Here is a 144,179-nt window from a genome sequence, read left to right as displayed (position 1 = left end):
ACTGGACTGGTGACTCATTTCATATATGAGATTATACATGTTTCAGTGCCATTCTCCAAAATCATCCCACCCTCTCCCTCTCCCACAGAGTCCAAAAGACTGTTCTATACATCAGTGTCTCTTTTTCTTTCTCGTACACAGGCCTATTTTTACCATCTTTCTAAATTCCATATATATGCATCAGTATACTGTATTGGTGTTTTTCTTTCTGGCTTACTTCACTCTATATAATAGGCTCCAGTTTCATCCACCTCATTAGAACTGATTCAAATGTATTCTTTTTAATGGCTGAGTAATACTCCATTGTGTATATGTACCACTGCTTTCTTATCCATTCATCTGCTGATGGACATCTAGGTTGCTTCCATGTCCTGGCTATTATAAACAGTGCTGCGATGAACATTGGGGTACACGTGTCTCTTTCAATTCTGGTTTCCTCAGTGTGTATGCCCAGCAGTGGGATTGCTGGATCATAAGGCAGTTCTACTTCCAGTTTTTTAAGGAATCTCCACACTGTTCTCCATAGTGGCTGTACTAGTTTCCATTCCCACCAACAGTGTAAGAGGGTTCCCTTTTCTCCACACCCTCTCCAGCATTTATTGCTTATAGACTTATGGATCGCAGCCATTCTGACTGGCATGAAATTGTACTTCATAGTGGTTTTGATTTGCAGTTCTCTGATAATGAGTGATGTTGAGCATCTTTTCATGTGTTTGTTAGCCATCTGTATGTCTTCTTTGGAGAAATGTCTATTTAGTTCTTTGGCCCATTTTTTTGATTGGGTCATTTATTTTTCTGGAGTTGAGCTGTAGGAGTTGCTTGTATATTTTGAGATTAGTTGTTTGTCAGTTGCTTCATTTGCTATTATTTTCTCCCATTCTGAAGGCTGTATTTTCACCTTGCTTATAGTTATTTTTATTTTCTATAGAATAATTATATTTTTCACCCTTTAGATTTTTGCTAGTTTTATCCCAAGCACCAACAAACTTCCTTTTACATACAAACTTAATTAACTTTAATCCAAACTACAAAAAGGAGATGCTAGGGATATCACAGATGTATTTGATGGTTGATTTAAATAGCATTTCTATGATATATATGAAATGCTACAAGCTAACCTGCCAATGGGGCTTAAAACAGTCTGCAGTTTTGCTTCATAAAAACAAACATGATGGATGTGGACAATATCTTTTCAATTGTGCCTTTGAATTTTTAATACAAAAAAAAAAAAAAAAAAATAGAAATAAATGAATGGAAGTGCAACAGAGCCCTATTGCCAGACAAATGTCAGACGTCTGAGGTGATTATGATTCGGCAGTTGTAAAGCAGTATGTCCAAGGAACTATGACAGCTAATAACAGAGCCATGTAGAAATAGATCCCTAGAGATCAAATTCATGTCCTCTGCCCCCAAGTAGTTCACTCCACTGAGCTGACAATTATTCCCCCCAATCAGTATGTGACTAAAAACATGAATGAATTTTTTTAGAAGGCTAAACTTATAGCTATTTAAATTGCTAGAAATAATGACATTTAAAATGATAGCAGTGATACTGCAATTTTTTTTTAATTTGTCATTTCTACTTAGATATAATAACCAGAGTTAATACAAGGTACTAAGAACAATTTCATTATCAGTCAATGCAAATTGAAAGATAAAATTAAAGAGAGTTATCACTGTGAGGGAAGAATAGAACACTTTATAAGTCAGTCCTACATAGATTCTGCTGAATTAAACTGAAAGAAAAATAGAATGGATTAGAATTTATACCAGTAATTTTTAACAAGTTCTGGAAATCACACACCTAACATTAATTAATAAAAGTCAATATTACCTCTGAAGTGGACATTTGTAGTAGCATAGAAATCATAAAAACACTTCACTGATATTAAAACAATTTTCATCAGTGATATCACCAGTAACATTATCAAATGTGGTAAGTTTCAAAAATATAGGCATATTTTGCAAATAAATCTGTGAGAAGTGAAATGTAAGAACTAAGAACATATTAAAAATATGATGATATAGAATCCAAAGTATGTCCTGTTTCTTTGCATTCCTTCTTTCCTTCCTTCCTTTCTTTTTCTTCTTGTCTTCCATTCTCCTGTTGCTTCACTCTCTATTTCTATTTAATTCAGAATACCTCCGTCAGTTTTTTATTATTTGTTTTAATATATTTTATTTTATATTTTTAACTTTACAATATTGTATTGGATCCATCAGTTTTATAAGGCTAGGCTCAATAGTCTGGTCCAGTGAAATATAAGGTTCAGTACTTATCTGTGAATACATCAGTGTTTTGGGAGAGAAAATTTTACAGAAGAATGTTTATAAAGTTCTGTGTGTTGTATCATGGAAATTTATAGGAAGCTCTTAGATATAGAGAATAGAAGACTGATAATATCTGAAGGTATCAGGAATGATTATTTTAGGTAATGATTAAAATAGTGGTTTGAGATGCCTCTATGTAGGCAGACGTTTGAAGTAAGACTGCATTTTTTCAGAAAATTACCAGTTTTCAGAAAATTACCAGAAAAATACCATATCAAAAAATGTTATGTAAATAAGGACTCATGTTCAATAATGATGAGAGAGGAGAGAGGATGCATAGTATCAGAAGATAACTGAATAACTGAGGTATTTGAGAGACAGAAATGCATCATCAACTGTATTAAGTAAATGATTCCAGTGGAAGGTCAGTTTTATTCAAAATGATTATGGGTCCCTCTTACATCCTTTCCCATTATTTTCTCTCAAAAAATGTGATTATTTGTTCAATATCCATCTATCTACTAAATGATGGACTATAAACTCAAAAATAGAAATAACATATCTGTATTATAATATTATAATTGCTGTATTACCAATGAAAATCACAGGTAGGTGTTCTATGCTTATTTAATAAGTGAATAAACAAATTACTTTAGTCTGAGTAAATGAGGAATCTTGTAATTAAATATTTTCATAGTTATTAATGTAAGACTTATTGCATCTAAACATTTGGCTATGTGGATGACAGTGGTTATGTGGAAGGCAGACCCATAAATAGATCTTCCCAAGAGCCTCTTCTCTGGGTTATTCAGTTAAACACAAACCTAGAAAATTCTGTAAAAGACTGCAAATATAATTAGGCAACTAATTAGCTGAATTTAGGAGATTATTCAGAGTGAAACAAAGGGAGCTAAAGGCAATCTCAAATACTGTAGTGAGAATTATACTCTGTCAAAATCCTAAGGTCATTGCTTCTCAATCAAGACTACATTGGATCTAAGATTATCAAGCAGATTGTTTATTGAATAAAAAAAAAAGGAGGGGAGAGGTTGGGGAGTGTATCCTCCAGTTTGGAAAGGAGTGTGAAGAGGAGGGGAGATGTTGGGTGGTCTCAGTGGTAGTGGTGAAGTGCAAAATTTCCTACTGAGCATGAAGCAGTCAGGGATTAAGTGAGGAATTTGAGCAGAATCTGTAGAAATAATTAAACCATGATAATAAATAAAGTTGCTGAAAGTTCCAGAGAGCATAATTGTGACAGAGTTTTTACCTATTATACTTGCTGGCTCTCTGTCAGCTCAGAAAGTTCAGGTTGGGTCATTTAAAGAATGTTCTGCAAAGCATAAGTATTTTTTAAATTTGTTTTTTTGTTCACTCAGTGGTGTCCGACTCTTAAGCGACCCCATGGACTGCAGCCTCCCAGGCTCCTCCATCCATGGGATTTTCAGGCAAAGTACTGGAATGGGGTGCCATTGCTTTCTCCAGTAATGTGACATAAGTATCTAAATTTATTGACATGCCGTTGATATACAATATTATGTAAGTTACAAAGTATACAGCATAATGATTCACAAATGTTAAAGGTTATACTTCATTTATAATTATTATAAAATATTGGCTGTATTTCCTGTGCTGTGCAATATATCCTTTTTTAAAAAATTTTATTTTATTTTTAAACTTTACAATATTGTATTAGTTTTGCCAAACATCGAAATGAATCCGCCACAGGTATACCCGTGCTCCTATGTCCTTGTGGCCTATTTACTTTATGTATAAGGGAGAGGCAAGACAGGAGTAAAGGGATTAAGAGGTAAAATCTGTAATTTCTATGGATAACAAAATCCCAGATACTGTTCCCCTGTTGGGATTTTTTCACTTTCTTCATATTGAAAATAAAGAAAAAAAAATTAGAACCTATTGTGGAAAAAGAATGTAATGTTTTGTGCTTCTGTTCACACAATCGCTAACTTCTTGCCTTTGGACTGCAAGTTAAGGGGTTTTACAAATGCAGGAAATATCCTAAACTCCTGTTGCTTCATCTTGTAATTCTGAAAATATTATTGAGGCAAGGTACCACAAAGACTGATTTTTCTGATTAATCTGTAAAAGAGAATTTCAATGAAGACAAAAGCAATTTAACAGTTCACTATATATTTTCATTGGAATATGATCCAACCCACTGCTCTACTCTCAAAAAAACCCTTTCCATAGTATAGCACTAACTTCTAAAAATGCCAGACACATAGAGGAAAATATGTCTTTAGAAGTGGTCAAGAAACAGTGTTAAAGCAATCCTCACTTGTCACAGCACTGTTGAATAAATCATCAAAGTTGCATGGCTCTCCATTTTCTTTAAGTTCTTGTTTCTCACAGGGTTTCACACGTAGTTCTTGTAAGATATGTTTTGTCTCTGCTGTCAGAATACTTGTCACCTGCTCCTTCTTATTCTCCCTGCACCTATATAGCTCTCTGATGTAAAGAGGTGCCAAGAGAGGAAGATCAACTACCATTAGGAGCTTGGCATTAGTAGGATTCAGATCAGGAGACCCTTGCTTTATCTTCTCCTTCTGGTTACATTTCAACTGTCTGAACATTTAGATTAGTTTCTAAAATGTATTGCAAGGTCCTACACTAACAATGACCTTGGGAGTTCAATTTGTGGTTTGTAACATAAGCATGGTAATAGCTTTGAATGCTCAGAAGCCTCATCCCCATCTTGGTGTTCTACACAACCTATAATAATCAACATGACTCTTCTTCCCACTTGGCTATATGGAAGGACAGTGTCATCACCATCTGGTTTTTAAACTGAAGAGTTCTAACCGGGAGGTCTCACATCCATCTTCTACCTACATCAAATGTTATTCTAATTTTCTATTTAAATTGATATTCCATGACAATATGTATGATTTTCTCTGAATTGTAGATGGGAGTTGAGTTTGATGTGGACTGAACAAATGTTGGGTTGGAGTCAGAAAGAGAAAAATTATATCAGAAATATTAATAAAATTATCAAGGCAAGGTACTTTTTTTCCATCAAATATTAATGTGAAGAAGTAGAGAGTTGATTTTGGGGGTATTTTTAGTGATTAGATAATGACTCATTTCTTGCTATATTAATTAATTTCAAGTCATCACAGAATCAACAGTGGAGAGTTTTAAAATAATATTTTAAGGGTTTTGCCAAATAGACAATAGAAACTTATGCATATCACTGTCACTGAACTAAGCATCACTGGATGAAGAAAATGGACTTGATTATAGAAATAATAAATGAGAAAAATAAAATCAAGAGAGAGTCAAATTACTCATTATTTTATAGAAAGTCAGCTAAACAATACCTTGGCCTTTAGTCACTTTATTTTTTTTTTATTTTTTTTTTTTTTTTAAATTTTATTTTATAACTTTACAATATTGTATTGGTTTTGCCATATATCAAAATGAATCCACCACAGGTGTACATGTGTTCCCCATCCTGAACCCTCCTCCTCCTCTCCCTCCCCATATCATCCCTCCAGGTCATCCCAGTGCACCAGCCCCAAACATCCAGTACTGTGCATCGAAACTGGACTGGTGACTCATTTCATATATGAGATTATACATGTTTCAGTGCCATTCTCCAAAATCATCCCACCCTCTCCCTCTCCCACAGAGTCCAAAAAGACTGTTCTATACATCAGTGTCTCTTTTTCTTTCTCGTACACAGGCCTATTTTTACCATCTTTCTAAATTCCATATATATGCATCAGTATACTGTATTGGTGTTTTTCTTTCTGGCTTACTTCACTCTATATAATAGGCTCCAGTTTCATCCACCTCATTAGAACTGATTCAAATGTATTCTTTTTATGGCTGAGTAATACTCCATTGTGTATATGTACCACTGCTTTCTTATCCATTCATCTGCTGATGGACATCTAGGTTGCTTCCATGTCCTGGCTATTATAAACAGTGCTGCGATGAACATTGGGGTACACGTGTCTCTTTCAATTCTGGTTTCCTCAGTGTGTGCCCCCAGCAGTGGGATTGCTGGATCATAAGGCAGTTCTACTTCCAGTTTTTTAAGGAATCTCCACACTGTTCTCCATAGTGGCTGTACTAGTTTCCATTCCCACCAACAGTGTAAGAGGGTTCCCTTTTCTCCACACCCTCTCCAGCATTTATTGCTTATAGACTTATGGATCGCAGCCATTCTGACTGGCATGAAATTGTACTTCATAGTGGTTTTGATTTGCAGTTCTCTGATAATGAGTGATGTTGAGCATCTTTTCATGTGTTTGTTAGCCATCTGTATGTCTTCTTTGGAGAAATGTCTATTTAGTTCTTTGGCCCATTTTTTGATTGGGTCATTTATTTTTCTGGAGTTGAGCTGTAGGAGTTGCTTGTATATTTTTGAGATTAGTTGTTTGTCAGTTGCTTCATTTGCTATTATTTTCTCCCATTCTGAAGGCTGTATTTTCACCTTGCTTATAGTTATTTTTATTTTCTATAGAATAATTATATTTTTCACCCTTTAGATTTTTGCTAGTTTTTATCCCAAGCACCAACAAACTTCCTTTTACATACAAACTTAATTAACTTTAATCCAAACTACAAAAAGGAGATGCTAGGGATATCACAGATGTATTTGATGGTTGATTTAAATAGCATTTCTATGATATATATGAAATGCTACAAGCTAACCTGCCAATGGGGCTTAAAACAGTCTGCAGTTTTGCTTCATAAAAACAGACATGATGGATGTGGACAATATCTTTTTCAATTGTGCCTTTGAATTTTTTAATACCAAAAAAAAAAAAATAGAAATAAATGAATGGAAGTGCAACAGAGCCCTATTGCCAGACAAATGTCAGACGTCTGAGGTGATTATGATTCGGCAGTTGTAAAGCAGTATGTCCAAGGAACTATGACAGCTAATAACAGAGCCATGTAGAAATAGATCCCTAGAGATCAAATTCATGTCCTCTGCCCCCAAGTAGTTCACTCCACTGAGCTGACAATTATTCCCCCAATCAGTATGTGACTAAAAACATGAATGAATTTTTTTAGAAGGCTAAACTTATAGCTATTTAAATTGCTAGAAATAATGACATTTAAAATGATAGCAGTGATACTGCAATTTTTTTTTAATTTGTCATTTCTACTTAGATATAATAACCAGAGTTAATACAAAGGTACTAAGAACAATTTCATTATCAGTCAATGCAAATTGAAAGATAAAATTAAAGAGAGTTATCACTGTGAGGGAAGAATAGAACACTTTATAAGTCAGTCCTACATAGATTCTGCTGAATTAAACTGAAAGAAAAATAGAATGGATTAGAATTTATACCAGTAATTTTTAACAAGTTCTGGAAATCACACACCTAACATTAATTAATAAAAGTCAATATTACCTCTGAAGTGGACATTTGTAGTAGCATAGAAATCATAAAAACACTTCACTGATATTAAAACAATTTTCATCAGTGATATCACCAGTAACATTATCAAATGTGGTAAGTTTCAAAATATAGGCATATTTTGCAAATAAATCTGTGAGAAGTGAAATGTAAGAACTAAGAACATATTAAAAATATGATGATATAGAATCCAAAGTATGTCCTGTTTCTTTGCATTCCTTCTTTCCTTCCTTCCTTTCTTTTTCTTCTTGTCTTCCATTCTCCCTGTTGCTTCACTCTCTATTTCTATTTAATTCAGAATACCTCCGTCAGTTTTTTTATTATTTGTTTTAATATATTTTATTTTATATTTTTAACTTTACAATATTGTATTGGATCCATCAGTTTTATAAGGCTAGGCTCAATAGTCTGGTCCAGTGAAATATAAGGTTCAGTACTTATCTGTGAATACATCAGTGTTTTGGGAGAGAAAATTTTACAGAAGAATGTTTATAAAGTTCTGTGTGTTGTGTCATGGAAATTTATAGGAAGCTCTTAGATATAGAACATAGAAGACTGATAATATCTGAAGGTATCAGGGAATGATTATTTTAGGTAATGATTAAAATAGTGGTTTGAGATGCCTCTATGTAGGCAGACGTTTGAAGTAAGACTGCATTTTTCAGAAAATTACCAGTTTTCAGAAAATTACCAGAAAAATACCATATCAAAAATGTTATGTAAATAAGGACTCATGTTCAATAATGATGAGAGAGGAGAGAGGATGCATAGTATCAGAAGATAACTGAATAACTGAGGTATTTGAGAGACAGAAATGCATCATCAACTGTATTAAGTAAATGATTCCAGTGGAAGGTCAGTTTTATTCAAAATGATTATGGGTCCCTCTTACATCCTTTCCCATTATTTTCTCTCAAAAAATGTGATTATTTGTTCAATATCCATCTATCTACTAAATGATGGACTATAAACTCAAAAATAGAAATAACATATCTGTATTATAATATTATAATTGCTGTATTACCAATGAAAATCACAGGGTAGGTGTTCTATGCTTATTTAATAAGTGAATAAACAAATTACTTTAGTCTGAGTAAATGAGGAATCTTGTAATTAAATATTTTCATAGTTATTAATGTAAGACTTATTGCATCTAAACATTTGGCTATGTGGATGACAGTGGTTATGTGGAAGGCAGACCCATAAATAGATCTTCCCAAGAGCCTCTTCTCTGGGTTATTCAGTTAAACACAAACCTAGAAAATTCTGTAAAAAGACTGCAAATATAATTAGGCAACTAATTAGCTGAATTTAGGAGATTATTCAGAGTGAAACAAGGGAGCTAAAGGCAATCTCAAATACTGTAGTGAGAATTATACTCTGTCAAAATCCTAAGGTCATTGCTTCTCAATCAAGACTACATTGGATCTAAGATTATCAAGCAGATTGTTTATTGAATAAAAAAAAAAGGGAGGGGAGAGGTTGGGGAGTGTATCCCTCCAGTTTGGAAAGGAATGTGAAGAGGAGGGGGAGATGTTGGGTGGTCTCAGTGGTAGTGGTGAAGTGCAAAATTTCCTACTGAGCATGAAGCAGTCAGGGATTAAGTGAGGAATTTGAGCAGAATCTGTAGAAATAATTAAACCATGATAATAAATAAAAGTTGCTGAAAGTTCCAGAGAGCATAATTGTGACAGAGTTTTTACCTATTATACTTGCTGGCTCTCTGTCAGCTCAGAAAGTTCAGGTTGGGTCATTTAAAGAATGTTCTGCAAAGCATAAGTATTTTTTAAATTTGTTTTTGGTTTTGTTTTGCTTTGCTTGCTGCTGCTAAGTCACTTCAGTCGTGTCCGACGCTGTGCGACCCCATAGACGGTAGCCCACCAGGCTCTCCCGTCCCTGGGATTCTCCAGGCAAGAACACTGGAGTGGGTTGCCATTTCCTTCTCAATGCAAGAAAGTGAAAAGTGAAAGTGAAGTCGCTGAGTCTTGTCTGACTGTTAGCGACCCCATGGACTGCAGCCCACCAGGCTCCTCCATCCATGGGATTTTCCAGGCAAGAGTACTGGAGTGGGGTGCCATTGCCTTCTCTGTTGCTTTGCTTAGGCAAGTGGAAAAGAAAATTGCTTCCAGCTTTTTGTTGATTTAAATTATTTGGATCAATAAGTAGCTAGAACAGGCCTGAAACTAGTATTCAATTTGAATGTTTAACGTATTAAAAATTATGGAACCATATACATTTTATAAGTATATATAAAAAACATATAAAACAAATAAAAAATAAATTAATGGCAACACCTGAATGTGACTAACCATGCTATTTGCTGAATAAAGTAATATATTGAAAAACAATGCTGACCCCTTTGTTCCCTGGTGGCAGTTTTGGAGTCATCCTGCCTGTGTGCTGGGCACTGGATAAGTTAACTTACACACCTCTTTTCAATCCTCTGTGGTTCAAAAGCTTTGTGATCCTAAATACTTGACTGAAATATGCCATTTGCAGATTATCTTATTTTTTAAAGAAAAAACTATTTTTATTTTTTATTAGTGTATAGTTGATTTACAATGTTATGTTAGTATCCTGTGCACAGCAAAGTGAATCTGTTATACATATATCCACTCTTTTATACATTCTTTTCCCATATAGATTATTACAGAGTATGGAGTAGAGTTCCCTGTGCTATGCAGTAGGTCTTTATTAAGTATCTATTTTATGCACAGTAGTGTGTATATATAGTAATGTCTCTTGGATTGCAAGGAGATCCAACCAGTCAATTCTAAAGAAAGTCAATCCTGAATATTCATGAGAAGGACTGATGCTGAGGCTGAAGCTCCAATACTTTGGCCACCTGAAGAACTGACTCACTGGAAAAGACCCTGATGCTGGTAAAGACTGAAGGCCAGAGGAGAAGGGGATAACAGAGGATTAGATGGTTGGATGGCATCATTGACTCAATGGGCATGAATTTGAGCAAGCTCCAGGAGATGGTAAATGACAGGGAAGCCTGGTAGGCATGCTACAGTCCAAGGGGTCCTAGAGAGTTGGACATGACTGAGCAACTGAACAACAACAGCAACAGTGTGTATATGTCAACCCCAATATCCTAATTTATCTCCATGACCTCCTGGTGAGATATATGCACCCCAATGTTCACTGTAGTATTATTTACAATAGCCAGGACATGGTAGTAACTTAAATGTCCATCAGCAGAGGAATGGATAAAGAAGATGTGGTACATTTACACAATGGATTATTACTCAGCCATAAAAAATAATGACATTATGCCATTTGCAGCAATATGAATAGATTTACAGACTGTCACACTGAGTGAAGCCAGTCAGACAGAAACAAATATCATACAATATTGTTTATATGTGTAATCTTAAAAAAGGTACACATGAATTTACCTACAAAATAGAAATAGTTATAGATGTAGAAAATAAGTCTCTTATTTCTTCCTATATTATTCTATCATAATTAAATTTAGGCTACTTTATACCAACATGTTTGTTAAAGTATAGGCATTGTGTCAGCTGCATTTTCTACATATGCTTATGTTAATTTTTAAACAAATGCTGTATACTTTTTTTTGCAAAATTTCTCACTATTTTTATTTCAGCTTATGACAATTTACTTATTTATTTATTTTTGATTCAAGCAGTTTATATGTTACTTTTATTTAAAAATTTAATAAGGAGTATATACACATGATTAAACAAATGTGGAAAACAAATGAGCATCAGAAAGATTATAGAATGACTGGTCAACCTTCCTGCTGCAGGTAACCCCCCCCCCCCCCCGCCCAAGTTCCTTATCCACTGCACAGTCAACCATGGTTACCATTTATAGATTACAATTCTAGACCAACCATGGTCTAGAATTTGACCATTCTAGAAACCATTTGGTTATGTATACACTTGCACATTCCTTTATTATACCTGTGAAAATCGCTCTGTACCTTACTACCTCAACATTATGTTTTAAATTCTTTTTTCTTGTTTTCTTTATTATTTTAGTGACTACACAATATTCCATTTTTAAGGATATGTCATTTTTTAAAATTTTCTATTGATAATCATTTGTTTATAACTACTAAATGCTGCATTGAATATCTAAATATATATGTTTAATATTTCACACTTCCTTTATTGAATAACAATTTTACAAAAGATTTTGAATAATTTTAGCTTCAAGCAAAATTTAATGCAAAGTATAGGGATTTCCCACATACTCTGGGCCTGACTAATGACCAGCCTTCCCCATTATCAGCATTTTCCACCAAGAGGTACATTTGTTACATTGATAAACCTACTTGGATGCAATATTATAACCTAAAGTCCATACTTGACATTACAGATCACTTTTAATATGCATTCTATGGTTTGGACAAGTGCATAGTGACACATATCCACTGTTATATTATCATATAGAGTATTTGCACTTTCCTAAAAGTACTCCACATATTGATTCTATATCAACTTCTAATTCATCCACAGAATGCAAAAAAAAGAAAAAAAATTATAGAACATTTTCACAAACACTTTTACAGGTTCTTCAAAGCAGGAAGTGTAATCTCAATTTCAATTTAGCAAATTCAGGTTGCTACAGAACAAAATGACAGAACAAAATGATTTTGGTTGTTTACTCAACTGAGAGAGGGCAGAGAGAAATGGAAATGCAAGATTGGCACTAAGGCTCTGGGCTTACCCATAGGTGGACCCCTGTTAAATGCCACAAGCCACAAATAATCTGAAAGAAACAAGGGAGTATATAAAACTCTTTCCTGGTAAGCACCACTGAAGACAGAAAAACATTTATTTAGAAGCTTTTATTTAATGTCAACGATGAAAAAATTAGATGGAAGGACCATGCAATGAAGAGGATAAAACAGCAGCTTGTTATTATTATTTTTTTTAATGGCTAATGGTAAGAGGAAGGAGGACTAAATAAAGAAATAAGAGGAAAACCACAAAAAATTGGATTAGAAAATTAAGTTCAAAGCAGTCTTAGAATTGGTTGGCATTTGGGATGGTAAGGGGAGGGAAGAGGAAGGGGGGTTTGGTATGGGGAACACGTGTATACCTTTGGCGGATTCATGTTGATGTATGGCAAAACAAATACAATATTGTAAAGTAATTAACCTCCAATTAAAATAAATAAAAAAATAAAAAATAAAAATAAAATAAGAAGCAATAGGAAAACATTGGTCAGAGTTTAATATTCAGACAGCATCAATAGTTTTAACTTATACTTTTCATAAAAGTTATAGTTTGAATTCAATATCTTCTATAATTTGTCTGCAACAGTTTTGAGTATTTAATTTCCATTTAATTTACAGGTTTTTAAAGTTGGCAGTAGAAATCGGTTCCCAAGCAAAACTCAGACCTACCAAAAGAATTAAACAAATTTTATGTACTGTCAAGACAGTTTTATCTCTCCTCAAAAAAAAAAAAAAAAAGTATTGTTAACCTCCTACATGGTAAAGATGGAAAATGATTTTGAAATCAATCATCATGTCATATGCCCTTTAGCAAAATAAAATAAGTATTTAACCAGACTGAGATACTGATGCTTATAAGGAGCTTCATCTATGCTGATATTTTAGTTGTTTTTTATGATATGTTCATAAATAATAGATCTATAACATCCAAATATACTGTTGAAGAGTATTTTATAAAATACTTGGAAAGAGATGCTGTGTATTTTAACATATGCTGTGAATTGTATTAACAATATCTAACATATGGTTAACCACTTATTTTCTGCTTTATAGAGGGCACTTCCTGGAGATATTTTATTCTTAATTTACATTCACATAAAATTCATAGTTTGTGCACAATAGAGAGTGTAGCAAGCCATCCTATTTTATTAATGTTGATTACATTAAATTAATAATATTTATAAATAAAAAGGAAGATAAATATATTTAGATGACAGATGTACAAAGACATAGGTTTATGTAAGTATTGGTCAATATATACAGCATGGCATTCAGATTAAACGTAACATACTGCAGGTGACCATGTTTAGCAAATGTATATTCTAGTAAATACTGTGATTCAACAGTGTTTTATTAAAACATTTTTTATTCCCTTGCAATTTCCTTTACAATAGGAATTTTATAAGACTGTATATGCATTCTAAGTTGCTTCAGTCATACCCAACTCTTTGCAACCTCATGGACTGTATGTAGCCTGCCAGGCTCCTCTATCCATGGGATTCTCTAGGCAAGAATACTGGAGTGGGTTGCCATTTCCTCCTCCAGGGGATGTCCTCATGCAGGGATCAAATCTGCATCTGCTGTTTCTACTGTATTGGCAGGTGGATTCTTTACAATTAAGCCATCTGGGAATCCCAACTTATTGGCTTATATGCACTAATTTAGGATTTTCCACGTAGAGTTTTCTATACTCTTTGGTAAATGAAAAATATATATATACAGATAAATATTCTATGCTAAGAATGAATACCTATATGTTTTAATAGGCTTTGAAATCTATAACAAAACTGACCAAATTTTGGGAACTCTACTTTAATAATTCAAAGCAAAATAATGTTATATGTGATCATTATACAGAGGTGTTTTTGTTTGTTCTTTTTAAATCTATTCATCATCAAGTCCAGTTCAAAAATAACCAGTTGTATATTTCAAAGATTATTTTAATTATTTAATTATAAAATTATGCATAAATATCATGTAAACTACATAAAATCTGAAAATAAAAGCAAAAATTTAGAAAAAAAAGTGGTAGCCTACTAAAATGCAAATATTATTGACATTTTGCTTATATGTACTTTCTGTTTATATGTTTCTGCATGCTTTTTAAAAAGGTTGAAGTGACCACTTTTGGCAATGTAGAATTCTTTTGATTTCATATAACAGAAACAGAGGTACTTTTTCAATGACACAAAATTAATAAAATAATTTTATTTCGAATATTAGTAGATACCTAAAAATAGAAAACTTCAAGCAGAATTATATTTCATATGTGACTATCTCTAGAATTAAGTAAGCTTGTATATTTTATGTTTTTTCTGATATGATTAGTGAAAACTGAATCTTACTTCAAATTCAAAACAATTTCTTTTTTTAAATTTGAGTGACATGAATAATTTCCTATGATCTCTAACCATTTATCTATTAACTATCTTATGTGACTTGCTCACATGTTTTTGCCAAATTATCTTTGGAAAAATTGGACAGAGGAAGTGAATAGACGTGGAAAATTGCTCAACATCAACAATAATCAGGGAAATGTGAATCAAAATTAAATCAATGATCAACTCATAACTGTTAGGATTACTATAATCAGAAAAAGCCTAAAGATAAGAAGTATTGGTGAGAATGTGGGGAAAAGGGGCCCTGTGTCCTGTTCAGTTCAGTTCAGTTCAGTCGCTCAGTCATGTCCGACTCTGCAATCCCATTAATTGCAGCACGCCAGGCCTCCCTGTCCAACACCATCTCCTGGAGTTCACTCAGACTCATGTCCATTGAGTCAGTGATGCCATCCCACCATCTCATCCTCTGTGATCCCCTTCTCCTCCTGCCCCCAATCCCTTCCAGCATCAGAGTCTTTTCCAATGGGTCAACTCTTTGCATGAGGTGGCCAAAGTACTGGAGTTTCAGCCTCAGCATCATTCCTTCCAAAGAAATCCCAGGGCTGATCTCCTTCAGAATGGACTGGTTGGATCTCCTTGCAGTCCAAGGGACTCTCAAGAGTCTTCTCCAAAATCACACTTCAAAAGTATCAATTCTTCGGCGCTCAGCTTTCTTCACAGTCCAACTGTCACATCCATACATGACCACTGGAAAAACCATAGCCTTGACTAGACGGACCTTTGTTGGCAAAGTAATATCTCTGCTTTTTAATATGCTATCTAGGTTGGTCATAACTTTCCTTCCAAAGAGTAAGCGTCTTTTAATTTCATGGCTGCAGTTACCATCTGCAGTGATTTTGGAGCCCAGAAAAATAAAGTCTGACACTGTTTCCACTGTTTCCCCATCTATTTCCCATTAAGTGATGGGACCAGATGCCATGATCTTCGTTTTCTGAATGTTGAGCTTTAAGCCAACTTTTTCACTCTCCACTTTCACTTTCATCAAGAGGCTTTTTAGTTTCTCTTCACTTTCTGCCATAAGGTTGGTGTCATCTACATATCTGAGGTTTTTGATATTTCTCCTGGCAATCTTGATTCCAGCTTGTGCTTCTTCCAGCCCAGCATTTCTCATGATATACTCTGCACATAAGTTAAATAAGCAGGGTGACAATAGACAGCCTTGACGTACTCCTTTTCCTATTGGGAACCAGTCTGTTGTTCCATGTACAGTTTTGTTGCTTCCTGATCTGCATATAGGTTTCTCAAGAGGCAGGTCAGATGGTCTGTTAGAGGGAATGTAAATTGGTGCATTGGAGAAGGAAATGGCAATCCACTCCAGTGTTCTTGCCTGGAGAATCCCATGGACAGGGGAGCCTGGTGGGTTGCAGTCCATGGGGTTACACAGATTCGGACGTGACTGAAGGGACACAGCAATAACAGCAACAGCAAAATTGGTGCAATCATTGTGAACAACAGTATTGCAGGTCCTCAAAAGAATTAAAAATAAAACAATTATATGATCTAGCAGCTCCATTCTGTATATATACTTTTAGATTATACTTCTTTATAATATTTTTAATTTTCCAGGAAAAATATCTTAATTGAAGAAAAATGCTGTCTTATATAGATATAAAATTAAAAATTAAAGAAAAAACCTCCATGTCCTAATGAGGTCTTAGATTAACTAGATTAATTCCAGTTCTTTGCATGATATGCTCATATTATTATGCTCCTTAAAATATGAGTTAGAGATAATTGCTCCATAATGAGTAATTGGGTGAAAATACATTCATGGTTATATTTGGTAATATTGAAGTTTTTAAACTATTTAGAGTTCATAATATAATTAACATTTTATTAAATTTGAGTTGTTTCATGGAAAAAAATGTTATTTTCTGTTTTTTCATCAAACTTAATTACAGTAATTTTCAGAATTACCTCAGTGATATTGTTTTATTAATTTTTAGATACATAATAATTTTTCTCTTTTGTGGTCTTTTTTATTTTCATAAATTCTGATTATTATCACCATTCAATTTGTTCATTTGTTTCATAACCAGCCACTTATTAAACTTTCTTATTAGCTTTAATATGTTCAGTTTCTATACTAGAAAATCACATCATTACAAAAAATGATAAAATTAACTTATTTGCCATCATTTTATAATTCACAGCTATATTGCTTAACTTACTGAATTATGTCAAACTTCTATTAAATTGTTAGATAATAATATCAATTAGCAATTTTCATATTATCATTCTATCTAATGCTGGTTACCTCTAGGTGTTCAATATTACATAGTACACTAGAGGCTGATTTTAAATAATATATACTATATTAAAGTATGACCCAGAGGTTAATTTTTAAATAATATAAACTAATCAAAGATGTATCAATTACTAATTTTCTAAAGAAATCCTTTTCAAATCAGAAAAAAAAATTATTAAAATATTTTTCCATCTATTACAAATGACCAACTGGTTTCATTTACTTAACCAGTATATACATGTATATTAAACTCTCTAGTGCTTATTTTGAGGATAAAATATCACAACAGTATTACTCCTAGTGCCTTACACTTGCCTTTATTATCAGTGCTGTATCATATTTTACATGTGATTTTGTAATATTTTATTTGTTTACTCATCTGTATTCATTAAGATTTTACTTATAAATATATTTCTTCACATTCTTCACATGTCATGATCTATAGATGTTGTAAAATTTTAATATATAGCATTTAAAAGACTTATTTTACTGCTACTTCTAAATATTTCAGTATACATTATATTTAGCTTTTTATGCTATCATTTTCTGTCCGTATTTATATAGTATCTATGTAATTCTTAATTTGTCTCCATATTTTCTCTGTTTCCTATTTCTTTAATTGTTTATGAATGTGGTATATGTTTATCACTATTATCTAAGAATGATCACATTCTGTGATTCATATTCCAATAAAATCTTGCATAAGTGTTTACATTTATCTGAAGTTTTATAACAGTTGCTATAAAATCACTTAGTACAAAAAAAAATCACTTAGTACATTTATTTCTTATTTAATTTATCTTCATTTCATACTTATGCATACATGAAGTCTTTTATGTTTAATTTTTGGAGGATTTACAGTTTATTAAGATATTATAGAAAATACAGAACCAGAGATCAAATTGCCAATACCCACTGGGTCACAGAAAGCAAGGAGATTACAGTAGAAACACCTACTTCTGCTTCATTGACTATGCTAAAGTCTTTGTGTGAATAAAACAAACTGTGGACAATTCTTAAAGAGATGGGAATACCAGACCACCTTACTTTCCTCCTAAGAAATTTGTATGCAGGTCAAGAAGCAACAATTAGAACTGGACATAGAACAATGGACTGGTTCAAAATTGGGAAAAGAGTATGCCAAAGATGTATATTGACAATCTGATTATTTAAATTATTATGCAGAGTACATCATATGAAATGCTGCACTGGATGACTCACAAGTTGGAGTCAAGATTGCTGGCAAGAAATATCAATGACCACAGACATGCAAATGAAACCACTTCAATGGCAGAAAGCAAAGAGGAGCTAAAGAGCCTCTTGATGAAGATGAAAGAGGAGAGTGAAAAAGCTGGCTTAAAACTCAGTATTCAAAAAACTGAGATCATGGCATCCAATCCCATCACTTCATGGCAAATAGATAGGGAAAATGAGGAAATACTGTCACGTTTCATTTTCTTAGGCTTCATGTTGATGTGTGGCAGAACCAACACAATATTGTAATTAGCCTCCAATTAAAATAAATAAATTTAAATTAAAAAAAAACTCTAAAGAAAAATTAAAAAAATAATAAACTGACATAAAAATCACTGAGGATAGTTACTGCAGCCACAGAATTAAAAGATGCCTGCTTTATAAAAGAAAAGCTATGACAAGCCTAAGTTTTTAGTAACTCAGCCGTGTCCGACTCTTTGTGACCCCATGGACTGCAGCACATCAGGCTTCCCTATCCATTAACAACTTCAGAGCTTGCTCAAACTCATGTCCGTTGATTTGGTGATGCCATCCAACCACCTTATCTTCTACCATCTCTTTCTACTCCTGCCTTCAATCTTTCCCAGCATCTGGGTCTTTTCAAATGAGTCAGTTTTTCACATCAGGTGGCCAAAGTATTGGAGCTTCAGCATCAGTGCTTCCGGTGAATATTCAGGATTGATCTCCTTTATAATTGCATAGTTTGATCTCCTTGCAGTCCAAGGGACTCTCAAGACTCTTATCCAACACCACAGGTCAAAGGTATCAATTCTTGAAAAGCAGAGACATCGCTTTGCCAAAAAAGGTCTGTGTAGTCAAAGCTATGATTTTTCTGGTCATCTTGTATGAATGTGAGAGTTGGACCATAAAGAAGACTGAGCATCAAATAACTGATGCTTTTGAACTGGGGGCACTAGAGAAGACTCTTGAGAGACCTTTGGATAGAAAGGAGATCATACCCATCAATTCTAAAGGATATCAACCTTGAATATTCATTGGAAGAACTGATGATGAAGCTGAACCTCCAATACTTTGACCACCTGATGTGAAGAACTGACTCATTGAAAAAGACCCTGATGCTGGGAAAGATTGAATGAAAGAGAAAGGGGCAATAGAGGATAGATATTTGGATGGCATCACTGACTCAATGGACGTGAGTTTGAGCAAGCCTAGGGAAACAGTGAAGTACAGCTCACTGTAGTTCATTGGGTCACAAAGAGTCAGACACAACTTAGCCACTGAACAACAATGAAGATATTATAGAGTGAACAGTAGCCTATATAAGTCTACTCTGAATTTATATTTTTTCTTTTCAGTGCATTAATAAAAATATACATAAGGCCTAATTACAATAACAAACACAAGTAAGGGTCTTGACACACATTTCGAATTGACTTCTAAAGTTAGATTACTTTTATATTACACAAGCAAAGCATAAGAGTTTTCCTTTCATCATCTCATCACATTTTATTAACACTTATAACAATTTTTTGCAAGTTGAAGAGGTCAAAAAGATAATTTTATCATTAGTATCACTTGAATTATAAATTAAATAAAATTGTTTATTAAAATTTTCTATTCATTACCTTTTTAACTTTCATTTTGCATCACAATTGTCTTTTTGTTAGCTGTATATGTACAGTGTACCTTCTGTAGGAACTAGCCCATTCTCTTTAGGATGACATTCATAGAAACCTCACGGTGGACAGATCCATGTCCTGGTCCTGCATACATATACAACTATCTGTGTAGTAGAAACAGTAGGGACCTACTATAAAGCAAGGCTAATAGAAACTGTCCAAGGGACTCTCAAGAGTCTTCTCCAACACCAAAGTTTAAAAGCATCAATTCTTCAGTGCTCAGTTTTCTTTATAGTCCAACTTTCACATCTATACACGACTACTGTAAAAACCATAGTTCTGACTAGAAAGGACCTTTGTTGGCAAAGTAATGTCTGTGCTTTTTAATATGGGGTCTTGGTTGGTCATAACTTTACTTCCAAGGAGAAAACGTCTTTTAATATCATGGCTGCAGTCACCATCTGCAGTGACTTTGGAACCCCCCAAAATCAAGTCCTTTGGGCAAAAAAATGAAGCCCCTTGAAAGTCCCTTGGACAACAGAAGATTCAACCAGTCCATCCTAAAGGAAATCGGTCCTGCATATTCATTGGAAGGACTGATGCTGAAGCTGAAACTCCAATACTTTGGCCACCCGATGCGAAGAACTGACTCATTTGAAAAGACCCTGCTGCTGGGAAAGATTGAAGGTAGGAGGAGAAAGGGACAACAAGGATGGGATGGTTGGATTGCATCACCGACTCAATGGACATGAGTTTATGTAAACTCTGGGAGTTGGTGATGGACAAGGAGGCCTGGCGTGGTACAGTCCATGGGGTCGCTGAGTCAGAAATGACTGAGTAACTGAACTGACTAATGGAAACTGATCCATGGAATTAACATAATGATGATAAAAACGACTTCACAGAGGTTACAAATCCAAAATAATGTAAAATGTGGTGCTTTGGATAGCCATGTTTCCTGGTCAAATGGAGAAAAGTATATGCACTGTAACATGTCAGGACTATGCATAGAAGAAAGCCAAGCTGAGAGAGGAGGAAGGGAGGGGCTAGGCGAGAAGGCAGGGAGAAAGGGAGAAGAGGGGGAGATGTAACCATGATTCAATATTCATGCTTTGGATTCTTCTGTTTATAAGCCTATATTCACTGCTGCCCTTTCAGTTAGAAGAATCAATGAAGAATGAGTTCCTCCTGTCTGGAATGAATTCTACCTGAGTGCAATATATATGTAATAACCAGTGTCCAGAAAGGTACAGAAATTGGTAACAGAAGCCAAATATTCTAAGTGTAAGTCACTAAGTCCTGTGAGTGCTGTGAGTCCTCTTTGTGACTGCATAGACTATAGCCAATCAGACTCCACTGTCCATGGGATTCTCCAGGCGAGAATACTGGAGTTGCTGTTCCCTTCTCCAGGGGATCTTCCTGACCTGGGAATCAAATCTGGGTTTCCTGCATTGCAGGCAGATACTTTTTTTTTTTTTTAACCATCTAAGCTACAGGGAAGCCCCAAATAGTGTAAAAGCAAATTCTAAATTGTAAAACCAGAAGATTCAAGTTCTGAAAAGTAGGAGGAAAGAAGGATTTTCTTATATGACTTGGATTATGATAATACTTTTTTATGATATTATATATGTTTTAATGCCATTCTCCCAAATCATCTCCCCCTCCCTCTCCCACAGAGTCCAAAAGACTGTTCTATACATCTGTGTCTCTTTTGCTGTCTCACATACAGGCTTGTCATTACCATCTTTCTAAATTCCATATATATGTGTTAGTATACTGTATTGGTGTTTTTCTTTCTGGCTTACTTCACTCTGTATAATAGGCTCCAGTTTCATCCACCTCATTAGAACTGATTCAAATGTATTCTTTTTAATGGGTCAGTAATACTCCAATACTTTTTATGTAACTGAACATAAGCCAGTTAATTCCTTAGCTTTTACATATTTAAATTTAAATGACATTAAGGTTTGAGGGGAATGAAAAAATTAAAGGCTTAGAATTTGGGAATATATCCTTTTTGTTTTTGTTTCTATATTTTTAAAGTTTATTTTCAATTAAAGGATAATCTCTTGACAGTATTGGGTTGATTTCTACCAAACATCAACATGAATCAGCCATGGGTTTACCCGTACCTCGTCCAACTTTAACAACCCTCCCAGCTCGCTCCCCATCCCACCCTCTAGGGTGTTATGGAGCCCAGTTTTGAGTTCCCTGAGTCATACAGCAAATTCCCATTGGCTATCTATTTAACATATGACAAGAATGAAAGGGTGGGATGTATGGACAGGGTTACCCTCCATACATCCCACCCTCTCATTCTTCCCCCTAGCTGTGCACATAAGTCTGTTCTCAATGTCTGTGTCTTCATTGCTGCTCTACAAAGAGGTTCATCGGTACCATCTTTCTCGATTCCATATATAGGTATTAGAATACAATAATTGTTTTTCCCTTTCTGACTTCATTCTGCATAATAGGCTCTCGGTTCATCCAGCTCATTAGGACTGGCTCTAATGTGTTCATTTTTATGGCTGAGTAATATTCCATTGTATTAGATTTAGCATCAGTTATTCTGGTGAATGTTCAGATTTTATTTATTTTAGGTTTGACTGGTTGAATTTCCTTGCAGCCCAAGGGACTCTAAAGAGGATTCTTCAAAAGTACAGCTCAAAAGCACTGATTCTTCCATGTTCAGCTTTTTTTATAGTCTAACTCTCACACCCATACATGACTACTAGAAAAGCCATAGCTTTGATTAGGAGGGCATCTGTTGGCAAATTAATGTCTCTGTTTTTTAATATGCTGTCTAGGTTTGTCATTGCTTTTCTTCCAAGGAGCAAGGATCTTTAAATTTCATGGCTCCAGTCACCATCTGCAGTGATTTTGAAGACCAAGAAAATAAAGTCTGTCACTGTTTCCACTGTTTCCCTATCTATTTCCCATGAAGTAATGGGACCGGATGCCATGATCTTAGTTTTCTGAATGTTGATTTTAAGCCAACTTTTTCAATTTCCTCTTTCACTTTCATCAAGAAGCTCTTTAGTTCCTCTTCACTCTCTACCATAAGAGTGGTGTCATCTGCATATCTGAGGTTATTGATATTTCTCCCAGAAATCTTGATCCCAGCTTGTGCTTCATCCAGCCCAGCATTTCACATGATGTACTCTGCATATAAGTTAAATAAGCAGGGTGGCAATATGCAACCTCGATGTACTCCTTTTCTGATTTGGAGTCAGTCTGTTGTTCCATGTCCGGTTCTAAATGTTGTTTCTTGACCTGCATACAGATTTCTCAGGAGGCATTTAAAGAGGTCTGGTATTCCCATCTCTTGAAGAATTTTACACTGGTTGTTGTGATCCACACCATCAAAGGCTTTGGCATAGTCAATAAAGCAGAAGTAGATATTTTTCTGAAGTTCTTTTGCTTTTTCTATGATCCAACAGATGTTGGTAATTTGATCTCTGGTTCCTCTGCCTTTTCTAAATCCAGCTTGAACATCTAGAACCCCAGGAATTCTCCAGGTCAGAACATTGGAGCAGATAACCTTTCCCTTCTCCATGGTATCTTCTCAAACCAGGGATCAAACTCAGGTCTCCTGCATTGCAGGTGGATTCTGTACCAGCTTAGCCACAAGGGAAGCCCAATAATATTGAGGTGGGTAGCTTATCTTTTCTCCAACAGATGTTCCTGACCCAGGAATTGAAATGGGGTCTTCTGCATTGCAGGCAAATTCTTTACCAACTGAGTTGTGAGGGAAGCCCTGGTAGAGGTTATAGCTTTTTAATATATTATATCCAATGATTAAGAGCTCAAATACAACCTGAGAATTTCTGATTTCTAATCAGGGCTCATTTTACATATTTCCCTACAGACAAATTCCCCATTAGGCTTCTGCAGTCTTTTCTTTTTTAATAAAAGAGATTATGTTCTTTATGTATAAATGCCCTTCATTTGATGACATTCCTTATAGTAGCTCTACAATGCAGGTCTCCAAGACCTAATGTGCATTACTACTTTAATTATCTAAATATCCTAAAGCTACTTGATTTTTCTTCATAGGCTTCTTCATACTCCTCTAGAGAAAGGTACCTGATATGTACAATAGAAGCCTCTGTAATGCATCAAGAAATATACACTATTATCATGGCCTACACAAGACCATTTCCAGTGGTTCTGTTTTTCATATTGGCCACTGACTTTCAATTAACACATTCACTATTGAAAAGTCACATAACTTTACTGGTTAGTATTCAGAAAAGGATAATAAAAAGGCTTCAACAAGTAAACAGTGCATCCAATTCTTACCAATTGTTGTATATGCAGATTTTTTTTTCTTTTGTATTTTATTTATTTTTTTAAACTTTAAAATATTGTATTAGTTTTGCCAAATATCGAAATGAATCCGCCACAGGTATACCTGTGTTCCCCATCCTGAACCCTCCCCCTCCTCCTTCCCCATACCCTCCCTCTGAGTCGTCCCAGTGCACCAGCCCCAAGTATCCAGTATCGTACATCGAACCTGGACTGGCGACTCGTTTCATACATGATATTATACATGTTTCAATGCCATTCTCCCAAATCTCACCACCCTCTCCCTCTCCCACAGAGTCCATAAGACTGATCTATACATCAGGGTCTCTTTTGCTGTCTCGTACACAGGGTTATTGTTACCATCTTTCTAAATTCCATAGATATGCGTTAGTATACTGTATTGGTGGTTTTCTTTCTGGCTTACTTCACTCTGTATAATAGGTTCCAGTTTCATCCATCTCATTAGAGCTGATTCAAATGTATTATTTTTAATGGCTGAGTAATACTCCATTGTGTATATGTACCATAGCTTTCTTATCCATTCATCTGCTGGTGGGCATCTAGGTTGCTTCCATATCCTGGCTGTTATAAACAGTGCTGCGATGAACACTGGGGTACACGTGTCTCTTTCCCTTCTGGTTTCCTCAGTGTGTATGCCCAGCAGTGGGATTGCTGGATCATAAGGCAGTTCTATTTCCAGTTTTTTAAGGAATCTCCACACTGTTCTCCATAGTGGCTGTACTAGTTTGCATTCCCACCAACAGTGTAAGAGAGTTCCCTTTTCTCCACACCCTCTCCAGAATTTATTGCTTGTAGACTTATGGATCGCAGCCATTCTGACTGGCATGAAATGGTACCTCATAGTGGTTTTGATTTGCATTTGTCTGGTAATAAGTGATGTTGAGCATCTTTTCATGTGTTTGTTAGCCATCTGTATGTCTTCTTTGGAGAAATGTCTATTTAGTTCTTTGGCCCATTTTTTGATTGGGTCATTTATTTTTCTGGAGTTGAGCTGTAGGAGTTGCTTGTATATTTTTGAGATTAGTTGTTTGTCAGTTGCTTCATTTGCTATTATTTTCTCCCATTCTGAAGGCTGCCTTTTCACCTTGCTAATAGTTTCCTTTGATGTGCATAAGCTTTTAAGATTAATTAGGTCCCATTTGTTTATTTTTGCTTTTATTTCCAATATTCTGGGAGGTGGGTCATAGAGGATCCTGCTGTGATATGTCGGAGAGTGTTTTGCTTATGTTCTCCTCTAAGAGTTTTATAGTTTCTGGTCTTACGTTGAGATCTTTAATCCATTTTGAGTTTATTTTTGTGTATGGTGTTAGAAAGTGTTCTAGTTTCATTCTTTTACTAGTGGTTGACCAGATTTCCCAGCACCACTTGTTAAAGAGATTGTCTTTAATCCATTGTATATTCTTGCCTCCTTTGTCAAAGATAAGGCGTCCATATGTGTGTGGATTTATCTCTGGGCTTTCTATTTTGTTCCATTGATCAATATTTCTGTCTTTGTGCCAGTACCATACTGTCTTGATAACTGTGGCTTTATAATAGAGCCTCAAGTCAGGTAGGTTGATTCCTCCAGTTCCATTCTTCTTTCTCAAGATAGCTTTGGCTATTCAAGGTTTTTTGTATTTCCATACAGATTGTGAAATTATTTGTTCTAGCTCTGTGAAGAATACCGTTGGTAGCTTGATAGGGATTGCATTGAATCTATAAATTGCTTTGTGTAGTACACTCATTTTCACTATATTGATTTTTTAACCTAAGCATATTTGTTTATGTCTATTCTTGTTAAATACAATCTTCTTGAATTTTATACATCAGTCTTTTCTGATAAGAAATTACTGAATCTTAATTTCTCATCCATCATTTTATTTATTTTTATGCTTCAGTCATCCACACAACTGATAAACTTCTTTAGTTTGATCCACATTGCTTGAAAAACTATTTCAAAAGACAAAGCTGTGAATTTTAGATACATATCTCTGAACCTTGGTTTACATATTTCTAAACTGAGACACTTGAGCTAGATAACCTCAGTGGTCTCTTCCACCTCTAAAATTCTACATGACAAGCAAATAATAGCCATATTGTGATAAATTAATATTCTTTAGAAGACATACTCACATATGATATTTAAAATATTTATATCTCTAGATCTTTAATGATTTTATCATTAATTATTTTTAAAATTCAAGATGTTGAGAGAGTTCACTTAAGCAGGTTGATAGGTAGTCCAAAGCTGCCTTATGTTTTCTCCACATTTTTTTGCCTTAGTCATGTAGGACATGTTTCCCTTAAGCTTTGTGTTAATTTTGAAGCAATCTATTTTATTTGAGAACTGGCCTGTCTTTAAGCAGAATATATCTTATGAAAAATGCTTTTCTTAGGCTTCATATTAATGATTATTATTTTAACAGATCTTGCCTGGGAGTCTGTTTTCCCATATCACCGCTTTCTCATTTGGAGACACAGAGCTCAGAGCCCTTTCTCCCTGGCTAATCTTATATCTATATTATCTCAAGTTGTATGTTGTGGGAGAATAGGTATAGCAAAACTTTCACATTCTTGAGGCATTCTTTTTATCTATTGTCAGAAGTCAGTTGAAAATTATATAATGCCCTGCTTAAACTAGTGAGGTGGGCACTCTCCTACCTGCTTCCATTGTATTTTCTGGAAGCTTTCTCTATCTTTTCAGGTTAATAAAATCTCTGCTACACGAAACTCTGAGTGACTGAAACTGCATCTTTGGTCCCAGAGTGAAATTTTCTCCTTTGAAGACTACAAACTTGGCACGGTTCACTGTAAGCTACCAATGCGTACTAGAAATTCTCAGGTATAGAATTATAACTCACCAGTATGTTTTAATGACCCATTAAACATTGCCAGTTAATTGGTTGATACTAACAATTAAGTATCTATGCTATTTTTATTTAAAAAATTGCAGTATGTTTCACTTCAAGAAAGTTTATTAACTCTTTGTTAAATTGAACTGAACATGCATACATCCAACCAACCACTATGTTCAAACACTGTGAATTGATAAAAATCAAAGAATGAATAGCCAATAAGCATGTAAGCACTTACACTGATGAATTGAAACAAAATATAACTTGATTATGCATATGGTATATAATGATCACAGTCAGTGAGCAAGTAACTTAGTCTGAAGATAACTTAATGCATGTGTGGGGGTTAGTGTGTATGTAATTTTGTGAAAAAAATCTGGGAATTATACATGGATTGGATGAGAATTATTGAGAGTTTTAATGAATATTAATGTTAGCCAAATGGATAACAAGAAGTGGTAACATTTTATCTGTTCTGAGTGAGAAAAAGTTTGGTCTAACAGGAACTCTGCAATTTCAGACTTAATTAATTTATACTATGAGATGGGGGAGAGATCAGTAGACTAGTAGGTCAGAGGAGGATTCTTTCTAGAAATGATAGTTAACCTAATTGATGAGAGGATAGTTGCTTTGTTGCAGTTCCAGGATCTGTGTGAAGGTAGAGAGTGCGGTATTTCAGGTAAAGAAAACGAAGTTCAAGGTGCTGGAGAATAGGGCAAGATGTGGTTCTGGAGTAGTGGTGACGAGAGTGGTAAGCATGAGGTCATAGAGTCCAACAGGGCTGCAAAGTTAGTTTCTAAATATACAATCAGTTAAAGATTTTAATTAAAAACAAAGCAAAAACGAACAAACAAAAAATCTCTGAGAAAATAGGGAAATTGTAGGACTACAGGAATCAAAGGAGGGAGAGAAGTTAAGAGAGCACTGCTGTGGTCCAGACAAGAGTCTATAGGGACTATGATAATAGTGAGATAGGGGAATGAGGCAATTTTGATTTAATTTGAAAACATATTTGTTAGTAGCATATTTTATTTCTAGTGGATGGAACTTTTATTTATTTAAAAGACAAATAAATTTGATTAAGAAAAATTCACCTTTAAAATGAGAAATTTATAAGTTGATCATAATATATATGATAGTATTTGAACATGAAATGATATATGACCATGTTAACATAAAAGTTTTGGAAAAATAAAACAAAATTTGAAAAATTTTGATATTTCATAAAAATTTCCCCCCAAAATTCTTGAGAGATCGAACAAATAAAAATATAAAATAAAGTTTTCTGCTATAGAATATAAAGTTTGTATGAAATCATGATAATGAGATGAATCTTCCAGTTAAATATGAGGATAATGCATTAGGTATAAGATTCAACTTTAGATCATCAACAAAACAATTTCTTTGAACTCTATTTTTTTGTATATTTCAGTGAAAGAGTCTAACATCTCCTGTGATCACACTTAAAAACAATCACTTTTGCCAGGATTACTATACAGACAAAGTGTCACTTATACATGTATCCCCAATTTTTAGTACAGTGATAGGTTTTGGCTGAAAATGGTAGGATCACATAGAGTTGGGGAGAATCTGGTCTCAAAGAAAATCCTTCCTATGTCAATGTACCCCTTTTCCCTAAAGTACAATTTAAAAAAAATCCATCACAAAGCCGTTGCTCCTTCTTAACAAACAAAAAGATAATAATTTACCTTCTTGAAAAATATACACAAAGTCATACCTAAGAATCAAATTCTAATCCTTCTTTAAGTATCCAGTCATTACTCTTCTTAACAAGAATAAGTTTACATCCATTTCATCCAGCCACTTTACATCCATTGTAAAGTGGCTGAATGAAAAAAAGAATCACCAAGATAACAAACAATTCTCATTTGGAAAGGGAAAAAAAAGAAGTCAAATACATTTGGTTGACATTTTCCTTGACAACAATAGCCAAAAATGTCCTAAGTAGTTAAATAAGTCTTTTGTTAGTTTTTATTTCCCTAAACTATGCCCATGGAGCATATGAACCATAGCCCTAAATTGTCCTACAGTGTTGTTACAGTGGGTTGTAATTTAGCTATGTTATCTGATTATGTTAATTGACAGATTATGAGGTTTTTAGTAACTTTATGAACTCATAAACTAAGCAAGTAGTTTTGCTGTGATATGATATTTGAATGTTGAACTTGTCCTGTGAATTTCTAATTCGACAGCAGAGTAACACTCAAACCTTTAACCCTGAAAATTATGGCTTTCATTTTTGTAAATACTTGAGGACAATATGAACTATTTTCCTCCAGGCTATATTCAAAGTTTTGCTGTAGTTGTGATTCAGGGGCCTCATAGAGATCAGGCATCTTCTACTTATTTGGTTCTCCCTCTCTCATGCTCAGTTTTCTTATAAATGGCCTTTATTTGAAATAAGTGTAGTCTTGCTTAGATAATTCAGTTTTTTTCATTTCTACGAAGTTAATGCTTATTTGATTCTCAGTCAATTTTTGTTGCTGAGTGAAGGGAGAAGGGACTTCTTTTAACACACTGCATGTTAATGTCTCTACTTCATACTGGTCAATTTACATAGAAATCATAAAAAAAAATCATAAAAAAATCCCAATGTTCATTTCAACTCTATTTACAGTAGCTGGGACATGGAAGCAGCCTAGATGTCCATTGACAGATGAATGGATAAAGAAGCTGTGTTACATATATACAACGGAATATTCAGTTCAGTTCAGTTGCTCAGTCTTTTTGGACTCTTTGTGACCCCATGGCCTGCAACACTCCAGGCTTCCCTGTCCATCACTGACTCCTGCAACTAGCTTAAACTCATGTCTATGGAGTCAGTGCTGCCATCCAACCATCTCATACTCTGTCATCTCCTTCTCCTCCCACCTTCAATCTTTCCCAGCATGAGGGTCTTTTCAAATCAGTCAGTTCTTTGCATCAGGTGGCCAAAGTGTTGGAGTTTCAGCTTCCAGAAAAGCATTTACTTCTGAATTATTGATTATGCCAAAGGTTTTGACTGTGTAGATCACCACAAACTGTGGAAAATTCTTCAAGTGATGGGGATACCAGACCAACTAACCTGAATCTTGAGAAATGGAACAAAACAGACTGGTTTCAAATTGGGGAAGGAATACAACAAGGCTGTATATTGTCACTCTGCTTATTTAACTTATATGCAGAGTGCATCATGTGAAATGCCAGGCTGGATGAAGCACAAGTTGGGATCAAGTTTGCCAGGAGAAATAACAATAACCTCAGAAATGTAGATGCTACCACCCTTATGGCAGAAAGTGCAGAGGAACTAAAGGGCTTCTTGATGAACATGAAAGAGGAGATTGAAAAAGTTGGCTTAAACCTCAACATTCTGAAAACTGAGATCATGGCATCCAGTCCTATCACTTCATGGCCAAATGGGAAGCAATGGAAAAAGTGACAGATTTTACTTTGGGGGGCTCCAAAATCACTGCAGATGGTGACTGGAGCCATGAAATTAAAAGATCCTTTCTCCTTGGAAGAAAAGCTATGACCAACCTAGACAGCATATTAAAAAGAAGAGACATTAATTTGCCAACAAAGGTCCACCTATTCAAAGCTATGGTTTTCCAGTAGTCATGTATGAATGTGAGAATTGGACTATAAAGAAACCTGAGCACCGAAGAATTGATGCTTTTAAAACTGTGATGTTGGAGAAGACTATTGAGAGTCCTGGAATTGCAAGGATATCCAGCCAGTTCATCATAAATGAAATCAGTCCTGAATAGTCATTGGAAGGACTGATGCTGAAGCTGAAACTTCTGTACTGTAGCCACCTGATGCGAAGAACTGATTCATTGGAAAAGACCCTGATGTTGGGAAAGATTGAGAGCAGGAGGAGAAGGGGAGGACAGAGGATGAGATAGTTGGATAACATCATCACCTCGATTGAAATGAGTTTGTTATAGCTCTGGGAGTTGGTGATGGGCAGGGAAGCCTAGCATGCTGCATTCCTTGGGGTCACAAAGAATTGGAAACAACTGAGAGACTAAACTGAACTGAAAGTGAAAGTGAAGTCGCTCAGTCGTGTCCAACTCTTTGCAACCCCATGGACTGTAGCCTACCAGTCTCCTCCGTCCATGGAATTTTCCAGGCAAGAGTATTGGAGTGGGTTGCCATTTTCTTCTCCAGGGGATCTTCCCGACCCAGAGATTGAACTGAACCTCTACCAACTCTCATTCTATCAGACTGGAGACACTAATATTCACCTTTGCTATTTCAGAGTTTAACACAATACCATAGTGGAGCAAAAGCCAAAATTTACATGTCCAGGTTGTTCTGAAAGGGAATCTATTCCAAACAATGCAATGTATTAGTGGGTAACCACTATCACTGCTTAGTTGAAAATCCACATTCTCTATTTAGATGCAACCAGCTACGGCAGTTCCTCAGAATTTTTTTTCTGTGCATCCTCAAAGATTTCAATGATAGTTCAGTTCAATCGCTTAGTCATGACCCACTCTTTGCAAGCCCACGGATAGCGGTATGCCAGGCCTCCCTGTCTATCAACAACTACCGGAATTTAATTTAGGAAAACTCATGTCCATTGAGTCGGTGATACTATTCAACCATCTCATCCTCTGTCGTTCCCTTCTCCTCCTGTCATCAATCTTTCCAGGCATCAGGGTTTTTAAAATAAGTCAGCTCTTTGCATGAGGTGGCCAAAGAATTGGAGTTTCAGCTGCAGTGCTTTCAGTGAACACTCAGGATTGATCTCCTTTAGGATGGACTGGTTGGATCTCCTTGCAGTCCAAGGGATTCTCAAGAGTCTTCTCCAACACCACGGTTCAAAGTATCACTTCTTTGGCTCTCTGCTTTCTTTATAGTACAACTCTCACATCCATACATGACCACTGGAAAAGCCATAGCCTTGACTAAATGGACCTTTGTTGGCAAAGTAATGTCGCTGCTTTTTAATATGCTGTCTAGGTTGGTCATAACTTTCCTCCCAAGGAGTAAGCATCTTTTAATTTAATGACTGCAGTCACCATTTGCAGTGATTTTGCAGCCTGAAAAAATAAAGTAAGCCACTATCGCCACTATTTCCCTATCTATTTGATATGAAGTGATGGGACTGGGTGCCATGATCTCAGTTTTCTGAATGTTGAGTTTTAAGCCAATTTTTTCACTCTGTTCCTTCACTTTCATCAAAAGGTTTTTAGTTCTTCTTCACTTTCTGCCATAAGGGTGGTGTCATCTGCATATCTGAGGTTATTGATATTTCTCCTGGCAATCTTGATTCCAACTTGTGCTTCCTCCAGCCAAGTGTTTCTCTTGATGTACTCCACATATATGTTAAATAAGCAGGGTGACAGTATACAGCCTTGACCTACTCCTTTCTCTATTTGGAACCAGTCTGTTGTTGCATGTCCAGTTCTAACTGTTGCTTCTTGACCTGCATACAGATTTCTCAGAGGCAGGTCAGGTAGTCTGGTATTCCCATCTCTTGAAGAATTTCTCACAGTTTATTGTGATCAACTCAGTCAAAGACTTTGGCACAGTCAGTAAAGCAGAAATAGATATTTTTCTGGAACTCTCTTGCTTTATTGATGATTCAGTGGATATTGGCAATTTTATCTCTGGTTCCTCTGCCTTTTTCTAAATCCAGCTGGAACATCTGGAAGATCACGGTTGACATACTTTTGAAGCTTGCTGCTAAGTCGCTTCAGTCATGTCAGAAGACCACAGCCCACGAGGCTCCCCCGTCCCTGGGATTCTCCAGGCAAGAACACTGGAGTGGGTTGCCATTTCCTTCTCCAATGCATCAAAGTGAAAAGTGAAAGTGAAGTCACTCAGTCGTGTCTGACTCTTTGTGACCCCATGAACTGCAGCCTACCAGGCTCCTCCATCCATGGGATTTTCCAGGCAAAAGTATTGGAGTGTGGTGCCATTGCCTTGGATCGGAGAATTTTGAGCATTACTTTACAAGCATGTGAAATGAGACCAATTCTGCAGTATTTTAAGCATTATTTGGCATTGAGTTTCTTTGGGATTGGAATGAAAACTGATCATTTCCAGTCCTGTGGCCACCTCTGAGTTTTTTAAAATTTTCTGGCATATTGAGTGCAGCACTTTCACAGCATCATCTTTTAGGATTTGAAATAGATCAACTGGAGTTTCATCACCTCCATTAGCCTTGTTCATAGTGATGCTTCCTAAAGCCCACTTGACTTCACATTCCAGGAAGTCTGGCTCTAGGTGAGTGATCACACAATCGTGACTATCTGGGTTGTGAAGATCATTTTTGTATGGTTCTTCTGTGTATTCTTGCCACCCCTTAGTAATATCTTCTGCTTTTTTTTAGGTCCCTACCATTTCTGCCCTTTATTGAGCCCATCTTGCATGAAATATTCCCCTGGTATCTCTAATTTTCTTGAAGAGATCTCTAGTCTTTCCCATTCTATTGTTTTCCTCCATTTCTTGGCACTGATCACTGAGGAAGACTTTCTTGTCTCTCCTTGCTCTTCTTTGGAACTCAGCATGCAAATGGGTATATCTTTCCTTTTCTCCTCTCCTTTTGCTTTTCTTCTTTTCACAGCTGTTTTTAAGGCCTCCTCAGACAGCAATTTTGCTTTTTTTGCATTTCTTTTTCTTGGCGATGGTCTCGATCCCTGTCTCCTGTACAATGTCAGAAACCTCTGTCCATAGTTCTTCAGGCACTCTGTCTATGAGATCTAGTCCCTTAAATCTATTTCTCACTTCCACTGTATAGTCATAAGGGTCACCCCTGAATGGTCTAGTGGTTTTTCCCACTTTCTTCAATTTACATCCGAATTTGGCAATAAGGAGTTCATGGTCTGGGCCACAGTCAGCTCCCGGTCTTGTTTTTGCTGACTGTATATAGTTTTTCCATCTTTGGCTGTGAAGAATATACAATCAATCTGATTTCAGTGTTCACCATCTGGTGATCTCCATATGTAGAGTCTAGTGTTGTGTTTTTAGAAGAGGATGTTTGCTATGATCAGTGTGTTATCTTGGCAAAACTCTGTTAGTCTTTGCCCTGTTTCATTTTGTACTTCAAGGCCAAATTTGCCTGTTAATCCAGGTGTTTTCTGACTTCTTACTTTTGCATTCCATTACTTTATAATGAAAATGAATTTTTTTTTTCTTGGTGTTAGTTCTAAAAGGTCTTGTAGGTCTTCATAGAACCGTTCAACTTTAGTTTCTTCAGCATTACTGGTCAAAGTATAGATTTGGGTCACCGTGATATTGAGTGGTTTGCCTTGGAAATGAACAGAGATCATTCTGTTATTTATGAGATTGCATGAAGTACTGCATTTCAGACTTTTTGTTGACTATGATGGATAATCCATTTCTTCTAAGGGTTCTTGCCCACAGTAGTAAATATAGTGGTCATTTGAGTTAAATTTACCCATTCTAGTCCATTTTAGTTCACTGATTCCTAAAATGTTGACATTCACTCATGCCATCTCCTGTTTGACCACTTCCAATTTGTCTTGATTCATGGACCTAACATTCCAGATTCCTATGCAATATTGCTCTTTTCAGCATTGAACCTTGCTTCTATCACCAGGCACATCCACAACAGGGTGCTGTTTTGGTTTTGGCTCCATCTTTTCATTCTTTCTGTATTTATTTCTCCACTCATCTCCAGTAGCATCTTGGGTACCTACTGACCTGGGGAGTTCATCTTTCAGTGTCATATCTTTCTTCCTTTTCATACTGTTCATGGGGTTCTCAAGGCAAGAATACTGAAGTGGTTTGCCTTTCCCTTCTCCAGTGAACCACATTTTCTCAGAACTCTCCACCATGACCCGCCTGTCTCAGGTGACCCCTACATGCATGGCTTAATTTCATTGAGTTGAAAGTCTGTTGCTATTTATTAATTGCAGATGTTTTAAAGTCTGAGACACTTTTTATAAGGTATATCAAAGTATATTTTATTTAAGCAGAAACACTATAAATAGCATGTCTCTATATATTTCTACAGTGGGTTTTTTAAATTGTTCACTTACATTAAGTATGTATCTACTATTTTTCCTTTCTCCCTTCTTCGCTCTCCAGTAACTACTAAATTCCAATAATATGAATTTGTCACCAGTGCCTGAGCCAGCTCAGATTAGCTTAATGAACCTTTAAGAAAGCAGTCAATTTCTTCTTTCTTTTCTTTTCTTTATAGTGATTCAGATTTAATTTTGCATATGTAGTGAAATGACTCTAAAATAATCTCTCAGAAAAAGTATTTTGTTGAGACAACATAATTTTGATATAAGAAGATAAAATAATATTCACAAAGGAGCATCCTACAAGCAAATTGCTTATGTAACAATTATTTCTTTGTTTTTAAATATTGAACCATGTTTATGACAATTTTAATTTAGTGGTTTTATTTAGAGATTTGAGTTTTTCTAGATGAGGATATTGACACTTGTGACACATATGTGATTTCTTAAATTATAGTCCCTTTATCTTTCCAGCTAAAATATGAAAAAAGTACCATTTTTTCGTATTTTAGCAGAATATTTTAACAGAATCTGCAAAAAAATATGGCTTTTTGACAATTATCATTTTGAACAAACTTAAAAATAAAACAAATTACATTTCCATATATATATATATATATATAAGGAAAACATTTTGTTTAATATACTTCACATTTTAACATACAAAGAAATCATATTGTAAATAAGATAAAATATCTTTAATTATTTGAGTAAAATGCATGTGTATTTAAAATGTTAAAACATTTACATTTTCTTTACAGATCATTTGTATTTTATGCATATTTTTGTTAAACATATATGTAATCTCTTTTCAAAAAATGTAAATATTGCTCCAAAAAGGAACATTTTTTAATGATATAATGCATATGTCAACATTGCTGCTACTGCTGCTGCTGCTATATTGCTTCAGTAATGTCCAACTCTGTGCAACACCATAGATGGCAGCCCACCAGGCTCCCCCGTCCCTGGGACTCTGCAGGCAAGAACACTGGAGTGGGTTGACATTTCCTTCTCCAATGTCAACATTAGCAGACATACAAAAACATGTTGTCAATTTTAGGTAAAATGTGTTAAGCTAATTTTGATCTTCTACAATAAACATAATTGAAAACAGAAGATTATAAAACTATTTTTTGAGTTTAATGAATCCAAAATGCAAAATAGGTTCCATTCAAGATCAAAGATTGAGGGTTCTAAACTATTTTAATGGTTAAGAGGTGAATGGTATAAGTCATGGGGACATAAGCATTGAGAAGAGAATTGGGGAAAGATAATGAAAATCATTAAAGAGAAGTAATGCACTTTCATACTTTAAAGGTGTTTGTTCATATGAGGACACTTTAGCCTTTAGTCAAATCACCAATACAATAGGTTCTCTTCTGACTACAGAACTCACCTAAAATAAAGCCACTCATTTTTATCATCTTATGTTTCTTGACATATTTCACGTATAGGTGGAAATGTTGTATTTAAGAAAAGGCAAAAATAGAATAAAATATTTGAAATTCCTGTTTCTATCTGTCATGTATATAATCATCCTATGACAATGGCTAGTACTAGATACTTTGCTCTATGCTAAAACTCAAACTATTTTACAGGAATCTACTTAGTAAAGTTTGTCATTATTGTCACTCTATTGATAGAAAAATTATATAACTGGTTAGTTTCATGGATTTGGAATACGAAGCCTGGGTTTCTGGTTTGCAAACCTGTGTAAAGTTCTTTGATGTTCATGAATGGCCCCAAACACTTTCAGCCTAAGAAAGATGTTGCAGGTGAACTGATGAGATCTATAGTTTAATGATAGCATATGAATTGTTCCAGCAGTTTCTGGCTATTGCAACAGGAGAGTGGAGAGTTGTTGGAAGGCAGGGCTTGAATGTATAGCTTCCAATTTGATTATTTTGCTTCAAACCCTCACTCCTCAACTTACTAGCAAGTTGATTTATTTTTCTATCTCATATTATCATATACAGAATGAGATAATATGGTGTTTATGGCTAAAATAACTAATCGAATGTAAAAACTTTATATCTGTAAAGCAATTTTTAGATTGAAATTCCATTAGATTCCATAATATGTTCAATGTTTGTTTAGTTCATGCTGAACAAATAAATAAGAAGAAATAAATAAAGGCTCATTGAAAAAGACTCTGATGCTGAAAAGGCTAAAGATGAAAGGAGAGGAGGGCAGCAAAATATGAGATGGACATGAATTTGAGCAAACTCCAGAAGAAAAATCAAGTGGGTCTTAGGAAGTATCACTATGAACAAAGCTACTGGAGGTGATATAACTACAGTTGAGCCATTTCAAATTCTAACACACGATGCTGTTAAAGTGCTGCACTCAATATGCCAGCAAATTTGGAAAACTTATCAGTGGCCACAAGTCTGGAAAATGTCAGTTTTCATTCCAATCCCAAAAAAGACAATGCCAAAGAAGATTCAAATCATCTCACAATTGCACTCATTTTACATGCTAGCAAGGCTATGTTCAAAATTCTCCAAGCTAGGCTTCAACAGTATGTGAACCAGGAACTTCCAGATGTTCTAGCAGAATTTAGAAAAAACAGAGGAACAAGAGAGAAAATTGCCAAAATCTGTTGTCTCATAGAAAAAGCAAGAGAATTCCAGAAAAACATCTACTTCTGTTTCATTGATTATATGAAAACATTTGACTGTGTGGATCACAGCAAACTGTGGGAAATTCTTCAAGAGATAGGGATACCAGACCACTTTATCTGCCTCCTGAGAAACCTGAAAGCAGATTAAGAAGCAAAATTTAGAACTGGACATGGAACAATGGACTGATTCCAAAATGGGAAAAAAAAAGTACATCAAGGCTGTATATTGTCACCCTGCTTATTTAACTTATATGAGGAGTACCTCAAAAGAAATGCTGGGCTGGATGAAGCACAAGCTGGAATCAAGATTTCTGGGAGAAAAATCAATAAGCTCAGGTACACAGATGACAGCACCCTTATGGCAGAAAGATAAGAGGCACTAAAGAGACTCTTGATGAAAGTGAAAGAGGAGAGTGGAAAACCTGGCTTGAAACACAACATTCTAAAAAGGAAGATGATGGCGTCCAGTACCATCAGTTCTGGAGAAGGCAGTGGCACCCCACTCCAGTACTCTTGCCTGGAAAGTCCCATGGATGGAGGAACCTGGAAGGCTGCAGTCCATGGGATCGCTGAGGGTTGGACATGACTGAGCGACTTCACTTTCACTTTTCACTTTCATTCATTGGAGAAGGAAATGGCAACCCACTCCAGTGTTCTTGCCTGGAGAATCTCAGGGGCGGGGGAGCCTGGTGGGCTGGCATCTATGGGGTCGCACAGAGTCGGGCACGGCTGAAGTGACTTAACAACAACAACCATCAGTGCAGTTCAGTCTCTCAATTGTGTCTGACTCTTCGTGACCCCATAGACTGTAGCACGCCAGGCCCCCTGTCCATCACTAACACCCAGAGTTTACCCAAACTCATCTCCATGGAGTTGGTAATGCCATCCAACCATCTCATCCTCTGTCATCCCCTTTTCCTCCTGCCCTCAATGTTTCACAGCATCAGGGTCTTTTCAAATAAGTCAGTTCTTCACATCAGGTGGCCAAAGGATTAGAGTTTCAGCTTCAACGTTAGTCCTTCCAATAAACACTCAGGACTGATCTCCTTTAGGATGGACTGGCTGGATCTCCTTGCAGTCCAAGGGACTCTCAAGAATCTTCTCCAACACCACATCAAAAGCATCAATTCTTCAGTGCTCAGCTTTCTTTATAGTCCAATTCTCACATCCATTCATGACTACTGGAAAAACCATAGCCTTTACGAGATGAGACCAGTCCCATCACTTCATGGCAAATAGATGGGGAAACAATGGAAACATGATAGACTATATTTCTTAGGCTCCAAAATCACTGGAGATGGTGACTGCAGGAACAAAATTAAAAGACACTTGCTCCTTGAAAGAAAAGCTAGACCAACCTAGATAGCATATTAAAAAGCAGAGACATCAATTGCTGACAAACGTCCATATAGTCAAAGCTATGATTTTTCTACTAGCAATGTATGGATGTGAGAGCTGGACCGTAAAGAAGGCTGAGCACTGAAGAATTTATTGTTATGAACTGTGGTGTTAGATAAGACTCTTGAGAGTCCCTTGGACTTCAAGCAAATCAAACCAGTCAATCCTAATGGAAATCAATCTTAAATATTCATTGGAAGGACTGATGCTGAAGCTGAAGCTCCTGTACTTCTGCCATCTGATGTGAAGAACTGACTTATTAGAAAAGACTCTGATGCTGGGAAAGATTGAAGGCAGGAGGAAAAGGAGATGACAGAGGACTTGATGGTTGTATGGCCTCACTGACCCAACGAACACAAGTTTCAGCAGGTTCCGGGAGATGGTGAAGGATAGGGAAGCCTGGCATGCTGTATGTAATCCATTAGGTCACAAAGGATTGGACACGACTTAACAACTGAAAAACAATCAAGAGTTAGTGAAAAACAGGGAAGCCTGGCATGCTGAAGTACATGGGGTCACAAAGATGACTTTAGGGACAAAAATAACAAAATAAATGAATCAGTTTTAAAGTTAAAAATTTGGCCCTGGACAAATATCAGTATAAATAAATCTGAGAAAAAATATTTTAAAGGAATACAAATTCTGAAATATCTGTAAGCATTACAATTTGACCCTACCCCACTGCAAGTAACTGGTCTATTGGACTTATCTAAATGTTAATGGTGCTAAAAAATAACTAATCAACTCAAAGTTTGTGTATTATTTCCAGTGAGTACTGCAATTTCATTCCTGGCCTTCATTTGATGTTATTCCTTACAATCAATATACATGGGTATATAGAATATATTAAAATTTTAAACACCTGTACTCAAATGTGTTAGCTTTGTAAGTTAGTATATGTAGATAATGTTACGTCTTACCTTTACTAAATGCCCTGTTTGATTTTAATGTGTCAGTGGAATAAATACTTAATATATAAAATAACAGTTAAAGTATATAAAGGATTTTCCTGTAGCTTAGACAGTAAAGAATCTGCCTGCAATGTCAGAGACCAGAGTTTGATCCCTGGGTTGGGAAGGTCATCTGGAGAAGGGAATGGTAATCCACTTCAGTATTCTTGCTTGGATAATCCCACAGACAGAGGAGCCTGGTAGGCTACAGACCGTGATGTCACAAAGTATACAAAACCTTGATGTTCAAATTTAGAATAGAATCTATTTCTTACTTTTACACACTGAAGCATATCAGGTTTAATGGTCCAACCTCAAAAAGTTATTCTTTTTCGATTCAGTTCAGTTCTGTCGCTCAGTTGTGTCCAACTCTTTGCGACCCCATGGACTGTAGCATGCCAGGCTTCCTTATCCATCACCAACTCCCAGAGCTTGTTCAAATAACTGATTTCCTTTTGGACTGTTCAATTCAGTTCAGTTGCTCAGTCGTGTCTGACTCTTTGTAACCTCAATGACTGCAGCACAGTCAGGTCTCCCTGTCCATCACCAACTTCCAGAGTTTACTCAAACTCATGTCCATTGAGTCAGTGATGCTATCCAACCATCTCATCTTCTGTCATTCCTTTCTCCTCCCACCTTCAATCTTTCCCAGCATCAGGGTCTTTTCAGATGAGTCAGTTCTTCATATCAGGTGGCCAAAAGATTGGAGTTTCAGCATCAGCATCAGTCTTTCCAATGAATATTCAGGACTGATTTTCTTTACGATGGACTGGCTGGATCTCCTTGCAGTCCAAGGGACTCTCAAGAGTCTTCTCCAACAGCACAGTTCAAAAGTATCAGTTCATCAATGCTCGACTTCCTTTATAGTCCAATTCTCACATCCATACATGACTACTGGAAAAACCATAGCTTTGACTAGATGGATCTTTGTTGGCCAAGTTCAATTACATAATTATTAATCATACTCTCGTTGTATAGTTACAAAATACACTATTAAGAAAGATGAATGAACATTAAAATCTAATGTCCACAATTTCCTCTTGAGTTTCCTAAAAATATTTACCACTATTTAAAATATAATATTTAATTGACTTTCAAGAAATTTAAGGAATAAATATTATAGTGACAAATCAAATAAGCTATGTGTTAGCAAAGAAAATATTTAATAATGAGACCAAGGTACTAAAACACAAAGGAGATCACAAAAACGTAAGAGAAAAGTCCATCCTAAGTAAGTGGACATATTTCAGCCTCCAAAATGCAAAGTAAAATGTATAGTCAAGGAAGTTTCTGTTTTTATTCTGAACCCACTCTAAATTCAAGTTCTGGATGTTTATATTGAATACAAGTTTCTTTAAAATGTAAATTTTACTTTCTAATATGAAAATCTTATGATAATTTGCAAATAATGCATTCATAGAAATTGGTTAGCAGTTGTTAGTTAAATTGAATTAAAAGATTTTTTGATTAGTTACAATATCTGTTCATTAATTAAATTTACTGTTTGAAAATCATAAATCAATAACTTCTTGTAACCTCTGTGCTTTCATGTAAATAGAAGCATGCATTAGCATATCTGTTCCTGGATATCAGAAGTTTCTTGTGAACACATGATGGACTTAGTCTGGTTAACCTGTCAGAAAGACATTGACATGAAACACTTCATTTTCTATTTCTAGGCACAATTTCTTCCAACTTTTGTAACTTAGAGATTTCTGAAAATATACTTGAAAATACTGTAGAATTAAAGTCTAAATTGTTATTTTTATTTTCAAAATTATATTCCTCAGGTATGATGTAATTATTGTGTGATTGGACTGTACTAATTATTCAACTATTACTATTAGTATAAAATATCTTTATGTATGTTATGTGATATATAAATCATTGCTGCTACTGCTGCTAAGTCGCTTCAGTCATGTCCGACTCTGTGCGACCCCATAGACAGCAGCCCACCAGGCTCCCCCGTCCCTGGGATTCTCCAGGCAAGAACACTGGAGTGGGTTGCCATTTTCTTGTCCAATGCATGAAAGTGAGAAGTGAAAGTGAAGTCGCTCAGTCCTGTCCGACTCTTTGAGACCCCATGGACTGCAGCCCACCAGGCTCCTCCGTCCATGGGATTTTCCAGGCAAGAGTACTGGAGTGGGGTGCCATTGCCTTCTCCGATATAAATCATTATTGATACACAAATCAATAATATAGTTGGACTATTGTTGCTGTTACTATTATTTTTCTTCTTATTATTGACAAAGTAAAGAAATTGTTATGGCATTTTCCCTATAAAAATAGATAACCTTTGTTTACCAGAGATTATTTCCAGAAATGAGAAAATAATGATGTGGCATATTTATTCTAAGCTGTCTTATACACATATCTACAAAATAAGGATATTACCCCAAACTAAAACAGCATTAACTAATTTTTAAATTTTGCTTTGGAGAAGTAAGAACTTGTATTTATTTTTCTTCTAAGATTTGGATTTCATTTTTAGACTGAAATTCTGTACATTTCCCCATTGTCATTTTCAAGTAAAATCTTTATGCTTTCTTTACCATATGTAAAATATATAGCCAATGGGAATTTGCTGTATCACTCAGTGAACTCAAACCAGGGCTCAGTAACCAACTTGAGGAGTGGATAGGGTGGGAGAAGGGAGCGAGGTTAGGAGGGAGGGAGCATATGTCTATCTGTAGCAGGTAGCTCAGCTGGTAAAGAATCCACCTGCAATTCAAGAGACCTCGGTTCTCTTCCTGGATTGGGACAATCACCTGGAGAAAGGATAATCTACCCACTCCAGTATTCTTGGGATTCCCTATTGTCTCGGTTGGTAAAGAATCTGCCTGCAATGTATGTGATCTCGCTTTGATCCCTGGGTTGGGAAGATCCCCTGGAGCAGAACAAGGTAACTTACTCCAGTGTTCTTGTCTGGAGAATCCCCATGGACAGAGAGGATCCTGTCAGGCTACATGTAGCCTATGGGGGTCTCAAAGAGTCGGTCGAACATGACTGAGCAACTAAGCACAGCACAACACAATTCTGTAAAGCAATTATCCTTCAAAACAAAAATAAATGCATTAAAAAAATGTTTATGTTTTCTTACTGGATTTGTACAATTTAAAGACTAGCAAGATTAAAGGAATCATTAACCTTAAACCTTTAGCAAATAGCACATTGGTGTGATATTAATAAAATTAGATATACACTTTTTAAAGAAAATTAATTAAATAAGAGCACTGCATACTAATTTAGAAGTCCTCTTTTGGGAATATGTACTAAGTATAAGTCTATTAAGAACAATGGGTCCATTACTGATTGAGACAGAAATTTTACATAATACCTACTTCAACACTGTTTAAAATTCACAAAATGTTTCTACACCTAGTACTTTCTTCACTCCTTAAAACAAACCAATGAGATAAGCTTTATTGTATTTTTTCAATATGGATTATTAGGGAGACTGCAAGTTTGCTAGCTTTTTGCAATGAGGAAACAACAAACTTCTTCTGGATTCCTATATCCTACAATGAAACTTTTCTTTCATAATTTTTAGGATTCATAATACAAAAAGATTTCCTCCAAAAAATAAGTGATGGAAAAGCCAAAAGGATCTTAAATGTTGGACAGAAAATAATTATCAGTGACTTTTAAGGGCATATTAAACAATGATTGATACAATTATAAACCCTTTATAAAGCTATTATAACAATAATAAATACAATTCTTATCATGAAAAATAATGAAGATATAACCTTATGATTATGTAAAATTCAAAATTTTGTATGTGGCAGTCAATCATCATGGTGGGGGGGGAGGGCTTCCCTGGTGGCTCAGCTGTAAAGAATCCACCTGCCAATACAGGATACTAGGGTTCGATACCTGGGTTAGGAAGACCACCTGCAGAAGGAAATGGTGACCCACTCCAGTATTGTTGCCTGGGAATTCCCATGGACAGAGGATCCTGGGATGCTATAGTCCATGGGGTTGCAAAGGGTCAGACAATACTTATTGACGAAACAACAACAACAGCTAAGCAATCTTCATACTCACATTAGAACATAGTGAACACATTAAAGAGAGTTCAAAACCTCCAGTATTTTATTCATATGTATAATTTCTACAACCTAATTACAACTGATAAATTTAAGTTTTAGTAAATGCTGTTCACATTCTGTTTTCATTAATTTAATATCCAAGAATCCATAAAATTTGATTTATGGTCAAGACAAAAACTAGCCAGGGAACATGAATTAACACCAAGGATTAAGATAAAAATGCAAGTCACCATTTCCCCCTCACTTATTAAATGTCATTGTTTCAGAGGGTATTTTAAAATGCTCTATAAAACTAAAACAAATATAATTCAGCCAAATATAGGTAATACTTTCTTTTATACATATATATTTTTTATTTTATTTTTTTAACTCAAATTCTTAGAAAAGTACAACTTTCCAAAAATATGTAATACTTTCTGAGTGTTTCCTTTTTTATAATAAAATGTGAAAGTAACACATTTTCTAAATATATATACTATTATAACTCATTAGATATTATGTATACACATAGTACTCTATTCTCTCTTCTTTGTGTGTGAAAGTGGACCACCCTCATTCCAGTGAATTCTATGCTGAACTTCTTTTTTTCTTATTTTTCCCAACGCCATGTTCCCCATAAATGCCATCATCTTGGTATTAGAGATACTCACAGACATAGTAGGAAAATGAAATACGTTCTCACACTAGAAAAATGGTGGTGCTAGAGAAGATTCTTGAGAGTCACTTGGACTGCAAGGAGATCAAACCAATCAATCCTATAGGAAATCAACCCTGAATACTCTTTGGAAGGGATAATGCTGAGGTTGATGCTCCAATACTTTGGCCTCTGGTGCGAAGATCCAACTTATTAGAAAAGACCATGATGCTGGGAAAGATTGAAGGCTGGAGGAGAAGGGAACAACAGAGGATGAGATGGTTGGATGGCATCACTGACTCAATGCACATGAGTTTGAGCACACTTTGGGAGGTAGTGAAGGACAGGGTAGCCTGGCATGCTGCAGTAAATGGGATCACAAAGAGTCTATATAAAATATCTACATTTAATCCTGTACATCAGAGACAGCGTTTTTTGTTTGTTTGTTTGTTTGTTTTGTTTTTGTTTTGTTTTTGGTAAGGAGCCAATATAATATATTTTAGACTTCATTGGCTATCAGGTCTCTATCATAATTATTCTGTTTTTTTGTTGTAAGGCAACGCAGGCATAGACTAAAATAAATGAATGGGAAGGAACAGCTTTGGCCCACAAGCCAAATCTGTGTTTGCCAACCTCTTTTTAAATTATACATGCAGTTTTCTATGTATAGGTCTTTAGTTTCTTTAGGTAGATATATTCCTAAGTATTTTATTCTTTTCGTTGCAATGGTGAATGGAATTGTTTCCTTAATTTCTCTTTCTATTGTATCATTATTAGTGTATAGGAATGAAAGGGATTTCTGTGTGTTGATTTTATATCCTGCAACTTTGCTATATTCGTTGATTAGCTCTAGTAATTTCCTGGTGGAGTCTTTAGGGTTTTCTATGTAGAGGATCATGTCATCTGCAAACAGTGAGAGTTTTAGTTCTTCTTTTCCAATTTGGATTCGTTTTATTTCTTTTTCTGCTCTGATTCCTGTGGCCAAAACTTCCAAAACTATGTTGAATAGTAGTGGTGAAAGTGGGCACCCTTGTCTTGTTCCTGACTTTAGAGGAATTGCTTTCAATTTTTCACCATTTAGGATTATGTTTGCTGTGGGTTTGTCATGTATAGCTTTTATTATGTTGAGGTATGTTCCTTCTATTCCTGCTTTCTGGAGATTTTTTATCATAAATTGATGTTGAATTTTGTCAAAGGCTTTCTCTGCATCTATTGAGATAATCATATGGCTTTTATTTTTCAATTTGTTAATGTGGTGTATTACATTGATTGATTTGCGGATATTGAAGAATCCTTGCATCCCTGGGATAAAGCCCACTTGGTCATGGTGTATAATCTTTTTAATGTGTTTTTGGGTACTGATTGCTAGAATTTTGTTAAGGATTTTTGCAACACTGGTGAAAGAAATCAAAGAGGATACCAATAGATGGAGAAATATGCTGTGTTCATGGGTAGGAAGAATCAATATAGTGAAAATGAGTATAATACCCAAAGCAGTCTATAGATTCAAAGAAATCCCTATCAAGCTACCAACGGTATTTTTCACAGAGCTAGAACAAATAATTTCACAATTTGTATGGAAATACAAAAAAACCTCAAATAGCCAAAGTGATCTTTAGAAAGAAGAATGGAACTGGAGTAATCAACCTGCCTGGCTTCAGGCTGTACTGCCAAGCCACAGTCATCACGACAGTATGGTACTGGCACAAAGACAGAAATACAGATCAATGGAACAAAATAGACAGCCCAGAGATAAATCCACAGACCTATGGACACCTTATCTTTGACAAAGGAGGCAAGAATATACAATGGATTAAAGACAATCTCTTTAACAAGTGGTGCTGGGAAAACTGGTCAACCACTTGTAAAAGAATGAAACTAGAACACTTTCTAACACCATACACAAAAATAAACTCAAAATGGATTAAAGATCTGAACATAAGACCAGAAACTATAAAACTCCTAAAGAAGAACATAGGCAAAACACTCTCCGACATACATCACAGCAGGATCCTCTATGACCCACCTCCCAGAATATTGGAAATAAAAGCAAAAATAAACAAATGGGACCTAATTAAACTTAAAAGCTTCTGCACATCAAAGGAAACTATTAGCAAGGTGAAAAAACAGCCTTCAGAATGGGACAAAATAATAGCAAATGAAGCAACTGACAAACAACTAATCTCAAAAATGTACAAAAAACTCCTGCAGTTCAATTCCAGAAAACTAATGACACAATCAAAAAATGGGCCAAGGAACTAAACAGACATTTCTCCAAAGAAGACATACAGATGGCTAACAAACACATGGAAAGATGCTCAACATCACTTATTACCAGACAAATGCAAATCAAAACCACAATGAGGTACCGTTTTACCCCAGTCAGAATGGCTGCGATCCAAAAGTCTACAAGCAATAAATGCTGGAGAGGGTGTGGAGAAAAGGGAACCCTCTTACACTGTTGTTGGGAATGCAAACTAGTACAGCCACTATGGAGAACAGTGTGGAGATTCCTTAAAAAACTGGAAATAGAACTGCCTTATGATCCAGCAATCCCACTGCTGGGCATACACGCAGAGGAAACCAGAACTGAAAGAGACACGTGTACCCCAAATTTGATCACAGCACTGTTTATAATAGCCAGGACATGGAAGCAACCTAAATGTCCATCAGCAGATGAATGGATAAGAAAGCTGTGGTATATATATACAATGGAGTATTACTCAGCCATTAAAAAGAATACATTTGAATCAGTTCTAATGAGGTGGATGAAACTGGAGCCTATTATACAGAGTGAAGTAAGCCAGAAAGAAAAACACCAATACAGTATACTAACGCATATACATGGAATTTAGAAAGATGGTAATGATAACCCTGTATGCGAGACAGCAAAAGAGACACTGATGTATAGAACAGTCTTTTGGCCTCTGTGGGAGAGGGAGAGGGTGGGATGATTTTGGAGAATGGCATTGAAACATGTATAATATCATATATGAAATGAATCGCTAGTCCAAGTTTGATGCATGATACTGGTTGCTTGGGGCTGGTGCATTGGGACGACCCAGAGGGATGGTACGGGAGGGAGGAGGGAGGGGGGCTCGGGATGGGGAACACGTGTATACCTGTGGTGGATTCTTGTTGATATATGGCAAAACCAATACAATATTGCAAAGTAATTAACCTCTAATTAAAATAAATAAATTTATATTAAAATAAATCATGCATGCAGTTGAGACATACATAAAAGCTTTTTTTATTAATTTAATTTTTTAAAATTATTTTATTTTTAAACTTCACAATATTGTATTAGTTTTGTAAAATATCAAAATGAATTCGCCACAGGTATACATGTGTTCCCCATCCTGAACCCTCATCCCTCCTCCCTCCCCCCTCCCCATACCATCCCTCTGGGTCGTCCCAGTGCACCAGCCCCAAGCATCCAGTATTGTGCATTGAACCTGGACTGGCAACTCGTTTCATACATGACATTATACATGTTTCAATGCTATTCTCCCAAATCTTCCCACCCTCTCCTTCTCCAACAGAGTCCATTAAACAACCATCCCTAGCAACTTTTTTTTTTTTTGCATAACAATATTCTCTCATGCAACCTTAGGCAAGTATTATTAATCAGAGCTGTTTAAAGCATTTTTGGTCTGAATTGTGCATCAAACAGCATTGCATTTATTTTTTAAGAACTTTGCTTAAATGTAAGTGGTTTATTGTTCCATACTAAAAATCTTATTTCTTTTTTTCTTTTTTATAAAAGTGAGAAATTATACCATTAAAATATTTATATTTGGAGTTAACAGTTGCATGCTCACAAAACAAGGACCATCAATAATATTCACTTTGATTCTTTTTATGATGATACACAGTAATTGGATTCAGCAGTAATTCTAAACACAGCCCTGAGGCACTGATTTTTCAAACAGTTCTGTCAAAGTTATGTAAGAAGAAATGAAGCAGTGGCTTGTTGAGTCATATCGTGGAATGATTTTAAAATATGCTTATTGGGCAAAAGAAACTGGGATGTGTTTAGTTTGTTTCTTTCAAAAATTTTGGCAGTAATACCCAGAATTTAGCAAGAATAGTTGTCATTTCTTTATCGATCACAATCCTGATGTACCAGGTCTAAATTTAAGCAAAAAAGTAATCAAACTAAGTTACCAGAAAATTACAACATGACTTCAGTCTCATCTAGCATGTTTTCTTTTTACTTCATATCCATGAGATACACTATATCATGCACAGAGAAAAATAACATTTATATTTGAATTTTAAAAATGTGAAGATTGTGGGCATTTCTTAAATTGGCTCACTCATTCACTGTCTTTGAAAAAGCAATTTGTCTACTTAATATTTCAATTATCTTTAATAGGTATTTGAAAACTGCCTGATAAATTCAAGTAAGTAACTAATATCAGTCAGTGAAGGAAAGTGAAAGTCATTCAGTCATATGTGACTCTTTGTGATCCCTCTGGACTATAGAGTTCATGGAATTCTCCAGGCCAGAGTACTGGAGTGGGTAGCCATTCCCTTCTCCAGGGGATCACCCACGTCTCCAGATTGCAGGCAGACTCTTTGCTAGATGAGCCATAAGAGAAGCCCAATATCAATCGTAGTACTTAAATTTTAGTGAAAAATAAGAACATTGTTTTTAAGATGACCTATAATGTCTACATCTAATCTCATGGAATTTCTTATTCATTAAACAATAAAAATAAAATAGATAAATGTCAAAACTTTATTTGAACAAACTAAGACATCAATTTCATTAAGAATATGTTAAGAATTATATTTCAATATGTTTAGCCTCAAGGAGATTCATTAAAATTTTGCTTATAACGTTGAAAATATGAAAAAAATTATATTATCAGGAATCATTGATTAAATAATGTGACACCTTTGTGTCCTATTATTTAATAATATGAAAGAAGAAAATTCAATGGCATGAAAAATGTTAAGGGTGTAACATGAAGCAAAAATTTTATAAAAGAGGATAGTGGGATAAAGGGTAATATTTTACATGACACATTGTTAGAAGAAAAATTCTGACTTATTTAAGTTTATGTAGATAGCACTTCATAAGGGCTAAATTCAATGTTCAGTATTTGTGTTCTTAAGATATGGGGAAAGTAAGCTATTAAATATATGGGGAAAGTAAGCTACTCCTCGTCCAAGGTAAGGAGCAGCAGCTGCGCTTTGCTGGAGCAGCTGTGAAGAGATAACCCACGTCCAAGGTAAGAGAAACCCCAGTAAGACGGTAGGTATTGCAAGAGGGCATCAGAGGGCAGTTACAGTGAAACGATACTCACAGAAAACTAGTCAATTTAATCACACTAGGACCACAGCCTTGTCTAACTCAATGAAACTAAGCCATGCCCTGTAGGACCACCCAAGACGGGCAGGCATGGTGGAAAGGTCTGACACACTGTGTTTCACTGGAGAAGGGAATGGCAAACCACTTCAGTATTCTTGCCTTGATAACCCCATGAACAGTATGAAAAGATGAAATGATAGGGTACTGAAAGAGGAACTCCCCAGGTCAGTAGGTGCCCAATATACTACTGGAGATCAGTGGAGAAATAACTCAAGAAAGAATGAAGGGATGGAGCCAGAGCAAAAACAATACCCAGTTGTGGATGTGACTGGTGATAGAAGCAAGGTCTGATGCTGTAAAGAGCAATATTTCATAGGAATCTGGAATGTCAGATCCATGAATCAAGGCAAATTGGAAGTGGTCAAACAGGAGATGGCAAGAGTGAATATCGACATTCTAGGAATCAGCAAACTAAAATGGACTGGAATGGGTGAATTTAACTCAGATGACCAATATATTTACTACTGTGGGCATTAATCCCTTAGAAGACATGGAATAGCCTACACGGTCAACAAAAGAATCAGAAATGCAGTAATTGGATGCAATCTCAAAAATGACAGAATGATCTCTGTTTGTTTCCAAGGCAAACCATTCAATATCACAGTAATCCAAGTTTATGCCCCAACCAGTAACATGGAAGAAGCTGAAGTTGAACGGTTCTATGAAGACCTACAAGACCTTTAGAACTAACATCCAAAAAAGTTGTCCTTTTCATTATAGGGGAGTAAAATGCAAAAGTAAGAAGTCAAGAAACACCTGGAGTAGCAGGCAAATTTGGCCTTGGAATACGGAATGAAGCAGGGCAAAGACTAATAGAGTGTTGCCAAGAAAATGCACTGGTCATAGCAAACAACCTCTTCCAACAACACAAGAGAAGACTCTATATATGGGCATCACCAGAAGGTGAACAACGCAATCAGATTGATTATGTTCTTTGTACCAAAGATGGTGAAGCTCTATACAGTTAACAAAAACAAGACCAGGAGCTGACAGTGGCTCAGATCATGAACTCCTATTGCCAAATTCAGACTTAAATTGAATAAAGTAGGGAAAACCACTAGACCATTCAGTATGACCTAAATCAAATCCCTTAGGATTATACAGTGGAAGTGAGAAATAGATTTAAGGGCCTAGATAGATAGAGTGCCTGATGAACTATGGACAGAGATTTGTGACATTGTACAGGAGACAGGGATCAAGACCATCCCCATGGAAAAGAAATGCAGAAAAGCAAAATGGCTGTCTGGGGAGGGGTTACAAATAGCTGTGAAATGAAGAGAAGTGAAAAGCAAAGGAGAAAAGGAATGATATTCCCATTTGAATGCAGAGTTCCACAGAAGAGCAAGAAGAGATAAGAAAGCCTTCCTCAGTGATCAATGCAAAGAAATATAGGAAAACAACAAAATGTGAAAGATTAGAGATCTCTTCAAAAAAATTAGAGATACCAAGGGAACATTTCATGGGAAGATGGGCTTGGTAAAGGACAGAAATGGTATGGACCTAACAGAAGCAGAAGATATTAAGAAGAGGTGGCAAGAATACACAGAAGAACTATACAAAAAAGATGAAGATAATCAAGATAGTGTAATCAATCACCAAGAGCCAGACATCCTGGAATGTGAAGTCAAGTGGGCCTTAGAAAGCATCATTATGAAAAAAGCTAGTGGAGGTGATGGAATTCCAGTTGAGCTATTCCAAATCCTGAAAGATGATGCTATGTAAGTGCTGCACTCAATATGCTAGCAAATTTAGAAAACTCAGCAGTGGCCACAGGACTGGAAAAGGTCAGTTTTCATTCCAATCCCAAAGAAAAGCAAAGCCAAGGAATGCTCAAACTACTGCACAATTGCACTCATCTCACAAGCTAGTTAATTAATGCTGAAAATTCTCCAAGCCAGGCTTCAGCAATACATGAAGCGTGAACTTCCTGATGTTCAAGCTGGTTTGAGAAAGAGCAGAAGAACCAGAGATCAAATTTCCAACATCTGCTGGATCATGGAAAAAGCAAGAGAGTTCCAGAAAAACATATATTTCTACTTTATTGACTATGACAAAGCCTTTCACTGTGTGGGTCACAATAAACTGTGGAAAATTCTGAAAGACATGGGAATACCAGACCACCTGACTTGCCTCTTGAGAAACCTATATGCAGATCAGGAAGCAACAGTTAGAACTGGACAAGGAACAACAGACTGGTTCCAAATAGGAAAAGGAGTACATCAAGCCTGTATATTGTCACCCTGCTTATTGAACTTATATGCAGAGTACATCATGAGAAACGCTGGGCTGGAAGAAGCACAAGCTGGAATCAAGATTGCTGGGAGAAATATCAATAACCTCAGATATGCAGATGACACCACCCTTATGGCAGAAAGTGAAGAGGAACTCAAAAGCCTCTTGATGAAAATGAAAGAGGAGAGTGAAAAAGTTGGCTTAAAGCTCAACATTCAGAAAACGAAGATCATGACATCTGGTCCCATCACTTCATGGGGAATTGATGGGAAAACAGTGGAAATAGTGTCAGACTTTATTATTTTAGGCTCCAAAATCACTGCAGATGGTCCAACCTAGACCCCATATTAAAAAGCACAGACATTACTTTGCCAACAAAGGTCCTTCTAGTCAGGCTATGGTTTTTCCTGTGTTCATGTATGGATTTGAGAGTTGGACTGTGAAGAAAGCTGAGTGCTGAAGAATTGATGCTTTTGAACTGCGGTGTTGGAGAAGACTCTTGAGAGTCCCTTGGACTACAAGGAGATCCAACCAGTCCATTCTGAAGGAGATCAGCCCTGGGATTTCTTTGGAGGGAATGATGCTAAAGCTGAAACTCCAGTACTTTGGCTATCTCATGCGAAAGTTGGCTCACTGGAAAAGACTCTGATGCTGGGAAGGGTTGGGGGCAGGAGGAGAAGGGGACAAAAGAAGATGAGATGGCTGGATGGCATCACTGACTCAATAGACGTGAGTTGAGTGAACTTCGGGAGTTGGTGATGGACAGGGAGGCCTGGCATGCTGCGATTCATGGGGTTGCAAAGAGTCGGACATGACTGAGCGACTGAACTGAACTGAACTGAAGCTATTAAAACTGTCCAATGGTCAATGTATGTAATCTTCTATAACAAACTCTGACACTAGGATATCAATGAAAATGAACAAATATTTGCATAGATTTTATTGACCTTCATGCAATTATTTTTTTAACCTTGTGAAAACTATTCATTTCTCTATTGTTAAATAAAGGGGGAACTAAATCTGAAAGATATTACCACTTATGGCAAAAGTCTCCTGAAATTTAGCTCAGAGCCTAGTCTTAAACTTGCAGAAGGTGGCAAGATAAAAACTAACAGCCACATATAAGGGGACTCCTATAAAGGTGTCAGATGATTTTTCTGCAGAAAATTTGCAGTCCAGAAGGGAGTGGCATTATTTATTCAATGTACTGGGGAAAAAAAAAATGCAACTTAGGATAATCTACAAAGCAAGGTTTTCATTCAGAATTGAAGCAGAGTTAAAGACTTCTCAAACAACAATGGCCAAAGAAATAAAAAATAGCTTCTCAATATTGCACTGATAGTAAGAGAATTGCTAAAGGGTCTTCTCTATGTGGAGGACATTTCTAATGGTAAAGAATCCACCTGCCATGCAGGAGATGCAGGTTCAGTCTCTGGGTCAAAAAGATCCCTATATAAGGAAATGGCAATCCATTTTTGCCTAGGAAAATCCCAGGGAATGTGGAATCTGATGGGCTACAGTCCATGCGGTCACAAAGAGTCAGACACAACTTGCAACAAAACAACAACTGTGTGGAAAAGGAAAATAGATAACAAAGATAAGAACGTATAGAAAGTGAAAAATCCCACTGGTAAAGGCTGAAGATTAACCACTTGAATAAGCTAGTACAAATATTGGAAGATACAAATTATAAAAACAACCATAACACAATAAATAGTTGACACATAAAATGGAAGACGTAAAATATAATAGCGAAACACAAAATAAAGGGGAGAGGAGTAAAAAATGTAGATATTTTAGAATGCTTTTAAATTTTAATGAATATCCATTTAAAACATGTAGCTATAGTTATTAAGCTAACATATATTGATCCCATAGTAACAGTAAATAAAATACCCACAATAAAAAAACAAAAACTAGAGACAAAGGAAGACAAGCATATCACTAAAACAAATAGTCAAATCTCAAAGGAATAAACTAAAAGAAAAAAATAAATAAAATGGAGAACTGCACAAACAAGGAGAAAACATATAATAAATAGCTGTAAGTACATACTTATCAATAATCACTTCAAATATCAATGGACTAAATGTTCCAATCAAAATATGTAGGATGGCTAATGAATAAAATTAAAACAAGGTCTTATAACAACAACAACAAAAAAAGACAAAGAAGGGCATTATATAATGATAAAGGGATAAACAAATAAAAAGCCATAATAATTAACGTATATGAACCAAAAGTGGAACATCTAAATATATAAAGCAAATATGCATAGACATAAAGGGAGAAATTGGCAATAATATATTCACAGTAGATGACTTTAACAACCCACTTATATCTATGGACAAACCATACAGAAAGTTTAAAAGGAACAGTGATCATAAATGGTATTTTAGACCAGTTGAACTTAATAATGGTCTATAAGACATTCCATGCAAAAACAGCAAAATAAACATTCTTTTGAAGTGCACAAGAAATCTTCGTGATGATAGATCACATGTTAGGTTAGAAAACAAGCTTCAATCATTGTAAGAGAATAGAAAGTATATCAAGCATTTTTGTTTCAAACAATGGTATGAAACTAGAAATCAAGTAAATAAAGAAAAAAGGGAAAAGAACTGATGTGGAGAATAAACACATGCTACTATAAAAGCATTGGGTCAATGAAGAGATCAAAAATAAATTCAGAAAATTCCTTGAGACAAATGAAAGTCTTCCAGGGAATGTGGCAAAGGAACTTTTAAGATGGAATTTCATAATGATATAGATCTATCTCATAAAACAAGAAACATCTCAAATAAACAGCCACACCTACCATCTAAAGGAATTAAACAAAGAAGAACAAAGCCCAAAATCAATAGAAGGAAGGAAATAAAGATCAGAAACGTTATAAAGAAGGATTCCCCTTCCCCAAAATGAAAAGAATTAGTGAAACAAGAGCTGATTTTTGTTTTTCCCCACAAGATAAATTTCAGAAGTCATTAGCCAGATGACTTTATAATTATCAAGAAATAAATATAGGGCTCAACTACATGAGCATTCTTTGGCATTGCCTTTCTTTGGGATTGGAATGAACACTGATTTTTCCAGTCCTGTGACCACTGCTGAGTTTTCCAAATGTGGTGGCATACTGAGTGCAGCACTTTCACAGCATCATCTTTTGGGATTTGAAATAGATCAACTGGAATTCCATCACCTCCACTAACTTTGTTCGTAGTGATGCTTTCTAAGGCCCACTTGACTTCACATTCCAAGATGTCTGGCTCTAGGTGAGTGCTCACACCATCATGATTATTTGGATTGTGAGGATTTTTTTGTACAGTTCTTCTATGTATTCTTGCCACCTCTTCTTAATATCTTCTGCTTCTGTTAGGTCCATACCATTTCTGTCCTTTATTGAGCCCGTCTTTGCATGAAATATTTCCTTGGTATCTCTAATTTTCTTGAAGAGATATTTAATCTTTCCCATTCTGTTGCTTTCCTATATTTCTTTGCATTGATCACTGAGGAAGGCTTTCTTATCTCTTCTTGCTATTCTTTGGAACTCTGCATTCAAATGGGAATATCATCCCTTTTCTCCTTTGCTTTTGGCTTCTCTTCTTATCACAGCTATTTGTAAGGCCTCCTCAGAGACCCATTTTGCTTTTCTTCATTTCTTTTCGATGAGGATGGTCTTGACCACACACTAATAAAGCAATCCTCAAAATTCTCCAAGCAAAGCTTCAGCAATACATGAACCGTGAACTTCCATATGTTCAAGCTGGTTTTAGAAAAGGCAGAGGAAACAGAGATAAAATTGCCAACATCTGCTGGATCATCAAAAAAGCAAGAGAGTTCCAGAAAAACATCTATTTCTGCTTTATTGACTATGTCAAAGCCTTTGACTGTGTGGATTACAATAAACAGTGGAAAATTTTGAAAGAGATAGGAATACCAGACCACCTGACCTGCCGCTTGAGAAACCTATATTCAGGTAAGCAATCAACAGTTAAAACTGGACATGGAAAAACAGACTGGTTCCAAATAGGAAAAGGAGTACATCAAGGCTGTATATTGTCACCCTGCTTATTTAACTTATATGCAGAATACATCATGAGAAATGCTGGGCTGGAAGAAGCACAAGCTGGAATTAAGATTGCCAGGAGAAATATCAAGAACCTCATATATGCAGATGACCCCACACTTATGGCAGAAAATGAAGAGAAACTAAAAAGCCTCTCAATGAAAGTGAAAGTGGAAAGTGAAAAAGTTGGCTTAAAGCTCAACATTCAGAAAAGTAAGATCATGGCATCTGGTCCCATCACTTCATGGGAAATAGATAGGGAAACAGTGGAAACAGTGTCAGACTTTATTTTTGGGGGCTCCAAAATCACTGCAGATGCTGATTGCAGCCATGAAATTAAAAGACGCTTACGACTTGGAAGGAAAGTTATGATCAACCTAAATAGCATATTAAAAAGCAGAGATGTTACTTTGCCAAATAAGGTCCGTCTAGTCAAGGCTATGGTTTTTCCAGTGGTCATGTATAGATGTGAGAGTTGGACTGTGAAGAAAGCTGAGTGCCAAAGAATTGATGCTTTTGAACTGTGATGTTGGAGAAGACTCTTGAGAGTCCCTTGGACTGCAAGGAGATCCATCCAGTCCATACTAAAGGAGACCAGTCCTGGGTGTTCATTGGAAAGACTGATGCTGAGGCTGAAACTCCAATACTTTGGCCACCTCATATGAATAGTTGACTCATTGGAAAAGACCCTGATGCTGGGAGGGATTGTGGGCAGTAGGAGAAAGGGATGACAGAGAATGAGATGGCTGGATAACATCACTGACCTGATGCACATGAGTTTGAGTAAACTCCGGGAGCTGGTGATGGACAGGGAGGCCTGGTGTGATTCATGGGGTCACAAAGAGTCGGACATGACTGAGTGACTGAACTGAACTGAACAACTATATGAAACAAGAAATAAAAGAAGAAAAATAACAACTGATATTACAGGTATACAAAAATTATGAAAATGTTACCAAAAATGCATAAAAAAAAAAACCACACAAAAAACACAGGAGAGAGAATATCCAAAAAAAAAAAAAAAGGAACAAATTTCTAAAGACATAAAATATCCCAGTACAGAATCAGGATGAAATATATTGAGCACTAGTAATGAAATTGAATTAGGAATCTAAATTTTCCAGCAGATGGAAATCAAGGACTGGATGGCTTGATTTCACTAAAATATGAGAATAACTCACACCTATTCTTCTCAAACTATTCCAAAAAAATAAAGAAGAAACACACCCATATTTATTCTCTGAACCCACCTGTATTCTGTTACAGAAACCAGACAAAAATCTTACAAAAAATAAATAAACAAAAAGCATGTTAATGTCTCATAAATTTAAATTAAAAATTCTTAGAAAAATATTAGTAGTCATCATATGAGGATGGGAAATGTTTGATAATAGAAAAAAGCTTTTGTTTGTATCACTTTTGTATGTGTATACTCCTGTTATTCAAAAGATATGTTGATATAATTTCCTGGATGTTTCCTAAACTTTTGAGCTCATGGTACTACAATAGTAACAGTCAGAAGCAGAGACAAGCTCTCTGACTAGTTTTCTCTACTTTTATTTCCTCATCTATCTGGGAGTCCCATTAAACTCATGGTGTCTATCCCTCCATATCCTTTGCAAAATATAACAGTGTTTATTCCTCTTGTTTGGTTCCCACCATCCTTCAGCAACACATCTGCGTCCTATTTGACCTTGCTTTTCAATGCCTCACTTCCTCCATCCTTACGTTCTCTCTGCCAAGTCTTTTTTTTTTTTTCTGACATCCTGATCTCATTGCTTCTTTATCATTATTTCAGTCCCCATTTCTATTTTTCCCCCTAGGGATCCTGAGTTCAAAATGGTCTTCTTAGAGTTTAATGATCTGTGTTTGCTGTTCTGAAATAATTAAGTTTTGGACTGATGTTTCCTAAGAGAAGTCTGACGACGCCTTGGTGTAAGCCCTAGTGGTAGGGAGCCTCCATTCTTGGTTGGGGAGAAAATTTCCTTCCACTATCATCAGACCTATTCTGAGTTGCCCATATTCCCACAACTTAGTAGCTCAAACTCAACAAGGCCCTTTTCTTCCTGCTCTGACTCTGGGTCCAGGGTCTACACATGGATGTGGTCAGGGTCAGGGTAAGGTTAGTGCACCACTTCTAGTCTTTTGTGGAGGAGGTCATTCCAAGAACTTGATGACTGGTTAACCAGAAAACTAGAACCAGATAATTGAAAACATCCTAGTTCCTCTTCTGTCCTTGGAATGAATGTGTTATATAATGACTTACAGGCCTTGAGTAAAATGACACAAATAATAGCCATATTTTCTTCTTTCTTAGCATTCTCTCAGTTCCCAAGACATTGAAAATGCCTAACTCAAGTCCATTTTGCACTTTGAACCAAGATGGTGGCCTTGATGTACTCCAAATTGACTACACAGTAACATTTCCCTCTTGAAGAATAGCTTTTTAGGCATCCAGCCCTGTCAAATCCAAGAATACCTACAGTCTCCCTCCATTTCACTCCATCTCCACCTTTCAGGGAATTGTGGTAGAATGTCTACTCATATATAATCCCACAGATTCTGTATTAAGTGGTTTTCAGCCACATGATTATCTTTAAAATAAACTGTCTTACTTTTTTCAGCATAAATAGACTAAGAATTTTCCAAGTCTTCAAGCTATGGTTCTTTTATTCTTTTTCCATTAAAAATTCCTTCTTTATCTCTCTTTTTTTCCAGGTCTTACTTTTGGATGTCAGGATGAACCAAGCCACTCCATCAATACTTTGCTTAGAAATATTCTCAGGCAAATGAACTCATCTCATCACCCACAAGTCCTACCTTTCACAAAACACTAGATTGCAGGTCAGTGGATTCTTTACCACTTTATAAAAAGGATTTTATTTTCCTTAATTTCCAGTAATACATTACTCATTTCATCTGGACTTCCCCAGAATCACTGTAAACGTCTGTAGTTTTAGTATGCACTCAAAACTATTAACCAGTTCTAAAACAACTGTACAATTTAGGTGTTTGATAAATAACCACCCACTTTTTAATATCACATCATGAGCTGACATAATGAAACACTATAGATTGGGTGGCTTAAGCAATAGAAATTTATTTTCTCAAAGTTTGGAGTGTGGAGATCCTAGGTCAGGGTGCCAGTATGTTTGAGTTCTTGTGAGAGCTTTCTTTCTGAGTTTCAGAAGGCCAGCTTTTCACTATTCCTAATATCACATTCACACACACACAGACACACACAAGCACAGAGAGACAGAGAGGAGAGAGAAAGGGAGAGGGAGACTGAATGCTAGTTCATCATATAATTAGTTATTTAGCTTGTGTCTCTTCTTATAAGAACACTATTACAATTAGAAGAATCCCACCATTATTACTTCATCAGAACCAAATTATCTTCCCAAAGACCTCTCTGCAAATACCATCACTCTTGGGGTTATTGATTCAACATAGGAATTTGGAAAAAGAGACATAATTCAATTTATAGCAAGCACTGTGCTAGATTTTCTTTTTATTTTATTGAAGTATAGTGAATTTATAATATTAGTCTTTGATATACAAAACAGTGATTCAATTTTTTTAGATTTTAATGCAATTAATGTTATTATAAAATAAGTTATATTTCCCATTGCTGTGGGAATATATTCTTGTTGCTTATTTACTTTCTACACAGTAACTTGTATCTTTTAACTCCATATTCTTATATTGCCCCCTTTCATCTCCTACTGATAATTGCTGGTTTATTCTTTATATCTGATTCTACATTTTTTTTTGTTATATACATTTGTTTGTTTTATTTTTTAGGCTTCCAATATAAAGGTAGCATACAGTATAAACCTTTCTCTGTCTGACTTATTTCACTAGACATAATAACCACTAGACCCACTAGACCCATTGTTGAAAATGACATTATTTCATTCTTTTTATGATGAACACTTCATGGTGTATATATACGACATTTTCTTTGTCCATTCATATGCTGATGTAAACTTAGGTAGTTTCCATATCTTGGTTATTATAAAGAACACTTTCTGAACATTGGAGTATATATTTGGTTTAGAATGAGTGTTATCACTTTTTAAATATATATGCAGCAGTGGAGTTGCTAAATTACATAACACTTCTGTTCTTAACTTTTTGAGAAAGCTCCATACTGTCTTTCATACTGGCTGCACCAATTTACATTTTCACCAACAGATAACTAGTATTTCCTTTTCTCCATATCTTAACCTACATTTGCTATTTAAAAACTGTTTATCTAAAGCTCTTCTCACAGGTGTGAAGTGATACCTCATTGTAGTTTTGGTTTGCATTTCTCTAATAAGTAAAGATGCTGAGCATCTTTTCATGTACTTATTGAACATCTACATTCTTCTTTGGGGAAATGTTTGTTTAGATTGCCTGCTCTTTCTATCCAACAGAAAAATGCTCATTCTTTTCAAGTGCACATGGAGCTTTCTCTAGGAGAGATCACATGGTAGGCCACACACACAAAAGAAACTTTCAACACATTTAAGAAGATAGAAGTTATGTCAAGCATGTTTTCCTGACCACAACAGTATGAAATGAGAAATAAATTACAGGAATAAAAAATGTGATGGATTTTCTTATGTCTATAAATGCAAAATAGGATTTGAAATGAATGTATATTCTTCATGGCACAATACCTCCAGAGAATTGTTTATATTCTCTCAAAGCATCCCAACCTTGCCTTCTCCAACATAATCCAAAATTCTGTTCTTTACATCTGTGTCTCTTTTGCTATTCTGCATATGGGGTCATTGTTACCATCTGTCTAAATTCTATATATATATGTGGTATTGTATTAGCTTCCCTGGTGGCTCAAAGGTTAAAGCGTATGCCTGCAATGCAAGAGACCCGGGTTCAATTGCTGGGTAAGGAAGATGCCCTGGAGAAGGAAATTGCAACCTATTCCAGTATTCTTCCCTAGAGAATCCCATGGATGCAGGAGCCTGGTAGGCTACAGTCCATGGGGTTGCAGAGTTGGACATGACTGAGCGACTTCACTTTGTTTCTTTCACTTTATTGGTGTTTCTCTTTCTAACTTACTTTACTCTGTATAATAGGCTCCAGTTTCATCCACCTAACTAGAACTGAATCTAATGTGTTCTTTTTTATAGCCGAGTAATATCCCATTGTGTATATGTAACACAACTTCCTTATCCATTTGTTTGGTGATGGACATCTAGGTTGCTTCCATGTCTAAGCTACTGTAACAGTGCTGCAATAAACTTCATGGTACATTACTCTCTTTCAATTTTGGTTTCTTTGGTGTATATGCCCCAAAGTGGGATTGCTGGGTCATAAGGCAGTGGCAACCCACTCCAGTACTCTCGCCTGGAAAATCCCATGGATGGAGGAGCCTGGTAGGCTGCAATCCATGGGGTCACGAAGAGTCCGACACGACTGAGCGACTTCACTTTCACTTTTCACTTTTCACTTTCATGCATTGGAGAAGGAAATGGTAACCCACTCCAGTGTTCTTGCCTGGAGAATCCCAGGGACGGGGCAGCCTGGTAGGCTGCCCTCTATGGGGTCGAACAGAGTCAGGCACAACTGAAGTGACTTAGCAGCAGCAGCAAGGCAGTTCTATTACCAGTTTTTTTAAGGAATCTCCACACTGTTCTCCATAATGGCTGTACTAGTCTGCATTCCTACAACCAGTGTAAAAGTGTTCCCTTTTCTTCACCCTTCACACTGTTTGTTGTTTGCAAACATTTTTATGGGCTTCCCTGAAAGCTCAGTTGGCACTTTTTTTTAATGGAAGCTATTCTGACCATCATGAGATGGTACCTCATTGTGGTTTACATTTGCATTTCTCTGATAATGAGGGATGTTAAGCATCTTCTCATCTGTTTGTTAGCCATCTGTATGATTCTTTGGAGAAATGTCTGTTTAGTTATTTGGCCCACTTTTTCATTGGGTCGTTTATTTTTCAGGTATTGAGTTGCATGAACTGTTTGTATATTTGTTGAGATTAATTCTTTGTCAGTTGTTTGTTTGTTACTTTCTCCCATTCTGAAGGCTGTCTTTTCACCTTGCTTAGAGTTTCCTTTGTTGTGCAAAAGCTTTTATTTTCATTATTATTATTATTTTACTTTACAATACTGTATTGGTTTTGCCATACATCAACATGCATCTGCCACGGGTGTACACGTGTTCCCCATCCTAAAACCCCCTCCCACCTCCCTCCCCATACCATCCCTCTGGGTCATCCCAGTGCACCAGCCCCAAGCTTCCTGTATCCTGCATCAAACCTGGACAGGCAATTCGTTTCTTATATGATATTATACATGTTTTAATGTCATTCTCCCAAATCACAGCGCCCCCCGCCCCCAGAGTCCAAAAGACTGTTCTATACATCTGTGTCTCTTTTGCTGTCTCGCATACAGGGTTGCCGTTACCATCTTTCTAAATTCCATATAAAAGCTTTTAAGTTTAATTAGGTCCCATTAGTTTATTTTTGTTTCCATTACTCTAGGAGTTGGGTCACAGAGGATCTGACTGTAACTTATGTCAGAGAGTTACCTGCCTATGTTTTCCTCTAAGAGTTTCATAGTTTCTGGTCTTACATTTAGATTTTTAATCTATTTTGAGTATATTTTTGTGTATAGTGTTAGAAAGTGTTCTAGTTTCATTCTTTTATAGGTGATTGACCAGTTTTCCCAGCACCAGTTGTTAAAGAGACTGTTTTTTCTCCATTGTATGGCTTTGCCTCCTTTGTCAAAGTTAAGGTGTCCAAGGTGCCTGGATTTATCTCTGGGCTTTCTATTTTGTTCCATTTACCTATATTGCTATCTTTGTGCCAGTACCATAATGTTTTGATGACTGTAGCTATGTAGTGTTGTCTGAAGTTAGGTAGGTTGATTCCTCCAGTTCCATTCTTCTTTGTCAAGATTGCTTTGGTTATTCGAGCTTTTTTGTGTTTCCTTACAAATTGTGAAATTATTTGTCCTAGTTCTGTGAAAAATATCATTGGTAGCTTCATAAGTATTGTGTTGGATCTATAGATTTTTGGAGGGTGGTATACTCATTTTCACTATATTAATTCTTCCAATCCAAAAACGTGGTGAATTTCTCCATCTGCATGTATCATCTTTCATTTCTTTCATCAGTATTTTATAGCTTTCTACATATAGGTCTTTTGTTTCTTTAGGTAAATGTATTCCTAAGTATTTTATTCTTTTCCTTGCATTGGTGAATGGGATTTTTTCCTTAATTCTCTTTCTGTTTCCTCATCATTAGTGTTTAGAAGTGCAAAGGATTTCTGTGTATTAATTTTATATCCTTCCAGTTTACTATAATTCGTTGATTAGCTCTAGTAATTTTCTGGTTGTGTCTTTAGGGTTTTCTCTTTAGACAATATGTCACCTGTAAACAGTGAGAGTTTTACTTCTTTTCCAAACTGGATTTCTTTTATTTCTTTTCCATCTCTGATTGCTGTGGCCAGGACTTGCAAAACTATGCTGAACAGTAGTGGTGAGAGTGTGTGCCTTTCTCTTGTTCCTGATTTTAGAGGAAATAATTTCAGTTTTTCACAATTGAAGATAATGTTTGCTGTGGATTTGTCATGTATGGCTTCTAATATTTTGAGGTATATTGTGTTGGAAGTCCAGTAGAGCTATTTCAAATCTTAAAAGAAGATGTTGTTAAAGTGCTGCACTCAGTATGCCAGCAAATTTTGAAAGCTCAGTAGTGGCCACAAGAATGGAAAAGGTCAGTTTTCATTCCAATCAAAAAGAAGTGCAATGAAAAAGAATGTTAAAACTATCAGACAATTGCACTCATCTCACATGCTAGCAAAGTAATGCTCAAATTTCTCCAAGCCAGGCTTCAACACTACATGAACTGTGAGCTTCCAGATGGTCAAGTTGGATTTAGAAAATGCAGAAGAATAATAGATCAAATTGTCAACAACCATTGGATCATAAAAAAAAAAAAAAGTAAGAGAATTCCAGGGGGAAAAATCTACTTCTGCTTTATTTTGGAGAAAGAAATGACAACCCACTCTGGTATCCTTGCCAGGAAAATTCCACGGGCAGAGGAGCCTGGCAGGTTACAGTCTATGGGGTTGAAAATAGTTGGATATGAATGACAGAGTTCACTCACTCTGCTTTATTGATTACACCAAAGCCTGTAAGTTTGTAGATCACAATAAAGAATGGAAAATTCTTCAAAATATGGGAATACCAGACCCACAATACCTGCCTACTGAGAAATCTGTATGAAGGTCAAGAAACATCAGTTAGAACCAGACAGGGAGCAAATGGTTTCAACTTGGGAAAGGAGTACATCAAGGTTCTATGTTGTCACCCTGCTCGTATAACTTAAAAGCAGAGTACATCATGCAGAATGCCGGGCTGGATGAAGCACAAGCTGGGATCAAAACTGCTGGGAAAAATATCAATAACTTCAGATATGCAGATGATACCACCCTTATGACAGAAAGTGAAGAATAATTAAAGAGCCTCTTGATTAAGGTGAAAGAAGACAGTGAAAAAACTTAAAACTTGGCTTAATATTCAACATTCAAAAAACTAAGATCATGGCATCCTGTCCCATCACTTCATGGCAAACAAATGGGGAAACAATGAGAGACTTTATTTTCTTGGGCTCAAAAATCACCGTATAGGATGACTGCAGCCATGAAATTAAAATATGCTTGCTCCTTGGAAGAAAAGCTATGACCAACCTAGACAGTATATTAAAGAGCAGAGACATTACTTTGCCAGCAAAGGTCCATCTAGTCAAAGCTATGGTTTTTCCAATAGTCATGTATGGATGTCAGAGTTGGACTATAAAGAAAGCTGAGCACCGAAGAATTGATGCTTTTGAACTGTGATGTTGGAGAAGACTCTTGAAAGTCCCTTGGACTGCAAGGAGATCCAACCAATCCATCCTAAAGGAAATCAGTCCTGAATATTCATTAGAAGGACTGATGCAAAGACCCTGATGCTGGGCAAGATTCAAGGAAGGAGCAGAAGGGGATGATAGAGGATGAGATGGTTGGATGGCATCACCGAATCGATGGACATGAGTTTGAGCAAGCGTGAGGTATTGGTCATGCACAGGGAAGCCTGGCATGCTGCAGTCCCTGGACTCACAAAGAGGTGGACATGACTGAGTGACTGAACTGAAGTGAACTGATGTTGAGGCATGTTCCTTCTATGCCTGTTTTCTGAAGTATTTTTTATCATAAATGGGTGTTGAATTTTGTCAAAGAGTGTCTCTGAATCTAGTGAAATTACCATATGTTTTTTTTTTTCTGTAGTTGACATCTAGTCTCACTGTACTGTAATCACAAAAGATGCTTGAAATTATGTCATTTATTTTTATTTATTTTAATTACCAAGGCAAAATTTATGTCCCATTGAGAAAAAGTAGAAATTCATTTTTGGAGGGTGAAATGCCCTATAGATATCAATTAGGTCTAACTGATCCATTATATCATTTAAAGCTTGTGTTTTCTTGCTAATTTTCTGTTTGATTGATCTATCCATAGGTGTGAGTGGAGTATCAAATCCCCCAGTATTATTATGCTACTGTTAATTTCACCTTTTATGCTTGTTAGCATTTGCCTTACATACTGAGTTGCTCCTATGTTGGGTGTGTGTGTGTGTGTGTGTGTGTGTGTGTGTGTGTTTGTGTGTATACCCATAATTGTTATATCTTTTTGAATTGATCCTTTGATCATTATGTAGTGTCCTTCTTTTTCTTTTATCATGGTCCTTATTTCAGTCTATTTTATATGATGTAAGTACTGCAACTCCTGTTGTCTTTTGATCCCCATTTGCATGAAATATCTTTTTCCAGCCCTTCACTTTCAGTCCCTAGGACACCCATAGTCCCTATGTGTCCCTTGGTTTGAAGTGAGTCTCTTGTAGACTATATAGGGGTTTTGTTTTTGTACCCATTCAGCCAGTCTTTGTCTTTTGGTTGGAGCATTGAACCCATTTACATTTAAGGTTATTATTGATAAGTATTATCACATTACCATTTACTTTGTTGTTTTGGGTTTGCTTTTCTAAACCTTTTCTGTGTTTCCTGTCCAGAGAAGATCCTTTAGCATTTGTTGAAGAGCTGGTTTGGTGGTTTTGAATTCTCTTAGCTTTTGTTTGTCTGTAAAGCTTTTGATTTCTCCTTCATATCTGAATGAGATCCTTGATGGATAGAGTAATCTTAGTTGTATAAGTTTCTCTTTCAATCACTTTATTTGGGTGTTTAACCCTGGGTTTATCCTGTTTTGGACTCTCTGGCTTCTTCAACTTGGGTGGCTATTTCCCTCCCCATTTTAGGGAAGATTTAGACTATTATCTCCTTAATTATTTTCTCATGCCCTTTCTTTTCGTCTTCTTCTTCTGAGACACCTATGATTCGAATGTTGGGGTGTTTAATATTGTCCCAGAGGTCTCTGAGATTGTCCTCATTTCTTTTAATTTTTTTTTCTCTCTGCTTCATTTGCTTCCACCATTCTATCTTCCACCTCACTTATTCTCTCTTTTGCCTCAGTTTTTCTATTGTTGGTTCCCTCCAGAATGCATTTCATCTCCATTATTGCATTGTTCATTATTGATTGACTCTTCTTTATTTCTTCTAAGTCCTTGCTGAGCATTTATTGCATCTTCTCAATCCTTGTCTCTATTTATCTATAACTCCATTTTGTTTTCAAGATTTTGGATAATCTTTACTATCATTATTCTGAATTCTTTCTTAGGTAGACTCCCTATCTCCTCTTCTTTTGTTTGGTTTTGTGGGTTTTTATCATGTTCTTTTATCAGCTGAATATTTATCTGCCTTGTCATTTTATTTAGATTGCTATGTTTAGGATGGCCTTTCTGCAGGCTGGAAGTTCATGGTTCCTCTTAACTGTGGAGTCTGCTCCATGTGGGTGGGGTTGGGCCACTGACTTGTCAAGATTTTCTGGTTGGGGGAGCTTGTGTCTCTGTTCTGGTGGGTGGAACTGGATCTCCTTTCCCTGGAGTTCAAGAAAGTGTCCCATAGTGAGTTTTGGGGTGTCTATGGGTTTGGCATGGCTTTGGGCAGCCCGTCTTCTAATGTTCAGTGTTGTGTTCCTGTTTTGCTGGAGAACTAACATGGTGTGCCTTGCACTGGAACTTTTTCACTCTAGGGTGGAGCTTGGTTTCAGTGTAGGTGTGGAGAGTTGGGGGTTAACTCTTGTCTATTACTGTTCATTGGGGTCAGGGGTTCTCTGATGTTTCAAAGTTTTAGATTTAAGCCTCCTGCCTGTTACTTTCAGTCCTCTTAAGTCAGTCTCAAGATTTTTCTGTCCATACAGCACAGGTGATAAAATCCCCAGGTTAATGGTAAAAAAATTCTCCACAGCCAGGAACACCCAGAGAGATTCACAGAGTTATATAGAGCAGAGAAGAGGTAGGAGGGAGATAGAGGAGATAAAGAAGAGAAAAGGGGGAGTCAAAAGTGGAGAAAGAAATCTAGCCAGTAATCAAATCCCTAAGTGCTCTCCACAGACTGGAACACCCAGAGAGGTTCACAGAGTTATGTAAAGAAGTAGGAAGGAGATAGAGGTGACCTGAAGGAGATGAGGGAGAGTCAAAAGGGGAGAGAGCCATCAAGCCAATAATCAAATTGCTAAGTGAAAATAGATGCTGAAGCTTTGATTATTAAAGGTACATAATTGATAACAAATATCAAAAAGCAAAGGTTAAAAACTATAATATAGGTTAGACTCTCAGAAATACAACATCAAAAATACCAAACAAAATCAATTACAAAAATTAATACACATATATATAATAAATTTATTTTGAAAAATAAGGTATTTGGGGGAAAGGTAATAGTAGGCTATAAAAATGAAAGTTAAAGGAGTAATAAAGAATTAACATTTTTAAAAACATTAAGAAGTGATAATAAAAATATGTCTAGGAATTTCTTTGGAGATGTTGTGGGCAGTGTGGGGTTAGTTCAGTGTCAGATAGTCCCTTGTTCCTGCTTGTACTAGTTCTCAAGGTCTAAAAGTACCCCTCAAATGTCCAGTCTCAGTATTAGCTGCAGGGTTTTAATCTGTTGCACCTGTCACTTCCAGAGCGGTTCCCCTTTCTTTGTTTAATTTTGGTTTTCTCTATTTGAAAGTCTCTTTAGTGTCTAATTTCTGCCCTGGCACAAGGGGGTGAAGGTGGCCACTTATTTAGGCTCACTTGTTCAGTTGTGTTGATGAGAGGGAGGGACACTGCTAGCAAATACTGCTGGCATATGTGGGAAGTGCTCACAGTGGATGTACCACACTGAGTATACCACAGCCCAAGGTTGTGTGAACTTCCCAGGTCCACACTGCCTATGATACAGCCATGCGTTCTGAGAAACAAACTCACTCAGAAGGACAATGCAGATAGTGGAGTGCAGTTGATTACACCAGCGGGCCCAAGGCAGAGTCTCCTCTTAGCCAAGGACCCTGAACAGTTTTTGTGAAAACCTTATATACCCTAAGTGTATGTACACAAACCCACCTCCCCAAATTCCCTGATAATCAAAGTTAACCCGTGATTCATATGCCTTAAGTCTAGATAGTTAATAGTGGACAATTATCACTAGGCCTGTGGTCATATCCCAATAAGCATAACAGAATGTATGATTCTATTTGGTAACACAGATAATTAGGGTATTCGTTTTGGTGATGGAGAGCCCTGGGGCTCTTCCTTCTGGGGTCCTGGTTTTCCAGTTGGTATGTCTTTTCCATAGATACTAGGCATATAACTCAAAATCCACAGTCCGGCCCAAGATGGAGTTCTGCTTTCAAGATAGAGCCTGTTCTGTTTCCTCCTTCACCTAAGCTCCAGGGTATTCTACTAGGGCACTGTCCCAAGTGGGCCCTGCATTTCATGCATTTCCTAGGTCTAAGACGCTTAGGTTCTTGGGTGCTCTATAAGGACACAGATCCAGATGGACTGTGAGTTTTGTGCCCTTCTCAGGCCTGAGCATGGAGAAGGCAATGGCACTCCACTCCAGTACTCTTGCCTGGAAAATCCCATGGACGGAGGAACCTGGTGGGCTGCAGTCCATGGGGTCACTAAGAGTCAGACACGACTGAGCGGCTTCACTTTCACTTTTCACTTTCATGTTTTGGAGAAGGAAATGGCAACCCATTTCAGTGTTCTTACCTGTAGAATCCCAGGGATGGTGGAGCCTTGTGGGCTGCCATCTATGGGGTCGCACAGAGTTGGACACGACTGAAGTGACTTAGCAGCAGCAGCCGCAGGCCTGAGCAACTCAGGTGACTGGGTGTTTGGCAAGTACACTGTCCCAGGTGGGTCTTTTTCACCTCTCTGTCCCAGCTGCTTGGTTTCCCAGGTGCTCCATGAGAGTACAGTCCCAGGTGTGCTGTGTGTCTCCTCTGGGGAACTCATCTCAGTCTGTGACACACTTGGCAGATGTTAACCATCCTGGATCCCAGGAAGGCATGGTTAGCAACTGGGAGCCTGCTCACAGTTTGTGGAAGATTAGGTCTCTGAGGCTGAGATTGCAGCAGCCCCATGCCTCCTGACTCTGGCTGTCACACACCTGCCTCTCTGCCTATGGCGAGGGAGGGCCCTTTATGGCAACTGGCTTGCTCTCTTTTGGTATTCCCTCTATCCTTTGTTTTGTGACTGTGCCAGGGATCACTGTGCATCATTAGAACCTTTCATGAGAAAGGTCTTTTATTATTATTTTTTAATCTCTCTGATGATCCCATGGTTTAGGTTGCTATGTCACATTAGCTCTCTAATTGTCCTCAGGGCATTCAGGCCTGGTCCCTACCCTAAGGGCCAATGGTACAGTCCACACCTCCCTGCCCAGCCCCAACTCGCTGGTGGCAGATGTGAGCATTTGTGCCACTTCTCTGTCTCAGCATGTAGTTGTGGTAAGTGCATATTCCGTTTTATTTTTTTCTTTTTCCTTCCAGTTATGTTGCCCTCTGAGATTCCAAAATTCCCCACAGACACGCCTATGAGAGGGTTCCCTACTGTATGGAAGCTTTTCCTCCTTCATGACGTCGTCCCCAAGAAGGGCCTCCATCCCTAAATCTTTTGTGTTAGTTTTGGTTTTTAATACTTTCTCCTACCATCTTTCAAAAAGATCAGGCTACCTTTCTGGGTGCCTGGTGTCCTCCGCAAGTGTTCAGAAGTTGTTTTGTGAAAGTTGCTCAACATTCTCATGATCTTTTGATGAATTTGTGGGGGAGAAAGTGATCTCTCTGTCGTAGTCCTCTACCATCTTGGAACCACCTCCTAATGTAATTGATTTCTAATTTTACAATGATGTGGTTAGAAAAGATGCCTGATATTTCAATCTTCTTAAATTTACTGAGACTTATTTTGTGGTCTCTCATGCAGTCTATCCTGGAGAATGGTCCATGTAAACTTGAAAATAAACTATTTGGCGACTCTTTTGGATGGAATGTCCTATAGATGTCTACTAAACTATCTGGTCCGGAGAAGGCAATGGCACTCCACTCCAGTACTTTTGCCTAGAAAATCCCATGAACGGAGGAGCCTGGTAGGCTGCAGTTCATGGGGTCGATAGAGTCGGACACGACTGAGCAACTTCACTTTTACTTTTCACTTTCATGCATTGGAGAAGGAAATGGCAACTCATTCCAGTGTTCTTGCCTGGAGAATCCCAGGGAGGGGAAGCCTGGTTGGCTGCCGTCTATGGGGTCACACAGAGTCGGACACAACTGAAGTGATGCAGCAGCAGCAGCAAACTATCTGGTCTAGTATGCCATTTAAGGACAATGTTTCCTTACTGATATCTAACCATTGATTTCAATAAGACATTAAAATTCCTTACTATTAATTTATTACTGCCAGTTTATTCTGTTAATGTGTGGTAATATATTCTTTATGTATTTAGGAAGTCCTATGTTGAGAGAATAAATGTTTTCAATTGTTATATCTTCTTTCTATGTTGATTCATTTATCGTTAAGTAATGTCCATTTTGTATTTTGTTATATTCATTTAAAAGTCTATTTTGTCTGAAATGAGTCTTCTTCTAAGGCTTGTATAATGTGAATATTGTATAAATTTGATGTTGATTTAAAAGTCCTTTAATCCTCATTATCAAAAAATTCATTTTTATTTCTGCTGTGTTAATTCAATGATTTCCACTATTCTGCATTCCATCTTCCTTGTGTATTTTTCTGTATAACCTAGACTACTCTCTAGGCCCTCTAGTGTCTTTTTCAGGTAAGTTATTGTATTCTTCAGCTCTGATTGGTTATTTTTAAAGTTTCTAATGTTTTTCTGAAGTTCTCTATGTTCCTTATCTCTCTTTCTTTTTTTGAAAAGTGTGTTAATTTACTTTAGTTTTTGATATTTTTGACATTCATTTTTATGCATAAAGTCTGTCAGTCATTGCAATTTCCAGCTTTGATTTTTTTTTTGTTAAGTATCTTTTTAATTGGAGTAATATTACTTTACAATGTTGTGTTGGTTGCTTCCATATATCAATGCAAATTAACCATAGTTATATATATATCCCCTCCCTCTTGAAGCCTCTCTCAACACCGCATTCCCTCTAGGTCATCACAGATTACCAGACCCGGCTCCCTGTGTTATATAGCAACTTCTCAGCAGCTATCTATTTTACACCTCATGGTGTGTATATATGTTAAAACTACTTTCTCAATTCACCACAATGTCTCCTTTCACCACTGTGTGCACAAATCCATTTTTCACATCTGTATCTCCATTCCTTCCCTGCAAATAGGCTCATCAATATCATACTTTTAGATTGAATATATATGTCTTAATATATGATATTTATTTTTCTCTTTCTGATATATCACTCTGTAAAACAAGTTCTAATGAAAGTGAAGTGAAGTCGCTCAGTCATGTCCAACTCTTTGTGACCTGTGGACTGTAGCCCACTAAGCTCCTCTGTCCATGGGATTCTCCAGGCAAGAATACTGGAGTGGGTTGCCATTTCCTTCTCCAGGGGATCTTCCCAACCCAGGGATCGAACCTAGGTCTCCCACATTGCAGGCAGACACTTTAACCTCTGCACCACCAGGGAAGCCCTTAAATACAAGAGTACAGTCTCTCAGAAAACCTCCTATAGAGACACAGAACTTTAGATCCAAGTACTAACATCAAAAATTTCAAGGGAAGAAAGGAAGCCAGGTTGAAAGAAGAAGGGGGAGGAGGCGGGAGAAGGGGGGAGCAAAAGTTCTAGTGAGTTGGATAAACTTAGAAAACAAGTTCTAGGTTCATCCAACTCACTAGATCTGACTCCAATTTGTTCTTTTTTTGTGTGTGGCTGAACGCTGGACTGGAAGAAACACAAGCTGGAATCAAGATTGCTGGGAGAAATATCAATAACCTCAGATATGCAGATGACACCACCCTTATGGCAAAAAGTGAAGAGGAACTAAAAAGCCTCTTGATGAAACTGAAAGTGGAGAGTGAAAAAGTTGGCTTAAAGCTCAACATTCAGAAAACGAAGATCATGGCATCTGGTCCCATCACTTCATGGGAAATAGATGGGGAAACAGTGGAAACAGTGTCAGACTTTATTTTTCTGGGCTCCAAAATCACAGCAGATACTGACTGCAGCCATGAAATTAAAAGACGCTTACTCCTTGGAAGGAAAGTTATGTCCAACCTAGATAGCATATTCAAAAGCAGAGACATTACTTTTCCAACAAAGGTCCGTTTAGTCAAGGCTATGGTTTTTCCTGTGGTCATGTATGGATGTGAGAGTTGGACTGTGAAGAAGGCTGAGGGCCGAAGAATTGATGCTTTTGAACTGTGGTGTTGGAGAAGACTCTTGAGAGTCCCTTGGACTGCAAGGAGATCCAACCAGTCCATTCTGAAGGAGATCAGCCCTGGGATTTCTTTGGAAGGAATGATGCTAAAGCTGAAACTCCAGTACTTTGGCCACCTCATGCAAAGAGTTGACTCATTGGAAAAGACTGATGCTGGGAGGGATTGGGGGCAGGAGGAGAAGGGAATGACAGAGGATGAGATGGCTGGATGGCATCACTGACTCAATGGACGTGAGTCTGAGTGAACTCTGGGAGTTGGTGATGGACAGGGAGGCCTGGTGTGCTGCGATTCATGGGGTCACAAAGAGTCGGACACGACTGAGCAACTGAACTGAACTGAATATTCTATTGTATGTATGTACCACATCTTATCCATTCATCTGTAGATAGTTAGCTGGGTTGATTACATGTCCTGACTATTACAAATAGTACTGCAATGAGCATTGCAGTAACCTGTGACTTTTAGAATAGTAGCTTTCTCCAGATAATATGCCCAGTGGTGAATTATATGGTATATACAGTTCTCCATACAGTTCTTCATAATGACTGTGTCAATTTATATTCCCACCAACAGTGTAGGAGTTTCTCTTATCTCCATATCTACTACAATATTTGTTGTTCATGTATCTTTTGATGATGGCCATTCTGCATGGTTTGAGGTGATACCTAATTGTAGTTTTGATTTACATTTCTCTAACAATTAGTGATATTGGGCATCTTTGCATGTGTCTATTGGCCATCTGTATGCTTTCTTTAGAAAAATCTCATTTTAGATCTTCCACCCATTTATTGATTGGGCTCTTTGTTTTCCTAATATTGAATTGTATGATGTACTTCTCTATTTTGGAGATGAATCCTTTGTCAATTGTTACATTTGCAATTATTTTCTCCCATTCTTAGTATTATCATTTAATCTTGTTTTGTGTTTCCTTTGCTATGCAAATGCTGTTAAGTTTAATTGGGTCCCCTTTGTTTATTTTTGGTTTTATTTCTTTTACTCTAGGAGGTGGGTCAAAGAAAATCTTTCCATGATTTATGATAAAGTATGTATTGTTTATGTTTTCCTCTATAAGCTTTATATTTTCTGGTTTTATATGTAAGTATCTAATCCATTTTTAGTTAATTTTTGTGTATGGTGTTAGGAAGTGGTCTAGTTTCATTGTTTTACATATAGCTGTTCAGTTTTCCCAGCACCATTAATTGAAGAGGCTTTCTTTTCTCCATTATATTTTCTTGCCTCCATTATCAGAACTAAGATGTCCATACGTATGTGGGTTTATTTTTGGAATTTCTATCTTGTTACACTGGTCTATATTTCTGTTTTTGTGCCAGTAAAGTACTGTCTTGATGACTGTAGCCATGTAGTTAATTATGAAGTCAGGAGGGTTCATTTCTCCAGATCTCTTTTTCTGTCTCAAGATTATTCTGATTATTCAGGGTCTTTTGTGCTTCCATACAAATTGTGAATTCTTTTGTTCTAGTTCTGTGAAAAATACCATTGTTTGTATTTAATCTGTAGATTACTTTGGGTAATATAGTTATTTTCACAATATTGATTCTTCCAATCTAAGTACACGGTATATCTCTCCATCTGTCTGTATCACCTTTGATTTCTTTCATCAATTTCATGGTTTTCTGTACACAGGTCTTCGATCTCTTTAGGTAGGTTTATTCCTAGGTATTTTATTCTTTTTGTTCCAATGGTGAATAAGATTGCCTCCTTAATTCTTCTTTCTGATTTTCCATCATTAGTGTATAGGGATTTAAGGAATTTATGTGCATTAATATTATATCATGAGAGTTTTCTATTTTCATTGATTTGTTCCAGTAATTTTCTAGTGACAGCTTTAGGGTTTTCTATGTATAGTATAATGTCATCTGAAAAAGTGATAGCTTTACATCTCCTTTTGCAATCCCAAATTCCTTTTATTTCTTTTTCATCTCTGATTGCCATGGTTAAGACTTTCAAATCTATGTTGAATAACAGTGGTGAAGGTAGCCACCCTTGTCTTGATCTTAGAGAAATTGTTTTCATTCTTTTCAATATTCAGAATAATTTTTGCTGTGGGTTTGTTGTATATGGACTTTAATATGTTGAGATAGGTTCCTACAATGCCTACTTTCTGGATACTTTTATTTATTTATTTATTTTTATCATAAATGGGTGTTGGATTTTGTCAAAAAGTTTCTCTGAAACTATTGAGATGATAATATGTTTCTTTATCTTTCCATTTGTTAATATGGTGCATCACACTGATTAGTGTATATTATAGAATCCTTTCATTCTTGATATAAAGGCCATCTGATCATGATATCTGATCTTTTAATATATTGTTGGGTTCTGTTGGCTAGACTTTGCTGAAAATTTTGGCTTTGATTTTGTCATTCATATTGGCCTGTAATTTTTTTCTTTTGTAATATCTCTGTCCGGTTTTGATAACAGGATGATGGTAGCCTTATAGAATGAATTTGTAGGTTTTCCTTCCTCTACACTTTTTTGGCAGAGTTTGAGCATGATCAGTGCTAGCTTTTCCCTAAACTTTTTGTGGAGTTATCCTTTGATGCCATCTGGTCTTGGACTTTTGTTTGTTGGAAGATTCTTCATTACATTTTCAATTTCTGTGCTTTTGATTTATCTTTTAATGTTTTCTATTTCTTCATGATTTAGTCTTGGAGGAGTATACGTTTTGAAGCCTTTAACTTCAAAATCTGGAAGCCCTTTCTTCCACATTTTACTTTTTCAGTTCAGTTGCTCAGCCGTGTCCGACTCTTTGAGACCCCATGAACCTCAGCACGCCAGGCATCCCTGTCCATCACCAACTCCCAGAATCCACCCAAATCCATGTCCATTGAGTCTGCGATGCCATCCAACCTTCTCATCCTATGTCGTCCCCTTCTCCTCCTGCCCTCAATCTTTCCCAGCATCAGGGTCTTTTCAAATGAGTCAGCTCTTCACATAAAGTGGCATATAATTGCTTGTAGTAATCTGTTATGATCTTTTGTACTTCTGCCTTGTCTGCTGTAACTTCTTTCTAATTTTCAATTTTACTGATTTGAACCTTCTCCCTTTTTTCTTGATAAATCTGGCTAATGGTGTGTCAATTTTGTTTATCTATTCAAAGCAAAAGCTTTTAGCTTTCTTGATCTTTGCTAGATGTATTCTTCATTAATTTTTCATTTATTTCTGCTCTGATCTTTACAATTTCTTTCCTTCTACTAACTTTGTGTTGTTGTAGTAGTATTTCTTTTTCTAGTTGCTTTCAGTGTAAGTTTAGCTTGTTTATTTGCTTTTTTTTCTTGTTTCTTTAAGTAGGCTTGTACTGCTATAAATTTCCATCTGCACTTCTTTTAGTGCACCGCATAGGTTTTGAGATGTCATATTTTAATTGTCATTTGTTTTTAGATATTTTTTGACTTCCTTTTTGATATCTGCACTGACCTCCTGGTTTTTCAGGAGCATACTGTTTAGCCTCCATATGCTTGTATTTTTTTTCACAGGTTTTTGTTTGCTTATTTGTTTCCTGTAGTTTATATCTAATTTTAGAGTGTTGTGGTCAGAAAAGAATGCTTGAAATTATTTCATTAAAAAAAAATACGAAGTCTTGATTTGTGACTCAAGATGTGATCTATCCTGGAGAATGTTACATGAGAAAAACTGAAATCTCTTTATGGATGAAATGCTCTATAGATGTCAGTTAAGCCATCTGGTCAAAAGTGTCATTTAAAGCTTCTGTCTCCTTATTAATTTTCTGTGTGGATGTTCTGTCCATTGATGTGAGTGTAGTGTTACAGTCCCCTGCTATCATTGTGTTACAATTTGCTCTTAATACTTGCTAGGATTAGCCTTATATATGGAGGTTCTCCTATGTTGGGTGTATACATATATTTATAGCTGTTATATATTATGTAGGTGACTTCCCTGATGGCTCAGATGGTAAAGCATCTGTCTACAATGAGGGAGACTCGAGTTCGAGCCCTGGGTTGGGAAGATCTCCTGGAGAAGGAAATGGCAATCCACTCCGGTACTATTGCCTGGAAAATCCCATGGACAGAGGAGCCTGGTAGGCTACCATCTATGGGGTTGCAAAGAGTTGGATATGACTGAGTGACTTCACTTCACTATATGTTCTTTACTGATTTATCCTTTGACTATTGTGTGGTATCCCTCCTTGTCTCTTGTGTTCAGTTGCTCAGTTGTGTCTGACTCTTTGAGACCCCATGAGCTGTAGCCCATCAGGCTCCTTTGTCCATGGGATTTTCCAGGCAAGAATACTGGAGTGGGTTGCAATTTCCTTCTCCAGTGATTGCCTCAGTTCAGTTCAGTTCAGTTCAGTCGCTCAGTCGTGTCTGACTCTTTGCGACCCCATGAACTGCAGCGCACCAGGCTTCACTGTCCATCACCAACTCCCAGAGTCCACACAAACTCATGTCCATCGAGTCAATGATGCCATCCAACCATATCATCTTCTGTCATCCCCTTCTCCTCCTGCACTCAATCTTTCCCAGCATTAGGGTCTTTTCCAGTGAGTCAGCTCTTCACATCAGGTAGCCAAAGTATTGGAGTTTCAGCTTCAACATCAGTCTTTCCAATGAACACCCAGGACTAATCTCTGTTAGTATGGACTGGTTGGATCTCCTTGCAGCCCAAGGGATTCTCAAGAGTCTTCTCCAACACCACAGTTCAAAAGAATCATACTTCAGCGCTCAGCTTTCTTTATAGTCCAACTCTCACATCCATACATGACCACTGGAAAAATCATAGCCTTGACTAGATGGACCTTTGTTGGCAAAATAATGTCTCTGCTTTTGAATATGCTGTCTAGGTTGGTCATAACTTTCCTTCCAAGGAGTAAGCATCTTTTAATTTCATGGCTGCAATCACCATCTGCAGATTTTGGAACCCAGAAAAATAAAGTCAGCCACTGTTTCACCATCTACCTGCCATGAAGTGATGGGACCAGATGCCATGATCTTCAGTTTTCTGAATGTTGAGCTTTAAGCCAACTTTTTCACTCTCCTCTTTGACTTTTCTCAAGAGGCTCTTTGTTTTTCTTCACTTTCTGCCATAAGGGTAGTGTCATCTGCATGTCTGAGGTTATTGATATTTCTCCTGGCAATCTTGATTCCAGCTTGTGCTTCATCCAGCCCAGTGTTTCTTATGATGTACTCTGCATATAAGTTAAATAAGTAGGGTGACAATATACCACCTTGACATACTCCTTTTCCTATTTGGAGCCAGTCTGTTTCATGTCCAGTTCTAACTGTTACTTCCTGACCTGCATACAGGTCTCTTTTATTTATTTTTTTAACTTTATCTAATATGAGTATTAGGTACACATTTTTTTTTTAATTTTAATTTGCATGGAATACCTTTTCCAGCCCCTTACTGTCAGTCTTTATATACCCCTAGGCCTTATGTGGTTCTCCTGTAGAAAACATTGCTTTTGTGCTTTTTGAATCCATTCAACCAATCTGTGTATTTTTGTTAAAGCATTTAATCCATTTCCAGTTAAGGTAATTATTTCTATGTACAATCCTATTACTTTATTTGGGTAGAGTGTTGTTTTTGTAGGTCTCTTCTTGTCCTTGCTTTTCTTGTTAGAGAAATTCCTTTATCATTTGCTGTAAAACTGGTTTGGTGATGCTGAATTCTCCTTACTTTTGCTTATCTGTAAATATTTTGATTTCTATTTTGAATGTGAGTGAAATCCTTGCTTGTTAAAGTAATCTTGGTTATAGGTTTATTCCTTTCATCACTTTAAGTATATCCTGCCACTTTCTCCTGGTCTGCAGAATTTCTATTTAAAGATCAGCAGTTAACCTTATAGGAATCCCCTTATATGTAATTTGCTTCTTTTCCCTTGCTGATTTTAATTTTTTTTTCTTTGTGAGTAATATTTGTTAGTTTCATTAATATGTGTCTTGGTGTTATTTCTCTTTGGGTTTATTCTGTATGGGGCTATCTGGTCTTCCAGCATTTCGGTGACTATTTCCTTTCCCATGTGAGGGAAATTTTTCACTAATAGCTCCTCAAATATTTTCTCATACTTTTCTTTTTCTCTTCTTCTTCTGGGACTCCTATAAATTGAATGTTTGTGCACTTAATGTTGCCCAAGAGGTCTCTGAGACTGTTGCCATTTATTTGAATTATTGTATCTTTATTCTGCTCTGCTTTAGTCATTTTCGCCATTCTATCTTCCAGATCACTTATTCATTCTTCTGCCTCAGTTATTCTGCTAATGATTCCCTCTTGAATATTTTTAATCTCAGTATTTTTGTTATTGTTCTTTGCTAATTGTCTATTCTTGATTTATTCTAGGTCCTTGCTAAACATTTCTTGTATTTTCTCGATCTGTGCCTCCATTTTATTTATATGCATCTTCATTTTATTTCCAAGTTTTGGATCATCCTTACTATCATTACTCTGAAGTTTGTTTTATTTTTTAAGGTAGATTGCCTATTTCCTCTTCTTCTTCTTCTTCTTTTTTTTTTTTTTTTTGGTCTTGTGGTCCTATCATGTCCTTTCATCTGCTTCATCTTTCTCTGTCTTTTCCTTTTATTTAATTTACTGTGTTTGACATCTCCTTTCTGCAGCCTGAATGGTTGCAGTTCCTCTTATTTATGGAGTCTGCTCTCCTTGGGTCAGGTTTCACATGTGCTTTGTGAAGGTTCTGGTTGTTGGGACACATGCCTGTGTTCTGGTGAATGGAGCTGGATCTTTTCTTTCTGATGGGCAATGCTACATCTAGTAGTGTGTTTTGTTGTGTGTACGGGCTTGGTATGGCTTTAGGCAGCCTGTCCACTAATGGACAGATTTATGTTTGTGTTTTGCTGAGGTTTTCATATAGGGAATCTGGTATTGGAACTTGCTAGCTTTAGTATTGAGATGGAGGCCTTTGGGAGGACTCTTGCCAATTAATGTTCCATGGGGCCAAGAGTTCTCTGGTGGTCTGAAGTCCTGGAGGCATGTCTACCACCTCAGAGGTGGTTCAGGCCTGACACCTTAATGGAGTACAAAGACTCCACTAGCCATACATTGCAGAAGACAAAATCCCAAGAAAAATGGTGAAAACAACAGTCAATAGCCAAGAATACCTTAATAAATTCACACATTTCAAAGAAAAAGAAAAGAGTCAAAGAGAAAAAAGATGGGGAGAAAAAGAATAAAAACAAGAATAAAATACAAAAAACAAGAGAGCAACAATGCCAATAAATACATAAGTGAAAATGAATACTAACAACTAGACTAGCAAAAAATGCAAAAACATGGAAAAATGCAATATAACTAAATAGTACTGTAAAAATAGGGGAAATTAAATACATTTATTTAAAACAGCATATTTTTAAAAAGGTAAAAGTTAGCAAATAAATATTAAATGAATAATAAAGAACATTAAAGCAATAAAAGAAACAAAAAACAGTGTGTGTGTACATATATATATATATATAGAGAGAGAGAGAGAGTAGTAGTAGTAGTAAGAATGTCCTTCTGAATCCTCCATTGTTCCTGCCAGTGAGCACTAGCCAATCTCCTTTTTTTTTTTTTTTTTTTATTTTTAAAATTTTATTTATTTTATTTTTTGTGTGCCTTATTTCTTTTCTTTTCTTTTTTAACTTTACAATATTGTATTGGTTTTGCCATATATCAAAATGAAGCCACCACAGGTATACATGTGTTCCCCATCCTGAACCCTCCTCCCTCTTCCTTCCCCATACCATCCCTCTGGGTCATCCCAGTGCACCAGCCCCAAGCAGCCAGTATCTCCTTAAATAGGAAGTCCTCCAACATTTCTAAGTAGGTCTCTGGACCTGCTATGGATGCTATGTGGTCAGGTCAGATTCTTATCTGGCCATTTGCGGCTTGTATTTGCTCCCAGACTCCACAACTGCACCCAAATGCACAATCTCAGGCTAATAGCAGGTATTTAATCCTCTGTACCTGAAGCTGCTGGAGTGGATTTCCTTATTTTCCTTTAGTCATACAGCCCTGTTGCCTCAGTTTGGTTTGGATCTGCCTCTACTTGTAGGCCACCCTCTGTTGTCTGTTCCCCACCCAGACCAGAGGGAGCCAAAGTAGCAGCTTAGTAAGGCTCACTTACTCCATCAGGCTGGGGAGAGAGGAGTATGAAATCCACTGCTGGGGTGTCTGGGTTGTGCCCACTTTGTTAGAATCTTGCAGGAAGTCGCCAGAGTCTGAGGTGGGTTATGTGCTCTCCTAGGTGAATTGGCCCCAGGTCACATGTCCCTTGGCAGAGTTAAGCTGCAGAGGCTCCCAGGAGGGTGTTGGCAGCAACCCATTCCCACTCATGGCTTGGTGGCAGCTGTTACCTCTGGGTTTTGTACCACAGCATCAGCATTTTGTCTTATGCCTAAGGCACTCACCCTGGCTTTGGCAGTAAACATGATGTTTGTGTTCCCCACCCCCAGGATTGTAAATTGCTGTCATGTCTAGTTCTGCATTTGACACTTGTTCCTGCTTTGGAAACAGCTGGGATTATCTAGCTCTGGGGTTGCACAATTCACAACCCTACCGTTTACCCATCACACTTACAGCAACCATAAATGCAAATTCCTGTGGTCTACAAGTGCATGGGGCCAGAGGTTCCCCGAGGCAACAAACTCTTGCCTCTCTGGGATGCCTAGGGTTTTCCCTGGGCCCCCTCTGTTGTGTCATACTAGCTCCTTCAGAGTATCTTCACAGCAGTCAACCCCTGTCCTCTTCCTAGGTTCCAACCCCTAAAGCCTAAACTCAAGACCCATCCCCCATTCACGGGGGTAAGCATGAAAGCCACTTATCACTTGAGAAGTACTGTTTACTGTTTGCTACAATCTCTGTGGTGAATTCTCTGACTTGTCTACCAAGCACATTCCCTTCTGATGCTGTGTTCCCTTCCGAGGCTCTGAAGCTCCCCCAGTGTCTTCAACCATGAATAGGTTTCTGAATGTGTGGAGACATTTCCTCTTTCATGGCTCCCTCCCCGAGATGCAAGTCCCCATTCCAAAATCTTTTGTCTCTTTTTTATCTTTATCTTCAACCCTGCCTCATTCTGAGGATATCAGTTTGCCTTTTGGGAAGTCTGGAGTCTTCTGCCAGTGCTTAGAAGGTGTTGTGTAGATGTTGTTCCACGTGCAGATATATTTTTGGCGTATTTGCCAGAAGAAAGGTGATCTTCCTGTTTTATTCCTCCATTGCTACTGCTGCTAAGTCGCTTCAGTCGTGTCTGACTCTCTGCAACCCCATAGACAGCAGCCTACCAGGCTCCTCCATCCCTGGGATTCTCCAGGAAAGAACACTGGAATGGGTTGCCATTTCCTTCTTCGATGCATGAAAGTGAAAAGTGAAAGTGAAGTCCCTCATTCTTGTCCAACACTGTGACCCCATGGACTGCAGCCTACCAGGCTCCTCCGTCCCTGGGATTTTCCAGGCAAGAACACTGGAGTGGGTTGCCATTTCCTTCTCCAATGCATGAAAGTGAAAGTGAAGTCTGACTCTTTGCGACCCCATGGACTACAGCCTACCAGGCTCCTCTGTCTATGGGGTTTTCCAGGCAAGAGTACTGGAGTGGGTTGCCATTGCTTTCTCCATTATCTCCTTCCAAATTTTCTTCTTTATTGTTGATGATCATTTTTATGATTTTAAATGACTTTTAAATGATAAAGAGTTTTTTCAAGTCTTTCATCCAGTTAATTACCCATGTCTATCTCTTTAGTGTTTTATTCCCCCACTCCCAGGGTTTTATCTTGATCTTTCATTTAGAACATATTCCTCTGTCTTATAATTTTGTTTGATTTTCTGTAGTTGTCTCTTGAATTAGTTCAAACAGTAGCCTTTCTTGTTTTTGAAGGAATGTTTTTGTGTAGGAGCATTCCTATGCCGACTTCATATGACTGATGGGTTTGGCAGGAGGACTGGTACTGATCTGAGCAAGGGTTGAGTCTTCAATCAGAGTGTATTAAAAGCTGATGATTTTTCAGAGGAAGCCTGAAGCTGGATGGTCTAGAAAAGTCTGAAGCTTGATGGGCTAGAAAAGCTGGAAGTAGCTTCTCCCAGGTTCAGCTTCAGGCTCTTTCCTTTCTGGAGATGTTGGAGCTGAAGCCAGGCTGGGGTCATGATGGAGAGGTCATGCGAGACTGGCTAGAATGCCAAGAGCTTTTCAATCTATCTCTGTGCTGGGACTTGGAGTAAGTCTGTTCATGGATCCTTACAGGTAAAGTTTTGGTTTTCTACAGATATCCAGATCTCTAGGTCATAAGTCCCACTCATTTTCAAATCAGGTTAAGTGGGCTCATCTTTCTGTGCTAGTGTCCAGTGCTTGGATGTTCAATGTGGGGCTTGAACCTCTCAATCTTTAAGGAAGACCTCAGAGTTTTTGATATTTCTTTACTTTTTTGGGGTTGCCTGCCAGGGCATGGGTCCTGGCTAGTTTGCTTGACTTTGCCTTTCACCCATCTTGACACATTTTTTCCCCATTATATTCTTAATTGTAGAAGAGCTGTATACTCAGTTGTAGAAGAAACCTGCTAGTTTTCACTCTTTCTCAGAAATGTATTCCATATGTAGTTGTAGTTTTGGTATATTCGTGATTGAGTTGAACACAAGGTTTCCTACTCTACCATCTTGACCCTGCCTTTAATAATACCCTATTTTATTGCTAAAATTCATAGCCAATGTTAAGTTGTAACTAGTTCACAAAGGAAATTCAATTTCTGCATGGATTTTTATAAGAAAATAAATTATGTCATCATATTTTGTAAATATTATTTCCTTCAGGATTATAAGATTTTAACTGGCAATAAAAAATAAAAATCAAATCCAGTATATGAAATTCTCATGGAGAAAACTTGGTATTAAATTTTTGACTAGTTCAGTGGATATTGAGAAAGCTTGTTTAAAATGCAGTCTCAGTTTTCATCAAGATCCTCAAATGTTTTATAGCCATGGTAAAGTTTGAGAGGCATTGTTAAATCACCTTGCAGAAATAATTATCTACTTTATCTTTAACTAAGATGATGACTAATGAACCTGTTCAACTAGAAAACAAACATTGAAATGAGCATGTAATAAAAAAAGTTCTTTTGATTTAAAAGGATAATCTTTCTTTAAATAAATTCTTTTCTGTAATATATATTCAAATCATTAGCAAATGAAAAGTTCAAAACACATTCTTATGTTTTAAGTACTTCTGTTTAACATGATAAAATACTTGGAGTTTGTATTCACTTAGTTTTAAAAGAGGTTATACTATTCAGAGGACTTTTAATTTAGCTTAAAAATATCATCTAAAAATTGTGTTCATATGAAATGATTGTTCAGTAGTGAATCTGAAAAAGATGGTTAGCTATAATTAGGAAGAAAATTTTAAATATTCCATCTTGACCATCACACTATCTTTTCTAGCTTTTCATTATTCATACCAAGTATCATCATGAAAATTAATTCATCAATGTAACAGAGATAAATGAGCCAACACAGAACAGACAGAACTATCTTCCGGTTCCTAGGAGGGAAACTGTCTCATTGCCCTATTATATCAGTGACAAAAATGTCTGGACTTTATGAACATCGCTTTCCTTTTTTTTTTTTTTTTTTTTTATATATATATAAAATGACATAGTGATTTAACTTCAAAAGTAGTTTTAAGAAAGTGCTTATAAAGTACTTCCAAGGTTGAAGACTGAAGATAAAACTAATCAAATAATCTGAAAGATTTGGATAGTTTATGTATTCTAAAGAATATTATTAACATTAACATGAAAAAATATAATTTAAATAAAGCAATTTGATAAGTCACAATATTCATATTTTACATGTAAAATACCTATTTGGGAAATATCTAGTAGCATAATCAAACATACACTCTTTCATTGTCATAATGCATTTTAGAGGGTATCCTACTTTGAGGTCAAACTCTATAAATCTTTCAGATTTAGGTAGTGAGGGCATAAATGAGAAATGTATATTGAGACATCATGGACTCTACTTTCATAAAGCACTGATATGCTTTCTGGGAGAAAACTTACTTAAAGGAAATTGCAAACACAGTCAAGGAATTTGTTTCATTATCCAAGCCTTGGTTATCACAAGGGATGGTGATTCTTGGCATCTGTCATTAATACAGGCCACCTGTCTAGTTTGTGGAATTATGTTTAGATCATATAGAACTATTTGAGAAAGCTGTTTAAATAGAAAATTGATAAAACATTAAAGGAAAAGCAGTAATGTAATGCTGATTTTATTTAATCATATTCATACAACTGATAATTATGCTCACATATAATGAGCATAATTCAAAACTGTGCAAACCACAGAAGACCTTTGTAGTTGGTAGTCAGAAGTTTCCACATTTAGTGGAACATTTTCAGCAGAGAATAGTGAGAGGCTGTGGTGAAAAGCCAAAGAAAATCATTATTCCTTTCATAATTCATATTATAACAAGTCATAATATTAATAGCTACATGCTTGAAAGATGCTCTGTAATAGCTGTCTGGACTTGTACATCAGAGCTAGTAAGAAGGGTCATTGATTGTGTTTGGTTTGAGGAAACGTAATGGAAAGCGAAAAATACACTAATTATTAATAATAAGATTAAAATGTGCCCACAAATTAATTAGGCCATCAGAAATATTTTTAAACATGCTATTAAAAATAAACTGATTCCCAGGTCATGAATGAAAAAGAGTATTAGACTGTTTCTGAGTGGATCCATTCTGAGTGGATCACTATTATTACTCTGGTGGTAGCTGACTGAAAGGAAACAGAGAGAAACTGTCACTTGTGCATGCTTTCTATTTAAAATCATGTCTCTAACACACACCTGTGCACACCCATATACACTCACAGGGACATGAATGCAGAGTGAGTGAATCAACAGTCAGGAACACAATTTTAAGGTAAATGTGAGATATTTCTATCAATCAGTTCAGTTGTTCAGTCATGTCTGACTCTTTGCGACCCCATGGACTGCAGCTCTCTAAGCTTCCCTGCCCATTACCAACTACCGGAGCTTGATCAAACTCATGTTAAATGGGTTGGTGATACCATCCATCCAAATCACCCTCTGTTGTCCCCTTCTTCTCCTGCCTACAACCTTTCCCAATATCAGGATCTTTTCCAATGAATCAGTTCTTCACGTCAGGTAGCCAAAGTACTGGAGCTTCAGCATCAGTCCTTCCAATGATTATTCAGGGCTGATTTTATTTAGAATGGACTGGTTTTATCTCCTTGCAGTCCAAGAGACTCTCAAGAGTCTTCTCCAACAGCACAGTTCAAAAGCATCAATTCTTTGGCACTCAGCTTTCTTTATAGTCCAACTCTAACATTCATACATGACTACTGGAAAAAACATAGCTTTGACTAGATAGAATTTTGTTGGTAAAGTAATGTCTGCCAAGAAGCAAGTGTCTTTTAATTTCATGGCTCTGTCACCATCTGCAGTGACAGAAGATTTGGGAGCCTCCCCCCCAACACACACACAAATGATAATGGCTCTCACTGTTTCCATTGTTTCTCCTTTTATTTGCCATGAAGTGATGGAACAGGATGTCGTGATCTTAGTTTTTTGAATGTTGAGTTTTAAGCCAGCTTTTTCATTTTCCTCTTTCAATTTCTTCAAGAGGCTCTTTAGTTCTTCTTCACTTTCTGCCAGAAGGGCGTTGTCATCTGTCTATATGAGGTTAGATAACCAGAGTGACAATATACAGTCTTGATGTTCTCTGTTCCCAATTGTGATCCAGTCCATTGTTCCATGTCCAGTTCTAAGTGTTGCTTCTTGACCTGCATATAGATTTCTCAGGAGGCAGGTAAGGTGATCTGGTAATCCCAGTTATTTCTATATCCCATGCCTTACTGAAATTCATCTAGTAAAGTGACAGGACTTGGATATTTTTAATAACAACTGGCACATTTTTGAAAACCCAAGCAAGTATGAGAACAATGACAATTTAGTAGTTTGGTCATGATCACAGAGAAGGTACAAAAAAATGGTCCCCTGAATTTCACCCCCAGAATGTTAAAGGAGAAATGTTTAAGATAGCATCTTATTTATTTTTACCTCTTGGTCTTCCTTCATGAGTAAGCTAGAGATGTTTTCTGCCATTCACCTAATATAATCACGTTGTACTAGTTACTCTGGCATGTCTGATTCTTTGTGCCACATGGACTAACTGGCCAGGCTTCTATATCCATGGGATCTCCCAGGCAAGAACATTGGAGGGGGTTGTCATTCCCTCCTCCAGGGTTGTAATCGAGTAGCGATATGTAAGTGGAAAAAAAAAAGTCCTATACTTAATCTCAGAGTACGTCAAGGCTGTATATTGTCACCCTGTTTATTTAACTTATATGCAGAGTACATCATGAGAAATGCTGGACTGGAAGAAACACAAGCTGGAATCAAGATTGCCAGGAGAAATATCAATAACCTCAGAGATGCAGATGACACCATCGTTGTGGCAGAAAGTGAAGAGGAACTAAAAAGCCTCTTGATGAAAGTGAAAGTGGAGAGTGAAAAAACTGGCTTAAAGCTCAACATTCAAAAACTAAGATCATGGCATCCGGTCCCATCACTTCATGGGAAATAGATGGGGAAACAGTGGAAACAGCATCAGACTTTATTTTTCTGGGCTCCAAATCACTGCAGATGGTGACTGCAGCGATGAAATTAAAAGACGCTTATTCCTTGGAAGGAAAGTTATGACCAACCTAAATAGCATATTCAAAAGCAGAGACATTACTTTGCCAACAAAGGTCCGTCTAATCAAGGCTATGGTTTTTCCTGTGGTCATGTATGGATGTGAGAATTGGACTGTGAAGAAGGCTGAGCACTGAAAAATTGATGCTTTTGAGCTGTGGTGTTGGAGAAGACTCTTGAGAGTCCCTTGGACTGCAAGGAGATCCAACCAGTCCATTCTGAAGGAGATCAGCCCTGGGATTTCTTTGGAAGGAATGATGCTAAAGCTGAAATTCCAGTACTTTGGCCACCTCATGCGAAGAGTTGACTCACTGGAAAAGACTCTGATGCTGGGAGGGATTGGGGGCAAGAGGAGAAGGGACGACAGAGGATGAGATGGCTGGATGGCATCACTGACTTGATGGACATGAGTCTGAGTGAACTCCAGGAGTTGGTGATGGACAGGGAGGCCTGGCGTGCTGCGATTCATGGGGTCACAAAGAGTCGGACATGACTGAGCGACTGATCTGATCTGATCTGAATCTGATCTGATCTGACCTGATACTTAATCTCACAATAAAAACTGCTTTCTCAACCCTCTGGGCTAAAATCTGAAAATTAAAGGCACTATATATATATATCCAGATTAGTAAATAAAGCTAATGTGTGATAGAAAATCCTTTTCAAAAATGGATTAAAGCTTTTGACTTCTTTAGCTCAGCTCATTTCTCCTACTCTTCAAACCAGGATTTTCAACATGTCAAGGGCTAGGATCAGCCACTCCCATTAAACAAACATGCCTTACCAGGTACTTTACACATACAGAGTATTCACAAATAAACATACAAAAATATAGGAAGGATATTATACTTCAGAATAAGAAATTCCCTGATTTAAGTAAATTAATAGAAAAAGATCCAGAAAATTTTTAATTTCAAGTTGAGACACAAGAACAAAAGACTGACAAAATTTAGTCCAGAATAGCTAAAACTAATCATCAGATCAGATCAGATCAGTTGCTCAGTCGTGTCTGACTCTTTGCAACCCCATGAATCACAGCACGCCAGGCCTCCCTGTCCATCACCAACTTCCGGAGTTCACTCAGACTCAAGTCCATCGAGTCGGTGATGCCATCCAGCCATCTCATCCTCTGTCGTCCCCTTCTCCTCTTGCCCCCAATCCCTGCCAGCATCAGAGTCTTTTCCAATGAGTCAACTCTTCACATGAGGTGGCCAAAGTACTGGCGTTTCAGCTTTAGCATCATTCCCTCCAAAGAAATCCCAGGGCTGATCTCCTTCAGAATGGACTGGTTGGATCTCTTTGCAGTCCAAGGGACTCTCAAGAGTCTTCTCCAACACCACAGTTCAAAAGCAGCAATTCTTTGGCGCTCAGCCTTCTTTATAGTCCAACTCTCACATCCATACATGACCACAGGAAAAACCATAGCCTTTAGACGGACCTTTGTTGGCAAAGTAATGTCTGTGCTTTTCAATATGCTGTCTAGTTTGGTCATAACTTTCTTTCCAAGGAGTAAGCGTCTTTTAATTTCATGGCTGCAGTCACCATCTGCAATGATTTTGGAGCCCAGAAAAATAAAGTCTGATGCTGTTTCCACTGTTTTCCCATCTATTTCCCATGAAGTGATGGGACTGGATGCCATGATCTTCGTTTTCTGAATGTTGAGCTTTAAGCCAACTTTTTCACTCTCCACTTTCACTTTCATCAAAAGGCTTTTTAGTTCCTCTTCATTTTCTGCCATAAGGGTGGTGTCATCTGCATCTCTGAGGTTATTGATATTTCTCCTGGCAATCTTGATTCCAGCTTGTGTTTCTTCCAGTCCAGCATTTCTCATGATGTACTCTGCATATAAGTTAAATAAACAGGGTGACAATATACAGCCTTGATGAACTCCTTTTCCTATTTGGAACCAGTCTGTTGTTCCTTGTCCAGTTCTAACTGTTGCTTCTTGACCTGCATACATATTTCTCAAGAGGCAGATCAGGTGGTCTGGTATTCCCATCTCTTTCAGAATTTTCCACAGTTTATTGTGATCCACACAGTCAAAGACTTTGGCATAGTCAATAAAGTACAAATAGATGTTTTTCTGGAACTCTCTTGCTTTTTCCATGATCCAGCGGATGTTTCCATTTTCTTTTATCTCTCAGAAAATAAATGGAAAATAAGGAAAGCTAGAATTGAAAGCCATGTAGAAGAAATAAAATTTAATGTGTACTGAGAACACAATTTTTTCATATAAGAAAAATTTCAGACTATTAACTAAAGGATAAAGATTATAGAGATTAGAAAGAAGGGCATATCATCACATATGCTTTATTTGTATTGGCTGAGGCTCTTTACTTGGGAAGGAAACCTAAGAAGGAAAGGTCTCAGGAAGTTGACATGTCATCAGGTGCCTCTTTAACTCATAAGGACTATTCTAATACTGGAGGTTCAGTATTGGCCTTCTTAGATTATATACTGGTCATGCAGAGGTACAAACAAAATCACTAGTACTAGCTATTGGACCCATACAGAGCTTCCATCTGACATCATGACTCCTCTGTCCGTTGCATCAGTTATTGGATGATCAACTGATGGATGATTAAGAGACAAAGTCATTTAGCCTATTTCATTGTTCAATGCTTCTTTCATGACAGAAGCTTTCTGGTGAGAATGAGTGAGTGATTTAAAAGAAAAAAGAAAAAACAAAACAACCTTCATTCTCATTTCTTTATGTCATTGACACACCTCTACCCAAACCTTTGTGTTTTCGACCTATTAGACGATTTCCCTCTAAAACCCTGATCAAATTATTAGACCACTGGCATTGCTAGGAATCAGTATGAAATTTTTTTGAGGGGGCTTTTCTTGCAAAAAGTGGATGACAAACTGTCCAATTTGTAGGTAGGAAGATTTTCTCTCTTCACTGTCACTATGATGCAACCACTGTACATTTTAATCTTGCATTGATACCCATGTGCCAATCTCCACTTTTTTTTTTCCTCCTTATTCAATTAGTTATATAGGACCTTCTATAGGGTATCAGATTTGAGTTGGGACAGTGCTGTGTATTAGTTTCCTATGACCAATGTAGCAAACTACCCCAGGCTTGGTTGGTTAAAACAACAGAAGTGCATCTCAGTTTTAGAGACCAGAAGTCCAAAATCAGTTTAACTTGCTGCTAGCAGGGCTATATTCCCAGTAGAGGCTTAAGAGGAGATTTTAATATCTTCTCCTTCCAGCTTTTGGTGGCCACTATCACTCCTTGACTCATGGCCACATCACTCCAACCACTACTTCTATGGTCAAACCCCCTACTCTTTTTCTTTGTCAAATCTTTCTCTGTGTCTCCCTTATAAGAATACGCTATACACAATATAACAATGTGTTTTCATCTCTTCATTTGCTAATAATTGGGTGCATCCTATGAAAAGGCAGTTTAGTGAGATAAAGTTTATAAAAGCTAATTATTATTATTATTATTACATAGTCACTTCCACATATGCTTACCAATTTGATGAATTCATAGTCCTGTTCTTAGTCAGAAGTGAGATAGACAATTTTATATAAAAACGGAAAGTGTAAGATGAAAAACAATTACAAAAATTAGGCTATTTTCAAGAATCATGTGTGTTCTGTCCAATAATTGCTTATTGAGAGACTGTTAGTTAAAAAAAAGAAAAAGGTACAGTTCTAAGTCCAAGGACCCACAAAGGTGAATGCCAAATGTATATAATTTGCCTTTAAAAAAATTTATTAGAATTGATTACATATCAGGGAGTAATGAGTAATAAATAATGGCTCCTGATGCTTTGAATGATCCTGAGCTCTGTAATTTTAAAGCAACCAAACCACCACTTAGAATAGAAAGTAAGTATTGAATTGATTTCTAAGCACATGCCATATACTTTGTTTTCTATCAACTATGTTAGAAACTTAATCACATATATCCCAACTTCCACATTATCAGGACCTCTGTTTACCTCACAGGACTCTGCCTCTCAATAGGTGTACTGGGCTTAGTGACCAAAATATTGTGTGTGGGTGTGTGTATGTGTGTGCCTATTGAGAGAAAAATAATAAAAGAAAGTGTCAGGAAGAAAGAACTCAAAATATTTTTAATTTTACTATTTATTTGAAAAACCAAGTTAACTGGGAAACTGTTATTTTGCCCTCTGAATTAAGACAGTAACTTTTAATTCCTGTTTGGTGTTCCTCAGTTGCTCAGTCATGTCTGACTCTTTGTGATCCCATGGACTGCAGCAGCCAGGCTTCCCTGTCCTTCACCATCCCCCAGAGCTTGCTCAAGCTCACGCCCATTGAATCGGTGATGTCATCTAGCCATCTCATTCTCTGTCATCCCCTTCTCCTTCTGCCTTCAATCTTTCCCAGCATCAGTTTCTGTTCTAATGAGTTGGCACTTCATATCAGGAGGCTTAATTATTGGAGCTTCAGCTTCAGCATCAGTCCTTCCAATGAATATTCAGAGTTGATTTCATTTAGGATTGACTTGTTTAATCTACTTTTTGAGGGGGTCTCAAAAATCTTCTACAACACAGCAGTAAAAAGCACCAATTCTTCACTGCTCAGCTTTCTTTTTTGTCCAAATCTTACATCCATTCATAACCACTAGAAAAATCATAGCTTTGACTATGTGTCGATTTTTGTTGGCAAAATAATGGCTCTGCTTTATAATATGCTGTCTAGGTTTGTCATAGCTTTTCTTCCAAGGAGCAAGTGTCTTTTAATTTCACGGCTACAGTCACCATCTACAGTGATTTTGCAGCCCAAGAAAATAAAGTGTCACTGTTTTCATTGTTTCTGCATCTATTTAACATGAAGTGATTGAAATGGAAGCCATGATGTTAGTTTTTTGAACGTTGAGTTTTTTTAATCAGATTATCTTTATTGATTCAAATTTCTAAGATAATTTCATCTGCAATCACTTATCAGAAAAAACAATGTGGGATTTTTGTTTTTTTTTTTAAACTTCTTTTTTTTTTTTTACTTTACAATATTGTATTTGTTTTGCCATACATCAACATGAATCCGCCACAGGTGTACACGTGTTCCCAGTTCTGAACCCCCCCTCCCACCTCCCTCCCCATACCATCCCTCTGGGTCATCCCAGTGCACCAGCCCCAAGCTTCCTGTATCCTGCATCGAACCTGGACTGGCAATGCATTTCTTATATGATATTATGTATGTTTCAATGCCATTCTCCCAAATCATCCCCCCCCACACACACAGAGTCCAAAAGACTGTTCTATACACCTGTGTCTCTTTTGCTGTCTCGCATACAGGGTTATTGTTACCATTTTTCTAAATTCCATATATATGCGTTAGTATACTGTATTGGTGTTTGAGTTTTAAGTCAGCTTTTTCACTCTTCTTTCACCTGCATTAAGAGGCTCTTTAGTTCCTTTTTGCCTTCTGCCATAAGTGTGGTATCGTCTGCACATCTGATCTTATTGATATTTCCCCCAGGAATCTTGATTCCAGTTTGTGCTGGAACCAGCTGAGCATTTCACATGATGTATTCTGAATATAATTTAAATAACCAGGGTGACAATATACAGTCTTGATGTTCTCTGTTCCCAATTTTGATCAAGTCCATTGTTACATGATTGGTTCTATTTCTTCTTGGCCTGCATATAGGTTTCTCCTGAGGCAGGTCAGGTGGACTGGTATTCCCATCTCTTTAAAAATTTTCCGCAGTATGTTATGATCCACACACTCAAAAGCTTTAACATAGTCAATGAAGCAGAATTAGATTTTTTCTGGAATTCTCTTGCTGTTTCTATGATCCAGTGGATGCTGGCAATTTGATCTCCGGTTCCTCTGCCTTTTCTTAATCCAGCTTGAACATCTGGGAGTTCTTCTTAATGTACTGTTGAATCCTAGCTTGGAGAATTTTGAGCTTTACTTTGGTAGCAGGTGAAATGAGTGCAATTGTGCAATAGTTTGAACATTCTTTGGGATTGTTTTTCTTTGGGAATGGAAAGAAAACTGATATTTTGCAGTCCTGTGGCCACTGCTGAGTTTTCCAATTTTGTTGACATATTGAGTGCAGCACTTTCACAGCATCATCTTTTAGGATTTGAAATAGCTCAGCTGGAATTCCATCACCTCCACTAGCTTTGTTCATAGTGATGCTTTGAGAGGCCTACTTGACTTTGCTCTCCAGGATGTCTGACTGTAGCTGAATGATCACACTGTTGTGGTTATCTGGGTCATGAAGATATCTTTTGTATAGTTCTTCTGTGTATTTTTGCCACCTCTTCTTAATATCTTCTGCTTCTTTTAGGTCCATACAGTTTATGTCCTTTATTGTACCCATCTTTGTATGAAATATTTCCTTATTTGTATGAAATATTTCCTTATTATTTCCTATTGCTAATTCTCTTGAAAATATCTCTAGTCTTTCCCAGTCTATTGTTTTCTTTTATTTCTTTCCATTGCACACTTAAGGCTTTCTTATCATTTTTGCTCTTTGGAGTTGTTCATTCAAATGGGTATATCTTTCCTTTTCTCCTTTGCCTTTCACTTCTTTTCTCAGCTGTCTGTAAGTGCTCCATAGACAACCATTTTGCCTTTTTTTGCATTTCTTTTTCTTGGGGTTGGTCTTGATCATCAACTCCTATATAATGTTACCAACTTCCACCCATAGTTCTTCAGGCACTCTATCAGATCTAAACCCTTAAATCTATTTGTCACTTTCAATGTACAATCATAGGGATTTGATTTAGGTTATATCTGAGTGGCCTAGTGGTTTTCTCTACTTTCTTCAATTTAAGTCTGAATTTTGCAATAAGGAGTTCATGATGTGAGCCACAGTCATCTCCCATCTTGCTTTTGCTGATTTTACAGAGTTTCTTCATCACTAGCCATAAGATTATAATCAATCTGATTTTGGTGTTGACCATCTGGTAATGTCCATGTGTAGAGTCATCTCTTGTGTTGTTAGAAGAGGGAGTTTGCTATGACCAGTACGTTATCTTGGTAAACTTTGCTAACCTTTGCCCTGCTTCACTCTGTACTCCAAGGCCAAATTTGCTTGTTACTCCAGGTATCTCTTGACTTCCTACTTTTGCATTCCAGTCCCCTATGATGAAAATAGCATCTCTTTTTTGGGTGTTAGTTATAGAAGGTCTTTTAGGTCTTCATAAAACTGTTCATCTTCAGCTTCTTCAGCATTACTTGGTGGCCATAGGCTTGGATTTCTGTGATATTGGATGGTTTACCTTGGAAACGAACCAAGATCAATCTGTGGTTTTTGAGACTGCTTGGTCTCTTGTTCACCATGAGGGCTACTCCATTTCTTCTAAGAGATTCTTGCCCACAGTAGTAGATATAATGTTCATTGGAATTAAATTCACCCATTCCAGTCCATTTTAGTTCACTGATTCCCAAAATATCTATGTACAATCTTGCCATCTCCTGTTTGACCATTTCCAAACAATTCTTGTTTAGTTGTTCATAATTTAAAATGTTACATATGAAATTAATTTCAATAATATGTAAGAAATAGTATTAGAAAAATATTATCCAAATTGTTATATATCCTTTTTTATAAATAAGAATAATTAATTATTAATAGTTTGGTATTCAACTTGGAAATAACTCAGAAAAAAATAAATTTTAAAACACAACCATGATTTTGTTCTTTTAGACCAGGTTTTATTTAAAACCAAACACATCAAGTAATTCATAACAATAAATACTGGGCTGTAAGTTCAGTGTGTTCCTTACATTGCTAGTCACTTCCCACCAGGGGGAATGAAAAAAAAAAAAAAAAATAGACAATGAATTGTTTTGGTTTTCAGTTGCCAGTGATGCCAGTGATGCATATTATAGAAGTTAAACACTTAACATTACTTCAGAGTTATTTGACATGTATTTCAGGTAGTTCCAAGATCTGTTTACTGCTCTTTTAATTCATTTGTTCATTTACCGTTTACTGAATAATCTGATGCCACAGCATTTGGAGAAATCAGTCAAGCATAGAATTAAAGAAAATGCTACATTTTTTACCCCTTAATAATAGGTTACAAAGAAACAAACAAATTCTCTAAATTATATTCTGTATACCTGGGAAGAACTATTTAAGAAATTATTTTCATAATATTCACCGAGGATGGGGTTGCTCTAAAGGATTTTCATTACATGCTTTGTATTTGCATACTTTGAAGCCATATGTATACATGACATTTCCTGTAGCATTAAAAAAAAAAAAAAAAAAAAAAAAAAAGCAATTTTACATATGGTAATGTAAGTTTCCACCCACTCCAGTGTGCTTGCCTGGAGAATCCCAGGGACAGGGGAGCCTGGTGGGCTGCCGTCTATGGGGTCACACAGAGTCGGACAGGACTGAAGCGACTTAGCAGTAGCAGCAATGTAAGTTTCCATGTTACTCTTTCCATACATCTCACCCTCTTCTCACCTCTCTCCATGTCCATAAGTCTATTCTCTATGTCTGTTTCTCCATTGTTGCCCTGTAAATAAATTATTCAGTACCATTTTTTTCTAGATTCCATATATATGTCTTAAAATATGGTGTTTATCTTTCTCTTTCTGAATCACTTCACTCTGTATAATAGGTTCTAGGTTTTCTGCATGGCTTAGGAAACTCAAATAGGAGCTCTGTATCAACCTAGAGGCATGGGATGGGGAGGGAGATGGGAAGGAGTTTCAAAAGGGAGAGGACACATGTACACCTATGGCTGATTCATCTTGAGGTTTGATAGAAAACAGCAAATTCTGTAGAGCAATTATCCTTTAATAAAAATAAATTAATTTTAAAAAAGCACAATTGATGTTTATAATTAATCTTAATTGAAAAGTATATAATGATGTATGCTTAATATTTAACATTATCATAAATATTTGGATTAACTTTACACAAAGGTATTATCATGCATATTTAATACTCTTATTTTTAATTGAATTTATTTATTATTATTTATTTTTTACTTTACAATATTGTATTGTTTTTTTAAGTAAGGTTCAAAATAAACAAATTTGCATAACATATATTTTTTTCTTTGAAACTTTGCTTTTATATATATTTTTAAATTTTATTTTATTTTTAAACTTTACATAATTGTATTAGTTTTGCCAAATATCAAAATGAATCCACCACAGGTATATATGTGTTCCCCATCCTGAACCCTCCTCCCTCCCCATACCATCCCTCTGGGTGATTTTATATTTGAATTGACAATGTATCTCATTTTAACTGACCTTTTGTTGTTGTGGTTGTTATCTTCTGATATCAGACTATTTGGAAAATAACAGGATTAGCAGGAAGCACAGTTCAGATGACAAAATCCATGCTATGAAAGAAGCACAGTGTTGTTGTTTTAAGCCAACTTTTTCACTCTCCTCTTTCACTTTCATCTAGAGGCTTTTTAGTTTTTCTTCATTTTCTGCCATAAGGAGAGGTGTGGTACCTTTTTCTTTCCCCTTATTAAAACAGTATGGAAGTGATGCCATAAGCAAAGCCATTTCATTTATTTCATAGCTCTGAGAGTAAAGATTGAGCAATTCCATGTATCTTAAAGATTAGTTGAAGTGAATGGAATCATCATATCATTGTGTAATTTAGCTGTATGTAGAGTCATCTACTGGAGAAGTCGATGGCACCCCACTCCAGTACTCTCGCCTGGAAAATCCCATGGATGGAGGAGCCTGGTGGGCTGCAGTCCATGGGGTCACTAAGAGTCAGACACGACTGAGCGACTTCACTTTCACTTTTCACTTTCATGCATTGGAGAAGGAAATGGAAACCAACTCCAGTGTTCTTGCCTGGAGAATCCCAGGGACAGGGGAGCCTGGTGGGCTGCCGTCCATGGGGTCGCACGACTAAAGAGACTTAGCAGCAGCGGAGTCATCTACATGTAGAGATCCAACCAGTTCATCCTAAAGGAGATCAGCCCTGGGTGTTCTTTGGAAGGAATGATGCTAAAGCTGAAACTCCAGTACTTTGGCCACCTCATGCAAAGAGTTGACTCATTGGAAAAGACTCTGATGCTGGGAGGGATTGGGGACAGGAGGAGAAGGGGACGACAGAGGATGAGATGGCTGGATGGCATAACAGATTCAATGGACATGAGTTTGAGTGAACTCCGGGAGTTGGTGACAGACAGGGAGGCCTGGTGTGGTGCAATTCATGTTGTCACAAAGAGTCGGACATGACTGAGTGTCTGAACTGAACTGAACTGAGAGTCATCTGTCACTTGCTACTTTGAGAGGTGCATTGGCATTTTACAAATATATGTATGGCTTCGGATTTTCAAGAGCTATGGTATAAATTTGAGTTTAAAAACAGCCTTCTTAATTTAAATATTGGTCATATCTTCTGTTATTACATGGCTGGAGTCATGCGAATGAAGAATTGCATAAAGCAGAATTTTAAGTTATCCCAAAGAACAAATGCAGTTCCTTTGTTCTTAATGGAGAGCATGACATCAGAATCTGGAAGAAGGCATTTTTTAAAAAGTTACTTTCACCAATTAATATAATATAAGTGCCCTAAAAATTGAAATAAACAAAGTTATTCTACTTGTGTGTGTGTGTGTGTGTATCTGTGTTTGCTCACCCTGTCCTGTCTGTCTCTTTCAGTCCTCACAACTGTAGCCCACCAGACTCCTCTGTCCATGAGATTTTTCAGGAGAGAGCGCTGGTGTGGGTTGCCATTCCCTCCTCCAGGGGATCCTCCTGACCCATGGATCAAACCCACATCTTCTGTGTCTCCTATATTTCTGGTAGGTTCCTTTGAAGAAGCTCAGTATTCTACTTAGTCCATTGCCATGAATACAAATATATTGTTAAATGATTATGCCTTCATGAATATAGTTCAGGTCCAGTATTTTCCAGAAAAAATTCATTGTTGTATAATGCAGTTTGTATTTCAACACCTCCCACAGAAGTACTTTCCAGATCAGCTTATATTGTGTACTGATATATACTTTATTGAGGTTCACAGAAATGAAAGAAATGAAGAAAGGGTGGAAAGATTGCTGTCACCAAATAACTGGTTGGATATGGGGCCTATTTCAGGTCATAAATTATTTGCCTGATAAATTTGAGGAATTTAATTTTGGGAAACAAATCTTAGATTTCAGAAGACAATTTTCTTAGAGATATAGACACATTGCTTCAACTACCTTTTTTATTATTATTATTATTATTTTTACTTTACAATATCGTATTGGTTTTGTCATACATCAACATTCATCCACCACGGGTGTACATGTGTTCCCCATCCTGAACCCCCCTCCCATCTCCCTCCCCAAAATGCCTTTTAAAAACTGCCTGATTCATAGTCTATTCTTCCCTGGAAAACCAGGTGAACTGCAAATTTTGCATTAACTTTATTACTGTAAGGTGATCTTAACCTATCAATTTTTGCATGAAGTTTGTGCTGTATATAATATCTGAGTAAAAATAAGCATTATTTTATAATGAAGACAGTTCATGCTCAAAATGTTTAAACTGAGTATAGGGGATATGTTGGGCACCACACAGATAATATCTAACCAGGAAAAAGGATCACACAATACTTTAAGGGATTTTAGTCAAGGAGAATGGTGGCTTGAGCTCAAAAGTCCATTTTTAAAGATGAAATTTGGGGTGAGAGCTGTAAGATGTATGACTTTCTTCTTACTGGGTGGAGATGAGGTAATAGAGTGGTGCTCCAGGAATCTTGTGTTTAAGTTATGATCCTCCACCTGGGTAGGGGCCTTAGGTCCTTCTGAGGTAGCTGAACCTTGATCCTTTCCAAGTGCTTCCAGGGTCTTCTCTCTCCCCATATCCCCTGGGGGGATGGCTTCTGTCAATGGTATTCTATATGGGGCCTTGGGAATCTCCTCTGGGCATTGAATCTCCTTTCAAATTAAATTCCTAAAATTTATCAGATGCAGGTGACACATTCTCTTCCTTAGCAGGTGACAGCCATGCAACTCCCACATGCATTTTGCTCTTATGGGTAATGGAACAATTTATAATCTAGATAGCCAACAGTAAGGCAACATGGAAATATGCGACATTTCCACAACCAGGAGAGAAGGTCAAAGGAAAGAGCTATTATAATTACAGCCCAAAGGCGACATTTCCCAAGATGAAACTGTGAGACTAGGGAGTCTGGTGAGAGCAGTTTTCACGTGAAAGATTCAGCTACTGCCAGAGACGCTGCCTCACATATACAGGGACACATATCACCCCTTCAGTCTTCCAGTGGTTCTTCCTATAGTTAAATGTAGCTGAAAGTCATCCTACAAGGAACCTGGGAAATAAGCCTATTGCAATCAGCCACTCTGGAATGAAGAGCAAAGAAATACAGGAAAACATTTTAGGACACAACAGACCCAAAAGTGGCACAGTCAACTCTATTTCTGCTCTGTGCACATTTCCTTTTTTTTTTTTTCTTTATGGGTATTCCATTAACTCAAAAAGTTTTCATATTTCTGCCTAATATAAGATAGCAATCTCTCATGTAAACAAAAGACCTTTCATCTTCTACCAAAAGTCTTATATCCATTTCCAGATCAAAGTTTTCAGGTAAAATAATCATGCCTTGATGGGGTTTCACATGATTGATGATGACCCATGAACTAAATGTCAAGCTAAACCTAGTCAGCACTTTTTATACAAAGTAGCAAAGAAAGGAGAAGAAAAAAGAAATGTATGCATAGTTGCCACTGTGCTCAAATTTGTAAATGAATACAAAGTTGCACGTGGTGTTTATCATTTCTTTTTTACACTGCCTATATTATTTTAACTCTGATTTACTTCCTATATTATTGTAACTCTGCTTTACTTAGTATCTCAGGTCAATACTGTACTCCATTTTATCAATCTGGTAGTGCTTAAAGTATCTGAGTTATTGGTGATTCTTCATTTATTCTATTGTTCTAGTGTACCAAATATCTTTATTATAGAAAATGAACTTACAAAGAGGTATCCCACAGTTTGTCTGAATCCTGACATTAATTTCCTTTCAAGCATTTTGGAGCAGCAACTACATTTTTTTTTCTTGGTAAGCATACTTCCCGACCAGTAGAGGATACTGATTGGAGAAGCCCAAAGTATCCTAGTAACAGTTCAGTTCAGTTCAGTTCAGTTGCTCAGTCGTGTCCGACTCTTTGCGACCCATGAACTGCAGCACGCCAGGCCCCCCTGTCAATCACCAAATCCAAGAGTCCACCCAAACCCATGTCCATTGAGTCGGTGAGGCCATCTAACCATCTCATCTTCTGTCGTCCCCTTCTCTTCCTTCCTTCAACTTTCCCAATATCAGGGTCTTTTCAAATGAGTCAGCTCTTCTTATCAGGTGGCCAAAATATTGGAGTTTCAGCTTCAACATCAGTCCTTCCAGTGAACACCCAGAACTGATTTCCTTTAGGATGGACTGGGTGGATCTCCTTGCAGTCCAAGGGACTCTCAAGAGTCTTCCCCAACACCACAGTTCAAAAGCATCAATTCTTTGGTGCTCAGCTTTCTTTATAATCCAACTCTCACATCCGTGCATGACTACAGGAAAAACCATAGCCTTGACTAGATGGACCTTTGTTGACAAAGTAATGTCTCTGCTTTTTAAAATGCTGTCTAGTTTGGTCATAACTTTCTTTCCAAGGAGTAAGCATCTTTTAATTTCATGGCTGCAATCACCATCTGCAATGATTTTTGGAATCCCCCCAAAAAAGTCAGCCACTGTTTCCCCATCTATTTCCCATGAAGTGATGGGACCAGATGCGATCTTAGCTTTCTGAATGTTGAGCTTTAAGCCAACTTTTTCACTCTTCTCTTTCACTTTCATCAAGAGGATTTTTAGTTCCTCTTCACTTTCTGCCATAAGGGTGCTGTCATCTCCATATCTGATATTATTGATATTTCTCCCAGCAATCTTGATTCCAGCTTATGCTTCCTCCAGCCCAGCATTTCTCATGATGTACTCTGCATATAAGTTAAATAAACAGGGTGACAATATACAGCCTTGACATACTCCTTTTCCTATTTGGAACCAGTCTGTTGTTTCATGTCCAGTTCTAACTGTTGCTTCCTGACCTACATACAGGTTTCTCAAGAAGCAGATCAGGTGGTCTGCTATTCCCATTTCCTAGTAACAGTATCATTTCTCAATTTCATAAAAATAATCACTATTGTTCCCCTGAGGGAAACATTCTTATTTGGTAAATAAGAAGTATGAAACATCAGAGCAATGTCACAGAGACAAGAAGTCAAAACTCTCCATGTGGATTTTTAGGTGTAGTGGTAAGAGAAATTTCCACAAATATCTTTTGTTTTCTTATGATTCAGGCTTATGATATGAAAAAGTGCCTTGGACTCATTTAAAAATTTGGAGAACGACTCACCACCCTCTTGGATTATTGCTTACTATTTGGCCCCGTAACTAACTCGTCAGTTGATCATTCAAATTCTATTAGAGTAGGTTCTCCTGTTTCATTATATATGTAGTAGGCTTATCTGAGGAGAAGGCAATGGCACCCCACTCCAGTACTCTTGCCTGGAGAATCCCATGGATGGAGGAGCCTGGTGGACTACTGTCTATGGGGTCACACAGTCAGACACGACTGAAGCGACTTAGCAGGCAGCAGTAGCAGGCTGATCTGATTATCCACATGCTCAGTTCTCAGCCTGTCAAGGGAAGAAGACAATGGTAAGCTATATGCAGAGTACATCATGAGAAATGCTGAACTGGAAGAAACACAAGCTGGAATCAAGATTGCTGGGAGAAATATCAATAACCTCAGATATGCAGATGACACCACCCTTATGGCAGAAAGTGAAGAGGAACTAAAAAGCCTCTTGATGAAAGTGAAAGAGGAGAGTGAAAAAGTTGGCTTAAAGCTCAACATTCAGAAAACGAAGATCATGGCATCCAGTCCCATCACCTCATGGGAAATAGATGGGGAAACAGTGGAAACAGTGTCAGACTTTATTTTTCTGGGCTCCAAAATCATTGCAGATGGTGACTGCAGCCATGAAATTAAAAGACCCTTACTCCTTGGAAGGAAAGTTATGTCCAACCTAGACAGCATTTTCAAAAGCAGGGACATTACTTTGCCAACAAAGGTCCGTCTAGTCAAGGCTTTGGTTTTTCCTGTGGTCATGTATGGATGTGAGAGTTGGACTGTGAAGAAAGTTAAGTACCGAAGAATTGATGCTTTTGAACTGTGGTGTTGGAGAAGACTCTTGAGAGTCCCTTGGACCAAAAGGAGATCCAACCAGTCCATTCTGAAGGAGATCAGCCCTGGGATTTCTTTGGAAGGAATGATGCTAAAGCTGAAACTCCAGTACTTTGGCCACCTCATGCGAAGAGTTGACTCATTGGAAAAGACTCTGATGCTGGGAGGAATTGGGGGCAAGAGAAGAAGGGGACGACAGAGGATGAGATGGCTGGATGGCATCACTGACTTGATGGACGTGAGTCTGAGTGAACTCCAGGAGTTGGTGATGGACAGGGAGGCCTGGCATGCTGCGATTCATGGGGTCGCAGAGTTGGACATGACTGAGTGACTGAACTGAACTGAACTGAACTGAAACATTCGACATGGCACCATTGTTCAGAAAAAAATAAAACACAGTAGACAGTTAGAAAGGCCAGCTCCATAATGGCTGGCTAATTATAGTACAGGTTTCCATCAGTGGAAAGTACTGATCTGCCATGACATGAAACAATGTCACTTGAAGTAGAACAGTAGGACTTTTATAATTCAGCTTTTAATCACTTGTTAAAACCTCCCACTGGTAAAACTCAGTTGGAAACATTGTGTCTCGTGTAAAAGTCATCCTTAATTTGAAATGAAATAACCTTCACAAATATTCTTCAGTTCTTGTTGTGGCCCAGAGAAATACCCTTTCTCTTTTATTTTCACTTTTAAAAAGTAATAGATATATTGAGATTCAATCCACACATCATAAAATTCACCTTTTCAAAGTCTAAAAATCAGTGTTTTTCAGTATGTTTTTCAAGGTGGATATTATCATCCCTATGTAATTTTGAACATTTCCATCATCCCTAAAAGAAACTTTGCAACTATTAGAAGTTATCCCTTATTTTCTTTCTCCTAACCTCAGGTAACTACTGATCCTATGAGTTTTTCTGTTTTAAACATTCCACGAAATAAAGTCAAACAAAATGTAAGAAGAATTTAGTGAAATATTTCATTTTGCATAATGTGTTGTTTCACTTTTTTTTTTTTTTGTTTTCACTTATGTTGTAGACACGTAGGCTGTTCTATGCTTTTTTATTAATAATGCTATGAAGCTTCATATATAAGATTTTGTGGGGACCTGCCTTTCCATTTCTATTGGATGTATATTCATAAAGGTATAACTGATGTGTCATAATCGTTTTGGATTGCTCTAACAAAATACTACAGTTTCCAATAAAATAGAAATTTGTTTCTATTGGTTCTGGAAGCTGTGAAGTCAAAGGGTCATGGTGCCAGCAAGACCAAGCTCTGCCAAGGGCCATATTCTGGGTTGCAAGCTACTGACATAATTTGGGTCATATGTAGCTGTTAAAAAAATTAAATAATCTTGTTTAGGCTTCAGAGACAAAGAAGAGCAGGCTTCCAAGCTAGCTTCTACCTTCCTGGACACTGTACTGATGGTGAGTGACCAGATTGCCTGCTGTGTGTGCAAGCCTTGAGGCACCATAGATTACATGGGGCACAAATCTTGAAGTGTGCCCACTCTCACCATTACATTTCAATATAATTCTGGAATTCCTAGCCACAGCAATCAGAGGAAAAAAACAATAAAAAGAATCCACATTAGAAAAGAAGAAACAAAACTCTCACTGTCTGCAGATAATGTGAACCTCTACATAAAAATCCCAAAGAAACCACAAGAAAATTACTAGAGCTATTTAATGAGTACGTTAAATTTCAGGATATAAAATTAATACACAGAAATCCCTTGTATTCCTATACACTAACAATGAAAAATCATGATAAGAAACCAAGGAAACAATCCCATTAACCACTGAAATGAAAGAATGGAATATTTAAAAATAAATATATCTAAAGAAACCAAAGGCCTATATATAGAAAATCATAAAACACTGATGAAAGAAATTAAAGATGACACAAATAGATGGAGAAATATATCATGTTCTTGGACTGAAAGAATCAATATTGTTAAAATGAGTATACTACCCAAAGCAATCTGTAGATTCAATGAAATCCATATCAAGCTACCAATGGTATTTTTCACAGAAGTAGAGAAAAGTTTCAAAATTTTTATGGAAACAAACAAACAAAAAATCTAAAATAGCCAATCTTGAGAAAGAAAAATGGAACTGAAGGAATCAACCTTCCTGACTTCAAACTATACTACAAAACTACCATCATCAAGACAGTATGATACTGGCACAAAGATAGAAATATAGATCAATGGGACAAAATAGAAAGTCCAAACATAAATCCATGCACCTATGGACATCTTATCTTTGACAAAGGAGGCAAAATTATATAGTGGATGAAAGACCGTCTCTTTAACAAGTGGTGCCAGGAAAACTGATCAACCACCTGTAAAAGAATGAATCTAGAACACTATAACACCCTACACAAAAAATAGACTCAAAATGGATTAAAGACCTAAATGAAAGAACAGAAACTATAAAACTCTTAAAGGAAAACATAAGAGAACACTCTCTGACATAAATCACAGAAAGATCCTCTATGACCCATTTCCCAGAGTGATGGAAATAAAAGTAAATAAAGGGGGCCTAATTAAACTTAAAAGCTTCTACCCAATGAAGGAAATGATAAGAAAGGTGAAAAGCCTTCAAAATGAGAGAAAACAATAGCAAACAACACAACTAACAAATAATCAATCTCTAAAATATACAAGAAGTTCATAAAGCTCAATACCAGACGAATGAATAACACAATCAAAAAGTGGGCCAAAGAACTAAACAGACATTTATCCAAAGAATACATACAGGTGGCTAATAAACACATGGATAAGAAAGCTGTGGTACATATACACAATGGAGTATTACTCAGCCATTAAAAAGAATACATTTGAATCAGTTCTAATGAGGTGGATGAAACTGGAGCCTATTATACAGAGTGAAGTAAGCCAGAAGGAAAAACATAAATACAGTATACTAACGCATATATATGGAATTTAGAAAGATGGTAACAATAACCCTGTGTACGAGACAGCAAAAGAGACACTGATGTATAGAACAGTCTTATGGACTCTGTGGGAGAGGGAGAGGGTGGGAAGATTTGGGAGAATGGCATTGAAACATGTAAAATATGTAAGAAATGAGTTGCCAGTCCAGGTTCGATGCACGATACTGGATGCTTGGGGCTAGTGCACTGGAACGACCCAGAGGGATGGTATGGGGAGGGAGGAGGGAGGAGGGTTCAGGATGGGGAACACATGTATACCTGTGGTGGATTCATTTTGATGTTTGGCAAAACTAATACAATTATGTAAAGTTTAAAAATAAAATAAAATTAGAAAAAAAAACATGAAAAGATGTGCAGCATCAGTCATTATTAGAGAAATGCAAATCAAAACCACTGTGAGATATCATCCTACACCAGTCAGAATGTGAAGTCACTCAGTTGTGTGCAACTCTTTATGACCCCATGGACTGTAGCGTACCAGGCTCCTATGTCTATGGGATTTTCCAGGCAAGAATACTAGAGATGGTTGCCATTTCCTTCTCCAGGAGATCTTCCCGACCCAGGGATTGAACCCAGGTCTCCTGCATTGAGGGCAAACGCTTTACTGTGAGCCACCATGGAAGTACCAGTCAGAATGGCTGACATCAAAAAGTCTACAAACAATAAATGCTAGAGAGGGTGTAGAGAAAAGGGAACCATCTTACACTGTTGGCAGGAATGCAAACTGGTATAACCACTATGGAGAACATTGTGGAGATTTCTTAAAAAAAAAAAACAAAAAAAAAACAAACTACTGGGGATGAAGCTCTGATCCAGTAATCCCACTTTTGGGCATACACTCACCCCCAAGGAAACCAGAATTGAAAGACATACATGTATCTCAATGTTCTTTGCAGCACTGTTTACAATAGCTAGGGCATATAAGCAACCTAGATGCCTATTGGCAGATGAATGGATAAAGAAGTAGTGGTACATATATATATATACACGATGGAATATTACTCAGCTGTAAAAAGGAATGCATTTGAGTCAGTTCTAATGAGGTGGATGAAACTGAAGTCTATTATAAAGAGTGAAGCAAGTCAGAAAGAAAAACAAAAAGGAGTGAACTGGGACAACCCAGAGGGACAGGGTGGGGAGAAAGGTGGGAGGGGGGTTCAGAATGCGGGATCACATGTGTCCCTGTGGCTGATTTATGTTGATGTATGGCAAAAAAAAAAAAAAAAGAAATCACACAATATTGATGATAATCAATATCAGTTTATGTCCAGGGATTATAAGCCAGAACTCTGAACTGCAATTTTTGAAGTCTCACCTACAGAGTGGATGCACTCCTTGGGACATTTTTCCAATTGGGAATCTATAGCACTGTTTGAGTCTTGATGTTGGTCAAAACCAAAACAGGTGATGTATCCTCTGCTGTTTCAATTTTTCTTTTCTTTTAATGTTAGTATATTGAACGTAAGCTAGATAATCCTCTAATAAATACTGGTATTATTATTATTATTATTTTGTATAGAACCAGTGACTTATTTTGTTAAAAAATCCTTTGAACCCGAGACAAAAATGAAAAATTTTGGCAAAACAATAGCAAAATGGGCTTAAGGACCTCTCTGAAGTCACTTTATGAAAGGTATCGATCCATTAATGAGGGCTCTGAACCCATGACTTAATTGTTTCCCAAAGGTCTCACCTCTTAATACCATCACCTTGGTCATTAGGTTTTCAATCCATGCATTTGGAGGGAATACAAACATTCAGACTATAGTATATGGTAACTCTAGGTTTAATATTTTGAGGTGCTGTCAATTATTCTCTAAAGCAACTGCACCATTCTACAATCTCAGCAGCGATATATGAAGTTGCCAACTTCTCCACCACCTGTCTAGCAGTTCTTAGTTTCTGTTTTCCTTTTTTTTTCTTTTTTTGTCTTTGCTGTTTTTTTTTTTTCTGTCTTTTTTATTTTGTTGTTATATTTACTAATGTACATTTTATTTTTCTAAACTAATCAGTGTATAGTTCTGAATGTGGTTTTGAGCTTTGTGTTTCAAATGACTAATGAAGATAAAGATATTTTTATGTACTTCTGGAACATTTAAGCACATAAAAATATCTTTATTTTACAAATCATTCAGAAGCACATAAAAGTATCTTTATCTTACAAATGTTCCAGAGGCACATAAAAATATATTTATCTTCAATAGTCATTTGAAACATGAAACTCAAAACCACATTGAGAACTACTTTACACTGATTAGAAAAAATAATACATAAGTAAATATAACAAAAAATAAAATAAACAAACAAGGAAAAAAAAACAGCAAAGAAAAAAAAAAGTTGTGGATGTGACTAGTGATAGAAGCAAGGTCTGATGCTGTAAAGAGCAATATTGAATAGGAACCTGGAATGTCAGGTCCATCAATCAAGACAAATTGGAAGTTGTCAAACAGGAGATGGCAAGAGTGAACATTGACATTCTAGGAATCAGTGAACTAAAATGGACTGGAATGGATGAATTTAACTCAGATGACCATTATATCTACTACTGCATGCAGGAATCCTTAGAAGAAATGGAGTAGCCATTATGGTCAACAAAAGAGTCCAAAATGCAGTACTTGGAAGGAATCTCAAAAACGACAGAATGATCTCTGTTCTTTCCAAGGCAAACCATTCAATATCAGAATAATCCAAGCCTATGCCCCAACCAGTAATGCTGAAGAAGCTGAAGTTGAATGGTTCTATGAAGACCTACAAGACCGTTTAGAACTAACACCCCCAAAAGATGTCCTTTTCATTGTAGGGGACTGGAATGCAAAAGTACGAAATAAAAAAATACCTGGAGTAACAGGCAAATTTGACCTTGGAGTACAGAATAAAGCAGGGCAAAAGCTAATAGAGTTTTGCCAAGAGAAAGCACTAGTCATAGCAAACACCCTTGTACAACAACACAAAAGAAGACTCTACACATGGACATCACCAGATGGTCAACAACGAAATCAGATTGATTATATTCTTTGCAGCCAAAGATGGAGAAGCCCTATACAGTAAGCAAAACAAGACTAGGAGTTGACTGTGGCTCAGATCATGAACTCCTTTTTGCCAAATTCAGACTTAAATTGAAGAAAGTAGGGAAAACCACTAGGCCGTTCAGGTATGACCTAAATAAAATCCCTTATGATTATATAGTGGAAGTGAGAAATAGATTTAAGGGACAAGATCTGATAGAGTGCCTGATGAACTATGGACAGAGGTTCATGACATTGTACAGGAGACAGGGATTAAGATCATCCCCATGGAAAGAGATTCAAAAAACAAAATGGCTGTTGAGGGAGGCCTAATAGATTGCTGTGAAAAGAAGAGAAGCAAAGAGCAAAGGATAAAAGGAAAGATATAAGCATCTGAATGCAGAGTTGCAGAAAATACCAAGAAGAGATAAGAAAGCCTTCCTCAGTGATAAATGCAAAGAAATAGAGGAAAACAACAGAATGGGAAAGACTAGAGTTCTCTTCAAGAAAAGTAGAGATATCAAGGGAACATTTTATGCAAAGATGGGCCCGATAAAGGACAGAAATTGTATGAAACTAACAGAAGCAGAAGATATTAAGAAGAGTTGGCAGGAATACACAGAAAAACTGTACAAAAAATATCTTCACGACCAAGATAATCATGATGGTGTGATCACTCATCTAGAGCCAGACATGCTGGAATGTGAAGTCAAGTGGGCCGTAGAAAGCACCACTATGAACAAAGCTAGTGGAGGTGATGGAATTCCAGTTGAGCTCTTTCAAATCTTGAAAGATGATGCTGTGAAAGTGCTGCACTCAATATGCTAGCAAATTTGGAAAACTCAGCAGTGGCCACAGGACTGGAAAAGGTCTGTTTTCATTCCAATCCCAAAGAAAGGCAATGCCAAAGAATGCTCAAACTACCGTTCAAAGGCACTCATCTCACACACTAGTAAAGTAATGCTCAAAAGTCTCCAAGCTAGGTTTCAGCAATACATGAACCATGAACTTCCAGATGTTCAAGCTGGTTTTAGAGAAGGCAGCAGAACCAGAGATCAAATTGCCAACATCTGCTGGATCATGGAAAAAGCAAGAGAGTTCCAGAAAAACATCTATTTCTGCTTTATTGACTATCCCAAAGCCTTTGACTGTGTGGATCACAATAAACTGTGGAAATTGTGAAAGAGATGGGAATACCAGACCTCCTGACCTGCCTCTTTAGAAACCTATATGCAGGTCAGGAAGCAACAGTTAGAACTAAATATGGAAGAACAGACTGGTTCCAAATAGGAAAAGGAGTACGTCAAGCCTCTATATTGTCACCCTGCTTATTTAACTTCTATGCAGAGTACATCATGAGAAACTCTAGGCTGAAGGAAGCACAAACTGGAATCAAGATTGCCGGGAGAAAAATCAATAACCTCAGATATGCAGATGACAACACCCTTTTGGCAGAAAGTGAAGAGGAACTAAAAAGCCTCTTGATGAAAGTGAAAGAGGAGAGTGAAAAAGTTGGCTTAAAGCTCAACATTCAGAAAATGAAGATCATGGCATCTGGTCCCATCACTTCATGGGAAATAGATGGGGAAACAGTGGAAACAGTGTCAGACTTTATTTTTATGTGCTCCAAAATCACTGCAAATGGTGATTGCAGCCATGAAATTAAAAGATGCTTACTCCTTGGAAGGAAAGTTATGACAAACCTAGATAGCATATTGAATAGCAGAGATAATACTTTGCCAACAAAGGTCCGTCTAGTCAAGGCTATGGTTTTTCCAGTAGTCATGTATGGATGTGAGAGTTAGACTGTGAAGAAAGCTGAGCACCGAAGAATTGATGCTTTTTTTAAAAAAATTTATTTTATTTTTAAACTTTACAATATTGTATTAGTTTTGCCAAATATCGAAATGAATCCGCCACAGGTATACCCATGTTCCCCATCCTGAACCCTCCTCCCTCCTCCCTCCCCTACCCACCCTCTGGGTCGTCCCAGTGCACCAGCCGCAAGCATCCAGTACCGTGCATCGAACCTGGACTGGCGACTCATTTCATACATGATATTATACATGTTTCAATGCTGTTCTCCCAAATCTCCCCACCCTCTCCCTCTCCCATAGAGTCCATAAAACTGATCTATACATAGGTGTCTCTTTTGCTATCTCATACACAGGGTTATTGTTACCATCTTTCTAAATTCCACATATATGCATTAGTATACTGTATTGGTGTTTTTCTTTCTGGCTTACTTCACTCTGTATAATAGGTTCCAGCTTCATCCATCTCATTAGAACTGATTCAAATGTATTCTTTTTAATGGCTGAGTAATACTCCATTGTGTATATGTACCACAGCTTTCTTATCCATTCATCTGAATTGATGCTTTTGAACTGAGGTGTTGGAGAAGACTCTTGAGAGTCCCTTGGACTGCAAGGAAGTCCAACCATTCCATCCTATAGGAAATCAGTCCTGGGTGTTCATTGGAAGGACTGATGTTGAAGCTGAAACTCCAATACTTTGGCCATCTCATGCGAAGAGTTGACTCATTGGAAAAGACCCTGATGCTGGGAGGGATTGGGGGCAGGAGAAGGGGATGACAGAGGATGAGATCGTTGGATGGCATTACTTACTTGATGGACATGAGTTTGAATGAACTCCGGGAGTTGGTGATGGACAGTGAGGCCTGGCGTGCTACGATTCATAGGGTCGCAAAGAGTCAGACACAACTGAGGGATGAACTGAACTGAACTGAACTGATATTCAAATTCAACTTAGTAAAATTTAAGAATTGAATTGCCAGCATTTGTTAGTTTTCAAGAGATCTTTATGTATTTTGGATTTAAGTCACTTTTAAGATACATAGTTTACAATATTTCCTTCCATGATGTGGATTATTTCATTTTCTCAGTGTTTCATGAAACACACAATTTTAATTTTTATTTTGTCCAATTTATCTTTTTCTTTTGTTACTTGTACTTTTGATGTCTTACGTAAGAATTCATTGCTTAAAACAAGGTCATAAAGATATATTCCTTAGTTATTTTTTCTTAAGAATTCTGTAGTGTTTGCTTGTATAGTTATTTTTTTATGACTCATTCTTTCTTGAGCTGGTTTTTTGTCAATACTCTATCAGGTATTTAAATTTTTTTTTTTTTTTTTTTAGTTTTTGCCTGTGGATATTTTATTGCACCATTTCCTGAAACAACTCTCCTTACTAAATTTTCTGTGCCTCTTGTCAAAATTAAATGCTAATTAGAGTATGGATTAGTTCTAAACTCTAAGTTATATTCCTTTGATTTCTCTGTCTGTGTCATCACCACACCATGTTAATTAGTGTAGTTTTGTGGTTTATTTTAAATTCAGCAAATGTGAGTTCTCCAAATTTATTCCCATCTTTAATAGTTTTGGGTATGCTGGATTCCTTACATTTACATGCTTTTTTTTTTTTTTTTTTTAGGATCAGTATGTCAAATTCTGAAAGTTGGCATTCTGAAAGGTATTACATTGAATCTATAGATCATTTTGATGAGTGTTATCAATGTCATTGTAACAAAATTTAGTGTTCATAGAAGTGTTTTACCATTTATTTGGGGATTCTACAATGTTCTGTAGCCTTCAGAGTATAAACTATTTACACACTTTTGAAGTATTTTAGTTTTAATGTTATTTTAATGGATATGTTTTCTCAATTTTATTTTCAGATATCTCATTGCTAGCATACAGAAATGCAATTTATTTTGTATATTAAATCTTTGATCCTACCATCTTGCTTAGACTATTTATTAGTTTTGTGATATATATAGTAACATATGTATATTTGTAATAAAAATTTCCCTGTGAACACTTTTTCCACATTATATAAATTATACATTATGGTTGCATTTTCATTCATTCATTTCATTTCATTCATTCATTCATTCTCAGAGTATTCTCTATTTTCTACTGATTTTTTTCTTTGACCTGTTGGTTATTGAAGAATATTTTGCTCATTTGTCATAAATACACTTTTTGACTTTTAATTCCATTCCACTGTGGTCAGAGAAACAATTTTTATGTTATCAATACTTTAAATGTACTGTGGCTTTTTATGAATTAACTTATTGTCTCCTTTAGAAAATGTCCATGTACATCAGTGAAAAAAATGTGTATTCTGCCGTTACTGGGTAGTAGTGATGCATTTTACAGATATATGTTAAGTCTAATAGACTTATACTATTATTCACATCTTATCTTTCTATGATTATCTTCTCTCTAATTGTTTTGTCCATTTTGAAAATGGGATATTTAAGTCTGTGACTATCATTGTCAACTTGTCCATTTCTGCCTTTAACTGTATCAATTTCTTCAAGTATTCAGGATTTCTGTTGTTATGTGTATATACTTGTCTGCCTTTCTGAAAGATTTACACTTTAATCAATACCAAGTATCTATCTTGTTTCTATTTTTATCTTAAAGTTTACTTTGACTGGTAATGGGTTTGCCTAGTGGCTCAGAGAGGTAAAGAATCTGCCTGAAATTGAGGAGACTTGGTTTTGATACCTTAGTTGATGAGCTACAGTCCATGAGGTTGAAAAGAGTAAGACATGACTGAATGACTAACATAATTTGGTTTTATTATAGCAACACAAACTGTCTTTTGTTTACTATTTTCCTACTATTTTGTTTTCTATCCTTTAAGTTTTGACTTATGTATGTCTTTAAAGGGAGTAAGTTTGAATTTATCCTTCTCTGTTGAATAACAAAAGTTATTGAGCTCCTTGGATTTATAGATTAATGTTTTCCATAAACTTTGGAAATTTTTCAGCTATTAGTCTCAAATATTATTTTTATCTGTTTATTTTTCTCTGGAAAAAGAAATGGGGAAGTGGATATGGGAATAAATCTAAGCAAAACCAAAAAGGTCTGTGTCCTTACAGAGGTTTGATCATCTTGGCATGTTCTTTCTCTCTGCTTAAATAATTTAACTTCATTTTAAGCCGTTTTTCCATACTGTTAAAACTTTGTGCAATAAAAAAATGAGTAACCAGTTTTGCTTTTTTTTTTTCCAAAAGAAGATTGGTTAGGAAAAAAAGTATCCAAAGATACTATATAGTTTTACAGAAACAATGCTATTCATCCATTTATATAAAATGTATTTTTTATAAAATCAGAGATTATATTAATTTATAACAAATAAATTTAAATTGCTTATATAAAAATTGCCAGTATGGAAAAATTATGAATTTTATTTTTCTGTTTTTATAACATTAGCTTTTGACAGAAAACAATATTAAACAACAAATAGAAGCAATTGTAAGTATACTCAATTCCTTTCACACAAAGATATCTTCATGTTTACTGTCTTAGTTTTCATATACTGTAATATTTTATAATCAAGCTGTATCAATCATTAGTTAGGATTTTTTAAAATTTTCCATTATGATTTATTCTTTTTCTTTTGCAAAATTTTATAAAACATTATAAAAAAATTAAAGTGATTTTGATATTTTAAACTAAATATAAATCAGATTTCTACTTGTACTTTCACATTTATAAACAGACAGTGCAAATTTTAGAGTGCAAGGTGCTTAACTTGGTACTCTGTGATGACCTAGATGGGTGAGATGAGGTTTTAAAAACATGATAAAGACACATATAATTCTCAATACTGTTATTCTTCTAATTTGTGTAACCCAGGAATTGAATGAAAATCAATTTGAAATTCCAAAACAACCCATAACCCTACCGAAGTGCCTAAGAAATAGAGAAAAAATGCTTAAAACAAAGTGCTATTTTACAGCCCTACAGAGCAGTATAATTAAAATAACTGTAATATGGTGTTATTAATATTTGGCCCAGATGCTGACTTTAATTGAATAGACGGCTAAATTAGTTTTGAAATATTATTTTCTGCCAAAGACTTTCAGGATAGCTACCTCTGCCTTTATATTATTGTTAACCAAAATATTTTTATTCCTTCCAAATATTTTATATCGTCTTTAGTGAATTAAGTACTCTGTCACTTCTGTATTTCCTATAGAATTGTGTGTGTTTTTCAAATAATCATGCTGAAATACACACTTACAAGCTGTTGTAGTCAACTTTCTCCAGATAAGCAGAACTAATATCTGTATCCCTCTCTGCCTCCTCTTTCCCTCTCATCACTACCCATCTCTTATCTATCATCTATCTATGTAACTATGTATCTATCTAACTACCTAGTGGTTCAAAAGGTAAAGAATCTGCCTGCAATATGGGATACCTGGGTTCAATCCCTGGGTTGGGAAGATCCTCTGGAAAAGGGAATGGCTACCCATTCCAGTATTCTTGCCTGGAAAATTCCATGGACAGAGGAGCTTGCTAGGCTATAGTCATTAGGGTCACAAAGAGCCAGACAGGGCTGAGTGACTAAAACTTTCATTTTTTGCCTCCCCCCTGTTCTGTCATCTCTACCTACCTCTTTTCTATCCATCTATCTATTTATCTATCTCTCGGTCTATCTATCTATCTATCCAATCTATCTAGAGACATTTGTTAAAAGGAACTGGCTCATACAAATATGGAGACTGGTACATTCAAAATCTGCAAGGTAGGCCAACAGGCTGGAGACTCAGGAACAAGCTAGTGGTGCAGTTCAAGTTTGAAGACTGTCTGTTGGTGAAATTCTCTCTTCTTTGGAAAAGGTTATTCTTTTTCTTTAGGCTTTCAACTGAATAGTTGAGGCCTGCCCACATTAAGGAGGGTGATCTGCACTACTCCAAATTTATTTATTTAAATACTAATATAATTAAATAAAAATATGTATGCTACCCACATGATGTGTACTCATCTTCTCCTGCAAGAACACCAAAATTGTAACTAGTTTCTAAAAACCATCAACAGGAGAATGCTGGAACCCACTTAAAAAAGATAACCCACTCCCAAGAACAAAGGAAAAGTTGCAATGAGATGGTAAGAGGGCTGCAATTAGGTTAAAATCAAACCCCATATCTGCCAGAGATTCTTGGAGGGCACAAACAAACTATTGTGCTTATTAGGATGCAGGAAAAAGAGCAGTAACCCCCACAAGAGACTGAACCAGACCTGCCTGTAAGGGTCTGCTGTCAAGATGTGGGTCAGCAGTGGTCTGGTGCGGGGATGAGGGCACTGCCAGCAATAGTCATGGACGTGGGGCATGTGTCATAAGTCCACTTGGAGGAAGTCGCCATTAGTCCTATCATACAGCCACCAGGATTATGACCCACAAACTGGACAACAATTCTACCAAAGAAGTTCTCACACTGTTGTGAAGGGTCTAGGACCCAATTCAGACTTCTAAATCTGGGGATCTGGCATGGGGACAGGGAACTCCCAGGGAATCTGACTTTTAAGGTCAGTAAGATTTGATAACAGAACTTTCACACGACTGGGGAAACAGATTTTGGAGGACACAAACAAACATTTGTGAGCACCAGGACCCAGGGAAAAGGAACAGTGACCCCACAAAATAATGTGCCAGTCTTACCTATAAGTGTTTGGGAGTCTCTGGCAGAACTGTGGATTGACAGTAGCTTTCACTGGATCAGGAGCACTAGCAACAGCAATCTTGGGAGGTGCAGCATGTTGGCATAAGTGCTCTTGAAAGAGGTTGCCATTAGCCCTATCATAGATCCTATAGACTCCAGGACTGAGCTGTCTCAGGCCAAACAACGAACTGGGCTGGGGGTGGGGGGTGGGGTGCATGCACAGCTCCCCCCATCAGCAGAAAATTGGACTAAGAATTTACTGAGCATGGCCCTGCCCACCAGAGCAAGACCCAGTTTTCCCCATAGCCAGTCCCTCCCAGAAGGAAGCTTACACAAACCCCTTATTCTCATCCAACAGAGGGCAAAAAGAAAAAACAAGAATTGCAAACCTGTGACCTCCAGAATGAAAACCAAAATCACAGAAAATAAAGCAAAATGATCACCTGGATCACAGTCTTGTGTAACTCAGTGAACTATAAGCCATGCCTCGCAGGGCCACCCAAGATGGACAGGTGATGCTGGAGAATTCCCACATAGAAGGGAATGGCAAACCACTTACATATTCTTGCCTTGAGAACCCCATGAATAGTACAAAAAGCCAAAAAGATGACACTGAAAACTGACCCTCTCCCATTTCACAGGCTAATAGGTGACCAATAGGCTACTGGGGAAGAGCAGAGGCATAGCTCTAGAACCAGTGAAAAGGCTAAATCAAAATACATGCCAAATTGGGGAAATGTACTGTGGTGAAAGTAAAGTCCAATGTTGGAAAGAACAATATTGCATAGGAACATGGGAAGTAAGGTCTATGAATTAAGTTAAGTTGGTGGTCAAACAGGATATGGTAAGAGTGAACACTGATATTTTAAGAATCAATGAAATAAAATGGAAAGAAATAGGCAATATTAATTCAGATGACCATTATATCCACAATTGTGGGCAAGAACCCCTTAGAAGAAATGGAGTAAATTTCATAGTCAACAAAGAGTCTGAAATTCAGTACTTGGGTGCAGTTTCAAAAATCACAGAATGATCTTGGTTTGTTTCCAGGGTAATCCATTCAACGTCACAGTGATTCATATCTATGTCCCAACCACTAATGCCAAAGAAGCTGACGTTGAACAGTTCTATGAAGACCTACAAGAACTTCTAGAACTAACACCAAAAAAGATGTTCTTTTCATCATAAGGGGTTGGAATGCAAAAGTAGGAAGTCAAGAGACACCTATAGTAACAGGCAAGTTTGGCCTGCAAAAGGAGGCAGAACAAAGGCTAACAGAGTTTTAGCCAAAGAACACACTGGACATATCAAACACCCTCATCTAGATGATGAGGGTGATGGAATTCCAGTTGAACAATTTCAAATCCTAAAAGATTATGTTGTGAAAGTGCTGCATTCAATATGTCAGCAAATTTGGAAAACTCATCTGTGGCCACAGGAATGGAAAAGATCAGTTTTCATTCCAATCCCAAAGAAAGGCAATGCCAAAGAATGCTCAAACTACCACACAATTGCATTCTTCTCACAGGCTAGGAAAGTAATACTCAAAATTCTCCAAGGCAGGCTTCAGCAATTGTGAACCATGAACTTCCAGATGTTCAAGATGGTTTTAGAAAAGGCAGAGGAACCATAGACAAAATTGCTAACATATGTTGAATCATCCAAAAGTGAAAGAGTTCCAGAAAAAAACATTTATTTCTGCTTTACTGACTATGCCAAAGCTTTTGACTGTGTGGATCCATAAACTGTGGAAAATTCTTCAATAGATAGGAAAACCAAACTCCCTGACCTGCCTCTTGAGAAACCTATATGCAGGTCAGGAAGCAACAGTTAGAATTGGACTTGGAGCAACAGACTGGTTCCAAATAGGAAAAGGAGTACATCAAGACTGTATATTGTCACCCTGCTTATTTAGTTTATATGCAGAGTTCATCATGAGAAAAGCTGGGCTGGAGGAAGCACAAGCTGGAATCAAGGATGCCAGGAGAAACATCAATAACCTCAGATATGCAGATGACACCACTATTATGGCAGAAAGTAAAGAAGAACTAATGAGCCTCTTCATGAAAGTGAAAGAGGAGGGTGAAAATGCTGGCTTAAAGCTCAACATTCAGAAAACTAAGATCATGGCATCCAGTCCCATTACTTCATGGCAAATAGATGGGGCAACAGTGGAAACAGTGCAGACTTTATTTTTTGGGGATCTAAAATCACTGCAGATGGTGACTGCAGCCATGAAATTAAAGGATGCTTACTCTTTAGAAGGAAATTTATGACCAACCTAGGAAGCATATTAAAAAGCAAAGACATTATTTTGCCAACAAATGTCCATCTGGTCAAAGCTATGGTTTTTCCAGTAGCCACATATGGATGTCAGAGTTGGACTATAAAGAAAGCTGAGTGCAGAAGAATTGATGCCTTTGAACTGTGGTGTTGGAGAAGATACTTGAGAGTCCTTTGGACTACAAGGAGATACAGCCAGTCCATCCTATAGGAGATCAGTCTTGGGTGTTCATTGGAGGGACTGATGTTGAAACTGAAACTCCAATACTTTGGCCACCTGATATGATGGGCTGATTCATTTGAAAAGATCCTGATGCTGGGAAAGATTGAGGGCAGGAGGAGAAGGGGATTACAGAAGATGAGATGGTTGTATGGCATTACCAACTCGATGGACATGAGTTTGAGTGAACTCCAAGAATTGGTGATGGACAGGGAGGCCTGGTGTGCTGTGGTTCATGGGGTGGCAAAGAGTCGGACATTACTGAGCGACTGAACTGAACTGATACGAAAGAAACAAAGGATTACTTAATACATGGACGTCACCAGGGAGTGAATACTGAAATCAGAGTTAGTATATTCTCAGCAGCTGAATATACAGACCCACTCTGTAGTCAACAGCTGACTGTGGCTCAGATCATGAGTTCTTATTGCAAAATTCAGACTGAAGTTGTAGAAAGTAGGAAAATTCAGTAGGCCATTCAGGTATGACCTAAATCAAATTTTTCATGATTATGCAGTAAAAGTGACAAAAAGATTCAAGTTATTACATCTGATGGCTAGAGTAACTTAAGAACTATGAATGGAGGTTCATAACATTGAACAAGAGGCAGTGACCAAAACCATCCCCAAGAAAAAGAAATCCAAGAAAGTAAGGTGGTTATCTGAGGAGGCTTTACAAATAGCTGAGAAAAGAAGGACACTAAAGACAAAGAAGAAAGGAAAATATATACCCAACTGAATGGAAACTTCCAAAGAATAGTAAGGGATGATAACAAAGTTTTCCTACTTGAACAAGACAAATAGATAGAGAAAAACAATAGAATGGGAAAAACTAGAAATCTCTTCAAGAATATTAGACATATGCAGGAAACAATCCATGCAAGAATGAGTACAATAAAGTACAGAAATGGTATGGACTTACCAGAAGCAGAACAGATTAAGAAGTGGTAAGAATATGCAGTAGAATTGTACAGAAAAGGGCTTAAAGGACTAGATAACCATGATGATGTGGTTATTTACCTAGAGCCAGACATCGTGGAGTGTGAAGTCAAGTGGGCCTTAGAAAGCATAACTAGAAGCAAAGCTAGTGTCAGTCAGTTCAGTCTGTCAGTCATGTCTTACTCTTTGTGACCCCATGGGCTGCAGTACACTAGGCTTCCCTGTTCATCACCAAGCCCAGAGCTTCCTCAATTCATATCCATCCAGTTGGTGATGTCATTCAACCATCTCATCGTCTGTAGTATCATTCTCCTCCTTCGTTCAATCTTTTCCAACATCAGGCTCTTTTCCAATGATTCAGTTATTCAAATTAGGTGGTCAAAGTATTAAAATTTCAGCTTCAGTTTCAGTCATTCCTTAAAATGAATACTCAAGAATGATTTCCTTTAGGACTGACTGGTTAGATCTTCTTGCAGTCCAAGGGATTCTCAAGAGACTTCTCCAACAGTACAAAAGCATCGATTCTTTGTTGCTCAGTTTTCTTTGTAGTCCAAGTCACACATGCATACATGCCTATTGAAAAAACCATAGCTTTGACTTGACAGATTTTGTTGGCAAAATAATGTCTCTGCTTTATAATAAGCTGTCTAGGTCGGTCATAGCTTTTCTTCCAATGAGCAAGCTTCTTTTACTTTCATGGCTGCAGTCAGCGTCATCAGTGATTTGGAGCCCCCCAAAATGAAGTCGGTAACTGTTTCCATTGTTTCCCCATCTATTTGCCATGAAGTGATGGGACCAGATGCCATGATATTAGTTTTCTGAATGTTGAGCTTTAAGCCAATATTTTCTCTCTCTTCTTTCACTTTCATCAAGAGGTTTTTTTATTATTCTTCACATTCTGCTATGAAGGTGGAGTAATCTACGTATCTGGGGTTATTGATATTTTTCCTGGCAATCTTGATTCCAGGTTGTTCTTCATCTAGCCCAGCATATCTCATGATATACTCTCCATATAAGTTAAATAAGCAGGGTGACAATGTACAGACTTTACGTACTCCATTTCCAATTTGGAATGAGTCTTGTTCCATGTCCAGTTCTCACTGCTGCTTCTTTACTGGCAAACAGATTTCTGGGGAGACAGGAAAGATGATCTGGCATTCCCATCTCTTTCAGAATTTTCCACATCTTATTGTGATCCACACAGTCAAAGACTTTGGCATAATCAATAAAGCAGTAGTAGATATTTTTCTGGAACTCTTGCTTTTTCAGTGATCCAACAGATGTTGGCAATTTCTCTGGTTTCTCTGACTTTTCTAAATTCAACATAAACATCTGGGAATTCACAGTTCACATATTGTTGAAGCCTGGCTTGGAGAACTTTGAGCATTACTTTGCTAGTTTGTAAGATGAGAGCATTTCTGTGGTAGTTTGAGCATTCTTTGACATTGCCTTTCTTGGGGATTGAAATGAAAACTGACCTTTTTCAGGCCTGTGGCCACTGCTGAGCTTTACAAATTTGCTGGCATATTGAGTGCAACACTTTAACAGCATCAACTTTTAGGATTTGAAATAATTCATCTGGAATTCCATCATCTCCACTAGCTTTGTTTGTCGAGATGCTTCCCAAGGCCCATTTGACTTTCACATTCTAGTATATCTGGCTCTAGGTTAGTGATCACACCACGTGGGTCATGAAGTTCTTTTTCTAATATTCTTGCCACCTCTTCTTAATATCTTCTGCTCTGTTAGGTCTATAACTTTTCTGTCCTTTATTGTGCCCATCTTTTCATGAAATATTCCCTTTGCATTACTTATTTTCTTGAAGAGATCTCTAGTTTTCCCCATTCTTTTGTTTTCCCCTATTTCTTTGCCTTGATCATGGCGGAAGGTTATCTTATCTCCATGCCATTGTTTGGAACTATGCATTCAAACGGGTATATCTTTCCTTTTCTCCTTTGCCTTAAACTTTTCTCAGCTATTTGTAAGGCCTCCTCAGACAACCATTTTGCCTTTTTGCATTTCTTTTTCTTGGAGATGGTCTTGATCACTGCCTCCTCTACATTGTCACAAACCTCCATTCATAGTTCTTCAGGCATGTCTGTCTATCAGATCTAATCCCATGAATCTATCTGTCACTTTCACTCTATAATCATAAGGGATTTGATTTAGGTCATACCTGAATGGTCTAGTGGTTTTCCCTACATTCTTCAATGTAAGTCTGAATTTGGCAATAAGGTGTTCATGGTCTTAGCCACAGTCAGGTCCCAGTCTTGTTTTTACTGACTGTATAGAGCTTCTCCATCATTGGTAAAGAATATAACCAATATGATTTTGGTATTAACTATCTGGTGATGACCATGTGTAGAGTCTTCTCTTGTGTTTTTGAAAGAGTGTGTTTGCTATGACCAGTGTGTTCTCTTGCAAAACTCAGTTAGTCTTTACCTGGCTTCATTTTGTACTTCAAGGCCAAATTTGACTGTTACTCCAGGTATCTCTTGACTTCCTACTTTTGCATTCCAGTCACCTATGATGAAATGTACATTTTTTTTTTTGGGGGGGGGTGTTAGTTAGATAAGGTCTTATAGGTCTTCACAGAATCATTCAAATTCAGCTTCTTCAGCATTACTGGTTGGGGCATAGACTTGGATTACTCTGATATTGAATTCTTTGTCCTGGAAATGGATAGAGATCATTCTGTCGTTTTTGAGAATGCACCCAAGTACTGCATTTCAGCATCTTTTGTTGACTTTCATGCCTACTCCATTTCTTCAAGGAATTCTTGGCCAGAGTAGTAGATATATTAGTCATCTGAGCTAAATTAACCCATTCCAGTCCATTTAAGTTCACTGATTCCTAAAATGTTAATGTTCACTCTTGTCATCTCCTGTTTGACCACTTCCAATTTACCTTGATTCATGGACCTAACAATCCACGTTCCTATGCAACTGTGTTCTTCATAGCATCAGACTTTACTTCCACCACCAGTTACATCCACAACTGGGCGTTGTTTTCACTTTTATTCTATCTGTTCCTTCTTTCTCATGTTATTTCTCCACTAATCTCCAGTAGTATATTAGGAACCTGTCAGCCTGAAGAATCCCAAGGACGGGGGAGCCTGGTGGGCTGCCATCTATGGGGTTGCACAGATTTAGACACGACTCAAGTGACTTAGCAGCAGCAGCAAACTGGAGAGTTCGTCTTTCAGTATCATATCTTTTTGCCTTCTCATGCTGTTCATGGGGTTCTCAAGGCAAAATACTGAAGTGATTTGCCATTCCCTTCTCCAGTGGACCATGTTTGGTCAGAGCTCTCCACCATGACCCATCCTTCTTGAGTGGCTCTCCATCACATGGCTCATTGTTTCACTGAGTTAGACAAGGTTATGGTCCATGTGATCAGTTTGATTAGTTTTCTGTGATTGTAGTTTTCATTCGGTGTAGGTAAGGAATTCCAGTTGAGCTATTTCAAATCCTAGAAAATGATGCTATTAATGTGCTACACACAATATGCCAGCAAATTTGGAAAACTTAGTAGTGGCCACAGGACTGGAAAAGGTCAGTTTTCATTCCAATCTCAAAGAAAGGCAATGCCAAGGAAAGTTAAAGCTACTGTGCAATTGCCCTCATTTCACATGCTAGCAATGTAAAGCTCAAAATCCCTTAAAATAGGCTTCAGCACTATGTGAACTGCTATCTTCTAGATGTACAAGTTGGATGTAGAAGTTGCAGAGGAATTAGAAATCAAATTGCCAACATCTGTTGGATCATAGATAAAGCAAGAGTTCCAATAAAACATCTACTTCTGCTTCATTGACTATGCTAAGCCCTTTGATTGTGTGGAACACACACACACACACACACACAAACTGTTTTTCACACAGAGATGGGAATATCAGCCCGCCTTACCTGCCTCCTGAGAAACGTGTTTTGAGGGCAAGAAGCAACAATTAGAGCTGGATATGGAAAAATTAATTGGTTCCAAATTGGGAAAGGAGCACATCAAAGTGGCATGTTGTCACCCTGATTATTTAAATTCTATGCAGAGTACAAAATGTGCAATACCAGGCTAGATGGAATCAAGATTACCAGGAGAACTATTAATAACCTCAGATATGCAGATAACACCACCCAAATGGCAGAAAGTGAAGAGGAACTAAAGAGTCTCTTGAGGAAAGTGAAAGAGGAGAGTGAAAAAGCTAGCTTAAAACTCAACATTCAGAAAACTAAGATCATTGTATCCAGTAGCATAACTTCATGGCAAATAGAGGGGAAACAGTGGAAATAGTGGCTGACTTTATTTTTCTGGGCTCCAAGATTGCTGCAGATGGTGATTGCAGCCATGAAATTAAAAGACATTTGCTCCTTGGAAGAAAAGTTATGACCAACCTAGACAACATATTAAAAAGCAGAGACATTTCATTGCTGACAAAGGTCCACACAGTCAAAGCTATGTTTTTTCCAATAGTCATGTATGGATTTGAGAGCTGCAACATAAAGAGGGCTGAGTGCCAAATAATTCATTCTTTTGAGTTGTGGTGCTAGAGAAGACTCTAAAGAGTCCCTTGAATAGCAAGTAGTTGAAACCAGTCAATCCTAAAGGATATCAACCCTGAATATTCATGGGAAGGAAAGTTGCTGAATCTCTAATACTTTGGCCATGTGATGAAAAGTGCTGACTCATTGAAGAAGACCCTGACGCTGGGAAGGATTAAGAACATTAGGAGAAGGGGATGACAGAGAATGTTATGGTTGGATGACATCATAGACACAATGTGCATGAGTTTGAGCAAACTGTGGGAGATAGTGAAAGACAGGGAAGCCTGGTGTGCTGCAGTCTATGGGAGTCACAAGGAGTCAGATAAGACAGAGTGACAAAACAATAATCATTAAATAAAATACCTTAACAACAATGTCCAGTCCTGTTTGTCCAGATATCTGGGTTCTGTTTCTTGGCAAGCTGACACAATAAAGTCACTATGACACAGGGCCAGAAAGAAAAAAAAAAAAAAAAATAGAGAGAGACTAGTTTTTAATCTATAATTATTTATATTTCTCTGGATCAATTTACAAACCTTTCCTATAAATCATTTGATCCCTGTGTATATTTCTATTTCTCATTTGTAGTCTCCTCTGAGGAGGGGGGCCGGGGGGGTGGGGGAAGAATGAGAAAAGCACTTCCTTTGAAATCTAGTCTCCCCCTGAAACTCAGTGCTCCATTTCATTATCTATGTTGAGAGTTTTTAAAAAAGAAAAGTGAAAAATATGATCTCCACACAAAATATGAAACAGACAACTTTTCTATATCACAAATTTTTCTGTTCATGTATTTATTGCCTTCTGTTAAAACTCATATACAGTGTTATATATTGTTACTGGGATTTTTCATACATCTTCATCATTCATTCATTAAATGTTTTTACCTATCAAGTGTCAAGCTTTGGAAAAATAAAGATAAATAAGGCAAACTTTATTCCTTCAAAGAGCTGACATTCAAGTGAGGGATAAAGAAAAAGACAAACACTATACTACAACATGCTACTGCAGTGCGACAATATTTGAAGTACAGAGAAAAGGAGCATCTACAGCAGCTTACGGCATTCTTAAAGGTGTTACTTACACTAGCAGAGGTTACAGAAATGGCTAGAAGTATTCAAAGAGTAAGATATCACATAGTCCTAGAGATTGAATTTTCAGAGGAACTATAGACTTTCAGTGACAAAAACATAGGGAAGTGATCTATTTAAACAAGTGCCTACTACATAGAGAGCCATTATTGGATAAATGAAAGTGGTTCATGTCATAAGCTACTTCACAAAGTAATATCTGATAGATGCACTGAATGCCATTCATAAAAAAATAAAATAAAATAAAATCCTTTGAACAGACTGGAAGAGAATGTCAATCACAGAAAGTATGTATTGGATTAGGGTAGTTTTTCATTTTAAAAGTGATTTCTGTACCTTTGATGATTTACAGCATTCAGTCAAGAGAACCAAAGGAACTTTGTCAGGTTTAGAAGAAAATAATGATTAACAAATTTACTGCTATATGATCTCAGAAGTTGTAATATTATATTATTTTTATAACTGCAGATCTCACTGTGATCTTGATAATATTTGACTCTTGGCTGCTCACATGACACGAGGATTGCATTCACTGTTGTCCTAGTGTAAATTTAGCTAACATTTAGTTACATGGGTGCAGTTTATTTTGACAAAAGTATTTTCACGAATTTTAAATTAATAAATTAACAACTTTGCAATTTTTATGTCATTATTGTACTGTTATATTATTTTTAATACTGTTATATTCTATTTATTCTTGTAAATACTATTTTGAAGTAATTTTATACTTAGATAAATGCTGCAGAATTAGAACAGAAAATTCGTATATATTCTCCACACAGTTTCCACCAGTGTTAATGTTTTCCATAATCATGGTACACTTAAAAAAACCCAGCATGTTAACATGAAGGGTGTCATCCTGTAGATGCTTCCTTAACTTTGCTTTTTTTTTTAGCTTTGTTTTTATTTATTTTTTAATTTAAATTTATTTCTTTGAGTTGGAGGCTAATTACTTTACAATATTGTATTGGTCTTGCCATACATCAACATGAATCCGCCACAGGTGTACACGTGTTTCCCATCCTGAACCCCCTTTCCACCTCCCTCCCCATACTATCCCTCTTGTTCATCCCAGTGCACCAGCCCCAAGCATCCTGTATCCTGTATCGAACCTGGACTGGCAATTTGTTTCTTATATGATATTTTAAATTTTTAATTGGAGGATAATTCCTTTACAATATTGTGGTGGTTTCTGCCATTCATCGACATGAATCAGCCAAGGCTGATTCATACACATGTCCCCTGCCTCTTAAATGTCCCTCCCTCTACCCTCCCTATCCTATCCCTCCAAGTTGTCACAGACCACCAACATTGAGTTCCCTATATTATACAATAAATTCCCACTGGCTATTTTATATATGGTAATGTACATATTTTAATACTACCTTCTCAAGTCATCCCTCCCCCACTGTGACCAAAAGTCTGTTCCTTATGTCTGTGTCTCATTTGCTTCCCTTCAAATAGGATCATCAGTACCATTTTTATAGACATCATATATATGCATTGATATATGATGATATTTTTTCTTTCTGAATTACTTCACTCAGTATAATAGGCCTTAGGTCCAACTACCTCATCAGAATTCACTCAAATGTGCTCTTTTTTATACCTGAGTAATATTCCATTGTGCATATGTACCACTTTTTTATCCATTCATCTGTCAGTGGACATCTAGATTGCTTCCATATTTAGCTATTGTAAATAGCACTGCAATTAACATTGGGGTTCATGTGGTTTTTTCAATTATGGTTTCTTGGTTGTATATGCCCAGTAGTGGCATTGCTGGATGATATGTTAGTTTTACTACTAGTTTATTGAGGAATCTCTATACTGTTCTCCAAAGTGGCTGCATCAATTTGCATTCCACCAGTGAAGCAAGAGGGTTCCCTTTTCTCCACACCCTCGCCAGCATTTATTGTATGCATACTGCTTAATGATGTCCATTATGATTGTTGTGAGATGATACCTCATTTTAGTTTTGATTTGCAGTTTTGATCTAATAATGGGTGGTGTTAAACATCTTTTCCTGTATATATATCAGTCGTCTGTATGTCTTCTTTGGAGAAACGTCTCTTTAGGTCTACCCACTTGTTGATTCGGTTGTTTATTTTTCTGGTATTGAACTGCATGAGCTACTTGTAAATTTTAGAGATAAATCCTTTGTCACTTGTTTCAATTGTTATTTTGTCCCATTCTGAGTGTTATCTTTTCATTTTGATTATAGTCTATTTCGCTGTGTAAAAACTTTAAAGTTTAATTAGATCTCATGTGTTTATTTTTGTTTTTATTTCTATTACTCTAGGATGTGGGTCACAGAGAATCTTGCTGTGATTTATGTCAAAGAGAGTTCTGACTATGTTTTCTTCTAAGATTTATAAAGCTTCTGGTCTTATATTTAGGTCTTTAACCCACTTTGAGTTTATATTTGTGTATGGTGTTAGGAAATGTTCTAATTTCATTTTTTTACATGTAGTTGTCCAGTTTTCCCAGCATCACTTACTGAAGAGACTGTTATTTTTCCCTCCTTTGTAAATGATAAGGTGCCCATAGATGTGTTGATTTATCTTCAAGCTTTCTCTCTTGTTCTATTTGTTTTGATGTCTGTTTTTGTCCCAGTATCATATTATCTTAATGACTGTAACTTTGTGGTTTAATCTAAGGTCAAGAAGATTGATTCCTCAAGCTTCCTTCTTCCTTCTCTAGATTGCTTGGCTATTCAGACTTCCCTAGTGGCTCAGACAGTAAAGCGTCTGCCTGCAATGTGGGAGACCCAGGTTCAATCCCTGTGTTGGGAAGATCCTCTGGAGAAGGAAATGGCAGCCCACTCTAGTATTCTTGCCTGGAAAATTCCATGGACTGAGGAGCCTGGTAGGCTACAGTCCATGGGGTCACAAAGAGTTGGACAAGACTGAGAGATTTTACTTTCACTTTCATTCAGGGTTTTGTGTTTCCATAGTAACTATGAAATTAATTATTCTACTTGTGTGAAATATATCATTGGTAGATTGATAAGGACTGCATTCAGTCTATGAATGGTTTGGCATCAGTTCAGTTCAGTTCCTAAGTTATGTTTGACTGTTGGCGAACCCATAGACTGCAGCACGCCAGGCTTCCCTGTCCATCATCAGTCCTGGAACTTACTCATGTCCATTGAGCCGATCACGCCATCCAAACATATCATCCTCAGTTGTCCCCTTCTCCTCCTGCCCTCAATCTTTCCCAGCATCAAGGTTTTTTCCAATGAGTCAGTTCTTCACATCAGGTGGCCAAAGTATTGGAGTTTCAGCTTCAGCATCAGTCCTTCCAATATATATTCATGACTGATTTCCTTTAGGATGGACTAGTTGGATCTCCTTGCAGTCCAAGGGACTCTCAAGAGTCTTCTCCAACACCACAGTTCAAAAGCATCCGTTCTTTGGCACTCAGACTTTTTTATAGTCCAACTCTCACATCCATACATGACTACTGGAAGAACCATAGCTTTCATTAGAAGGACATTTGATGGCAAAGTAATGTCTCTGTTTTTTAATATGTTGCCTAGGTTGGTCATAACTTTTCTTACAAGGAGCAAGTGTCTTAATTTCATGGCTGCAGTCACCATCTGCAGTGATTATGAAGCCCAGAAAAATAAAGTCTGTTATTGTTTCCAATGTTTCCCCATCTATTTGCCATGTGTAATGGGACTGGATGCCATGATCTTAGTTTTCTGAATGTTGAGCTTTAAGCCAACATTTTCACTATCCTCTTTCACTTTCATTAAGAGGTTCTTCAGTTCTTCTTTGCTTTCTACCATAAGGGTGGTGTCATCTGCATATCTGAAGTTGTGCATATTTCTCTTGACAATCTTGATTCCAGCTTGTGCTTCATCCAGCGCAGAATTTCTTGTGAAGATGTACTCTGCATATAAGTTAAATAAGCAGGGTGACAATATATAGCCTTGACATACTCCTTTCCCAATTTGGAACCAGTCTGTTTTTCCATGTCCAGTTCTAACTGTTGCTTCTTGACCTGCATACAAATTTCTCAAGAGGCAGATAAGGTAGTCTGGTATTCCCATCTCTTTAAGAATTTTCCACAGTTTCTTGCAATCCACATAGTCAAAGGCTTTGGTATAGTAAATAAGGCAGTAGATGTTTTCTGAAACTCTTGCTTTTTCGATGATCCAACGGATGTTGGCAATTTGATCTCTAGTTCCTCTGCCTTTTCTAAATGTAGCTTGAACATCTGGAATTTCATGGTTCACATACTGTTGAAGCCTGTCTTGGAGAATTTTGAGCATTACCTTGGTAGTATGTGAGATGAGTGCATTTGCGTGGTACTTTGAACATTTTTTGGCATTGCCTTTCTTTAGGATTGAAATGAAAATGACCTTTTTCAGTCCTGTGGCCACTGCTGAATTTTCCAAATTTGCTGGCATATTGAGTGCAGCACTTTCACAGCATCATCTTTTAGGATTCAAAATAGCTCAACTGGATTTCCATCATCTCCACTAGCTTTATTCCTAGTCATGCTTCCTTAAGCACACGTGGCTTTGCATTCCAGTATGTGTGTTTCTAGGTGAGTGATCACACCATTATGATTATCTGGGTCATGAAGATCTTTTTTGTACAGTTCTTCTGTGTATTCTTGCAACCTTTTCTTAGTATCTTCTGCTTCTGTTAGGTCCATACCATTTCTGTCCTTTATTGTGACTATCTTTGCATGAAATATTCCTTTGGTATCTCTAATTTTCTTGAAGAGATTGCTAGTCTCTCCCATTCTACGTTTTCCTCTATTTCTTTTCATTGATCACTGAGCAAGGCTTTCTTATCTCTTTGTGCTATTCTTTAGAATTCTGAGTTCAAATGGGTGTATCTTTTTCTCCTTTACCTTTCACATCTTTTATTTTCTCAGCTATTTTTAAGGCCTCTTCAGACAACATTTTTGCAGCTCTTTTTCTTGGGGATGGTCTTGGCCACTGCCTTCTGTACCATATCATGAACCTCTATCTATAGTTCTTCAGGCATTCTGTCTAGCAGATCTAATCCCTTGAAGCTATCTGTCCCTTCATTGCATAATCATAAGGGATTTGATTAGGTCATACTTAACTGGTCTAGTGATTTTCCCTACTTTCTTCAACTTATGTCTAAATTTGACAATAAAGATTTAATTATCTGAGCCATAGCTTCTGGTCTTGTTTTTGCTGACTGTATAGAGCTTCTCCATTTTTGGCTGCAAATAATACAATCAATCTGATTTTGGTATTGACCATCTGGTGATGTCCATGTGTATAGTCTTCTTGTATTGTTGGAAGAGGGTGTTTGGTATGATCAGTGTGTTCTCTTGGGAAAACTCTGTTAGCCTTTGACCTGATTCATTTTGTATTCCAAGGCTAAATTTGCCTATTGCTCCAGGTATCTCTTGTTTTCCTACATTTGCATTCCAGTCCCCTATAATGAAAAGGACATCTTTTTGGGGTGTTAATTCTAGAAGGTCTTGTAGGTGTTCATAGAACCATTCAACTTCAGCTTTTTCAGTATTACTGGTGGGGTTATAGACTTGGATTACTGTGATATTGAATGCTTTGCCTTGGAAATGAGCAGAGTTCATTCTGTCATTTTTGAGAATGCATCCAAGTACTGCATTTTGGACTCTTTTGTTGACTATGATGGCTTCCCCATTTCTTCTAAGGGATTCTTGCCCACAGTAGTAGATATAGTGGTCATATGAATTAAATTCACCCATTCCAGTCCATAAGTTCATTGATTCCTAAAATGTGAGTGTTCACTCTTGCCATCACCTGTTTGACCACTTCCAGAATACCTTGATTCATGGAACTAACATTCCAGGTTCCTATGCAATATTGCTCTGTACAGCATCAGACTGTACTTCCATCACCAGTCACATCCGTAACTGGGTGTTGTTTTTGCTTTGTCTCTGTCTCTTCATTCTTTCTGGATTTATTTATCCAGTCTCCTCCAGTAGCATATCGGGCACCTACCAACCTAGGGAGTTCATCTTTCAGCGTCCTATCTTTTTGCTTTTTCATAGTGTTCATGGGGTTGATGGGTGGGGCTGTGTTCCCTTTCTATTATTTGACCTCTGCCCAAACTATGGTAGAGATAATGGAAATAATGGTGACTTCCTTCAAAAGGTCCAGTGCAGGCACTGCTGTGCTCAGTGCCTCTAACCCTGCAGCAGGCCACCACCTACCCACGCCTCACCAGAGACTCCTGGACACTCAGGAGAAAGTCTGGGTCACTCTCTTGTGGAACTGGGTCAGTCTCTTGTGGCACATCTGGGTCAGTATCTTGCTTTGGATAGTATAGTCATTTTCACAATGTTGATTCTTTCAATCCAAGAATATGGTATATGTCACCATCTGTTCATGTCATTTTTAATTTCTTTCATCAGTCTCTTATAGTTTTTTGCATACATGTCTTTTGTCTCTTCAGGTAAATTTATTCCTAAGTATTTTATTCTTTTTGTGGCAATGGTGAATGAGATTGTTTTTTTAATTTCTCTTTCTGATTTTTCCTTGTTAGTGTATAAACGGCAAGGGATTTCTGTGTATTAATTTCATATTCTGTGACTTTACTATATTCGTTGATTAACACTAGTAATTTTCTGGTGGTATTTTTAAGTTTTTTTTTATATAAAGAATCATAATATCTGCAAATAGTGAAAGCTTTACTTGTTTTCCAGCCTGGATTCCTTGTATTTCTTTTTCTTCTCTGATTGCTGGGGCTAGGACTTTCAAAACTGTACCAAATTTGATAGGAGTGGGTACCCTTGTCTTGTTCCTGTCTTTAGAGGAAATGTTTTCAATTTTTCATCATTGAGAATAACATTTGCTGTGATTTTGTCATATAGCCTTTATTATGTGTAGACATGTTTCTCCTATGTCTGCTTTCTGGAGGGTTTTTATTATAAATGGGTGTTGAATTTTGTCAAAAGCTTTCTCTGCAAATATTGAGATGATCATATGGTTTTTATCTTTCAATTTATTACTATGATGTAACACTTTGATTGATTTGCTTATATTGAAGAATCCTTGCATCCCTGGGATGAAGCCCACTTGATCATGATGTATGATCTTTTTAATGTGTTGTTGGATTCTGTTTGCTAGAATTTTGTTGAAGATTTTTGAATCTGTGTTCATCAATGATATTGGCCTGTGATTTTCTTTTCTTGTGACTCTTTTGCCTGGTTTTGTTATCAGGGTGATGGTGGCCTTATAGAATGAGTTTGGGAGTTTCTGTTCTGAAATTTTATGAAACTGTACTGTTGTATTCCTAATTGACACATTTTATCTTTCATGCATGGGATTCATTGAAAGTATAAAATAATCAAAGTTATGCATATTGCAATGGATATGTCATATACATTTAACAATTTAAAAATATATATAATTATAAAAGTTACTATCTGCTTCTCTTTCTAATAGTAATAAATCAAAATCTAATAAGTTGATAAAATGAGATTTTACTTCTACTAAAAAATATGCTATTTTGAGGACAAGCAACCAAAATTAAAGAGTATTTTTAAACTCTGGACTTTATTGATTTTATTAGACTGGTGATTATTTTACATTTATTTCTTACTGCATTGTTAATTTTTAAATTGGGGTCAAATACACATGCAGTGAAATGAGTATTTCTTAGGTGCACTACTTGTTTAACTTTGGTGTTTGTACGCACCCATGTAACCATATGGACATATCAAATATGTGGGCATATAAAATATGGTCATCATCCTAGAGGTTTTCCTTCTAAACCTTCCTCTCACTCTTTATCTCCAACAGGAAACCAGTGCTCTGGTTTCTAACTCCATAAGTTTATTTCACTTGGTTTGATCCTCCTAAAAACAGAATTCATATAACCCTATTTTTTCTGGCTTTTTTACAAATGGAATATAATGATTTTGAGATTCATCTCCTTTATGGTGAAGCTTAGTACTGAATTCTTTCTATATTATTGACCTGTATTCCACTGATTATACCAAATTTGTCTGCTAATTATCCTGTTGACAAGTTTGTTAGTTATCCAGTTGGGTTGTTTGGTTTGGTCTGTTAAAACTTATATGGATATTATTATATCTTAATTTCCAATGTAATTTTCATGTCTTCTATGTGAATAGTTAAGAATGGAACTGGATAAAAAGATGCATGTGCATTTAATTTTATAAATCTGTATAATACTTTTCCAACATACTTGTATGATTTCACTGCCTTCTCTTTTTTTTAAATTTTATTTTATTTTTAAACTTTACATAATTGTATTAGTTTTGCCAAATATCAAAATGAATCACTGCCTTCTGGCAAAGGATAAAAGTTCCAGCAGTTCTGCATTCTCACTAGCAGTCGATTTTGCCAATGATTTTACTATTAGCCCTTTAGGGAATTGTCAAGTTTAATTTCACAAATAATTTCCCATACAACTAATGCTACTGAACAATATTTATTTTTTAAATGATGCCTATAAAGATGCATGTGCTGTGCTTACTCACTCAGTCCTGTCCAATTCTTTGCAACCCCACAGACTGTAGCACTCCAGGCTCCTCTGTCCATGGGGATTCTCCAGGCAAAAATACTGGAGTGGCAATGGTGAATGGAATTGTTTCCTTAATTTCTCTTTCTGTTTTCTCATTATTAGTGTATAGGAATGCAAGGGATTTCTGTGTGTTGATTTTATATCCTGCAACTTTACTATAGTCATTGATTAGTTCTAGTAATTTTCTGGTGGAATCTTTAGGGTTTTCTATGTAGAGGATCATGTCATCTGCAAATAGTGAGAGTTTACTTCTTCTTTTCCAATTTGGATTCCTTTTATTTCTTTTTCTGCTCTGATTGCTGTGGCCAAAACTTCCAAAACTATGTTGAATAGTAATGGTGAAAGTGGGCACCCTTGTCTTCTTCCTGACTTTAGAGGAAATGCTTTCAATTTTTCACCATTGAGGATAATGTTTGCTGTGGGTTTGTCATATATAGCTTTTATTATGTTGAGGTATGTTCCTTCTATTCCTGCTTTCTGGAGAGTTTTTATCATAAATGGATGTTGAATTTTGTCAAAGGCTTTCTCTGCATCTATTGAGATAATCATATGGTTTTTATTTTTCAATTTGTTAATGTGGTGTATTACATTGATTGATTTGCGGATATTGAAGAATCCTTGCATCCCTGGGATAAAGGCCACTTGATCATGGTGTATGATCTTTTAAATGTGTTGTTGGATTCTGATTGCTAGAATTTTGTTAAGGATTTTTGCATCTATGTTCATCAGTGATATTGGCCTGTAGTTTTCTTTTTTTGTGCATCTTTGTCAGGTTTTGGTATTAGGGTGATGGTGGCCTCATAGAATGAGTTTGGAAGTTTACCTTCCTCTGCAATTTTCTGGAAGAGTTTGAGCAGGATAGGTGTTAGCTCTTCTCTAAATTTTTGGTAGAATTCAGCTGTGAAGCCGTCTGGACCGGGGCTTTTGTTTGCTGGAAGATTTTTGATTACGGTTTCAATTTCCGTGCATGTGATGGGTCTGTTAAGATTTTCTATTTCTTCCTGGTCCAGTTTTGGAACGTTGTACTTTTCTAAGAATTTGTCCATTTCTTCCACGTTGTCTATTTTATTGGCATATAATTGTTGATAGTAGTCTCTTATGATCCTTTGTATTTCTGTGTTGTCTATTGTGATCTCTCCATTTTCGTTTCTAATTTTGTTGACTTGATTTTTCTCCCTTTGTTTCTTGATGAGTCTGGCTAATGGTTTGTCAATTTTATTTATCCTTTCAAAGAATCAGCTTTTGGTTTTGTTGATTTTTGCTATGGTCTCTTTTGTTTCTTTTGCATTTATTTGTGCTATAATTTTTAAGATTTCTTTCCTTCTACTAACCCTGGGGTTCTTCATTTCTTCCTTTTCTAGTTGCTTTAGGTGTAGAGTTAGGTTATTTATTTGACTTTTTTTCTTGTTTCTTGAGGTGTGCCTGTATTGCTATGAACTTTCCCCTTAGGACTGCTTTTACGGTGTCCCACTATATATAGAAAACTATAAAACACTGGTGAAAGAAATCAAAGAGGACACTAAATAGATGGAGAAATATACCATGTTCATGGATTGGAAGAATCAATATAGTGAAAATGAGTATACTACCCAAAGCAATTTATAGATTCAATGCAATCCCTATCAAGCTACCAACAGTATTCTTCACAGAGCTAGAACAAATAATTTCACAATTTGTATGGAAATACAAAAAACCTCGAATAGCCAAAGCGATCTTGAGAAAGAAGAATGGAACTGGAGGAATCAACCTACCTGACTTCAGGCTATACTACAAAGCCACAGTTATCAAGACAGTATGGTACTGGCACAAAGACAGAAATATTGATCAATGGAATAAAATAGAAAGCCCAGAGATAAATCCACGCACATATGGACACCTTATCTTTGACAAAGGAGGCAAGAATATACAATGGATTAAAGACAATCTCTTTAACAAGTGGTGCTGGGAAATCTGGTCAACCACTTGTAAAAGAATGAAACTAGACCACTTTCTAACACCATACACAAAAAAATAAACTCAAAATGGATTAAAGATCTAAACGTAAGACCAGAAACTATAAAACTCCTAGAGGAGAACATAGGCAAAACACTCTCCGACATACATCACAGGAGGATCCTCTATGACCCACCTCCCAGAATATTGGAAATAAAAGCAAAATAAACAAATGGGACCTAATTAACCTTAAAAAGCTTCTGCACATCAAAGGAAACTATTAGCAAGGTGAAAAGACAGCCTTCAGAATGGGAGAAAATAATAGCAAATGAAGCAACCGACAAACAACTAATCTCAAAAATATACAAGCAACTCCTACAGCTCAACTCCAGAAAAATAAACGACCCAATCGAAAAATGGGCCAAAGAACTAAATAGACATTTCTCCAAAGAAGACATACAGATGGCTAACAAACACATGAAAAGATGTTCAACATCACTCATTATCAGAGAAATGCAAATCAAAACCACTATGAGGTACCATTTCACACCAGTCAGAATGGCTGCGATCCAAAAGTCTACAAATAATAAATGCTGGAGAGGGTGTGGAGAAAAGGGAACCCTCTTACACTGTTGGTGGGAATGCAAACTAGTACAGCCACTATGGAGAACAGTGTGGAGATTCCTTAAAAAACTGGAAATAGAACTGCCTTATGATCCAGCAACCCCACTGCTGGGCATACACACTGAGGAAACCACAAGGGAAAGAGACACGTGTACCCCAATGTTCATCGCAGCACTGTTTATAATAGCCAGGACATGGAAGCAACCTAGATGTCCATCAGCAGATGAATGGATAAGAAAGCAGTGGTACATATACACAATGGAGTATTACTCAGCCATTAAAAAGAATACATTTGAATCAGTTCTAATGAGGTGGATGAAACTGGAGCCTATTATACAGAGTGAAGTAAGCCAGAAGGAAAAACACCAATACCGTATACTAACGCATATATATGGAATTTAGAAAGATGGTAACAATAACCCTGTGTACGAGACAGCAAAAGAGACACTGATGTATAGAACAGTCTTATGGACTCTGTGGGAGAGGGAGAGGGTGGGAAGATTTGGGAGAATGGCATTGAAACATGTAAAATATCATGTATGAAATGAGTTGCCAGTCCAGGTTCGATGCACGATGCTGGATGCTTGGGGCTGGTGCACTGGGACGACCCAGAGGGATGGTATGGGGAGGGAGGAGGGAGGAGGATTCAGGATGGGGAACACATGTATACCTGTGGCGGATTCATTTTGATATTTGGCAAAACTAATACAATTATGTAAAGTTTAAAAATAAAATAAAATTCGAAAAAAAAAAAAAAATACTGGAGTGGGTTACCATTCCATCCTTTGGGGGATCTTCCCAACCCAGGGATTGAACCCAGGTCTCCTGCATTACAGGTGGATTCTTTACCATCTGAGCCACCAGACATATGAGTTTAACTTTGATGAAGCCTAAGTAACATTCTTTTTTTCTCTTATGGAGAGCACCTTATTTCTTCTCATATAGAGTATATAGAAATATTGCTTACTCTAATGTTGCAGATATATTATTTTATGTTTCTTTATGCTGGGCTAATTTTTGTTCTTGATATGAATGTTTAAGTTATTTTCCCCCATATTCATTCAGTAATTTTCACACCATCTGCTGAAAATACTTTACATTGTCTATTAAATTGTCTTGTGACTTTGTAGAAAGTTAACTTGTGCTTTATATATAAATTTACTTCCAATACTATATTCTGTTTTACTGATTATTATTTTGTTTTTCTACCAGCTCTACACTGTTCTGAATTCCTTTAGTTTCATAATAAACTGGCCATAGTAGTGTAGTGACTCCAAATTTCTACTTTATTAAGAGATATATACTTAATGTCGACTACTGTATTACTTTATTGTATTACTGTAGCCAATGGGGTCACAACCCTGCTTATTTAACTTATATGCAGACAAAATGTGAAATGCTGGGCTGGATGAAGCTCTAGCTAGAGTCAAGATTGCTTCAAAAAAAAAAAAAAAAAACCCTCAGATATGCAGATGATACCACTATTATGAGAGAAAGTGAAGAGGAACTAAAGAAACTCTTGATGAGGGTGAAAGATAAGAGTGAAAAAGCAGGCTTAAAGCTCAGCATTCAACAAACTAAGATAATGTCATGTGGAAATATCACTTTATGGTGAATAGAAGGGGAAAGCAAAAAGGAGTTACAGAGTTTATTTTGTTCGTCTACAAATACACTGTGGATGTTGACTGCAAACATGAAATTAAAAGACGTTTGCTCCTTGGAAAGAAAGCTATGGTAAAACTAGACAGCGTATTAGAAAGCAGAGCCATCACTTTGCCAGCAAAACTCCAGAGTTAAAACTATGGATTTTCCCGTAGTAATGTACGGATATGAGAGGTGAAAAATAAAGAAGGATATTATTGCTGTTTAGTGGCTCAGTCGTGTCCAAATCATGCAACCCCATGGACTGCAGTATGCCAGGCTTTCCTGTCCATTATCTCTCGAAGCTTTATCAAACGAATGTCCATTGAGTTGGTGATGCCATGCAAACATCTCATCCTCTGTCATCCCATTCAATCTTTCCCAGCATCAGAGTCTTTTCTAATGAGTTGGTACTTCATATCAGGTGGCCAAAGTATTGGAGATTGAGTGTCAGTCCTTTCTATGAATATTCAGGACTGATTTCCTTTAGGATTAACTGGTTTGATCTCCTTTCAGTCCAAGTGACTCTCATGAGTTTTCTCCAAGACCACTGTTCAAAAGCATCAATTCTTTGGTACTCACCCTTCTTCATAGTCCAACTCTCACAGCCATACGTGACTACTGGAAAAAAAACATAGCTTTGACTACATGGACTTATGTTGGCAAATTAATGTCTCGACTTTTTAATATGGTATCTAGGTTTCTCATAGCTTTTCTTCCAAGGAGCAAGCATCTTTTAATTTCATGGCTTCAGTCACATTCTGCAGTGATTTTGGAGACAAAGTGAAGTCTATGCCATGAAATGATGGGACAAGATGCCATGATCTTTTTTGAATGCTGAGTTTTAAGCCAGCCTTTTCACTCTCTTCTTTCAATTTCTTCATAAGGCTCTTTAGTTCTTCACTTTCTGCCATAAAGGTATTGTCCTCTGCATATCTGAGGTGATTTGGCCATAATGTGGGTGTCATTTGCATATCTGAGGTTATTGATATTTTTCCTGGCAACTTGATTCCAGCTTGTGCTTCATCCAGCCAGCATTTCACATGATGTACACTGCATATAAGTTTAAAAAGCAGAGTGATAATACCCAGCCTTGACTTACTCCTTTCCCAGTTTGGAACTAGTCAATTGTCTCATGTCCAGTTCTACTGTTGCTTCTTGACCTGTTTACAGGTTTCTCAGGAGGTAGGTAAGCTGTTCTGGTATTCCCATCTTTTTAAGGTTGTTCCACAGTTTGTTGTGATTCAACCAGCAAAATCTTTAGTGCAGTCAATGAAGCAGAAGTACATGCTTTTCTGGAATTCTCTTGCTTTTTCTATGATCTAATGGGTATTACTAATTTGATCTCTGGTTCCTCTGCCTTTTCTAAATCCAGCTTGAACATCTGGAAGTTCTCAGTTCATGTACTATTGAAACTTACCTTGGAGAATTATGAGCAGTATTTTGTTAGTGTGTGAGATGAATGCAGTACAGTGGTTTGAACAATCTTTGGCATCCTTTTCATTGGAATTTTCTAGTCCTAACCATTTCCAGTTCTGTGGCTACTGCTGAGTTTTCCAAATTTGCTGACATTTGAGTGTAGCACTTCCTCAGCATCATCTTTTAGGATTTGAAATAGCTCAACTGGAATTCCATCACCTCTACTAGCTTTGTTTGTAGTGATGCATCCTAAGGCCCACTTGACTTTGCACTCCAGAATGTCTGGCTCTAGGTGAGTGATCACACCATCATTGTTGTCTGGATCACCAAAATCTCTTGTGTATAGTTTTTCTATGTATCCTCACTACCTTTTCTTAATACCTTCTACTTCTGTTAGGTCCACAGAATTTCTGTCCTTTGGTGTGCCCATCTTTGTAGGAAATGGTCCCTTGGTATCTCTAACTTTCTTGAAGATATCTCTAGTCTTTCCCATTCTATTGTGTTCTTCTATTTCTTTGCATTGATCACTTAGGAAGGCTTTATTATCTCTCATTGCTAGTCTTTGGAACTCTCCATTCAGATGGGTATATCTTTCCTTTTCTCTGCCATTCCCCTCTTTTCCCATCTGTTTGTAAGACCTTCACAGACAATTATTTTGCCTTTCTGGCATTTCTTTTTTTGGGGGAATGGTCTTGATCACTATCTCCTATACAATGTTATGAACCTCCATCCATAGTTCTTCAGGCAGTCTGTCCATCAGATCTAATCCCTTGTCACTTTCACTATGTAAGTGTATGGGATTCGATTTAGGTCATGCCTGAGTGGCCTAGTGGCTTTCCCTACTTTCTTCAATTTTATTGTGAATTTTACAAAAATGAATTCATGATGTGAGCCATAGTCAACTCCCAGTCTTGTTTTTGCTTACTGTGTAGAGCTTCTCCATCTTCAGCTGCAAGAATATAATCAATCTGCTTTCAGTATTGACCTTCTGGTAATGTCAATGTGTAGAGTCGTCCCTTGCATTGTTGGAAGAGGGTGTTTGCTATGACCAGTATGTTTTCTTGGTGAAACTCTGTTAGCATTTGTCCTTCATCATTTTTTACTCCAAGGCCAAACCTCATACTTGCCAGAGATGCTCAGAGGATGCAAACCAAACCCTGTGGCACCAGGACCCAGAATTAGAGCAGTGACCCCCACAAGAGACTGAGCCAGATCTGCGTTTAAGTGTTTTAGTGTCTCCTGTGGAGGCACAGGTCCGCAGTGTCCTCCTGTGGGAACAGGGGCTCTGGCTGGAGCAGACCTGGGAGGTGTGGTGTGTGGTATAAGTCTTCTTGGAGGAAATTTCCACTAACCCCACCATAAAGCCACCAAGCAGACAGTCCACACACTGGAGAAAAATTATACCAAAGGAATTTCTGCACTTTTGCAGAAGTTCTAGAGACCACAACAGATTTCCCAGCCTGGGGACCCAGCAAAGGGACTGAGAATCCCCAGGAAATTTAACTTTGAAGGCCAGTAGGATTTGATTACAAAACTTCCACAGGACTGGGGAAATAAACTCTTGGTGGGCACAAACAAAACTTTGTGTGCCCCAGAACCCAGGAGAAAGGAGCACTGATCCCACAAGAGACTGAGCCAGGCTTGCCTGTGAGTGTCAAGGAGTCTCTGGTGGAGGCATGGGTCAACAGTCAGGGACACTGAATACAACAGTCCTGGGAGCATAAATTCTTTTGAAAGAGATCACCATTACTGTCATTATCCCTATCATAGTTTGACCTCAGGCCAAACTACAGGGAGAGAACAGAGTCCCACCCGTTAGCAGAAAATTGGATTAAATATTTACTAAGCATGGCCCAGAGAAAGACCCAGTTTTCTCCATATCCAGCCTGTACCATCAAGAAGCTTCCACAAGGATCTTATCTTCACCCATTGGAGGGCAAACAGAATGAAAACCACAATCACAGAAAACCAACCAAAGAAGACTAAGCACCAAAGAACTGATGCATTTGAATTGTGGTGCTGGAGAAGACTCTTGAGAGTCTCTTAGACTGTCAGGAGATCAAACCACTTAGTTGTACAGAAATCAAACCTGAGTATTCATTGGAAAGACTGATGCTGAAGCTGAAGCGCCAATACTTTGGCCACCTGATGGAAAGAACAGACTCAATGGGAATAAATCCTTGATGCTGGGAAGGACTGAAGGAAAAGATCACATCACCAACTCAATGGACATGAATTTGAGAAAACTCCAGGAAATAGTGAAGGACAGAGAAGTCTGGCATACTGCAGTCCTTGGAGTCGCAAGGAGTCAGACACGATTTAGTGACTTAACAACAACAAATACTATTAAGAATGGTATTTCAATATTTCTTGGGAAAGCAAACTATTAAAGATGAGAATTTAACACTTTCTTAACACTTGATGGAGAAGGAAATGGCAACCCACTCCAGTGTTCTTGCTTGGAGAATCCCAGGGATGGGGGAGCCTGGTGGGCTGCTGTCTATGGGGTCACACAGAGTCGGACACGACTGAAGTGACTTAGTAGTAGTAGTAGTAACACTTGATATTGCAGTATGATTTGAGAAGCAAATATTTAAAATGTCATTGGTAAAGTTTTATGTGACCAAATGTAGGCATTGAATTACCTCTACCAAAACATATTCAATCTCTGACTTTGAGGACAATGGTGCATCTCCTAGAGTACTGAACATATTATGTGTGCAATATTAGGGATTTAAAATATTAAATAGTTTGACTCAGCTTTTCAAAAATTATGGTTCAAAACTTGGGAAAAAGTTCTAACATCTCCAAATAACACGCCTTTGACCATATGAAAGCACAAGGATTTTGATTACACATTTATATTTTCAAGAAAACAAAGTAGAAGGCAAAAGGAAATTTTCATTTTAGATATATGGAGAAACTAAAATGTTAATATAATTCAGATTAGGATCAACATTATTTCAAGTTGTATTTATGACATAATTTCATAATCAAAGTGAATTTTGTTATTTATTTACAAGAAGTTCTCCTTTGATTTTCTTGCATTTAATTGTAAAATGTTTAGAGTTTTATTGTCTTTTCAAATTTCTGCTTATTTATATATTTATCATGGACACAAATTTATTACAATTTTTGTAGAAAATTTTGTAACATATGACATTTAAATCATTATAGATGATCATATTAACCTCATTTGGCTACTTCACTTGTATGTAAATGATTTGATTTTTTAGCCAGACAAAATAAGTGTTTTGTGTTGTAAAGCTCTCCTTTCTTACATGTCTTCTGGGAAGTATCAATGTTGTGACTCAGATTCATTTCCAAGAAGCAAAGTAAGATTTCCTTGACAAGTGAGATGTCTTTTCATAATTTCGGAGTCTATTAATATATCTAAGCCAAATATCTTAAATTGCCTGACAAAACTGGCAGACACTTCCTGACATTTTATATGAATGATAACTATAAATTAGGATATTCTAATTTATTATATATAATGAGTAAGCAAAGGAATCTAATAAATGTCACATCAGATGAATGTTTGAAGTCATTCATCAACAATGTAGAAAGAAAACATGGAAAAGGTTGCAAATATCATTAACTTCTTCCATTGAAACTATTAATAGTTCTTTTGATTTTCAACTGCTATATTTTATTTTTACAATTTAAACATTGATAGTATTTTTTAATTGTTTTAATTGGAGGCTAATTACTTTACAATATTGTATTGGTTTTGTTTTAATGAACATGAAATTTGTAGCTTGCTTTTAAGTGAAATCTCTGGTAGAATGAGATTCATAGAAATTTTGCAAAATATGAGGTAAACACATAATTACAAGATCAAGATGAAATAGACCTAAATGTATTTACAAGTTGAGGTAAATGGTTATTAAAGGGGGGAAGAGGTGAGTGGGACTGAGATAGAGATAAAAAAATATATAAGTTTTGGAGCAATTCCTGAGATCAGAATTCACTACAAATGCAAATGGAATGCCCTTGATTTTTAGAGACTTTCTTGTTGATTCCTGTTGTTCTATGTCAGTTTGAGTCTGAGCTACTGATAGGTGGCATAACAAAGCAAAACAGAAGAACTGTGTCTATTTGGAAAAGCCATGGGGAGGGCTTGGTTTAAAAGCTGTTGAACAAATTAGGAGATATAACTAAGGTCCAGGGAAGTTAGCGATACTGTGAGGTTTTGTCTACATCCAGCCAGGGCTAAGGGTGAAGGAAAAGAAAAAGCAGAGGGAACCCTGATTCAGGATTTAGAGAATCTGTCAAAAATCCAAAACAAATTGTGAATTATCTTTCAAAACAATTTTGTGTGTTTTCCTTATCATTAGTGATTTTTTTTTAATTTAACATTCTGATTTTATTTACTTTTTTTCTGGGGGGATCCCCATGAACTTTTTATTTTTTTAATATAAAATTATTTATTTTAATTGGAGGTTAATTACTTTACAATATTGCAT

Source organism: Bos mutus, chromosome 9 (genome assembly GCF_027580195.1).
Source record: "Bos mutus isolate GX-2022 chromosome 9, NWIPB_WYAK_1.1, whole genome shotgun sequence".
Classification (NCBI taxonomy): Eukaryota; Metazoa; Chordata; class Mammalia; order Artiodactyla; family Bovidae; genus Bos; species Bos mutus.
The sequence above is the reverse complement of the archived record's forward strand: the minus strand, read 5'-3'. Positions refer to the sequence as shown.